The sequence below is a fragment of the Acomys russatus genome, chromosome 3 (genome assembly GCF_903995435.1).
Source record: "Acomys russatus chromosome 3, mAcoRus1.1, whole genome shotgun sequence".
NCBI classification, from domain to species: domain Eukaryota; kingdom Metazoa; phylum Chordata; class Mammalia; order Rodentia; family Muridae; genus Acomys; species Acomys russatus.
The window spans coordinates 15,271,979-15,416,157 of record NC_067139.1 but is presented as its reverse complement, the minus strand read 5'-3'; the positions used below and the strand labels follow the sequence as shown (position 1 = coordinate 15,416,157).

The window sequence follows — 144,179 nt, the reverse complement described above, 5'->3', positions numbered from 1 at the left end:
GCAGATTTCTAGACCAAAGTGCCTGCTCTATTTTGGCATTTGCCTCCTGCCTGGATCCCTACTGACACCCCGAGACTGTGTACCCCACAGTCCTGTCTCTGGCAATTGTCATTGTTCTGGGCTACTGTAGTCAAGCAGGGAGTGAGTGGGAGCCTTCAAGGGGAGCACATGAGGACTTCCAGACCCCAGAGCAGATATAGGATATGCAGACAGCCATCTTCGGATGTTGTTTTTCTTTGCCTTGGTCCACAAGCACTAGAACTCACTCCAAGAGCAGGGAAGGCTTAGTCTGGCCAAGGTTTAGCTCATGCCCAGCTCCAAGGGTTTCATCAGGTATCTATCTGCCTTGGAGTCTGAGATGAGTCTCTTCCCTGCATCCCAACTCCCAGGAGAGGATATTTATCAAGGAGCATGCTTATTTTGGGAAATGAAAGAGGATTTGGATGAGCATAAACAAATATTGGTCACTGGACATCAGAAGGCTGAGGGCATGCCACCAGTACAGAGCACACTAGCGGTCTGTGTCTTCACTGTGAATGAACTAAAGGAAGAAGTACAGTGAGGATTCAGCAGGCCTCCTTCTGTGTACATATCCAAGGCAGAGTAAGTCAGTTGTGGAGAGATGCTCCCATATGACAGCATCACAAGCCGGAGCTGCATCCACAAGGAAGGAGTCACCTCAAGTGCCCGCCAGTGAACACGCAGATAAGGAGTACGTGATGGGATACAGCTAACGCAACGGAATAGTGCCAAGCCTTTAAAACAAAGGAAGACAGATGAGCCTGGAAAATATCACACTAAGTGAAGCTAGCCATGCTCACAAAGACAGAGACTGCATGATACTCCCATGCGAACTCTAAATTAGTTGAACTCATAAAAGTAGCACTGAACAGTGGTCAACAGAAGTGGGGGAGGGGTGAGTGGCTAGGAAGCTGTGGGTCAAAGAATTTACATGCTCGCTAAGACAGGAGGACTTTGTTGAACACAAGCTCAACAATGGCTGTAATAATGGCCCATGGACTTTAAAGATGCTAAAAGGGAATTTCAAGTAGTGTTCTTACCAAAAAAAAAAAAAAAAAAGAAAGAAAGAAAGAAAGAAAGAAAGAAAGAAAGAAATGTGGCAGGTGCAGTGGCCCACGTCTGTAATCCCAGCACTTGGGGAGGCAGAGGCAGGAAGATTTCTGTGAGTTTGAGGACAGCCTGGTCCACAAAATGAGTCCAGGAGAGCCAAGGCTTCACAGAGAAAACATGTCTGGAAAAACCAAAAACCAAACACACACACAAGAAAGAAAGAAAGAAAGAAAGAAAGAAAGAAAGAAAGAAAGAAAGAAAGAAAGCAAAAGAAAGAAAGAAAGAAGAAAGAAAGAAAGGAAAAGAAAGACATGCAAAGCGATACACATACTAATTAGTGAAACTTGGCCATAACATAGTGTACATGCATTCTAAGTCAAAGGCATCACAGTGTACAGAGGTGACAGGGGCAATGCAAATTCAGGCTCAATAAAAGGAAAGCACAAGCACGCAAAAAGCCAGATGTATGGGCTGTTTGGAAAAGACATTGGGAATAGAACAAGCTCAGGACAGGATGGGAGGACTGGCAGCAGAGCAGAGCAGCCTATCCCCTCCAAGGCAGCCTCTGCTAGACTCTAGGGAAAGCCTCTGGCTGGTACCAGGCAGTGGCATGGCTAATGGCTTCATATAAGCCAGCCCGGGACTAACTTAACTCCACACAATCACAATTCAAACTAGAAGAAGTACAGGTTCTGGAAAACATGATCAGAAGCCTTCATATGGCAGCGATAAGGTCAAGCTTTCTCAGAATTTCCCCCTCACTGATGCGGCTCCTTACCCTCTCAGCTTTGTCCCTCCTGCAGTGTGGAACTTTTGTAAGGGTGACACATCTCATAACCAAGAATGTTAACAACATGCTTCTAACCTTCTCGACTGTTCTAGGAACCCCTAATGAGCTGAAGTGTCAGCAGATAAACTTGCTGAGAGCATAGAGCCAATACAGTGGAACCTTCCTGGGGGAAGGGCACGTGCTGCGGAAAACCCACATTTTAACTCATTGGCCAGTTGTAGTGGTGCACATATTCCCAAGGCAGGAAGATCTCTAGTTCTAGGCCAGTCTGAGCTACATAGATTATTTAAAAAAAAAACACTGCTAATAATGACAAATTAATATATCAACCTGTATCACAGTCTGTCCTGGCCAGCTCATATGGTCCCTTTTTCTGGCCCTCTGCTAATAAGGGGCACACAAAGCAGACATGAACCAGGCAGAAACCCCATTCCTGGGTGAGCTCTCTGATCTTAGGAGAAAGACCTCTGCCTGGGGTTAGGCAGACACTGTCATTTGAGACCTTCATGACTAGCACCCAACGCCACCTCCGTTCCCCACCTCCGTTCCAACAGATTGTAAGGTGTGTTACCTGATAGAAACTGCTGTGTGTCAAAGAGCTTGCAGGTCTGGTCTCTTTCTAGTTTGTTGGGCCGGTCACTGCACAACGCCAGGGGCCCATCCCAGTAGATCCTGCTCTGGCAAAGTCTTTTGGCATAAAGGCCATCTGGGGCCATCCAGAGGACCAGTCCCCTCTCCAGGTGGCTCAGCAGCTTCTCGATGTTCTTCCTTTGCCCATTGTCCTCTGGGTAGGGAAACAGGACCTGGTCCAGGTTGCTGACATCATAGGTATGTCCATGGGAGATCCGGCAGCCTTCAGGGCTGGACGTGGTCACCTCTTTCACTAGGATGTCCCGGTAATACAGGCAGATATGTAGGCGGCAGTCTGTGAACAAAACTCTGATGTCAGTGCTGACGGACCTGAGACAAGTGCCACAATGCTCAGAGGCCCAAAGACTCAATGACTAGACTACAGCAGGTGGAACACCACTAGTGGGTCAAGATGCTCCACAAACAAGTGGGAGGTCCTAGGGCCAAGGAAGTTTGGAAGATGTTAGCCACCCTTTTCCCCTTGCTAGACTGCAAGCACATTCAATACCAAGAGAAGCCCACAGAAAGAACTTCTTTCTCTAACATGGCCATTTTCAAGTGTTAATGTGGCCATTTACTCATTTGGGGAACATATGCATTTCTTGGATTTTCAGGCAAAATTTACTAGGAAGCACCTCTGTTATGAAGGGGTGTGTGTTGGGGGAGGTGATGATGTTAGTACTGAAGACACTTGTCTAAAATATGAAGTAATAACACTTCATATTCCATTCCAGCAACTCTAAGACTAATTTCTATTACTAAAAAATACAGAGACATCTCAGAAGAAAAGCTTTGGACTTCCCTAAAGTGTCACCATGATGCTATTTAGGTTAAAACAAAACAAAACAACAACAAAAAACCCATAGATATGTTGTAGGTCATTACTAAAATAACAGTTTCTGTGTTGTGGGAAGTGATACTTTTATTTTCTCATTTTTAAGTCAGTTTTCTTGGGGCAGGGGAAGGAATTGACGAGAAAATGTTCCAAAAGCCAATAGTTAGCATAAAACCTCCTGATACCCCCCCTACACTTTGTCTTCAACTCTGAAAAGAACGCAACAACTCTCTCTGTCTCTCTCTGTCTCTCTCTCTCTCTCTCTCTCTCTCTCTCTCTCTCTCTCTCTTTCTCTCTCTCGCTCTGTGTGTGTGTGTGTGTGTTTGTTTTACAGCTTTAAGACAGGAACTTATTGACAAATGATTTTACTGATTGCAGAAACCGCTTTAAAACACCACCCACAGGCTGAAAGGGCAAGCTGGGTGTGCAAAGGGCTCCCCAGGCAGAGAGACAGCTACTGTGGTGGTGGTTGGAGCCCAAATAATGCCTGGAAAGAATAGCTTTCTGAAAAGTGCACTGAGGGCTGATCATTAATTATGCAAACTCCGAGAAAGAAACCCACAAAAGCCTCGTGTTCTTCAACGGCAGGTTCTGACAACCCACATCATGGTGTCTTCCATTTCTGCCACTATAAACAGCAAGTCAAGTGGTGCGCCAAAGAGAGGGGGCGTTGGCTATCTGAGGTGACTGGTAGGGCAGGTTTCATTTCATTTAATGTCACCAGAATTACAAGATGGCAGAGATATAAATAGACATTTATTTCCTACTCTTTGGGCACCTACACAAGTTTTGGGTGTACTAGAAGAGGGTTGGGCGCTTTCTAGAGTCTGTGATAAGCCATGATGCTCAGAAGTGTCCCTCTGCCATTCTTGAGTGGCTCACAGGGTCTCTCTGAACATCCTAACTGGAAGGAACTAGGCATTAAAACTTCCTCCCTCGAGAACAAGGGAAGTATCTAAAACGGTGAAAATGTAGTTGGTGTTTTCAATTACAGACTTTTAAGGTAGCCACAAGCATGATGAGAATTCTAATGTGCAAGCTATTCATTTTTAATATCCATTCAAAATCCATTTGAGAACATTCTCCCTCAAAAAATCATCTTAAGACTTAATGGGCATAGAATGCATGCTTCAAGTGTGCTGGGGGCTTCCTTAAAACTGGTCAGCATCTTCAGGTGCAGGATTCCTTAGTAACAGAACTTTAAAATTAGATCAAGCCCATGCATGTTCAGCAATTCTATCAAAGCTGCAGAGAAGACAAAGCTATATGGTCTTTTGGGGGCATAAAGACTTGTCAGAGACAGAGTCCAAAACCAGTGTTCCCTGGAAGCAGTTCAGGGCCTCCTTGTTTGTGACTGACCCCAAATGGACAAACAACTCTTGGAAAAGAAAAGCCCTTGTGGCTAGGAAGTCTTTCTGAACTGTGAGGATGTTGGCTGGAGGAGGGGCCTGGTGACACATTCCTGGAAAGCTGGGCAGGTAATGCTGTGGAGGTTAAAGACTTCATCCAAATAGTGTTTGTCTACCTAATACTGCTGCGGAGATTTCTAATAGTGCTCTTCATTCACTGGGATGTCCATGTCCACATAGCCTGCGCCAGACCCCAGGACCTGCAAGGGGAGAGTCTAAATCCTAACCTAACCTACCCAGAGGAGAGATGCCACCTCCCTCAGAGCCTTAAAGGAAGCGCTGCACTCACCTGACAGTGCCAAGGCTTCAGCAGACCTTATGCTTGGCTCAATGGGGATTCCAGGAGCCTGGGACTCAGGTGGGGCACAAGCATAAAAGGTTCCTGTCACCTGGCAACCTGCATTTGCAAATAAAAATCAGTTGATGTCTAAGCAGAGAGTCCAAGTGCAGGGAGGCTCTTGAGTTGGGAGGAACCACAACTGTCACCTTCAACCCAAGCTTGACAGGCTGTAAATACCCACTGTCCGCAGAGCATATAATTATAAGACAAAGGCCAAAGTCCAAGTCCAATGAAAAAATGCAGGGTGATGGAGCCACAGTGTGCTCTGGAGGGAAACATGGAGCTCTCTGCAAAACTCATCAATAGGAAAACTGAGGCCCAGAAAGAGAGGGATTTGTACTACCCCACACAACAAGTTCCCAGCAAAGTCAGAGTTTAAATTTAAATGAGGCTAGTTTAAAAAAAATAAAACAACTAAATTATTCAACCTTCAACCTGCTCTGCTTGGGGGAAAATGAACCATGTTTCCTGGCAGCAGAGAAGTTTAAGTCACACTAAACCAAGGTTGATCTAAGCATGAATGGGATGCAGGTACTGGGCGGGTGTGTGTGTGAAATTGTGATAAAGAAATTATTTCCAGAACAATATAAACGAACTACTCATGTGGTGACCTGTGTCAAGACTATTTAAATGATGAGCTTGAAAGTCCTAAAAACTTCTTGCTTATGCCCAGCCTGGTGGCACAGGCCTGTACCCAGCTACTCAGGAGTTCAAGGCAGGAGGGACCAGGTGTAATCTAACCAAGGTAATTTAGCAAGATGACCTTAAAACACACAGTCAAAAGAGGACTTTTTGGGGTGGGGTGGAGGTGAGGGGTGGCAGCTCAGTACACTTGCCTAAATAAATGCTAAAATAACCAAAGCTTCACTGAGCATTTGTGAAAATGTCTGTCTGGCTAATTCGTGTTTCTTCTGTGGAAGCTCATCTCACGTCTTGGGGGAGCCATGTGGCTCTTTTGGAGGCTAACACTGTTGAAGGGATATTGTATGAATTGCTTTTGTTCTGGTCCTTCATTGGTACCAGGAACAGCCACAAATGACCCATCACTGTTCAAAGGAAATGAGCTAGCAATGATTTCCTTAAGTCCCTGCAGAGGTGGCCTGGGGTCTTTTAGTTAAGTTCCCACACAGAGTGAGGCCTATCATGGCTCTGAAGACTTCTACATCTTACGGGATAAGGTGACCCCACCCCCATACACACACCAGCTGCATGTGATGTCCCTCTGGCATCTCTGTGGAAGGAGAAAGCCCTGTGGTGCTGCCCGGGAGGGGTCACCCAGGATCCCCCCCCCACACACACACACCCGAGCCCAGGCTGTTATTTTGTCTGTTGCCCTGGCACATTGCTTACCATTTTCACAAGATGGGGCTTGCCAGTGGTGGCTGCGGGGGCCAAATGTCACAGGACACTGATATGGGATATCTGGGTGTGACTGGTCAGGGGCATAATCCCTCCAGCTCCTGTCATGGGGTGGCACCATGTAGTTATGCACCTGCTGACAAAGGACAGGGATTGCTAAGAGGAAACCATCAGTGGGGGTTGGGGTCCTTTCATATCATGCACACTCCTTGGGGAACCTCTTTTTTATTTTTATTTTTATTTATTTTTTTACCAACAGCCAAGTCATTTTGCCCAAAAAATGTCATGAACTGTCTATCAGACTAGGTAGAAAACAACCACAGAGGGTCTAAAAGCACAGTGGAGGCATTGTGTAAAGCCATGATATTTGTAAAGTTTCATCATATGGCTGAGCCTGGCACCAAAAATACTGCAATGAAATCTGCCCTTTTTAAGCCACCAAAGTGAATCAAACAGTGCTGTAATTCACATCGGGGAAGCCTAAAGAAGTCAGCTGCCCTGTGGTTTCACATGATAAAGTACTACTTCGAAAACCTTTGACTTCCACAAAAGGTCTGGTTCCCAGAAGATCTGACCAGCAGTAGACATGTATCTCCACAGGTGGGACACCAAACTCCCCAACTTAACCATGGCGACAGGGACAGTGACACCATGTTGAAACTGAAACACCCTTCTCTGACCAGGAGTCTGTTCAGCCAATAGGAAGGCAGTTCTGCAGATTTCATCTGAGATTTCCCCCTCTGTGTGCAGCCAACCAAAATCTCAGCCTAGCCTTCCACAAGACCAAGAGTCTGCCACATACCTGCGCCGGCAGTGAGCCATAAGGCGCTGTCATGGGGTAGGGGTGGCCCATGGCCATCTGGGTGTCTTCCAACGTGAGCTGCTTTGCTCCTGTGTGTTTTGGGAGAAAAGAAACAGCACAGAGTAAAACAAGGAACTGACTTAGCTGATCAGCAAATCGTATAAAAGCACCTGAGCACTTAATTCTTAGAATGCCTAGCCACACTAACCAATCCCGTGTTTGTATTTTAAGTAATTTGCTTTCTCCAGGCCATGAAACTGAGTAGACAAGCTCTGACTTGTGTGCGACAGCCACAGGAGGAAACACCACACAGGCTCTGTGATCTGACGAGTGGTTAACGGCAGTGAGATGGTGCCGAGCTGAGGCAGCCTGCAGGACTGGAACACAGCACAGATGCCTGGACGCAGCTCTAAGTGCACTAGTTGGAATCTTGAGAAAGGGAAACTCAAGGTCTGAATTTTCATAGGTACCCCAGCAGACCATATCATCCTAGAAACTCTGGCATTTTTATCACAATAAATGTGAATACTTTTGGGGTATGTGGTGTGTTTTCTTCTCTGAAGAGTAGTGGCTATTAGGCAAGTAAAACTTTAATGGAGCTTCTCCTCCCACCCCCTTTTTTTTTTGAAATTTGGTCCATGGTCTCATTGAATGGAGTAACCACAATGCTTGTGTGTACATACCTACACGCCCATGGGCTTAAAATCTGAGAGGCAATCCTACAGAAACACCATAAGGTTTTCACTTACAACCCTAACAGCCTGGACTAAGAGAATGTTAGGCTTAACCATGCATGGGGCAGAAGGTAGCAGGCTACACAACAGTTGTAGTAGAAAGTGACCCTCAGTAGGAACTAAGGCTCCTTGAGTTTCCCATTGCCTCTATCCTGAGACTTGTACCGGGAAAATCTCCTACCTTTTTTGGCTCCCTCTGGAACAATCCTGTACACCTTGTACGGGTCAGAGATATCCAGCTGGCTCCTCTCTACCAGTTCCTCAAAATCATTGCTCTTGTTTAGAGCACATCGAAGTCTTGTCTTCCAAGTAGGAGGATCCGGCTTGTCGATACCTTCTCGAAACTTCCCTTTAAATAGTGCCCAAGCCTGAGAAAGGAGAGAAGGAAAAGTCAAGCTCAGGTCTTCAAAAGGAATCTATGGATTGCGTGTTCTGAAAGGAAGGTTGGTGTTTCAGCTCTGCTGTTGCCCAAATGTGGACCGCGATGATAGCAGAGGTCCTCTAAGGAAAGAACTTCTCACCGAGGACCCTGTGGTGAGATAGGGAGACCACCCCCAGTGTGGTCTGTACACAGCCAGTGTCTGAATCTGTAGACAAGACAGAGCTGTGGAGAGAGCTGGCCCCGGAGAGAACGTCTACAAAATCACAGAGGTACTTGGAACAAATTCCCGCAGGAAGTCCCCTTCCCCTACCCTGCTGGCAGATGGAAGCTGGGGGGCTTCACAGTTCAGTGAGCAAGCTCTTTTGGGTCCTCAGGGACTCCCACGGGGCGGGGGGGGGCAGCTCCCAGAGAAAGACTTGAAATAGCCAAAGCCACTCAGAGAATCAGAAACAGAGATGGGAGCTTCCAGAACTAGAATCACACAGCAGAGGAGCCCGAGCAAAGAAACAAAACTCACAGAGAAATTCAGAAAAGTAGCAAAACAGAGAGTGGGAAACAGAGTGGTCCTAGCAGTCAGCAGTGGCAAGGGCAGGAAACAGACTAAATGGGCTGTGCAACAGGAACCCCAGCAACCCCAGGGATGCTCCTGGGACTGGAAGTACTTCCTCCACACAAATTTAAGATTGGGACCTGGATTCCCATTTGTGTAATCCCTAGAGAGCTTGCAGCCTCTTTCCCTTCTCCCAGGACTTTCGCCAAGCAGGACTCAGTTCTCGCGGGGAGGGGGCCCACTCGACCTCCGAATCCCTTGCTCTGAAGCCACAAAGCATCTAGAGCTCTCATACTCGCCTCTCTTCCCCCGACTCCCCTCTGCCCTGGGATTCCCGAATGCCAGTCACCTTGAAGAGGGCGGCGTCCTCCTCTCGGTTGTAGTCCTGCTTGCCCGCGTGCTTCCACGGGATGCGGAAGACGCTCTTCTCCTCGTTCTCCCACACCAGGCCAGGGTACTTGCCGCTGTCGATCTGGTCGATCAGCCACTGGCGGAGTTTCCCGTTGCCGCAGCTCACCGCGCCCATGCCGAACTCTGAGCCCCTGCCGCCCGCTTCCAGGTTCATGCTGTGCCGACCTCCTGCGCTCGCGCGCTGCAAGGAGACAAACTTCCTTGCAGCCACCTTTGCCTTGTTCTCGGGGCTCCCTGTCCCAAACACTCGCAGCAACCACGAGGCCCCGGAGTCTCTGAGGCTGCGAGGTGCCCGGGAGCAGTGCCAGTGTCTCCGGAGTCCGCCAAGAGAAAGTACTTTGGCTAAGTTGTGGGGAGCATCCCGTGGAGCGCACCATCCTCAAGGACCTTCCTCGCACCCCATCTAGAACTCACTGTCCAGTATTTTAACGCACTCCATCGCAAGCTCCTAGACATACAACTGTCCTCAGACCCCAAGTCTTGCATCTGAAGTCATGGGCGCCCCGTTAGCTTGCTTGCTAGTTCCAAACTGCTTTCACCCCATTTTCCCCTCACTCTACTTCTACTGCTCCTTCCTGGGTTCAGGCTGCCTTGGTGCCCTAGGCGCGATGAACCTGGCACGTGGACTAGCCCTTGTCCAGGTCCTGTGGCCATGCCTTGCAGGTGTGCAGTACCTAGCCGTCTTCTCCCTTGACTTTTTTCTTGGACACCCTCACTTTGTCCCGGGAATAACGCCAGGCCTACCCAGCCAGAGACGATTACGTGCACCCTGGAAGCAACAAGTCTGGGTATGGGACAAACGCCGCAGCCAAGAAGCGGGAGATTCCGGCCTGGAGAGGGTCAGCGCGACCCCAGGCGGGAGCAAATGCGATGCAGGGTGCTGCGGACAGCAACACCGGCTCCCTTGCGCGGGAAGCTAAGAAAGGCGTGGGGGAAGGGGCTTTGAGCGCCCCAAGTTTGGAGCTCCTAGCTCTCTTTAGCCATCTGGCCTAGGAATCCTGCGCTGCAGCCCTCGATGAGTTTGGGTCTCTTACGAACCAAGGCGGGGAAAGGAGTTTCTGACAGAAGCAGGCAACGTCAAGGATAGTCCCCCCTGCGGACAAGCTGCGGCTAGTGCGTGTTCCTTTGATAACACGACAGTCCCGTTAACTTGTCCCGCCCAGCCCGTGGGGATGTTCTGGAACGCCCGCCCAAGCAGCTTCACACAGAACACGCAGTGTGTACGTCCTGGGCCAGCTCAGATGAAGGGACCCGGAGCCCCCTATCTCCGCAAGCAACCTCCGGGCCTCCAGCTCAGAGAGGGAAGCTGGACTTCTCGCTCCCGCCCCATCCTCTGCCACTAGCCTCATACTCCTTCTTTTGCCCGACTCTGGGCCTTACCTCACCCGCACTCTGAGCTGAGGGCAGCAAAGGGTCCCAAGTTCAAGTGGTGAAACTCAAAGTGAGGTGAGAAAGAGGAACTTTATAGAGCCGGAGGCGGGGAGCCGGGCTGGGCGGGGCACAGCGTCTCCGCCTGCGAGGGCGTGGCTCTCCTAGACTGAGGCGGGCCCTCTACTCCAGCCCCGGGCCTGGCCGAAGCGTTGGTGGCGGGCTCGAATTGGAGCGTTGGACTGGAGCCCATAGGGTCAGGGGCTGTCTCCCTGCGGACAATCCTTGACTTTCTCCAGCCAGCCCTTCCAGTGGAGAGGGCTGGGGTTCTGACGCACTCGGAAATCCTCAGCCCAGTGGGACAGTCACTATGGCCCGTTCTTGTGGAGGATGAGGCAAGCAAAGGGGATCTCAGTACTAGAACCTGCGTGGAGGTTAGCTAGCAACCGCTCAATTCTGCCTGGGAGTGGTGAAGGCTCTGGAGCCCAGGGGACTTGGTTCTCACAGCACGTGTCAGAAGAGATACACTGAGAGGTGGGGAGCATCCTTGGCATGGGCAAAGGCTGTCTCTGCACTGTTTAGAGAAAGAATATCACGCTCATTAAAAAGAAAATAGACAGGCAAGTTTATAAATTGTACTCCACATACTGTGTTTGAAACGCTTATGCACTTTGAGTGTATGAAACCGATTAATTGAGATGACTCAGACAACGCACAGCCACCAAAGTTTCAATTATGGCAACATAAAAGAGATGGGGGATCCCTAAGCATTCAGGTAGATAGCACTTCCGGATGTCAATTCACCTTAAAATGATAGCTTTAACCTCAGTCTCGTAGGAGACAGTTACCCTTGGAGTACGAATGCCCCAAATACAAATAATAGCTAAGTTGACTGAGGGTTTTCATCCATTTCCCGTGCTGTGTTCAACCTTCAGATTCAACTCCCTGAGCGTTCACCGCTGGATACCTAGAGCATGAATGTTTGTTTACTTAGCATTTTCAGGTAAGCACTCAGATGGCCTCTTTCTAAATGATTTTACATCACCGCCACCACAAGCCAAATTGGAACGTTTGTAAAGTTTTTTCATTTCACTCATTTCTCGGCTTTTCTTTTAATCTTCTCCCATGGGCCCTGGACTTCAGGAAACAGCTGAGTTCAGCCCCAGTGAAACAGGCACAGAGATGCCCACAGGTATGCTTTTTTTCCAAACACCAGTATGCTTTCTCAGAAATTAACAGGATGCCATGTCGTTATTTCACACCAATAAGTTTTCCATTGTCACAGCCCGAGTAGTAAACAACAGTTTCGTTCAAAGAAAATTTTGCTCACACACCTTTCCCCCTCTTCTTCCTTCATGGCTTCATTCATTCAAAAATATTCTTTGAACACCTCCTGTCTGTCGGGAACTCTCCTGGCCACTGGCGACACATCTCTGAGCAAAGCAGAGATTGTTGCTTCAGATAGCATTGCCACTGAGGAATTACTTTTCTTCAAAGTGTCCACAAATAGGAGACTGCTAAGAGCAAAAATAGCAAACCAGAGGGTTTTTTTTTTTTTTCACTTTCATACACGTGTCCTCTGCCTTAGCTTAGACGGTTTCAACATTTTCCTCACCCATCCACATCCTCTGCTTTACAAGTTTAAATAACAGTCATTACAAGGAACCTTTTGAGACTTCTCATGGCTATCTCGTTCATAGATATGATCACTAGTCTTCAACGCCATCTTCTGGTTTACTTGGTTGTCATATGGATCCCCTAGAAGTGATATTTTAACGATGAGGTGAATGCAAGCAATAAACCATCTGAATCATTACTACTTTCTGTTTTATTAGCACCTGTTAATTACAGGCAGCAATGGATTTCATTATGACATTTTCATACACAGATCACTTTCACCTCCTTTCTTGGCATTTCTTACCACTCACCCCTCCAGCTTTCCTACATCCTTAAGCAGCCCCCCCCTTTTACTTTCACACCCTTGCCCCAACATGTGAGACACATATTTGAGAGACTGGCTTATTTCACACAACACATTGAGGTCCAATTCCAACCATTCCTTGTGAACAGCATGGTCTGTTTCTCTTTTTGGCTGAATGAAATTTCCTTATGAATCACCAAAGTTCTCGGTGTTCATGTTGTCGCTGGCGGAGAGGAAGGAGTGACCAGGTGTGTGCTTCCAGCTACTCACTAAGAACTTCTTAAGTCATAGTGGCAGCTGTCAGGGAGCAGGAGATTCGTCATCCCCTTTCTCACTGATACTTAAAACCACTATGTTCCACAGTGAAGTGGGAGACAGTTGTTCTAAAATGCCATAGGAAATTAGTTAATTGAACACGCATCCCAAAGGCAGAAAGCTCTATAGTCCACACGGAGATTATTTCTGCTAAAGGACTGCTGAGGGAACTAGGTCTGAATGGGGTAGACTTTTTGTTCATACCACAAAGAGACTGTAAGAAAAGGTAAATATGCCCAAGTTCAGCATTTTAAGAATTGACCTTTTAAAATTATCCATTCAAATATTTTTAAAAAGTGGTTTATAGAGCCAGTCCATGTTAGGCAGGCAAACAGACAGTATTAGCCCAGGGTGTACCTTGGCAGTAGAATGCTTGTCTATCTCACAGAAGGTATAGGGTTCAATCCTCAGCAACCCAAAGCAAAGCAATTCCTCCTTCATAGACTGAGACCTTGTTTTGGATAAGTGTATTTTCTCATGAATTCACTCCTTAAAATGAGACTTAAAATGTAACTTTTAAAAACTCATTTGAAAAATAAAACAAATAAAACAGGAGAGTTTTAAAAACCCTCTCTTGTTTTGATGCATTGCCTCTGATAAAAAATTAAATCTCTGATACCCTGACTCCAGGTGTGTTGGAATGCCTAGGGTGACCCCTAACAACTACTCTGTGGGACATGGCAGGAGGGAGGTGACTAGAGTTCACATGAGTGAAGGTTCGGATAGTGATTTAAGTTTACCATGTTCAAGAGTGGGGTGCCCCTACCTCCTGCTGTGTCCTGACAGTGATATTATGCACATCACGAGTGTTCACCCACTTAGAACTATGATTGTTTGTATCCTATATCAGCACTTGGGGAGTGTACCAGAAATAATAACATTTATCCTTCAACCGAACCTGCAGAGTGTGCAGGGCAATACATATTCAGTCCAATCGTGGACGTACAGGAGGGGGGCACTAGCCATCTCTGTGACTTGCCCAAAAACTCAGATTTTATGAACCAGTCAGTCTTTCCCATGTATATATCTGTTTGCTGCCCTTCGGGTTAAAGTCAGGCGATGAGGAGATGACTCAGTTGGTAGGAGTGCTTGCTCTGAAAGCATAAGGACCTGAGTTTGAATCCTTAGCAATCATGTTAAAAAAAAAAAAAAAAAAAAAAAAAAAAAAAAAAAAAAAAAAAAAAAAGCTGGGCATGGCTTTGTGTACTTATAACCTGAGAGACTGAGCTAGGTGGATCCCAAGAGCTAAACTGAACATTATTGGTAAAATGATGCATTCCTGGGCAATAGTACATACAAGTATTTTTCATATAGTTCTGAATATACCTTCATAACTGAAATTGCAAATTGCTCTTAGTGTTTTGGTGACTTCAAACAATTCCAGTATCAAACATCCCCAGAGCCTATGCCATTGCGACGGAGAAGCCATTGGGAACACGATTAATGCCAGGAGTCAATGCATGTGGCTATTTCCTAGGCAGAAAATAATCACTTTTAGCCTTATAGGAAACGAGACTTGTCATTTTAACCAGTTATGTAATAAGGAGTCATAAAGTCTATGACTCTAGGACAACATTGTCCCTTCTCTTTCGTCATGTTTATAAACAACGGACTGTTCCTTTTTTGTTTCCTTTTATCACCAGCATTCTAAGAAGTTCCCTTGTGACAGCCCTTTCTCTCTGACTTGTTCTGCTTGCTGCGTAAATAGTGACGTGGCCCTAAGCAAGGAACCACTTGATACTGCCAACTCCAGTCCCCAAGCCAACAATAATGCAAATGGTGTGCAATCGCTGGGGACAATTTTCTGTAAACTGAAGCAATGGGTGAAAGGCAAATGGCATCATTTCTTTTCACCCATTGTAACATTGCTTGACTCTGGATTATACTAAACTGTATCTGCTATTCTTTCAGCAGAACACTGCAAAACAGTGCACCACCACTTGTCACACAGGAGTGATGATGGGACACCTGGGGATAGTAGAGCTTATGTCTAAAGGCGAGTTACCTTGTGTCAATCTGAGGGCTTAGGGCAGTGAGTTCGTTCTTGTTCTTTCATATGGGCTGTTCGGGACCAGTTAGGTTGGCACAGCCTTGATCACTGGCAAAGAGAAAAAGGATTCAGGAAGAAATGCACACTGGCTTCTCATGCTGGCAATTAGTGGTATGCACAGTGCCCTGACCCATATCCCCTGATAGGAGATGAGAGCCCCAGCAAAGGAGGAATTATCTGGTTGTGGTTGGGTATGGCAGACAGGGAGGAATGACTAGGATTCCTGCAAGGATTCTCTAGAAGGAGACAAGTTCTCAGACAGAACAGGCAGATGGCAAACAGGGGGCAGTAAGGAAGAGGACAAGAGGCTTGACGAGGATGGACTGAGACATCCAGGTGCAAACGTTAGGAAATGGTACCACTGGAGAATCCACTTCCCAGGCTCTGTCGGGGAAGTGTGACTCTGAGTTGGAGGCTCACTTTATAGGTTGACTCTCTCATATCCTAAAAGTTTGGGCTATCTCTCCCCTGACACACATCTGGGCATCACAGGATAGTGCCCCCCAAAGTCTGTGCCTTGTTATATTTGATCTATTTCTGCTCATACCTGCCAGGACTCTAGGCGTCCTACCTACCTTTCTGCCTAGAAGAGTTTTGCCAGTTATGGCATATAAAATTGTATAATTAGGAAAAAAATTTAGATTTCAGATAAAAGGTAATGTTTTAGTATAAGTATTGCCCCCTGCAGTATTTGAAGCTACTTTGCCTGAGATTCAGGTGTATATCAGATGTAATTTGATGTGTAATTTAAATGTACTCTCTGACACTTGTGAGTTGGCCATTTAATTCCCCAGTGAAACTGTTCTTGGTAGAGGTGGGGCCTTTGGAAAGTAAATAGGATTCATTACTTTCTGCATGTTGGCAGAAAAGGCATATATGAGACAAGAAGAGAGGCCTGAACCAACTGCTTGGTTTGTGTCACCACACGGTGCCATGTGTCATGCTACGATTCAGCAAAACAGCCTCTGCAGATGATGTGAGGACCATGCTCCCAGCCTTCCCGGCCTCCAGAACTTCAAACTATGCAAATCTCTTCGTTATAGATCACCTACTATCCGTTCCTACAGGCAGATGACAAAGGAAGACTTCGGGCCACCGTATTCTGGTGGGAATGCAGAAGTGGTAGGTAAGTGAGGTAAATTCCAACCCTGGCTCATCAAGAGCTTCCTCTTGTCCTTTTCAGACTTTTTCATAATCCACCAATGCTGTGGTTTGGATGTGTTTTCAGATCTGGTGCCCCATTCCCCCTCCCCGTGCACAACTCTCATGTACTGGAAGCTTGGTTTTCAGTGGCCTGGACTTGAGGATGGTGTGGCTTTTAAGAGCTGAGGTCTAGCAGAAAGTAACTAGACCACTATAAGAGGTGGCTTTAGAAGGTATTGATATAGCTCTCTAGCTATTTGTCATGAGAAGACTGTAATGAAAAAAGCAAGAAAAAACTTGCCCTGTTTCTGGTCTTTAGAGTCACTGTGTGATCTGCCATTTTTCATATATCCCTGCTACTATGATACCATCTGCCATGAGATCCTCACTAAGCATGGAGTTATGTCTGGATAAATTGATGCCATAGCCTTCAAACGGTAAGCTAAATAGCATATATGGGGAGGGAGAATTAAATCATAACACTGGATATGAATATGACTCTCAACAAAGTAGCTTAAATACTTACACGTGTGCACACACATTCTCCAAACCAGACATTTAAAGGAAGCTATGGAAAGTGGGCTAGTAGGTCACCTCTCTCTTTGCTCAACCAGAGACGAGACAAAGCAAGCCTTCAGGCATGATGAGCATGAATTTCTGATCATCATCAACTCCTTCCTGGTCAAAAGGTTCGGTGTGCCCTTTATAGTTGCCCATCAACACTGACAAATAAGAACCAAGGGTCTCCATGTGGGTCCCCTTGGCCCTCTGCATTGAATGAATAATAACTCCCTCTTCAGATGATCGGCATGTTGATAACATCTTCTTACTGGCTCTCCCACCCACACTCCCTGAGCAGCCTTTTGAATTCCTAGCTCAGCATCCAGGCACGTGCACTCTCTCTCTCTCTCTCTGTATCTTCTGGTCTTCTAGCCTGCAGAGTTTATCTCTGAGAGACTGTCCAGTGATGGTGGGCAGTACTGATGAGCGGGGGTGCTGGTCATTGAGTTGGCTTTCTGAAGATGAATAGGAGCAGCTTGGCAGTTGCTGTCTCCCCTGATTGTTGTGGGCCATGGCACTCTCTCTTCTTGGAATCCCAGAGTGGTGTGTTTCTAGCATCTCTAGGGGTCTTTCTGAGTGTGTCATGTTGTGTCCTCTGAGCAAGGCCACACAGTGATTTTCTCTTATCTGAACAAGTGGTCCTCACTTTCGTACCCGGCATCCCCAGAATCAGGCCCCATGGGGGCTCTCCCTCCAGGTAGGTACAGGTGTTCCTCAGCTTCTGAAAGTGCTGTGTCAAACCCATTCTAAGTTGAAAACATCAAAAGTAGGAACACATTACTACAGTTAAACTTTCAAACATCTTAGCTTCAGAGAACAGTACAGAGTTGTTTCCTCCTGTGGCAGTGCTGTGACTGGGAGCTGAGGTTCCTGCTGCTGTCTGGCTTGGCCAGAGAGAATCATCTCTTTGTGGCTAACTTGGGAAAGAACCAGTGTCCAGAATTCAAAAGATAGTTTTACTAGGTGTGTCTCATTTTCATTATAAAATTACAAATTTTTAAAAAATGAAGTTAAACTAAAGTAAATTGGAGACCCTATACTGCGGTTCCTTTTGGAAGCATCTCCATCCTCCATACTGTGCACAGCACAGCCCCAGCAAGACCATCACTTTGACACCAGCTGTCTCTGCACAGCCGTGAGGATGGAGTACAGGAAGTGCAGCTAATGGGAACATGGTGGCTTGCAGAAGGGAAGTGTCTGTCACTGTCCTTTTCATAGTAAGGAAAGCTAAGGACCCCTAAGAATGGCAGTGTGCCCTCTGCAGCCAAAGAGAGAGCCCTCTTTCCCAAGGACCACCTGGGAAGTACCTCCTGCATCCACACAGGGCATTGTGGGGCATCTCTTCTTCTCTGTATTCTGTGTGGGGGTCACCTGCTAGTTTCCTCGCCTCGTATCAACAGTTTGTTGATGCTGAGTATCCTATGGCAGGAGACAAAAGAGAAACTTTCACAGTTGCATTAAAGCTTTCCTTGCTTATACCTGATGACTGTGAATTCACAGAAGCAGCAGCACTCTTGAGCTTCTTTGGTTCTGTTGAGGCAGAGAGGGAAAGGATGTGTGGTCTCTGATCCAAAGCATTCTTACCTCTCCTGTCATACAAATGGACAATACCTGTCTCCCACATTAGGGGGCCAACATTTTTCAATTTAAACATATCTTTTAGATGACTAAAAAAACAACATGAAAATTGTGTGTACTACTGGGGTGCTATACAGTGTTTTGAGACCTGTGTACTCTGTGTGCTTTTTTTATCCATGACATGAGTGACAGCAAATGACACATAACTTGTGTGGGATCAGTCACCATTTCTCCCTGAGATTTAGGGAGAAAAAGTCCCCACAGTAGACACCAACATTAAGATATTCAGAGAGTGCAAAGAAACTATCATATAAGAAGCCACATATGAGCAGAAACTCTGAGAGAATTGGGCTCCTTCAAGCTGGGTGAAGTGGAGGAAAATTCCAGATTGAGGCACCAGAGGCAGCAGCTGACAGACCCATTTCCCAGCTTGGTTTTGGGGACCACTCTGGCTCTGCGCCCTGGAGTCACCCCTCTAGCTGCTAGGGGTGGCTTCAGGAAAGCAATTTTAGAGGAGACTGTTGGTGTCTCACTTAGTCTGTGTTGCACTCCTATGGAACACAAACATTTTAATTGATTTTCACAACAAAACCAACTTGAGCCAGAGGGGCGAAAACGTCATTTTATTGTCACTGTTACACAACCTGGAACAAATCCTCTTTCACTGTCTCTTCATGGACATTTAAACAGTGGAACCTGCTTTCTCTTCAATATTCTAAGGTGATCATTTATGAGTATGGTTGGTTTTTTTTTTTCTCTGTGTTTAAAGTAGAGAGGATGCAGAGGCAAGACAGCCAGGTGCTCTATTTGCACAGGGATTTAGATCTGTACCCGCCATCTACCCTGCAAGGCCAGTTGCAGTTGTGAAAAATTATGCCTCAAGGAGCTGGCTGTGGAGCTCAAACTTTGAATTTTGAGCTTGAGCTAAGGGCTGATACTTCTCTGGGTCCCTGCTTTTGTCTAACGGCAGGTCTCCAAGGCAGTGTGGCATGGCAGTGTCCACAGACCTGCCATGGCGGACGGTAAGTATGTAGTGTTTTTCTGAACTGGAACTGAGGCCTGATCCACAGACCTGCTCTGGATTTGGATGTGCAGCCCTGCCTTTCTGATCTCACATGGCAGCTGTGGCACATACCCTCACCTCCAGCTCCATAGCAGCCTGCAGACAATGAACCTCATCTCTTATGCTCCAAAGCAGTGTTGTGCTGTACCCAGATACAGTTTTCACAATCACATTTTCCTAGGGCCAGGTGAGGATTATGGTCCTGTTTTAGAGAGGACTAGGTTGGCAGCAGGGAGGTCACCTGGAGTAGTCCAGACGGCAATGGAACCATCTGAGATTGAGGACAACCTCACCGTACACTCACCGGTGCTCCTAGGCTTCGGCCAGCTCTTTCAACCTCTCTGGGGTCACCATCCTGGGTAGTTCCCTTTGTGTACCTCTCCTCAGACTTATCCTGGTCTTTGAGAAGCTCAGTCAAGCAGACATGGTCTGGCTTACAGAGAAATATTATGTCCCCTTGGTTTTCATCTTACTTCTCACTGTTGACGATCACCAATGACTTTGTGGTACCTGCAACCCACCTTCCTCCTTCTCCAGAGAAACTAGCATATGTGATTCAAGCAGCCTGTGACTCCCCTTCCTTTCTCTCCTTCTCAGAGGAGGTTTCACCCTTTGCTCCCATGGCCCAAGAGTGAGGAAAAGAATTATGGAGTCCACCGAGTGATGTTTGTTCTGTGTCCCTTAAAGCCACTATACAGTCACACGTCAAGATTCATAATTTTTAGTGTTGCTTAGGCATTTTGTCTCAAGCTTTTGGAATTCTGAGAAGACAGAGTGACAGTATTAATAGTGCTGTGGGCATGAACAGAAGTCATGTTGGGGACATTCAAATTTTAGGAACAGTTTGGACAGTATACAAAACATTAAGATGGGGAAAGAGGGGAGAACGGGAAGATACAAGTGAGGGGTTAACAATAGGGATGTAATCTGAATAAATTATTTTTTAAAAAGTTAAGATGGAGTGAAAGTGCTAATGGCACTGTAGGCGTGGACATTAGTCATGTTGAGAATATTCAATTTTTAGTGTTGGACATTATACAAAAGCATTTTGGCAATCTCTAAGGGAACATGTGATTTAGATTATTTTATATATGATGTGTTGTTTTGTACCAGTGGCAGCCACAAGGAGTACTGATGGCACAAATTTGTTAAGAACTGTCCTGCGATCCAATCCCTGTGACAGGGGTGCCTCCTTGCTGTGGAACTTGTGAGCAACTTTCTGCCCCTTTCCTCCCTCCATACCTTCCGGGTCTCCTTGAATTGCTTCCCCACATGCTTTTGGAAGCATCTTTGCCCAGCCTGCTTGAAGGCTTCATTGTGACTGAAGGAAACCGGGCTCTTCATCAGCTTTGACTAACTGAAAATCACTTTATGAGCTAAATGGTGTGCTTTCCCCCCTTGAATCTTTGTAAAGTCATCATCCAGTGGCCTTTGTTTGTTTGTTTGTTTGTTTTGGTATGATTTTCTTTTTTGTTTTTTGTTTTCTTTTTGTTTTTTCTGAATAGGAACATGTGCGTGGCTACTTGTGGCTCGAAAATATATTGTTTTTATTTGATACCATCCACTAATTGTAAAAGAAATCAGTACATGCCTAAGAGAAACCCCCAGAGGGCCAGCTGTGAGGATGCTCTCTGCCCTGGTGGTGTGATCGCCTGCAAAGATTCCTTGGGTGACAGGTGAGCGTGCTTAGTGGCTTTAAGGGACACAGAACTTTGGAAGCTAAACTGTTGAATTTTTGTGCTTTTTTTTTTTTTTCTTTTTGGTTTGCATACACTTTTAATTTTCTAGCCCCTCTTTTATTGAGCAGAACTCGGGTATCCTGTGGCACTTGGCATTCGACAAAACTTGAAAATGACAAGGAGAGCCATCAGCTGTCTTTTCCATCTGCCCAGTAGGGGAAGACATCCCAACATGCCACGATTTTATCCAAGAGGGAACTTGACTTTACAGGGCATGTGGACTTGCTAAGTAAACAGCAGCACCACCACCACCCCTTTTGGATCTGAGGCTCCAGCTCAGCTTTCATACTTTCTCCCCTTCTCTTTGTCATGAGGCACCCGTCCGAAGGGCCAGTGACCACTTTTCTGTTGCTCCATGTCCCTGTTCTGCAGAGGCCCCACACCCTGTTTCATGGGTCAATAAGATATTTTACCATACGCAGCTGCCTTCTGCCAAGGTAGTGCTCGAAAAAAACCCATAGTCCTAAAATTGGTGGCACTCCTGCTGTGACACCAAAGCTCCATGTCTTTGAGGTCTACCTCCTCTTGTTATGGCACTCTGAGACTCACAGCTCAAGCTAGAATGGCCAACTGCATGGAACACTGTGATGGTCTCTAGAAGGATCTGTGATTTGTCTCAGCCCCTTAGCTCCTGTGAGGCACAGGATGAGGCAATGAGGCATGGCTGAGACCCGGGGTTGCCCAAAAGAGTATGTTGACAGTGACTCAGCTTGGTACTGGGTACATATCACTCATCCTCCCAAAAAGGTATCGATTCTCTGGGAAAGTACCAAGAAGGTGGAGATGATTGAGAGGACCAAAGAGACCATCAGCAGCTCTGAGCCTTGTCTTGTTCTGAACCTTGCCATCACAGGATTTCAATACATGAAAGAAAAGAACATTGAGGTTTGAGACTAGCAAGGTTGAAAATCTTCAAGTCCGACAGGGCATGTTAGTAGAAGAGTAAACATTCGGAGGTAGAGGTGGGGACTGAGAAACCGGAAAGGGAAGACCATAGAGAAACTCTGAACTGTTAAGGTGCTTGCTTTGGGGAGAGTGTTAGTTCGTCAACATCACAGGGATTGGGTGCACTCAGGGGCCAGCTCAGACACTGAGATGACCAAGTAGACCTTGGAATCTACAACTTTGTTAGATATTAGGGGGACAGGAATATGTTACTTCACTCACAGTTGGAAGAGAAGAGGAGAGGTATGTATAATGAAAGTTTGTAGTTGTAAAGTGATTCGGCTCAACTGGAGTTTCAGAAAGGCAAATATGCAAAAGTAGCCTGGATAGAGGTGCAAACTATGGAAAGATAGGACATGCTGAGGGATGATGAGCCTGTGATTCAGAGGACAAAAGCAAGGGAAATCAGGACCTCCAGGATGGTGAGCACCGGGGACTGCTGTTATCACCAGAGAAAGGAAGCAATGACAAAAGTGATATTTTGGATGGAAGGCTAGAAGTGAGAAAGTTAATACTGAAGGCCAAGCTAACAAGATGGTGACAGAATCACCATGCAAACAACCTGTGGAGAAGTTTCTAGAAGAAGTTAGTTGAGATCTAAAGATCCACCTTGACAGCGAATGGCATCATCCTATGGGCTAGAGTCCTAAACTGAACAAAGGAGAGAGAGGGAGCCCAGCCTTAACAGTCATATTCCTTGGCTCCCTGGCTGCTGATACAATGTGACCAGTTGCTTCAAGCCCTCACCACTGTGACTTCCCAGAATACCCTGAGACTGCGAGCCTGGGCACACACATCTAAGATTTACCTATGCACACAGAGGGACCACAAAGATGCTGAAGTATCTTGAACACAGTGGATATTGTGTCAAGCAGCCAGCTTCTCTATTTTCTTGCCTCTAACTGGTTAGGTCAGGGCCAGGGGAGGTCAGGAGGAACCAGGATCCTTATGACCATGGACACTGGTTACTTTCCTCCCTCGCTGCAGGTCTGTTCAGCATGGCTTTAGAATCTTTCTGAGTAGAAACAGCCAAGATCACTTTTTTTTTTTTGAAGTAGGTTCCTGCACATTGGAAGGACATGCTGCCTATCTGGAAGGCATAAGGGCCGCAGCCTGAAGAAAGGGAAACTGATCCTTTTGAGTGTGCATGGTGTGAGACACTGTCTGAGGAAACTATCTAGGCAGGAAGAGAGTGACGTGAACCTTCTTGCCCTAAGTTGGTTTTGAGACATTGAGCCTGGAGTTGGTGGTCAGCCTGGGGCCTGGTTCCACTGGTTCCATCACTGAGAAAGGTCTTGGGAGGCAGGGTGACACCATAGAAGAGCCTTAGTCACTTTTGATCTTGGGTCAGCCTTGGGCATCAATGTGCACAAGGACCGACCTGGTATCTGGTGGGAGGCTGTGTGACTCTCTTCACTGAACCTCAGTAATTTCTCATGTAACTGAGCATTGTAATTCCATCCTATAGAGTACAGTGAGGTAAAGGGGAGTTGTTCAGGCTCTCCAGTGTCAGAGCCATCTGGGCAGTGAGGGCAGCCTCTGCCACCACCATGCCTCATCGAGAAACACCCCATATGAACAATCAAGAGAACCACATCCACCCTCATTAGCAATTGCTTCTTTGGAATGCTGCCTGCCCTCTGCCTTCCTTCAGGCCTTTACTCAAAGGCTACTTCCTAGGGAGTCTTTGGGGGTTCCCACACTCACACAGTGATTTATCCACAAAGCCCTGGTTGCTGGTCACTCTCGACCTCAGTCACTCTAAGTGTGGTTCACAGACTTTCCTCTGACCACCACACAGTTTGGGTCTTTGATTGTCTTGTTCTCTGGTATCATGACCACTAGATAGTGTCTCTCACACAGAGGGGCAGGGGGTGTTTTCTGAATAAATGAACAAGTGATTGGCCATTGAAAAAGACAGCAAATTCACATGCATTAAAATAAGGACAGATAAGAATCATGTGGCTAACAGGGACACTTTTCCTCCAGCGTCTTCAAAGACATCTTGGATGTCACTGACTTGGATGACACTAAGAAATACTTTAAATATTGAATCATAGGGGAACAAACAAATATTCATTGGTACATCTGCACAGTTGGAAACTTATATTTATGAAAATTTTCATCAATTTGGGGGAAAAGCTTGTGATTTGGGGCTAAGGGGAGATAGCAGATGCAAAATCGCATGCATGATGTGATCTTAACGCTGAGAAAAAGCTAGGGCAGTTAGGGGAATCCCCAACATGTTACCAACGTTGTAGGAGCCACACAGCATTCATATAAATGTTTTTTCTATTCCCCCCACAAGTTTAACCCTCTTTGGGGACACACACACATATTGTGAACCCATAAAGATATTTCTTTAGATCAGAAAATTAGTTCTCATCAAACTTAACTAGTGATGTTGATTTACAGCAAGTCCAAGGAAACTGTCTCTCTATTTCTGCTTTAACAGAGCCTGCTTCCACAGCAGACCCTGTTCCTCTTCCTTTCTGTTGGAGTGTTGATCCCTGAAGCATGACTTTGATGCTGGCTGCTTCTATCTTTATATGAATGCCTTTTTCTGGATTACTTGAAATCTGGCTTGGTTGAAAGCTTGGCTGAACCCACTGTCCTGCTCTGTGCTGGGTGTTCGGGGAAATACAGACACAGTGGAGCGTGGTTCCTGTCCAGAGCACACTATCAGATGAGATGAGTGGCTCTTCATCTCTGGTCTTTACCTTGAAGGAGCTGCATTTACCAGAACTGCCAGCGACATTCTTTTGACAAAATTCCAGTGGCCTCGGTGCCTTTTCTAAGCCGCTGGGCCTCTCAACACTTCTACCAAGGTGGTCAGTCCCACATGACATCTCTCCACTGTGGTCACTGGGGGTGTTTTGCTCTCTCAGTCAGTGCTCACAGCATGATCCACTGAGCACCAAGCATCCCTTCCTCCCTCTCAGACCTCTAGGCCTCACCATGCAGTCCAGTAGGCCCCAGGGGTGGAGTAAGTACCTCACCGGTTTCCATCTTCACCACCCTGTCTTCTCTTCTGTCCCTTGGCCTATGCTGCTCACCATAGCCTCACAGAACCTCACTGCTGCCCTTCACCTCCAGCCATTCCACCTCCAGAAGAGTCAGTGCTTTCTCCAGAGCAGGAGGAAGGCCTCTCACCACCCAGCTCTGGCTCTACCTCCCTTTTCCTGGTCAGTGCTGCCTGACCCATTCACCTTTATGGGCCACCTGAAGCTGACATGTGTATGATGTGCAGTATCTACGGAAACTTTGAAAAATAGTTGCTAGCCAAAATGAAGTTTTGGGCTTTAAAATTTATTGTACAAAATAATGGGTTCTACTTCAGATTTTTACGTATAGCATTTTACTTGCCAGTTGCACTACCTTCCTCCAACTCCCCATTTTCCTTCCAGTGGGTTCCCTCAAGTAGTTCTTCTGTTTCCACGTGATCACACATATTTTTGATCATATCTGTAGTCTGCGTATGCTTTTAAAATACATGATATTTTGTCACCTCTATCATGTTAGCTCCCTTTAGACTTCTTCCTTCTTCTCAGTATCTCTTCTACTTCCATCCATATAAAGTTATTAATATCACCGAGATTGAGAATATGAGAGAAAATTATGATATATATGTGTGTATATATAGCATGTGTATGATATAGATCATATATGATTCCATCATATATACATATACATACACTGTATGTATAAACAGACATACATTTTTCCTATCTACTTCACTGTGGATGTTTAGGTTGGTCCATATGGCTGCCCTAGGGCTCCGCAGGTATGTTTCTAAGGGTGTAGTACAGCAAAGCCACATACATGATAATTTTAAGTATTTTAAGAAATTTTTTCTTTTAATAAACTCATGTAATGATTTTTATAGTGACTGTACCAATTTGTGTCTCCACTGGCAGTGTAAAAGGGTTTCCCCTTCTCCAGATCCTCACCAGCACTTGTTGCTATTATTTTCTTGATGACAATAGGCATCCTGGCTGGTACGAGACTCTCAGTGTAGTTTTAATTTGTATAAAATACTTTTTCTGTAGTGTGGAATTGAAAGCCAGCAAAACATGTTATTTATTTTGTCCTGATTTTCGTCCCTCCCTCCCTCCCTCCCTTGCTTCCTTTTCCTCCTCTCTCCTTCCTCCTTTCCTCTTCCCTCCCTCCTTCCCTTTCCCTCCCTCCCTCTCCCCCTCCCTTCTTTCCCTCAATTTGAATTGACAAATAAAAACTGTACATACTTATTGCTTGGTAAACTTTCCATTTCTGTGACAAAACAAGTGATATAATTAACTTAAAAGGAGGAAAATGTTGTTTTGGATCATGAGTTAGGCCCTGTTCCTTTTGGTTCTGAGATGGCAAAGTATGTCATGTCAGAGGTACATAGAGAGAAGGCTGCCCCCATCATGGCAGCTGGGAAGACTTCTGGGCCAATAGCCCCTTCCTATGGTATCTACAAGTGGCTCAACTTCCTTCCACTAGATCCCACCTCCTGAGGTCCTGCTACCTTTCCATGCCTGGTGACCAAGCCTTTACACATGGCCTTTGGGGGACATTGCAAATCATAGTATTTATGGTGCACAATAGTATGTTCTGGTATCTGTATATACTGTAGAGTGACTGAATTTAACTGACTGATCTGCATTTCTTCATTTATTTATTTACCTAGCAAGAACACTTATCCACTCTTGAGCAATTTTCAAGTATATAATTCATTGTCGCCATGTAGATCCCACAAAGTTATTCTTCTTTTCTGACTGCTATTCTGTATTCTTTAAGTAACATCTTCCCAATTTCTCCCCTCTAAGGGGCCTCAGCCTCTGGTAACCGCTCTTCTGGTCTTTGCTTCTGAGTTGGATCTCTTTAGAGTCCACATACAATGGGGTTCTGCAGTGTTCTTTCTGCGCCTGGTCTATTTCACAACATGATGGCCTCCGCATTCTATGCTCTTACAAACATCAGGGCTTCATTCTCTTATGAGCCTGCCTTGTAATACTTGATTTGCATATTATTAGCCATGTTTATCATACTGTGCAACAGGACACCAGAAATTCTTTTTCTTGCCTAACTGAAATTCTGCACCCATTGCCCACATTTCCTCTGCCCCTGAATCCTTATATCCACCATTGGCTACTTGTTTCTAAGAGTGTGAAACGTGTCTTTCTAAAGATTTATTTATTTATTATTTATTGTATATGAGCGTTTTATCTGCAGAAGAGGGCATCAGATCACATTACAGATGGTTGTGAGCCACCATGTGGTTGCTGGGAATTGAACTCAGGACCTCTGGAAGAGCAGGCAGTGCTCTAAACCACTGAGCCATCTCTCCAGCCCCGAAACTTGTCTTTCTCTCCTTGGGTATTTGTTTTCACATGATGTCCCCAGATTCATCCACCATCCTTTGAAGGTTATATATTATTCAATCGTGTATGTCCACTGTTTTCTTCACCTAGTCCTTTCAATGGTGGACACATAGTTTGATTCAATATCTTGGCTATTATAAGTGGTGCTATCTCTTTGACATGCTTAAAATCATAGGATGCAGCTATCTCTTTGACGTGCTCAATAAATATATTGAGTAACAGGATTATTGATACTTATGTACTTTACTTTTTAAAAAAATGACGATTTCCCACCCTATTTCCCACAGTGGTTGCACTAATTTAACTTCCACCATCAGTGGACCAGGCTTTCTTTTTCCGCTGTGTGCATCCTTTTTATTTTTTAAAGATTTCTTTATTTATATCTTCTGCATGTGAGTGTTTCCTTACATGTACGTATGTGGACAACGTGCTTGCCTGGTACCTACAGAGGCCAGAAGAGGGTGTTAGATCTTCCGGAACTGAAGTTATAGGTGGTTGCAGCTGTTATGTGGGTACTGGGACCTAAACCCAGGTTTTCTGTTGGAGCAGCCAGTGATCTTGACTGGCTATATCTCCAGCCCCCGGCATTGTTTGAATCTTTGATTCATGTATTTCTCTTGCTATATTGTATCTGCCCCAGGAACTTCCAAGGATAAGGATCATAATTTTTATTTCTTATCTTTCAGCACACTTAAAATACTGTCATGCACAGAGCAAACCACTTGGAAAAAAAAACCCCAGAAAGTTGTGCACTATTTTAAAAATAAGGGCAATTTAAATTTTCTGCTTTATTTTGTTTTTTCAATAGCATACAAAATGATCGGTTTCATTATGTATATCAAAGTATTCCCTCACTCGCTGTCATCCACTCACCGTGATTGTCTTTGCTTCCCACACTTCTTCCCACTAGTTTCCTTCCTATCCTGTGTGTGTGTGTGTGTGTGTATGTGTGTGTGTATGTATGTGTGTATGTGTGTGTGTGTGTGTGTATGTGTGTGTGTGTATGTGTGTGTGTATGTGTGTGTGTGTGTGTGTGTGTGTGTGTGTGTGTGTGTGTGTGTGTGTGTGTGTGTGTGGAATCTGGATTCTACATGTGTTTGTGAATCTGTTTTATTTTTCCTAAGAAGATGATCTCCTGTTTTATTTATTTCCTGCAAATACTGTATTTAGTTTTTGTTTATGGCTGAACTCCGTTGTACGTTGTTGACAAGCGTCAAGGCTGGTTGTATGTCATTGCTGTTGTGAATAATGCAGCAGTAAACATGGATGTGAACTATTTTTTTGGAATGATTTCCATATTTTATTTTATTAATTTACTATAATTTATATACATTATCTCCCTATTGTTATCCCTTTGCTCTCATCTTCCCACTCCACCCCGCCCCCTCTTCTGCCTATACCCCTCCTCTAGACCTCTGACGGGGGGGGGGGCGGTTGTGGGTGATGACTTAGAACCCTTTAGGACCATACCCACGAGTGGTGTAGCTAGATTCCATAATAGTTACATTTTTCTCTTTCAGAACTGCACTTCTACAGTGCTGTTCCAGTTTGCAAGTCTGTCAGTAACGTCCAAGGGTTTGTTTCAGTTTGCTCCTAGCCTCAGCACTATTCGGCATTGTTTTTTTTAAATGTCTTATTAATTTATTCACATTACATCTAAATTGTTATCTCATCCCTTCTTTCCTCCCATTCCTCCTTCCCTCCCATTTCCCCCTTACTCCCCTCCCCTATGACTGTGACTGAGAGGGACCTCCTCCCCCTGTATATGATCATAGGGTATCAAGTCTCTTCTTAGTAGCCTGCTATCCTTCCTCTGAGTGCCACCAGGTCTCCCCATCAAAGGGACATGGTCAAATATGGGGCACCAGAGTTTGTGTGAAAGTCAGTCCCCACTCTCCATTCAACTGTGGATAATGTCCTGTCTATTGGCTAGATCTGGGTAGGGGTTCGAAGTTTACTGCATGTATTGTCCTTGGCTGGTGCCATAGTTTGAGCAGGACCCCTGGGCCCAGATCCTCCCGTCATAATGTTCTTCTTGTAGGTTTTTAGGACTCTCTGGATCCTTCTATTTCCCCATTCTCCCATGCTTCTCTCACCTGGAATCCCAGTAGGATGTCCTTCCTTCTGACCCACTTTCCTGAATTGATGTTGTTTTTGATGACAGCTATTCAATGGGATGAGACAGACACCAGTGAACTTTTGATTTGTGTTTACACAATGGCTGAAACTGTGAATAAGTGGAGACACACCTTGCAGTCTTTTGCATGTCTTTGAGAACCGTTCATAATTCATTTGCTCACTCTTCAACTGGATAATGTGTGTGCGTGCATGCGTGCATGTATGTGTGTGTGTGTGTGTGTGTGTGTGTTGTTTCTTAGGCCTTTTTCTGCTTTGATGTTTGTTGTTTTCAGTTTCCTTCTGATTCTAGATATAACTCTATGTCAGATGCTTAGCTGACAAAGACATCCTGTTGCCTCTTCACTCTGTTGATGATTTCCTTTGCTGTGGGGGAGCTTTTAATTCAAACCCATTTGTCAATTCTTGGGCTTATTTCTTATGCAGCCAGAGTCCTTTTTGGAAAAATCCTTGCCTATGCCTATGTCAGTGTTTGCTTCTAAAAGGTTTTCAGGTATATACTTAGACTCTTCATCCATTTGGTATTATTATTATTATTATTATTATTATTATTATTATTATTATTATTATTATTATTTGCAGAGAGACAACAGATCTAATTTCATCCTTATACGTGTGGCTCACTCTTTAGAACAATTTGTCGAAGAGGTTGTCTTTTCTCCAATATGTATTTTGGCATGTTTTTGAAGATCACTTGATCTGTAGCCGTGTAGGTGAATAAAACTAAGTTTAATGGTTTCATATTGTGCGGTGGCTACACTGAGGTGCCATCTCTTTTTTCTTTCTACACCAACCCAGAGGTACAAGTGATGCTTAGCTTCAGCCAGGGCTCCAGGCATCCCAAACTCTATTATTTTGGTGATTTTAAACTTTTTTTTTTGTGCATGCAACAAAGTCTTGATATATAGCCCAGGCTGGCCTCATTGAACGCATGGTGCTCTTCCTGCCTCAGCCTCCTGAGTACCACTGTGCATGGCTCTCATTTTGATTTCGAGGGGAGCAGTAGAATTTTTTTTTTAACGACTGGTTCCTCTGGTGGTTTTGGGTCCTCCCTTGTCGTTCGTGCTGCAAAGCTTTTGATACCACTAGTCAGCAATTTTGCAGAATGCCTCTCAATTTCCTGATATATGTTCTGGTAACCTTGAGGTCAGTGCACTTTTGGCAAAAATCCCAGAGATGTGATGCTGTGCCCTCACGCATAACATCAACGGACGTGTGACAGTAACGGGCTTATTAGTGTTGCTCTTGCAATTGACAGTCCAGTTAGGGTTATAACCGAAGGTTTTCCCCCAGTGATTGGTGACCGGGGTTTTCTTTCTAATTGGCCTCTCTCTTGGGAGAGATAAGTCCAGACTATGCAAATATAGTCACTCCCTTGTGCTGTGCCTAGTGACTCAGTGACTGCAGGTAGTCTGCCCTGAGTTACTACTGTGAAACGTAATGGTGATTTTGTACTTTTCTCATTCCTTCCACATCTGCCCACCTGAATTATTCTACCACCAGAAGTGTTCCATCCTTCTACTTATTTATTCACCCAAGTGTATGTCAGTTTTGGACTCATAGTCACTTATTTTATTCCTTGAGTTAGACTCTAATAATTTGTTGTTCAAATTATACCAGTGTGACCCCATCAGGAGATTTTAATTAGCTCTGTAGCCTCTTAACATGATTCTTTCTTTTTCAAGCACTTCCTTGTTTCTCGGCTGCACAAATGTCTCAGGCTCGTCACATATTCTCTTCCTTTTAAAGTCCTTGGCATCAACCACTTCTCTCTGAAACCCGTCCTGTGTTGGAACCTTTTCAAAATCATCATTGATTTCAGTCATTACCTTCTGCGGGGATGCTGACCACCAAAAGGCCAGGAGCTGGCTGCTGGGACCCAGCCACAATCCACAGAGCAGCGCTCCGAGCAAGCCAGGATTGACACCCCCCCCCCCCCCCCCGCCTCCTGCCATCAACCCCCCTCCCCCGCCATCTGCTTTAGTGGTTTCTGATCACTCAGCAAACCTTCCTGGAGAGTGGCCAGAGAGAACTGGCGACAGTGAGGCAATTCCAGCTTCTGCCAGCCTGTGGAGCCTGGAACTAGGACTCAAACCTCTGTCCTCATTTTTTCTCAAGATGCTTCTTAAGGAAACAGGATCCACAACAGCTCAAGCCACTCACACAGCCGAGTGCAGCGCAGGCTGCCAGAAAAGACAGGGCATCTCGGCAGTGGCATTTGTGGACACAAATGTGCAAGAATTTATCAGTGGGTATTTACCAAATAAATGCACAGATAACTGAGAGCCAGATCAGGAACCACTCAGCAGGCTCAGGATGATAGCCAGCTGACTACATGCTAGAGTGTTGCTCAGTCTAAAGCTAAGTACTCAAAAACATCATCTGGTGTCTTACCTTTGCCAAAACACTCAAACCAGGTGAGTGTGCTTTTCTTTGATTGGTCTGAACACTTTTCTCTGTTTGCAGTTACTGCATTGGTGATGCTAGAAGATGCACACAGTCGCAAAAATTCCTGACACATGGCATGGTAAAGTGTGAATAATTTGTAGTTTACAAGGAAAGTCATAGGTGTCAGGATCTTAAGAAATCCTCAAATGCTCCCAATCACTCTGGAGCACAAGAACTAGGGAGCCCATGAGACTCGGGGTCAACTCTGGGAGCTTATAGAAAGCAGGCTTTGAAGACACAGCCTGCTCTGGCCTCAGCTGCACTTCCTCAGCCTTAACTCTTCATCTCTTACACACGATGCTAATATGGCAGTGTGGAGACGCTATAGGGAGCATCCTTGGATCCTCACTGCCACCAAAGCAGGATTGGTGCTTCTTCTTGTGAATGCCAGGCTCTACCACCGAGCCACACCCCAGCCCGTGCTTCTCCATAGCAACACAGTCTCATGGAGCTTCTACACTGCCAGCCCAGAGCCCGTGTGAATGGATAGTACCATTTTTTGCTTGACCTGGTTCTTGCCAATGGGAGCCCTTACCGGTCAGTGACCAGACCCCCGCTGCTGGTTCTACAGACTGGGAGGCAAGGAGTCATCAAGCTTGACCTAAGGGGACTGATATGGGAAAGGCCCATGGGGGAGGGAAGAGAGGCTTGTGGGGTGCAAGAGGGTTGCAAAGGGGAGAGGGTGCTGCCTTTGAGGAACTGAAAGAGCTGCAGGCTGTGCCGGTGGGCAAGTGCTGAGGAGGTGGAGTTCAGTGGGTACTGCTGCAAGAGGCTGGGGCAAGTGGAGGCGCTCAGATGGCTTTCAAGGGAACTGAAGCCTGTATGGGCTTTGGGATGGGCTGGTTTAGAATGTAAGGGTGATAATATATAGTGTTGGAGCATCAGTTGGCACATAGAGGGTGTTGACAGAGGGATGCTGTTGTTTGTCACTGCCACTCCTCCTGCTGTCACTGCTCCTGCTGCTGCTGGTATTATGGATGCTGCCTGCTGGTACTATTCTCCTGTTCCACTGTGACTCCTGTCACTACTGCTGTTGCTGTGGCTGCAGTCTTCTGTTGCAATGGCCACTGCCCACACCTCTTCTGTCTTCTGTATTTTAATCTCTACTTAAGAGACTGTAGGAAAGGTCCTTTATCTGCGCTCCTTCTGCAAGTCAGAAGACTAGATCCTAGACACTCGACTCTGCTGATAATTTTCAGGGAAGGGGTCTGAACCCAGGTACAGGGAGCTGGTCTCCTGGCCTTAGGGAGCCCCACATTGTGGATGTAAAGTGACTAGGAGGCAGTGACTCCAACTAAACCTTTGTTACCTACCAGTACATTAGCCTGGGCCTCGTGGAAAGGTGGGTTGAGCCCCAATCAGTCACTTCCTCAACAGACAAGTGCCAGGCATTTATGCCATGGCAGGTACTACTCTAGGACCAGGCCCTTAGAGCTTGCATCTGAGATAGCAGAGGTGTCTCATATGTCTACACATCTGTTTACTCCTGTTGTGATGTTCATGTTAAAATGTAAGCTGAAGTAGTCTGTAGCCTAGACAGAGACATTGGCTTCACATGAGCACCTGTGAGGTACCACATGCCCCAAGAGAAGGTTCCATGGGGAGGTGGCCTTTAAAGGCCTGCAGGTGGCTGTGGAGCCCTCCCCAGAGACAATGATGGCTCACTCTAAGTATCTTCCTTCAGTGGGGCTCTGGGTTCCAGTTTTAAGCAGACAACCCCAAATGAACTATTCAAACCAAAAGAAATCAACCCCTATGCTTGAAATGTTCAAAATGGCTATTCAATATTGACTCTGTTTTACAGGATGGAGGTGGCCACCCCCCCCCCATACACACACACTAACTGCCTGCTCTCTGTAGAAAGTCAGAGCATACAGACTTAGGAAAGCCCCACACTCACCAAATGAATGATTTATTCAATAGCGTTTACAACAGACATATTTTGGGGAGAGAGTAAGATACCATCCCTAACTTCAAAGTCTCAGTCCTCCCTGTCCCCTCACCCTTAATGTGCCAATGTACCATGCAAGAAGAGTACCATGGCTTCTGCACAGATAAAGGTCTATGGGGCAGCAGAGAACGTGTCTGGGGACAAGGGAGGGTTCTAAAAAGCACAGCCCTAGGGACAAGGGAGCTGGTAAGCTTCCCATAAGAGAGCACACCAGACCAAAGGCCAGCCTAAGAGGAAGCAGGGATCTAAGTGCGCAAACAGAAGGGACAGCAGAAGTTCCAACGTGAAGACTAGAGGCCTGGGGCTTAGCAAGACGGCTTCCGGGCACTGATACCTCATGCCACAATACAACCTGTTGTCCTGGCCTGCGCAGCCCATGTCAAGGGACTGAAAGGCTACAAGCACCAGAAACTCGTTTGCATAATTACCTGCTGACTCTGGAGTTCATAACTGAATCTCATAGGTACTTGCGGATACAATGTGTCTCCCAGTCTGTCTTCACTGTCAAGCCAGGCTCCATGACTGTTTAGTGGTAAGTCCTACTTTAGCCTACCGCAGTACCACCATGACAGTGACTTTGATCCACACTCCCTACCTATTTTTAACCTTTATATGTGCACTTATAAACTAGAAATGGCCTTCTTTTGCTTGTTTCAAAAAGACGATGGGCGTTTGTGGGGCTTGGGGGTAAACACCTGTAATCTCAGCACTGAGGGGCCACGGTAGGGGAATCCTGTTGCTGAAGTCAGCCATAGAAACATTGTGAGACTTACTTCACAAACACAACACAAAACAACAAACACAAGCAAAAAAGCCAAGGTTATAGAGAATATATACATTTACTTTTACAAAAAGAACAAACATCCTAAAACATTATCAGTGATTAAAGCGGCTGTTTATATAATAGTATACTTTGCAGATTTTATATTTCCTCTCATCAAAAGAAGCAGTAAAGAGGGTTGGGTAGCTCAGTGTTTCAGAGCAGTTGCTGCTCTTGTAGAGGACATGGGTTTGGTGCCCAACACATACATGGTGACTTAAAATAGCCTGTAACTCCAGACTCAGGGGAGCTGACTCCCTCTCTAGGCTTCTAAGGGAACCAGAAACACATGTGGTATGCATACCCACATACAGATAAAACATACACATTTTTCATTTTTTTTTTAATCCAGCAAAGCTTGAGGAGCCAAATGGCTGAGCCCAAGCCCTCCAGGTACCCCATTGCCTGGAGACAAGACAGCACACAGAGTTCCTCAGTGGCTGCTCTAGACTTCCTAAGGCCCCTTCCATGGGCAGGTGAACCATGAATGCCTGGGTTGTGATGCAGGACCTCATGAGTCCTTGCATGGAGCCCTTACTCCATCATTTTAACTAAGTGACCCTGAGCAGGTTTCCCATTGGTTAGCATAGGAATATCTGGAGAGCCAGACTGGATGATTCAAGGTTTAAAATTCTCAGCCTGCAGTTGGCAGGAGCCGCAGGAAGTGGGAAGAGGCACCGCATTCCTCCGCACCATGCTTTCCTTCTGATGTGATTTTTTAAAAAGGAGACCAGTCTCTTTTCCTTTTCAGAGATGTGGAGAGCACCTACCAGACAGGGACAAGATTCAGAAGCTGCCCTCTGAGTTCTCTGTGATAACTCCAGCTGATTAGCACCCATGGCACCTCGCCTACGGTACATGATGTGTGATCCAGCTCTTGAACTCCATGGTGTGTACACATTTAAAAACATCCCAAACACAATAGTTTGATCAAATTTTTAAAAACTAAAAGAGATTGAAGATGACATGAGAAGATGAAATGATCTTCCTTGCTTGTGGATTGGGAGAATTAACATAGTAAAAATGGCCATCTTACCAAAAGCAATTTATAGATTCAATGCAATCCCTATCAAAATACCTACCTACAGAATTGTTTAAAGACATTGAAAGTTCAATTCTCAACTTCATATGGAAAAACAAACAAACAAACAAACAAAAAAACCAGAATAGCTAAAACAATCTTGTACAATAAAAGATCCTCTGGAGGAATCTCCATACCTGATCTCAAGCTGTACTATAAAGCAACAGTAATTAAAACAGCATGGTACTGGCACAGCAATAGGCTGGTTGATCAGTGGAATGAAATCGAAGACCCAGAAATGAACCTACACACATATGGTCACTTGATTTTTGACAAAGAAGCCAAATCTATTCAATGGAAAAGCGATAGCATCTTCAACAAATGGTGCTGGTCTAACTGGATGTCTATGTGTAAAAAAAATGCAATTGGACCCATATTTGTCACCATGCACAAAACTCAAATCCAAGTGGATCAAAAACCTCAACATAAAACCAGAGAAACTAAATCAGTTAGAAGAAAAAGTGGGGAATAGCCTGGAACACATTGGCACAGGAGACAACTTCCTGAACAGAACACCAACAGCCCAGGCCTTGAGGTCAACAATTAATAAATGGGACCTCATGAGGCTGAGAAGCTTCTGTAAGGCAGGAGGCACTATCAACAGAACAAAGAGACAGCCTATAGACTGGGAAAAGATCTTCACCAACCCCGCATCTGACAAAGGACTAATATCCAAAATATATAAAGAACTCAAGAAATTAAACATCACCAAACCAAATAACCCAATTGAGAAATGGCACGCATGGGAGAATAGCAAAGTAGAAGGATCCAGAGGGTCCTAGAAACCTACAAGTAGAACATTATGATAGGCAGATTTGGGCCCAGGGGTCCCGCTCAAACTAAGGCACCAGCCAAGGACAATACAGGCGGTAAACTTTAAACCCCTACCCAGATCTAGCCAATGGTCAAAACATTCTCCACAGTTGAGTGGAGAGTGGGATATGACTTTCTCACGTACTCTGGTGCCTCACATTTGACCATGTCCCTTGGAGGGGGAGACCTGGTGGCACTCAGAGGAAGGACAGCAGGTTGCCAAGAAGAGACTTGATACCCTATGAGCATGTACAGGGGGAGGTAATCCCCCTCAGGAACAGTCATAGGGGAGGGGAATAAGGGGAAAATGGGATGGAGGGAAGAATGGGAGGATACAAGGGATGGTATAACCATTGAGATGTAACAAGAATAAATTAATAAAAAATTAAAAAAAAAAGAGAAATGGGGCTCAGAACTAAACAGAGAATTCTCAACAGAGGAATATCGAATGCCTGAGAAACACTTAAAGAAATGTTCAACCTCCTTAGTCATCAGGGAAATGCAAATCAAAACAATTCTGAGATTCCATCTTACACCCATCAGAATGGCTAAGATCAAAAATTCAAGTGACAGCACATGCTGGCGAGGATGTGGAGAAAGAGGAACACTCCTTCATTGCTGGTGGGAATGCAAACTAGTACAGCCACTTTGGAAATCTATCTGGTGCTATCTCAGAAAACTGGGAACAAGGCTTCCTCAAGACCCAGCTATCCCACTCCTGGAATATACCCAGAAGATGCTCCAGCACACAACAAGAACATTTGCTCAACCATGTTCATAGCAGCCTTATTCATAATAGCCAGAACATGGAAACAGCCTAAGTATCCTCAGTAGAAGAATGGATAAAGAAACTGTGGTACATATACACTATGGAATACTACTCAGCTATTAAAAACAAGGAATTCCCGAAATTTGTGGACAAATGGATTGAACTAGAAATGATCATAATGAGTGAGCTAACCCAGAAGCAGAAAAACTCAAATGGTATATACTCACTTATATCTGGACACTAGCCCAAGGGGCGTGTCCCATGAAAGTCTTCACTTACCAGGAAAGTGGGACAGAGGGGAGGACATCTTACTGGGACTCTAGATGAAAGAAGCATGGGAAAATGGGGGAAATAGAAGGAGAAGATAGACCCTAAAGACTCTCAGACCATCCCTGCTCACTAACACCTGCCTCCCGCCTCTCAGACAACCCCTGCCCACTAACAAACACCTGCCGCCCGCCTTTGCAAATCCAAACACAGATTCCTAGAAAAAGTACAGAAGGAGGGAGGAAAAGAGGGTGCAAATTTGCATTTCTTTCTTTCAATGGGCGGACAGGAGAGTGAGAGCGAGAACAGGGGAGGGGAGGGAGGGCACAAACCTGTTTGGCTTTGTTGTGCACATGCTAATCGCAGTGTCATCCTGCCCTGTGTTTCTGGAGGATAGCCAAGTGTGCAGTTCCTGTGTCTCATTGGCATTTCTGGACAATTACTTGAAGGAGAAAAAAATATTTCCCCAAGTCTTCCAAAGAAGGTACAAGCAGTGCCAGCATAACAACAGCCCTGCCCCTTGTCTCTTACTTCTTGTGTCCTGACTCATTTCTTCTCCCTTCTGACTAGGATGTGGGTGCCCCCAGGATAAAGGAGCAGCTGGCGCATCTACAATATGGAGAAGACTACTTGGCATAGCACAGATATTTGGCCAATGCTTGCTGAAAAAAATCTGAGATGCTTGGAAAATGGCTCCAAACGAGAGAGAGAGAGAGAGAGAGAGAGAGAGAGAGAGAGAGAGAGAGAGAGAGAGAGAGAGAGAGAGACAGACAGACAGACAGACAAGGACCTACCAAGCAGATACTGGTTGTGAATTTACATGGCTATTATGAAGACACAGAATTAAACATGTTGACACAGAACACAAACATGCTCTGGTGAGTGACAACAGCCTGCAATGGGACAGTACCCATCGATAGTATGGTGTGTGTATACCTGTCCACCTATCCAATTGTATCCATCTGTCCAAGCACTGGCTGACAAGCTGCCAAAGGAAGGCTGACCACGTGTTGTGACTGCTTCTCTCTCAGAAGGATGGAGGCAATGCTTGCTTTCTTCTTATATTTCATATGCATGCATACTACTTGGACAACACACTTCTGCTAATTTTAGTCTTAGAAAATGTGCTGATTTTATTTGAAGATGGGGGATTAGGTCATCACTCAACTGTGCAGCAAGCCCAAAGAGGCCTGAAAGTTTCTTGAACCCACAGCTAGAAATTTTGTCTACTTTTGATGGAATATACACACACAGTGTGTGTGTGTGTGTGTGTGTGTGTGTGTGTGTGTGTGTGTGTGTGTGTGTGGTGGTGGTGGTGGTGGTGGTGGTGGTGGTTCTCAGTTTACTTCCACAATATGTTTTTTGTTTGTTTGTTTGTTTTTCTCTTTCTGGTGATGGGGTTGGAGGCCAGGGCCTTGTATGCAGTAAGTAAATGGTCACCACTGAGCTAGACCCCATTTTGAGCACATGCTCTGACATGGTTTATTGTTCCTGTGGACAGGAGAGAGAAAGGCAGTTCCTATGCATGCTCTACTGCCTCTCTGCAGCAATTTGCTTCCAGGATGCCTGTGTTTTCTTGTCACCACTGAGCCTCACAGGAGGGAGGAAGAGCTGCCCTCTGGAGCAAAAGAGGGGGTCAGAGGGAGGGGAAGCTGCCCAGGGTAAGCTGAAAATGCTGCTGTTTACTTGACAAATTCCCATAGGTCCCTCTGCTGAGCACAGTGTTCTGAGTTACGGCATCAGTCTCCTTTTACGTTAGTGAGCTCCAAACAGAGTACTTTGTTACTAATTCAACATTTTGCATAAGCCACAGAGAAGTGAGAGATAGAATTCCACCTCTTGGTGTCCCAGCCACCCTAGAGAGAAGATTTAGGCAGCCAGCAAGTCCCTGGTCTGGGATAAAAGAAATATTTTAATTCTAGTTGATATCTTCTTGCTCATGCATGGTTTTATGTTGTGCCAAAGGCTGGGTGATAAGGGCTATAGTTTTGTTTTCTTGGATCTGTTTTGTTTCCAATTCTACCACTATGCAGACTTTATCTCTTCTCATCAAGAATAATAACACAGGCCCAAAAATCCTGATTGTTTCATGTCATCTTGGGATCTTATTTGTACCAGCCAATACTCGCTCGTCCCTCTCTCCCACCTCCCCCTCTGGTGAAAAGTATATACAATAGAATAACGTGTCAGGCGATTCCAGAACGTACCCAAATGATTAAAAAGAAGAGATCAAATACACAAGCATCTGTGTTTTAGATACACATCAAAATTGGACAAAACATCAATGCAGTGGCAGACAAGTCACTTAGCGGGAAGGTTAGCATCATGTTTCTCCAATGTATAGGAGAAGCCCTAATGACAAGTGGAACTCCAGGGGACAATCCTTAGCCTCCGTGCTCAGCACATTTGCCCAGTGACTTCTCAGTTGAGGGCTGTTCTTTGTACTTCTGCCATCAACAGCAATCTGGCCTGTGTGACAGATGGCAGTAGCATCCTCTTGCCCAGGTGTGACAAGCAAACACATCTCCCCAAAGGGGCACAGTCAGCCCCAGCAGAGAGCCACTGGTTGTCCCCTGCCCCCACTCATCATGAGGCCTTGAGTCCAGTAAAAAGTGATAGTAAAGCAGAATAATGAAGGAAGAGGAAAGGCATGCCGCTATAGGCCACAGAGGGCAGATCTCAACAGCCTTACACAGGAGCCAGGATGCCAGACAGAGGAAAGTGCACACTGTATGTTGTGTGATTCTGGGTCAATACAGTGGCCTTGAAATGCAATTCTACAGGAACAGGAGGACACTGGAGTTGAGCAGTGATGGCAGGTAGAAGTGCGAGAAGGGCAGGCCAGTCTTGCTAGGTGACAAACATGTTCAGAAATCAGAGGCTGAAGATGGCCAAGCAACTTGGTGGACTTACTGCAGTCAACTGAATTTACACTTTAGATGGGTGAGTTTTATGGTATTTAAAATTCTGCTAGACAATTTTTTTTTCTTTTAAGTATGCAAAACAGGAGGTTGACAATATACACAAGGAAGAGACGGTCAAAACAGGCACGTGCTTTGTGACGAACTGTCTTCTTTAAACAGAGGTCAGATCCCCTTTGTTCTGTCTGCCCAAAAGACGGTTACCAGAAGCTCACAATATTTTTGATGGCCAGACAGCTGCAGTCTGTTAGCACCTGATGCACCCCAACGGGCTGTTTAATTAGCCCTGGCCTATATCTCTCTATGGAAAATAGTGTATATGCATGGTCACTCATGTTCAACACAGCCAAGAAGGTGGCAAGCAACCAGCATGGGTGTGTCCTATAGGCAGTCTGTATTCTCTGTTAGAATATGAATTAATTCAAACAGATGGTCCAGTATATCTGGTATAACTTGTTATCTACAGAGGAAAAAAAGGTTAGAAACGATGCAGAATTCACTGCTCCCTATTCCAACCTCTGCCAAAGCAAGACAGAGAAACAAACCCCCAAACAGTTTTCTCTTTCTCTGTCTTTTGGTTTACATGGCTGGTTAAAATGCTGTCATTATTCAAAGAAATTCTAGGGACTCTTGTTACGAATGGTACAGCACAAGTCTTATTGGAGAACGTTAACTGCTGTTGAAATCACTACAAAAACATGCAAGGTGGGTGAGTGACATCCGGGATGCCAGCAGGATGTGTGTGTTTAGCCCAGGAAGCCTTTTCCTAGCTGCCTGGTTACAGACACTACCCTGACAGAACAGTCCAATGAGAGGGAACACTCAGCATTCTTAGCGTCTTTAGTCCAATCCCTAAACGGAGTGAGAAATGGGGTTGGGGCCAAGTGTCCCAAGACCTCACCTTGGTAAAGTTTCGGGTTAAAAAAATAGGGAACCAAGGCAAATTCTTCTCATCTCTTTAGTTGAAAACTATGCAGACAATGAAGAGGTAAGTGTGAATGTTTGGATTCCTTCTAACAGTCACACAACGAAGGATGCTTTCTTCTCTTGTTCATGACCCATCTGATGTTACTGAAACTGAGGAAGGCCGGGCTCACTGCTTGGCTCAGCAAACTGAGGCCTGCAGCTCTGGGTCTGTTTGAGGATGGAGAGAAAGCAGCCAGTGAGGCAAAGGACCCACTTAGGGCCTGGTAGCACTTTAGAAAAAGAAAAAAAAGATGAAATAAACATTTCTGATTAAGCCTGATTTGAAAATCTGGAGCTCCATGGCACCAGGTACCTCACCAGCTCCCATCAGCTTCCTGGGGAATGCCATGAAGACTTTACATTTTCATTCACCAACAGATGCTGTGATCTCCACAGGGCAGGGCGTACCCCATGCATCGCCTGTGAAAAAAATACACATACCTTGATTTCCTGATGATTCAAATGGTTTAGAAGCAAAGATCTCATAGACTATGGAAACGAGGTACGTGTTCCTGACTCCCATGGTCAGATTCATCACTGAACACTTCAGAGGTCACGTTGGAAAGATTTTCACATGGATAGTTGTGAAGCGCCATATTCCCTTCATGGATTCCTGCCTTCTGCCCTGTGAGTGGACACCTACAGGGGGCAGAGGTGCATGTGGGATGCTGGGACACTGGCATCATAGGCAAGGGTTGTTCCAGATCAGAGTGCCAGAGGTAGATTGTCCCTTCTTGTCAGCCATTTTCTCATATGTCATAACTCACTTTGAGCCATTGCTTCCTTTCCCGCCCCAAAACTTCTCGACTAAGGTGTATTTCAGTGACTAGAGCTTTTTGCTTGTTTTTAGTGTTTTGGAGCAAAAACAATGTCACCTCTGAGGTTGGAGGACATTCACTGCAGTGTTACAATTGTTCTCAGTTGTGGGGGTAGTCCAGGTGTCCTGTCACTGGGGCACCTGCCTGATCCAACTCACATTCCATTGTCCCTGTCTGAGTGGTTCTTGGGCTACGATCTGCATGAGTTAACAGGGGTTTCTGCTACTGTTTGTGATTATAAACTTGTAACACATAGGCAGAGCTGTGTGGTACTCACAGGCTTGCTGGGAAAAGGACCAATATATGTGACTGTGCTCCGCAAGTGAAAAGGCAGTGGACAGAGCCTACAGGACTGACTAAATGAAACTAGTCTTCTCAATCTCAAAATGGAATTCTTTTGTTTTGGAGAATAAGAAATTTTGCAGTCTCAGAAAGAAGCTCATGGCAGGAAACCCAGAGCCAAGGTGTTTTTCCGAAGAACCCTAGGTGAAAAGAAACTGGAAGTAGCTCTGTCCCCCGGGGCCACGAGACCCTGCTATGTGAACAGGCATTCCAAGGACCCAGTGTGGCGCTGGCTGTCAGTGTGCTGGCTTTGGAGTGAAGTACAGGTGCTTCAGGGACTGTTCAGATCCCCTACAGCGCAGAACTCTGGGTATTCCTAAAGGAAAAGCGGCCTCTAGGAAGCCTAGGAACCAGTGCAGTGAACTTTGTTCATAGCTAGCTTCATAGCAAACAGTCAGCAGCGGGTTCTTCTGAGAAATAAGTGCAGATTGTGAGAAAGGCGATGAATGAAACAACCCCAGAGCAGAGGCCATCACAAAGTAAGTGCGTGGGTTTGAGTGAGAGGTAACAAGAGTAATGTCAAAGGGCTGGTGGAAGCTCAGCTAGAGGTGGAGAAGCCAGAGAATGGTTGTTAAAGTGGAGCAGATGGCACTGGGCTTTCCTTCTGCCAGATATAGCCCTGGCCCTCTCATGAGTGAAAAACAAAAACAAAACAAAACAAAAAAAAACCCCAAACCAACCAGCCAGCCAGCCAACCAACCAACCAACCAACCAACCAACCAAAAAACACTTTCAGTGCACATGGGAGGGGGCCATTATTAACCTTAACTAACACTGTGTAAAGGGAGACAGGGCACAGAGCCCCTAGAATTCCTAGACTAGCTCACGTCATGCACTAGGTTATTCTAAGTAGTGGATAAGACTCAGGTCCTGCCCTCAAGGGACATGCAGTCTCTGGGAAGGCTGGAGCCCTACAGCGTAGACATACGCAATGCAATTCCCAGCTCAGAAGAGAGGGGTTTTACGACTGGGAGTCATTAAAAAAATCTAGCTCCTTCTGTGGATGGAGTGATAGATAGTCTTAGGAAATTGTATGCACACAGAGTGATTCTAAATATGATTCTGAAATGTTCATGGGAAGAGAGCAAATTCAAGCCATGCCAATAGAAATTCTTTGACAAAGAGTGAGGGACAAGGGCCAGCCTTCGCTCCTGTGAAAGTTAGGCTTCCCTATGCTGGCTCTTTTCATTGAGGAAGAGCCACAGAAGCTCCACACAAGGCAACAGCAGCATTCTCACCAAGGTCTCCAACACAACCACAGTAATAGTCAGTTGTCTCCAAAGATGGCCAGAAAAATGAAAGGGTATGTGAAAAGTCAGAGAATTTTCATTTTCTATCTATAGAAACAAGGAAATGGAACCAGCTGGTCAAGCCCCAGGTATTGGAGAGCTCTAATAAAAGTAAGTGAAAAACAGGGAGATGAGCATCCCAGAAAACCACTCACTAGCTGGGTTCCCAGGAAAGGGTGGGGGCTAACAGGACAGTGATGCACATGGAAGTTTCTATTGTTTTTCAGGAAGGAGCCTGTGAGCAGAGCTGTGTCAGGTACTTCTGATATTCTGCCTGACAGGTCCAAAGGCAGTGTCCAGTGTCCAGGAACGCAGAGCTCTCCTTTGGCTTGCCCCCACACCTAGGATGCCATTGGCCCTTCTTCCATGTTCTCTACATCCATGCTCAGCACCTGTCCTAAGGTCCTGGGCCTTGTGCTTACAGCCCAACCTCATGGAATATTCTCTAGTCAGAGTGATCAAAACATCCATCTCCCTTGTGGCAGACTGCACCTAGTGTGACTTAGAGGGATGACAGGGACACAGTGGACTGCCCTCTCTCCTACTCTGTAGAGGGGTGGACTCGAAGATGATGCAGCTCGGCTCACAGCAGATGTCCTTCCCGCTGGAGAGTGTCATCTCTCCACATAGGTTGAAGGGGGTGGGGGAGAATGCTCCTAGAATGCTTTCTAAAGATGAAAGCAGTTACAAGAAAGGCTCTGATTGGCATGTTCTAGGGCAAATGTGTAGCAGATCAGAACCCCCACCCCCACCCCAGATCACTTTTAGCTGTTAAGTTGGTTGACTCTAAAGGTGTATCTTGGAAGCTGCAGCCAAGTCCCTGGCCCCCTCCATGCGATTCCCAATGTCACCCAAACCAAACAGACAAGAGGGTGAGGCACAGTGACTCCCATCCAACTCTTCTCCCTCACAGCACTCCTTAAGGGGAATCCTATGGATACCTCTACATGGCGGCCAGACCTTACTGGGTTCTTGGGACACTGTTTCCTAGCTCTTCCCCTTGGCCACAAGGGTGGAAGGAACTCTTGGCTGACTCTGGCTGCTGCAGCAAGCAGCCCATGCTTCCTTTGGCTCTGTCCGTCACTGGCGTTCTCTGAGGGATCTGTTTCCTGCTAGGAGTCTCCAAGTTTCTGCAACCCGTTCCTTATTTTGCAGTAATAATGGAGCATGGGTCACAGAAAGCCTTCTGCTGATGGTCTGGAACTAAGCCACTCCCTCCTCACTCCCCCACCTCCCACAGGCAGTTGTCTTCCTGCAGGGGGCATCCCTTGCAGCTGGACATAGCCAGCGAGTCAGCTACTCTCCCCCTAGATGGTGTTGGCATCTTAAACGGACTAGGAATTTGGGGCACTTCTAGCCAGCAAATCTTACTGAGTCCTGACTTCATGATTTCCTGGCTGTGACACTGGGATTTAATTTCATTTGTTAAGTGAGGCAATAGTGTGAGGCCTGCCTCACGAGACCGTCATGGATTTCTCAATCCCTGCTCCGGGGGCATGCATTTAGTGTTCAGTGACAGCTGGCCGCTATTCAGCAACTGTCCTGCCATCCAGGGGGAGGTGCTTGGTGATAAGAAAATTCACAAGCACGGATGATACCTAGGAAGCTGGTCCTGGCCACATCATTTGTTTCAGTAGACAGGACCCCTCTCTTCTCTCACATAGGGAATTTCTGCCACAGCAGGGTACAGTAGAAAGTCCTCACATGAATAGGTGGGCTGCTCTGGGACTCTCCCAGGTGTTCTAGAGAACAGAATCAAAGTGGGTCTCAGTCACGCTTGGCTGGCCCATGGTTCCCAGGCCAATCTGGTCAACACCAAGAGTCTCAGAGCATCTGCTAAGGAAGCACTTTTGTTTTGCTGTTATCACCTGGACCCATGCCTCACTCTTGGGCAAGTAGATGATGACCAGAGGAGGCTCTGAATGCACAGAACAGGGCATTCTGTGGTAGGGCAGTGACTTAAAAGCTGTGAGGCCATTTCAGACTACCCCATACCACACTGTTAGACAGAGCTGAATCTGCAAGCAGCCGACATCCACGGCTGAGCAAAGCTCCCCTCTCCCCACGCCTGTCTCCCCTTATCCACCATCTTAGTCTAGCTTCACACAAGACTGAAGAGGATCCTAACCTTGGGGCCCAGGCACGTGACAGGTTTCTTTCTAAACTCAGGGTCTGGTCACGAAGGACACACCCATTGCAAAGCAGAAGGTAGCATTTCTCTGATGCGCGCATAAAGCTTTCTGATCTTCATTTTCCAACATGGCTCTGACCAGTGCTCTGGGGTTCCCCAGGGCACAGATCTTACCAGAAATGCTGCTTCCTGGTTATACTGCCTTAGCAGCATCTGGGGACAAGAGTTAAGGATTAGAGCAGGGCAGACCATGCTAAGAGGATCCTGAGAGGAGAAAACAGTCAGCTGTCCTGCTCCTGACATGCTCCATGCACACGGAAGTCTTTAATTAAGCAAGTAGCAGCCAGTCTACATTTTCCTGGATCATTGGGCCAGTCAGCAGGGGCCCCCTAGAATGGTCCCAAGAGGCATTATTTCTTGACAGAATTGTTCTAGAAAGATCCTTCTCCAGGCTCTGACACCATTTTAAAATGCAAACATTTGCACATGGGTATGTGTAAGAACAATCCATTCCAAACACCTCTTGTGTAACCCAGCCTCTAAGTTACAGCCACTACCTCACACAATTAGAATACTGAACTGCCCATACTTTCAGGCACCTGCTACAATAGCTCTTTTGGGGTGGCCAGATTCTAATAACCAAACTAAAAGCTTCAGGAAAATCAACTGTGAGCTACTGACTCTTATGATCAATAGTTTGCATAGAGACCTGGAGCCAAAATAAACCTCAACTCGCAGATGTTCAGACATGTGCTGGTAAGTCTTTCCCGTGATGGAAATATGTGGGCTCAGTGCTTATAGCACTATCAGATGTTTCCGGGAGCCCCTTGAACCTGGGCTGAAAAAAGAAATGACACTTTATGATCCTGGCAGAAGTGACAGTGAAATCATCTCACCCTGTGTCTTGGCATTACAGGCCTCAGGGTCTTGAGCTGCAACAGGGCGACAAGAATGTAAAGTGACCAGCCCTCAAGGCACGAAGAGGTGCCCATATACAACCCTGACCATGCTCTGGGTTCTGGTGCACCTGAGGACCAGGAGATGTCGCTGAATGGAAGAAAGGAAAGAAGTTTCCAAGTAGGGAGCCAAGGGCAGCGTTTTTTGTTTCTCCCTTTCTCTGGCAATAAGGGAAGCGGAACCACCCTTTGCAGTCTTGGTGATTTCTTGTTAAGTACATATATAAATACCAGAGTGTTGAAAGCACATTCTTAATAAAAGTATTAATAACTCAGGGTCAGGATGGGAGGAGCCAGCTGATGTGGGATGGCAAGGGTGTGGCTCTCTGTGTGTTCCCTATTTCTATGACCAGAGGCTGGCATGCAAAGTGACAGTTGGTAATCAGCTCTGGCTGCGGGAATATGGGCTCATATGCTTTTCAGGCCACTGCCAGGTGCCAACCAACTGAGTACCTGAATGTCCAGGTATTTGAGCTTGGCATGTCATAGACATGGCACATGTGACTCCCCTGGAGGTTAAGGATTTCTTTGGAGTGAATAAAATAAACAACAAGGCACCAATAAAAACAAATATCACGAGTGCATGCATTTTCTACCCCAACCAACTCCATCACTCAAGTTCCTTGTCGAGACAGAAATGAGAAAGAATCATTGCTCAGTAAGCTAAACCACTAGCAGGATCTTTTCCTCAAGGAAAAGTGCAAATGGCAATGTTTAAGGTCGCTGCTCTGAGAAACAGGATTGGCTATTGACTCGGCTTTGGTAGAGCATAAGGTAACTGGCCTACAAGCCATCAAAGGTGTCTTCCTGGAGCAAGCAGCCTTGCCTAGCAAAGGGAGATGGGAGCCTTCAGGAACTGTGGGACTTTTCTGTACACTGTGACAACAGCACTCTTGCAAGGGTACACAGCCAGGTCAGGACCAGGTCCCCAGCTCTGGAGCTCACATTCGGACTCTCTGTGCTCACTGCACAGGCCTGTCCTGATCTGTCTTCTAGTGTTGTGATAAACACCATGGTCCAAAGCAACCTGGAAAGTGCTTATGTCATCTCACAGCTTCCTTGGGAATCCAAGGCAGGAACTCAAGGTAGGTATCAGGAGGCAGGGCGGAAAGCAGGGGTGATGGAGAAACACAGCTTACTGGCTTGCTTTCCATGGTTTGTTCAGTTTACTTTCTTATACTACCCAGGACCAAGTGTCCGGGACTTGCATCACCCACAGTGAGCCAGGCCCTCCCACACCAATCATTAATCAAGAAATGCCCCCACAGACTTCCAGGATAATCTGATGGAGGGGTTCTCTCCGATTAGGTACTTTCTTCTAGGATGATCGCGTCAATAGCTAGCACAGGAGCGCAGGGACGAAGTTCATGTCCCAGAAGTGCTGACGACGACACAGATGGCTTGGCCTGGACACAACATTCATCTTCTAGAAAGCCAGTATTTCCCTCTCAACAATTAGGAAATTGGAGGCTGACTTGTACATTAATGTTCATGAGTTCTGGCTCCTGGGTCTTTGTTCTGGGTGGATGGACAGGCTTAAGTATTTACATTGCAGAGCTATTTGCGCACAGGCATGTGCCTCCTTGGAGATCTGCCAGTTTCTTCTTTAGCGTTTTCCTTATATCTAACCTTAACATGGCAGACGCACACAGCACCATGGAGTGCAGGACACACAATATCAAAGAACAAGTGTTGGCAGCGAGTTCCTAGAGAGCACACAGGGCCCTAGCCCTCACCTCCCAGGCTCCTGCAGCTCTGGACCACTTGCCTGCTTGGTGGTTCTCCTCACCATTAGCCTGATCTGGCTCATCTACCACCTTTTCTCACCTGGATGGTGCTCACAGCTGCCCGCTCATGGGCCTCCTGTTCATTCTCAACAATACGTGAGTGTGAAATGAAACCCTTGGAACATTTTCGTTTAAAATGCTGTAGCTTGAGTGACGGAAGGCAGAGAGATGGGATGCTGTAGACCCAGGGCCAAACTCACCCTGGGCTCTCCTTAGTCCCCAGGAGACATTTATACCCACCTCCCTATCTGACTTAATACCATCTTATTGGGCATAATGTCTGGATTAAATTAATTTAGCAGATCAGTAGCTTCCATCAAACCTAAAGGTAAGAGTATCATTAGATACTCTCTGAGGCCCACATGAGAGATCTCTCACTTTACTGAAATCTGCACATCTGATGTCTCTGCTAATGGGTTTGGTATATATAGTGATTTGACTTTCATTTTTTAACTATAGAACATTCGTGTAACTGACTTGATGGTGGCACACATCATTCAGGTCAACCTGGGCCTGGTGTTATGCCATGGCCACTCCAATTTGGCTCAGAATAAACTATTCCACATTTGACTTGTGTGCGGCAAGAGCTTTTTTTCTTGTGTGCACAGAGCACACACACACCCTCTCATTCAGCACCGTCCAGTGGGTTCCCGCAGTATCCAGGGAATTCATCGACAGCATGTAGCTTCTTGTCAAGCTCTCAGCTCGAGTAAAGCCATGGCCGACGGGAAAAGGCCAGTGAAGAGCGCCGGGGTAAGGAGGAGCACCGGGGTAAGAAGGAGCGCAAGTGTACGGGGCCTCTGTGAGTGATGACTGGCTGCCACGACAGGTCGACTGCTTTTAACCTCAACTGTGAGATACACAATGTTCCCAAATCCAAGTTGTTGGAGTACTGTTATATTCCACAAATGAGAAATCCCATACTTCATATCTCAAGTGTCAAGAAACAGTCAAAACACAGGAACGCTGATAATAAGCATGAAAGACTTACCTCCAGACTCTGTGTACATCATATGTCTATGTGCTTAAGGGACACGGAGCAGGTGAATTTTAGACTTACACGGGGCCCTGTTGCTAAGATATTTCATGATGCTTAATGAAGATGCTCTAATCAGAAAACCACCCCGAATCCAAAACACTTCCACTCTCTAATGTTTCCAGTCAGGGATCTACACCAGCACTGGACTGTCCAGGCCAAGCCTTTTACAGCTCCCCACTGCTGCCTATGCTCTGCGGCTCTCTAGTCTCTGGGGACAGCTTGTGGCTCCCGATGCTGAGCTCTCACGCCTCCAGGCTCACCCACATGTGCACCCTCAGCCTGGGCTCACATTCCTTTACACCACACTGACTTAGATCTCAGGTCTCAGACGAGGCCCCACTGTTTTCAAGACGCTTCATGCCAAAATTCCTATCCCCCTCAAGTGGGAGTTCCCACTCGTGCTGAGCACCAGGGGCAGTTACGCTGGTCCTTCCACACCCCTCTGCTATCACGACTGCACCTTATGTCCTTGGGCCCAGCTGTGAAAGACAAAAGCATCAGCTGAATCAAGGAACAAGATGAATTGTTCCCTTTTTATAGATAATCTAAGTTACAGGCTGTAGGTCTGTGTTTGAAGAAAACCAACTAGAGAGCTGCACTGGACCACAATCCACCTCATCTTATAAGCCAAGGTATGCAAATCCCAGGTCTCATCTTCATCATGGCCCACAAGTACCTGGGCTTCTAGTCTAACCAGGCCAATGCTCCACCCAGGGAGCTTCCAAATAAAAGCAGGGTGACTCCTACCCAGGAACTTCCCATGAGGGTAGGTGCAGGCTTCAGGTCTGAACCAGCAGGGAGGGAAACATTTCCTCTTCTAAGTTTAGAAACTGAGGGAGTGTTGGGTGTTAGCATCAGATGTGGTTGGTTACACAGTGAGAAATAGTCAGGAAGGCAAGGCAGGCTACAAGTGGTGTTGGCTCAGGACAGGTTTGTGGCCAAAGAGCCTGCTTTCCTGCTGTGCTTTCTTCTCCCTACAGAGATATGACAGTTCTCCTGGGGCTGATGGGCCTCACAGTGCTCCTACACTGTCACCTCAGTGCTCCCACAGCTTCACAGCTAGTTTGGGAGACATGCTCACATTTCCTTGTCTGACACACAAAAACATGGGACTACCTGTCAGTATGCAGGGTCTGCTCCACCCTCCTGGAGTCATGCCGGGAGCTTCCAGGTGCCAGACACAATCCACGTGTCAAGCCCATGTGCACTAACTCTTCATATCACCTGCCTTTCCTTTAAGCTGAACCTCACCAGATATAGACAAGGAAACCTTAGTAGCTGGCCTTAAATTGTTCTTCAAGTGAGTTTTGAGTTCCTTCACATTAAGAAGTGAAAATGGATTTAGAAGGAGTTCTTGGCCTGCCTGGACAGTGTACCCCTGTGGTGCATGCCCTGACCCCAGAGAGGTCAAACACGCCATCCTCAGTTTGCAGGGAAGTTTCACTCCCGTGTCTGAATTTCTTCACACCCACAAAATTAAAAAAAAAAAAAAAAAAATCAGTTTTCCCTTTTGGTGCTAGGGATGAGAGACACAAGTTAAGGGCTTTTCTGTGAGCTACACCTCCTGCCCCAACAACCCCAAGACATTTTTATTTATGACTTAGCCATCAGACAGAGTGCTGTGTGCCCTTCCTAGCATGTGCTATCAGTCTTCTGGTAGGGAGCATGTCTTCTGAGCCAAGACCAGGCCCACTGGGATCCTCCACAGAGAAACACATGTGACTTTCATACGTCACATAAGAATACACTGCATGTAACATTAGACTTGGTTGACTTGCTCTTTATTAACCAAACTGAGTAGCTTTTGGTAACTCTACCACAGGAAACAACAGCCATGGCTAGAACACACACCAAGACATGTCTTGAGCTGGAAAACTTGACAGGAGGTCAGAGGTCACACTGCACACTTCCCAGGTGCTGGCTCCTTCCCTGGATCGTGTTCTCAAGAAGTAGTTACAATTAGGAAACAGACAGAGCTCTTGAGATGATTCTGCGAGCATTGGTGAGGTCGAAGGAATAACCACAGCAGTGGAGTTAAGGCAAAGGTATTTTCTCTTGCTACAGAATCTCCATAGTTCTTACCATATTCCAACATGATTATACATGCATTCAGTTTAAAATGAAAAAATAAACAAGTTTACAAATCAATACTGGATTCTTAAAAAATAAATGCTATGCCATTTTTCTTTTTTGGCAGCACCAGCCTGAACTTTGCAATATTTCAGAAACTTCAGGTACATTACAGTCTTCTGAGAAAGGCCCAGTACTTCAGAATTCCCGGGGTGGCTGTGGAGAAAGAACGTTACTGGCAACAAAAGTTAAGACAGTTGAACCTATGGAAATACATGTAGCTGTTGACACATGTGCACAAGTATTTAGGCTGCACTTCCTACCCTACTGCTTTGTACCTGTCTTTTTCTTTGCAGTGCTGAGGCCTCACACCTACCCCATGGTGCTCTAGCAGGTTTCCCGCATCCAGCGTACTTCCACTTCTTTTTGGCTTAAGGCAAATCATTTCAGCAGAAGACGCCAAGTTACTGGACACCTTTCCTTTTCTTACTACACACACATGGGGAGTTCTCCAGCTCACTTCCCATAGGCCCCCAAAGGCTCACTGTTGACACCCTTGACACATACAAGAAGATTACTGCTTTTACTCAATGGCTCTTTTTATGACAGCATTCAGAGAAACCTGCATGCAGCATCTTTTTGGGGAAGAGGTTGCATGTAGTTTTTCATGTGCATGGCTCTGTGTGCCTAGGAAATGTGACTTGGTACAAAGGACAGGACACTGGACTGTGCAGAGCTTCGTGGGGTGCCTGCTGCCATGAACTTTGAGCAGAGGAGTTCTAATGGCCAGAATGTGGGATCTGACCACTAGAAAACCTTATGGAGGCCCCAACTGGAAATTTTAAATAGCTCACTAACATAAATGTCTTTCTCATTCTTTGGTTTCAAAAACAAAAGCGACCATGACTAACATTTTCAACTATGAAGCAGAATTGGCTTGGATAACAAAGAACTCCAAGAGAAAGACAGAGAGAGGGGGTGGGGGGGGGGTTTAGGGAGAGGTATCAATCTAATGAGGTAGGTCAAGGATCAAATCCACAGCATATACCAATGAGCTCAGTAAATGCTCAGGCATTTCAAAACAAACTGCTATGGTGTTTAATAACTGTTCTTTCTTTCCAATTCCTGAAGGAAATGTAAACCTGAGACAAGGCCCCTGCAACATGAGGCCAGCCACAGGCTGGAGTCTGCAAAAACAGACAGGAGGCAGGCCAGACCTCTGGTGCAGGGCTACTGTGGCTCAGGTCCTCCCTGCCACCATGTCACCATAGAAGTCAAATGATGCTGGTCCCACACAGAGCAGGCACCAAGAAGAACTCAGGGACATGACGGGCTGGCAAGTGGTGTATGACTTGAGACAGCAGGGAGGCTGGGGTCTGGTATACCTAACAAGCCCAGGCAATACTCAAAAACCCTCTCCCCTGGTCCTATACACACAATCCTTCTGGGGATTCTGCCACCCTCCCTCAGGACGGTCCTGTTGCCTTCCTCTGTGGCATCTCAGGTTCGGAACCACCACTGATTCCAGCTGCTCATGTCTCGAGTTCTCACGGATCACAGGTACAGGATGTTACTTGGTGCGTAGCTTTCTGAGGCCAAGTTCAAATGACTTCTATGCAGAGTTGGACAGAAATGTGGCCATCCCAATTCTGGCAGCAGGGGCTTTATAACGTTCCATACCATAAACACTCAGTTCCCACATGCAAAGACACATTTACATGTATGCTTCTTCATAACGTATACATCTGTAGGCATGTATGCACACTCTTACACACATGCATGCACATATGCCCTCTTACACACATATAGGAAGTACACAGCAGCTCAGTGGCATCTCAGGATCAGCAAGCTCAGGTAAGGCCAAGATTGGGGTGAAGGTGGGCACAGAGTGAAAAGGCCTGACCAGGGCAGGGTATGGCTGCTTGGGAAAGAGCCCTGAGTGGTCCACCTCGCTGTGACCTCCTTTTGTAGTCCTTAGAGGCAGGAGCCAGCACCTGTAGGCAACCCAGAAGACCCATAGCAGGAAGGAAAACACCAGAACTCTCTGTTAGGTCTCTGTGGTATAGTTATTGTAGGTGAGAGGAGGTAGGGTTGAAAAGCTGCTCCACCGCCTGCTGCTAGGCCGGGGCTCCAAGCGCCCTTGCTCTTTATATTTACCCAGAATGCTTTTGGCTTCTTCTGCATCCCGCAAAGGGTTCTCTCCATATTCTTCTTTCAGCCACTGCCGATACTGGAAAAGTTGAAAGCAAATCCCAAATGTCACACACACATATACACGTGAATTCCTAGTGACTTTCACCTCTTAAGCAATGGGGAGGTTTCCACATAAAACATGGGATTAAGCAGGCATTAAGGGCATCGATCACAGCTTTGTGGTTTGCAGCCAATGGCAAGCAAAAGAAGTAACTGCTCCTCCAATGATCTGGGCTCAACACTTGAAAACCTGCTGAACTATATGTGCATCCACTTAGCAGACTTGGAGCAGTTACTGTCCGATGTTAAGGGATCTAAGACGAACACAAGAAAAACGTGTTCTTGTGCCATCTGCCTGTGATAGCTGGGACTGATGGAAAGAATCCAGGGAGAAAACAGGAAGAGATAAGGTTTACAGATCAGCATCATTTTGTAGAAAGGTAATCGTGTTTTACTGCAGCAAAGAACCTAATATGTGAGTTACCACAATTAGTATGGAAAATATTCCCTTCCACTCTCACTAGCTGATCATAATTTTAATGGCTTAAAGGGTGAGATGAATTTAAAGCAAAAAAGAAAAATAAGAAGAAAGCAGGACAAACTAGGAAACTGTAACTACACCCAAAGGGAGAGAAACAAGCTGATATGGAGTACCAGGCACAACAAAAGAGGAAATTGTAAGATCCTGTGACTGCAGTGCAGGAGCTCAGAGGATGCAGGGTGACTCTCTAAGGGATGCAGGCCTTTCAGTTCCAAGCGCCACAATTCTCAAAGTGCACGGCATGGCCCGGGGTGGCTGTCTCCATGTGAGATGTTCCCCGGAAGACCCCTCACCTGGTGCACTTCATGTTTCTCAAACTCTTGCAGCTGCCTCTGGAAGCCCAGGTTGGGGTTGGCACAGGACCTCCCCGCACGAACTGTGTGCAAGGCATCTTCCCAACCAAAGTCAGTGACAGTCATGATGTATGCGATCACCAGTGTCACGCTCCTGGAGACCCCAGCCAGGCTGCAGAACCAAAATAGCCACATGTTGCAAGGGCGCTTTGGGAACCGCAGACCCATCACTCCAAACATCCTAAGGATCTCATTTGAGAGAGTCTGTCTGCCTTGAGGTTTTCATGGAAGAAGGCAAGGGCTTACCAGAGAATTACTCAGAAACATGCCAAGAACTCTCCTCCGCTACAGATGCTGGAGTGCAAGCATTCTATGGGCATTTCAGCCACATTTTTCATAGTTATATAGGCTATGACCTAGACCTTTCCTATTTGCTTGGACAATAATATAACTGTAGCACAGTGGGGGGTTTGGGCTTGTAACAATTCCAGCCAAACCTGATCTAGGCTCAGAAGGCTTCTTGGCTTTCTTAAACTACCATAGATGAAGGCTAAATCTATGATTTTTTTTTTAATTTTTATTTTTTTATTCTTGTAGTTTCTTTTTTTGCATATTTTCCTTTTTTATTATTAATTTATTCATATTATATCTCAGTTGTTAGCCCATCCCTTGTATCCTCCCTCCTGCTTTCCCCCCATTCCCCTCCCCTATGTCTGTGACTGAGGGGGACCTCCTCCCCCTGTATATGCTCATAGGGTATTGAGTCTCTTCTTGGTGACCTATTATCCTTCCTCTGAGTGCTACCAGGCGTCCCCATCCAAGGGACATAGTCAAATATGGGGCACCAGAGTTTGTGTGAAAGTCAGATCTCCTTCTCCACTTAATGGTGGAGAATATCCTGTCCATCGGCTAGTCTGGGTAGGGGTTCGAAGTTTACTGCCTATATTTTCCTTGGCTGGTGCCATAGTTTGAGGAGGACCCCAGGGCCCAGATCTGCCTGTAGTTTTCCAGGACCCTCTGGATCCTTCTATTTCCTCATTCTCCCAGGCTTCTCACACCTAAAGTCTCAATAGGATGTCCTCCCCTCTGACCCACTTTCCTGGTAGGTAAAGTTTTTCATGGGGACGTACCCCTTGGACTAGTGTCTCGATATAAGTGAATATATACCATTTAACTCTTTTTGCTTCTTGGTGAACTCACTCATTATGATACTTTCTAGTTCAATCCATTTGTCCACAAATGTCGGGAATTCCTTGTTTTTAATAGCTGAGTAGTATTCCATAGTGTAAGTGTACCACAGTTTCTTTATCCATTCTTCTACTGAGGGACACTTAGGCTGTTTCCATGTTCTGGCTATTATGAATAAGGCAGCTATGAACATGGTTGAGCATATGTCCCTGTTGTGTGGTAGTGCATCTTCTGGGAATATACCAAGGAGTGGAATAGCTGGGTCTTGAGGAAGCCCTATTCCCAGTTTTCTGAGAAAGCGCCAGATAGCTTTCCAAAGTGGTTGTACTAGTTTGCATTCCCACCAGCAATGAAGGAGTGTTCCTCTCTCTCCACATCCTCGCCAACATGTGCTGTCAGTTGAGTTATTGATCTTAGCCATTCTGATGGGTGTAAGATGGAATCTCAGTGTCGTTTTGATTTGCATTTCTCTGATGACTAAGGAGAACGAGCATTTCTTTAAGTGTTTCTCAGCCATTTGATATTCCTCTGTTGAGAATTCTCTGTTTAGTTCTGAGCCCCATTTCTCTATTGGGTTATTTGGGTTGGTAGTGTTTAATTTCTTGAGTTCTTTATATATTTTGGATATCAGACCTTTGTCAGATGCAGGGTTGGTAAAGATCTTTTCCCAGTCTGTAGGCTGTCGCTTTGTTCTCTTGATAGTGTCACCTGCCTTACAGAAGCTTCTCAGCCTCATGAGGTCCCATTTATTAATTGTTGATGTTAAGACTTGGGCTGTTGGTGTTCTGTTCAGGAAGTTGTCTCCTGTGCCTATGTGTTCCAGACTCTTCCCCACTTTTTCCTCTAACTGGATTAATGTCTCTGGTTTTATGTTGAGGTCTTTAATCCACTTGGACTTGAGTTTTGTGCATGGTGACAAATAGGGGTCTAATTGCATTTTTCTACATGTAGACATCCAGTTAGACCACCACCCTTTGTTGAAGATGCTGTCGTTTTTCCATTGTATGGATTTGGTTTCTTTGTCAAAAATCAAGTGTCCATAGGTATGTGTATTTATTTCTGGGTCTTTGATTCTATTCCATTGATCAGCCAGCCTATTGTTGTGTCAGTACCATGCTGTTTTAATTACTGTTGCTCTATAGTACAGCTTGAGATCAGGTATGGAGATTCCTCCAGAGGATCTTTTATTGTATAGGATTGTTTTTGCTACTCTGGGCTTTTTGTTTCTCCATGTGAAGTTGAGAATTGTTCTTTCAATATCTTCAAAATATTTTGTAGGTATTCTGATAGGGATTGCATTGAATCTATAAATTGCTTTTGGTAAGATGGCCATTTTTACTATGTTAATTCTCCCGATCCACGAACAAGGTAGATCCCACCATCTTCTGATGTCATTTTCAATCTCTTTCTTCAGAGATTTAAAGTTTTTTTCAAATAGGCCCTTCACTTGCTTGGTTAGGGTTATTCCTAGATATTTTATATTGCTTTTGGCTATCATGAAGGGAGTAATTTTCCTAATTTCTTCCTCTGCCTGTTTGTCATTTGTATATAGGAAAGCTATTGACTTTTTTGAGTTTATTTTGTATCCTGCCAATTTGCTGAAGGTGTTTATCAGCTGTAGGAGTTCTCTGGTGGAATTTTGGGGGTCACTTATATACACTATCATATCATCTGCAAATAGGGATAATTTAACTTCTTCCTTTCCCATTTGGATCCCCTTGATCTCCTTTTGATGTCTTATTGCTCTGGCTAGAACTTCAAGAACTATATTGAAGAGATATGGGGAAAGTGGGCAGCCTTGTCTGGTCCCCGATTTTAGAGGGATTTCCTTGAGTATCTCTCCATTTAATTTAATGTTGGCTATTGGTTTGCTGTATATAGCCTTTATTATGTTTAGATAAGTGCCTTGTATTCCCGATCTCTCCAGAACTTTAAACATAAACGGGTGTTCGATTTTGTCAAATGCTTTTTCTGCATCTAAAGAGATGATCATGTGGTTTTTCTCTTTCAGTTTGTTTATATGGTGGATTATATTGATGGATTTCCGTATGTTAAACCATCCCTGCATGCCTGGAATGAAGCCTACCTGGTCATGGTGAATGATGTCTTTGATATGCTGTTGTATTCGCTTTGCGAGTATTTTGTTGAGTATTTTTGCATCAATGTTCATAAGAGAAAATGGTCTGAAATTCTCTTTTTTTGTTGGGTCTTTGTGGGGTTTAGGTATCAATGTGACTGTGGCCTCATAGAATGAATTTGGTAATATTCCATACATTTCTATCTTTTGGAATAGCTTGAATAGTATCGGTATTAGCGCCTCTTTGAAGGACTGGTAGAATTCTGCGCTGAAACCATCTGGCCCTGGGCTTATTTTGGTTGGGAGACTATCAATGGCTGCTTCTATTTCTATAGGCGAAATAGGGCTATTTAATTTGTTTATCTGGTCTTGATTCAATTTTGGCAAATGGAATCGGTTGAGGAAATTGTCCATTTCCCTTAGATTTTCTAATTTTGCGGTATAAATGCCTTTAAAGTAGGTTCTTATAATTCTTTGTATTTCTTCAGTGTCTGTTGTTATGTCTCCCTTTTCATTTCTGATTTTGTTTATTTGGATAGTGTTTCTCTGTCTTTTAGTTAGATTGGCTAAAGGTTTGTCTATCTTGTTAATTTTCTCAAAGAACCAGCTCTTGGTTTTGCTGATTCTTTGGATTGTTCTCTTTGTTTCTAATTTATTGTAAATCTATTATTTTAAAAGTCCAAAAAAGGACTGGGAAAGTAGGTTGAGGGTAGAATGCTTGGCTAGCACGCTCAAAGGTCTGAGTACCCATCCTCAACACACACACACACACACACACACACACACACACACACACACACACACACACACACACGCACGCATATCCACGGACTGCAGAAGCTCTTACCAAGTCTTAACTTCTATATTTGTTTTGATCCTTGAAGCAAGCAGAGCACTATGGCAGGCAGAATGAACACTCCATGCTCCAAAGCAATGGCCAGGGTGCTTGGAGCAAGAATGGTTGGTTTGCTGCTTGGTTATCACCACCAAGGGGTAATTTGCAAGTTAAGGCATAGGAAGGCTTCCTCTGTGTGCCCCATCAATGACTGAACACAGGAAAGCTTAGAGAATACCCTACTTTTTGGAATTTTTTTCAGATATACACAAGTTCACTAACCAGGAATTCTCAGAAAATCAGGCCAGGAGTATTCTATGACAACAATAATAAACCCTCCTCTTAAGCCCTGGCTTGTCATCAGCTTTTTTACTAGGAACTTGCAAGGGAGTTTTAAACAAATATATCCTCTTAGGCTACAATTCTTGGTATGAATTCACCAGGAGCCTAGAGAGAGGCAGGGCCTGGTGTTTCAGAATCTATATCAACTGCCTCCAATAGCATTCCCAAAGCACTTTAAGCCAAATGTTTTAAACAAAAGAACCATTATTTGCACTGGCTATACAACTTACTTTTAAAAACAGTATAGCAAACAAAACAAAACAGAACAAAACAACCAAACCCCTACACATTATGTAATGCATAAACATCAATCTGTGTCAATCTGCAAAACCCCATTTTGAAAGCAACTGAAATATCCCCGGTGCTTTTCTGCTTTCATGGATGACTGGCTCAAAGCTCTTGGATGTGGCTTCTCTGTCTCTTGTATTGTGGCAGGGCTGTCACCAGCCTAAGAACTTCACATTGCTTGTGCTGCAAGGGCTGGTGCTTTCAGTCAATCAAAAAACTTATACTTTCAGTTAGCTAACGCCACACATCATTCAAGACAGAGGGGTATGATCAGTCTCCATTTTAACTATGGCAGAGCCCTGGCTGGAGAATGCTGTAAGCTATGTCATCATTGTCAGTGGCAATACTTACCAAGAACTCAGCAAGTGAGATCAGACAGAGCACCGTGCAAACACTACACTTACTAGCATGCTGGCTTGCCTTTCTTGTCAGAGTGTGTGCTAGTGTGCAAGCACAGCTGTCCTTTCTGTCCTTTCTGGGTCACTGGTCCCAGGACTCACTGTGGACAGCAGAATTCATGGTGTTCAAGGTCTTACAAGAAAGGCACAGTACTCAGTGCCACCTCTGCACATCCTCCCAAATGTTCATGCATCTGCAAGTGACACAGAAGCACATGACCATACAAATGCCAGCTCAGCGGCTGCTCTCCTATACTGTTTAGGAAATAAGGAAAAGAGAAGCGTGTACAGGTCTGGCATATACACACTTTTATGGCTACTCTTGCCTGGATTTGGAACCCATGGAATTTTGGGTATGGAATTTTGGCCTTCCATGTATGATACAAAGAACAACAGACAGCGACAGCAGGTGGGTCACTGTCTATGGAATATTTCATTCTAAGTCTGCTTGGATCACTCGAAAGTAAAGTATTAAACCAAACACACACACACACACACACACACACACACACACACAGACACATACACAGACACACACACACACACCAACCTGCAGGTGGAAAGGAGTCAGTCTGGTGTTACAGAAATATATCACTAAGCACCCACAGCTGCTGCCACAGTGGGCAGAAGTTAGCAGGGCCTTGGAATGGCCACCATGGGGTCTCGTATAAGCCTAACAGGATGAGTTGACACATGAGAAGCAGATCTAATGAAATGTCGAGCTAGTCATGACAGTAGTTTGTGCCACTGACCTTGACAAGAGCCTATGGAAATCCTAGCAGTGACTGAAGCAAAAAATGAAAGCAAAGGCAGGCAGTTTCCTTCCAGCAAAAAGCAACAAGGACTGGAGCAGGGCAGCAGTACAGCATGCATATGAGATATTGCTCCAGCACCATGCCCCGCCCACCTGCCGCCATGCTTCTCGCCTTGGTGGTTATAAACTCTAACTCCCCGGAGCTGGGAGCCCCCAGTTAAATGCTTCCTTGTATACATTGAATTGATCATGACATTTTATTACAGCATCAGAGAAGCAACTAAGATAGAAAGACATTGATTGGAAATCAAACTTATGATGATATATCAAACAAGAGTCATACATACCAGTGCACGAGACAGCTCTCACCCTGGAGCCGGCACTCGTGAATGAACTTAATACTTTCTTTAAAATGTCTTGTCCTGTGCAGGAAAAAAAAGTGAGACGGGGCATTCACTAATTAACATCTAATGAAAAGAAATGTCTACTTGGATTTCCTAAGGTGTCTTAGTATACTTATCTCGAGGCAGGCCATACCGGGACCAGGGTGGCTTCAGCCTTAGATGGCCACAGGCATGCTTTGGCTTAGAAGGCCTCCAATCATCACAACTTTATCTTCAGGCCATCCCTGAATCACATGATTGCTGCTGATTGGCACATGGAGCTCTTGCTTAACCTCCTCTGTTTGTTCTTCCCCGACACTGGCTCTAAACTCTGTACAGCCACAGTGGCTCAGATGAGGAAGGTATTCCTGCTGTGTGGACTCCTGAGTCCTGGAAACTGGCTAATTTCTGAAACGGAAAGCTTAGAAGCACTGCCTGTAATCATCTCTCTAAGGAGCTCCTGGGTCAGTCTCGTCACTCAAGTGCTATACACCACTGGAGCTGTGGGAAAGGACAGTTTAGTCCCAAGCCCCGTTCTGCCACTCTGTGTGGCTTTCGAAGCATGACTCAGAAAGCAAGGGTGATGGTCACAGAGGACACATGGTATGATATTGGCATGCTTTGCAAACTCTGCAGTTTGCAATGATGGTGAATGTCACCCTTCTTTCTTCTGACCCTTATCCCTTTGGGTCACTTCTTTTCTGGGCACTTATTATTCAGCACATGACTCTTCAGGAGAGTCACTGTCAAGTTCCCAGGCGGTTTGTGTATTTTGCCCCCAAATGGCAGAATCTGCACCATAGCAGGTGGCAAGTAAAGCCTGTGAGGGGTGGGCACAGACCCCTTTCCCAGGTGTGCTCTACATTCAGCCAGTTTCTAAAGCACCGAAACATCCAAAGCTGCCTATGTGCCCAGTGCACTCCTTTATAAATACCAACTCCTGGTCATTTACTAGGGATTATGAGAGGCTGAGAGACAAGCACCTGGTGAGGAATCCTTTTCCCCGCAGAATGATAGGGAAAACGAAGTGAGTCAGAACAGGAAGCTCCGATGCAGCATAACCAACTAATCCAGTTCCTGCTTACAGAGCTGTTCACGGGGTTATGCTGGCAAGAGGCAAGGAGCGTTTTCACTGAGATGAAAGCACATACAACACACACACATCCATGGCTGCCAGCAAGTGTCACTGCAAGTGGACATTCTAAGTACACCAACCTCAGATCACAAGATTGCTACAGAATCTCTAGAGAGCCCAGCCCAACCCAGCCCAGCCTAGCCCAGTCTAGCCTAGACCAGCCTAGCCTTGCCCAGCCTGGCCTAGCCCAGCCCAGCCTAGCCTAGCCTAACCCAGCATAGCCTAGCCTAGCCCAGGATAGCTTAGCCTAGCCCAGCATAGCCTAGCCTAACCCAGCCTAGCCTAGCCCAGCCTAGCCTAGCCTAGCATAGCCCAGCATAGCCTAGGCCAGCCCAGCCTAACCTAGCCCAGTCTAGCCCAGCCCAGCCCAGCAGTTTCTGGTATTTTTTTTTTTTTTTTTTTTTTGCCAGGAAAAAAGATATAAACACAGAGCTTAGAGAACTGTAGTGTTGTTCCCAAATGGTCAATAGCAGGCAAAACCACATCCTTGCTAAAACCCTGTACGGGGTAGCACTAGTCCTCAGAAGCCAAGTGCAGGAGCAGGTGGGAGGGATGGGTGCAGGTGCAATCTAACAGCCAAAGGGGAGCATGCCCTCAGGCATGGTGGCATATTTTGGAGGGCTGCAGCAGGTGGACAGAGCTTCCCATGCTACAAGCCAAACAAACCACCTGGAGTTGGCCAGGAAGTCTCTGACCCAGCTTGACAACACAGCTAAACAGGCTAGGCACAGTGATTCAGGTTGGGGCAGCAAAGTTCTCAGGTTCTGAGACTACTCTGCTTCTGCCAGCTGGGGCAACAGAGAGAGAAAGAGAAGGCTATGGGAGAGGAGGGCTGCAAAGGTCTCTGGTTTTGAGGAAAGGAAAGCGCTCTGTCTGGCCTTCAGCTGCCAGCCAGAGAGTTACAAAAGTCTAAGGGCTATATCAGAAGCACAGAACTCCAGGGTAAATTCTGCAGGATGGGAAGCCAGTTCCCACAGGATACCAGAGCTTTGCTGCCAGCCTTGGGAGTACCACTCCCAGGCTTCTCGGCAGCATCTCTCCCTGAGACAACATCAAAGAAACAGTCCACTTACAGACAAATGCAACTAGTTCAGGGATTAAAGCCCAAGCTACCTCACCTAGGCCAGGAGTGTCTTGTGATGGCTAGTTTTCTGTCACAGGCCAGAGTCATTTTTGGAAGAGGGAATCTCAATTGAGAAAATATCCTCACCAGATTGTCCTGTGGACAAACCTATAGTGCATTTTCTTAATTAATGATTGATGTGGGAGGAGCTAGCTCCCTGTGGTCCTGTGTGGTATATAAGAGCAGGCTGAGCAAGCCATGAGGAGCAAGCTGGTAAGCAGCGTTCCTCCATGATCTCTGCATCGGTTTCTGCCCTGACTTCCAAGGACGCTGGACTACAAGCTATAAGATGACATCAAGTCTTTCCTCCCCAAGTTGCTTTTGGCCATGGTGTTTTATCACAGCATTAGACCCGAGCTACTAGGCTGCAATCTGTCTCGTGGCTTACACAGAGGCGTATTAAGGCTCTGTCAGTCACAGCGCTGGACTCCAGACCTCAGACTTGACAAGCTATCTGTCAGACAAATGATCTGACTCTATGATCACTTCAGACCAGCTGAACATCAGGGGATGGCCAGATGGCACATTCCTTTGTCCATGCGGCTGTCCACACTGCGGTTGTAAAGAGTGTGCAGGGATCCCTCTCCCAGCTGCAGGTCCTAACCTTTCGGGGCGGGTGATTTCTTTCTGGATGGGGATCACTGGTTTATAAGCAAAGACCCCGAAAGAGCACAAGAGCACAACGATGCCCAGGGAGACCATGCAGAGCTCCACCATGAGACTTGACTCAGATACAAAACCAGGCACAAGGCCAAAGCAGGCAGACATTCCTAGAAATGCCTTTTACAGAAAGGCCAAGAGGCGGGCTGGCCCGATGCTGTTCTGGTTTAAAACTGGGTATTGCAGAGAGAGGTGTGTGTGTGGGTTATTTCCAGGGAAAAACATGACATAAGTCCAAGTGCTGGTTATTAAACTCCCTCCTCCACAGTGGGAAATACCCACAGTCTGGGTTCTTATATTTTTCAACTCCAGTTTGAAGCAGAAGCGCCAGTCTGCAGCCCCAACCGACCTCAGCTGTTTACATGACCACCAGTTTGTGCTCCTCCTTTGGTTGGCAGCCACCCTGACTTCCATACAGAGACATGTGTGACAGACCTGTAGGCAGAAGAAAGCATGCCCACAGGTGGATTACTCACTCAACAGTGCCTATATGATCATATGAGCTACTGCCAACAGCCCCAATAGAATACCTCAGTGGTGGTGAGGAGCTCTGGTGGCGAGATGTTCTTCACACGAATGAAGCAGGGAGCCTAGTAGTTGCAAATTGCCCTCTTGCTTCTCAGTGACCTCAACCCCTCCGTCTCTGTATCAGAGGCTAAGAGTGACCAGATGGGCCTTGCTGATTTCTGAGGTGGTGGGTGGAGAGTGTAAGCCACACCATAGGCACTCTTAGGTGGATGCTTCTTGCTCTAAGACCCATGGTCTTAGATGCTCTGATCCCAAGTGTGACTGACAGAGTCTTTGGGTTCAGGGCTTTGTCCAGTGACCTAGCCGCCTAGAATGGTGGTGGGTCTTACTTCAAGGCCAGCGGTATCAGATGAGGTTGTGATGGCAGCAAACACGACAGAAAGATGTTTCTCCTCTCCAACTGAATCCACGTGTGTGCAGAGAAAATGCCAACAAAGGCAAGCAAGCACCTATGGTCTCCCCTCCTTTTCGAGGCAAAAGGGTTTAGCACTCTATGTTGGGAGGTTCTTCCTGAGGCCAAACTGGTTCAGATACCCCAGGTTCCTATGCCCATCTCTCAGCTAGAGCTCTGAAAGCAACCCCCGAGCATTAATCACAGACAACTCACACTTGTTACAATGACTCCCAAACTATATGCCTCAGGAACGGTCACCATTAAAAAAGAACTGAGCCGGGCGTGGTGGCGCACGCCTTTAATCCCAGCACTTGGGAGGCAGAGGCAGGTGGATCTCTGTGAGTTCGAGGCCAGCCTGGTTTACAAAGCGAGTCCAGGACAGCCAAGGCTACGCAGAGAAACCCTGTGTCACAAAATTTATTAAAAAAAAAAAAAAAAAAAAGGGCAAATGGAAGAAAAACAGAGTACAGAGAATATGAGCTATCCTAAGATAACACAGACAAAATGGCAGCGTGGAAAACTAACACCAGGGTGCTCCCTGAGGCCCCTACAGAGCTCCGTGGACTGCTCACGCTCGCCTCTCCACAAGATCTCTGAAACCACAGACCACCGCAGAGATCACTGTTACAGCGCAACACTACGGATGCCAGAGCCTAGGACAGACTCCATGGAGAACAGAAAGAAAGATTATTGACTAAATGCTGTGTGGCAACAAACAGGAATTTACTATGTAGTAAAATAAGAAAGTGCATGTGAATATATACCTAAACATTTGCTTTCAAAATACATTAGCATTCCTTACTTGACTAGAAAGAAAATACAATCTTATTTTACAAATATTAAAGAATTAACAAAATATCCAATTTTCTACACCATCTCCAATGAGATGGGCAGATTAAGTGAGAAGGTTAAAGTGACTTGTTTTAGGGATCCCATAGAGAACACAAACGCCAATGGCCACCTGACACACATGCCCCGTGTGCACCTAACACCCACTCTAGCGTATCTCTCATTTACGACAGCATCATGCAAAACATACCACACTCGGGTTGTGAGGTTATCGGGACATGGAGAACTTGAACTTTTATATTTCCTGACTTGGGCAGGCTAGGTGGCTGGGGGAACTGAGCTAAAATTTTGCGCTAATGTTATCTCAAATCAGGTTTCTGCATTTTAAGTTCAGGGAAGGTCAGATCGGGGAGATTCTCTAAGGATTAAGGCCAAGACAGAAAGCCAACTTGTCTGCAGTTCAGAGCAACTGACTATCAGGTGACTGAAGTGTCAAAGGTCACACACCTCTTACTAAGCATAATCAGCCCGAATACCTGCTGGTTTGGGCTTTGCAGGGAAACAATATTTAAACTTTATATTACCACATGGGGAGTTATGTCCCCAGCCTAAGACTTAGAAAAGAAACCATTTTGTCCAAACTTAGAATCATTTTAAAAGTCAGCATCCACATTTAAAGCAGTAAGAAGAATGGATTTCCAAGTGTTGTTTTGTCACTGAAGAGAGGGAGCAAGGCACCAGGAACGCAATGTGGTCAGTCGGGGAGATTGGCCCTTCAAAGGCATCTGGGTTACCAAGAGCAAGTTTTACAAACTACTGAAGTTTTCACTTGCTTTCTGTTATCCAAAGCATTAACAATATTTATCTTGGGGTTGGAGAGATGGCTCAGTCTTATCAGTCAGAGCACTGGCTGATCTTCTAGAGGACCTGGGTTCAGTTCCCGGTGCTGTCTGTAACTCTAGTTCCAGGGGGTTAAAGCCATCTTCTAGCCTCTGTGGGCACTGCATGACCCTGGCACACAGGCATACAAACAGGCAAAATACCCATGCCCATGAAATTAAAATAAGTAAGCATTTTCTTAAAACAAAGATCTGTATTAAGAATAAACCGGATAAAAAAGGAAATACTGATCTTGTACCCATCCACATTAGTTGATGAGAGAGAAAGTGTGGGTTCATTGTGAACTTCTGACATTGAATAATAAACTTAGGAAATGCTAAATAAGTTAGATCAGACGGCAGTTAGCATTCTGCCTGCCAACTGCAGGTGGATCTCTTGATTTTGCCACAGAACCACACTGTTACAGTCTGAATGCCCGTTCCCCTAATTTGTTTCATGGGACCTTAATTCCTAACTCTGGCAGTTTTTGGAGACAGGGCTTGTAGTAGTGGTCTGTAGTATCTGGGTTGTGGAGGTAGAGGCTTGTCGAACGACTCAAGCCCTTGGCCCTTCCTGCATCTCTTCCACCCACGCTCATTCTTTTTGTCTTTCCACTGTTGTGTTATGAAGCAGCAAAGAGGCTCTAGACAGCTAAGGCTGCCCAAGCTTGGATGGCAAGCCTCCTGCACTGAGAGACAAAACCTATTAGCTTTCTATATTAATTACCCGGGCTCAGATACTCTGTTATAACAGCAGAAAGGAAAGAAGACACTCAGCCTTCATCACTGGCAACAGTTAAAGTTTAAGCTGCCCCCAAAACTTATCTCCGCAATCACTCCTCTAACTCTGAAGGCACCCGCTCGAGATAAATAAATTCATACTTTCGGAAGTGCCCAGAGTTCACAGATATATGGCCATGTACATATGACTTTGCCTCTCCAAATCTCTCAGATGAGAGAGCTGAAACGCAGACTAGCTGAACTGACAGACAACAGGTGAGACTGGCCTGAAATGTGGAATTTTCTGACACTTGTCCATAATTCAGGACCGTCAATATATATGAGGTCACTGTTGTGGAAGCTGAAGACAGCACTTGGCTCCTAGAAAAGCTAAGGTCTCACAGTGTCTCAACAACGAGGGGCTGTGTTCTGACAGCGCACACCCAGGGCAGGTTCCAGCTTGGTGCCTGCCAATCAGATGCTGGCACATTCAACATCATGGCTGAATCTTGATTGTAGATGCGAGCAAAGCAATCATTCCAAAAATAGTCACCAAAACAAGGGCAGAAGATTGCTGTGGTCTTCGGAGAAAGGCAGCGCCTCACTTCCTTCCGCAGACCATGCCCTTCCAACCACTTCTGTTTCTTGACACGACTAGTAACCAAGGAAGTTCTCCAATAGTGCTGCTTCTCCTTCCAGGCTGAGCTACTACTTTGTTTTCCTAGTAAAAATCTCCCCTCTGCCTTTCCCAGTGTAGCGGTTCCTCCTCTGTGAAACATCAGGAGTCAGGGTAGAAACAGACCCTGGGTCTGTACTAACGTCCCATTACTCAGTGCTTTCCTGGTCTAACTCTATACCCTCTGTCCCCTGTCCAGATGCCCTGCCCCTCCTGCAATAGGTCAGTCTTGTAAAGCCACAGCCTAATCCATGATTTCTCTGCTCTCTGGCAGTTGAGACTTAAGGAGGGCTGACATTCAGGTATCTTTGGGAGAAGCTGGTCAGATGGGATGGAAAACACAAGTGTGCAGTTCATGTCACCGACACAGAAGATCTGCATGCACCAGCTCTTGTGCACAATGAAGGATGAGCCCTGTGTCTTCCGGACTCAAAAGCAACATTTGAATCTGGAATGCCTCTGACGAAACAGTAACGTGTGGTTCTAGGATGGCTGCTGGGCTAGCCCCACCGCAAGCAGCCCAAGACAGGTAGAAAATCAGAGGCCACATTCAAGGGTCAAATGTAGGCCCATGGAAACTATCACCCATCCATGCTGGGCCTAGTCTGGGACCAAAGGTGCTTGTTGCAGTTATAACTGGGTCTCCAATGCTCCAGCCCATCCTATGAAGGCTGCACCACTGAACAACGTGCATTTGTGCTGCAACTAAGGTGAGCTGCAACAGTGAATCCCTCTTGGCTTGTTAAAATGACAAAGAAGGCTGTGAGGGTGCTTCCGCACAAGCCTGACCCTGAAGTAGCTCGCTCCTCAGAGGCCAGACTGAAGACAAAAACTAACTCCTAGAAGTTGTCCTTTGACTTCCAAGTGTACAGCATGACACACATGCCCACACTCATGCCCACACATTATATGTACACACATAATAAAAAGATAAAGCATAGACATATATGGAGGAAAACAAGATGAACAGGGCTAAAATTATGTCAAAGATTTATTCAGCTACAAAAGCATAGCCAACTGGACTTGGGAAAAGCAGAGAGAGGAGGTCACTGACCAGTCAGTCAGGCCTGAGCTCTGCATCCCACAGGGGACACTAAACGTGAACACAGACCACAGGAGAGAAGAGCGGTCAGAACATAAAATGCACATGGATTGCTGTGACAGTATGAGGCCATGGTATGAAATGCCTTGGGGATTTTTATGTTTAACACACACACATATTTTTATACATAATAACTACATTTTAGATGTATTGGCTTATTAAGATATTAGAATGAATGCTGAGTGTTTCTTATTTATGTTTAGGAAGACCCAAGAAAATTTATAATCACCTGTATGGCTTCCATTTAACCAGATATTCTATTTCTACCAGGCAGCTATGCTTTAGACAATAGCTGGAAACTTCTTTAAAGATTTGCTTCTACAGGAGAATGCTGAAGTTATGGTCTTGGTGCTCACTCTCTCGTTCTCTTGTGCTTATTCATGCACTTTCCCTCCCTCCCTCCCTCCCTCCCACTCTCCCTCCCTCCCTCTCCCTTTGTGTGTACGTGTGCCCACGTGCATATGTGGTTGCATTACAGGTATGCGCATGAACACACATGGACTCTGTGGAGGTCAAAGGACAAGCTTAGATATTGGGTGTGGTAGGTCTTCAAGTACTGCCACTTCTTTAAGACAAAGTTTCTCAATGCCCTGGGATTTCACCATGTAGGCCAGGCAAGCTTTCCTCAGTTTCCAGAGCTCTACACACACCTCCGACTTCATGCAGGCCCTGGGAATTTGAACTCAGGTCCCCAAACTTGCAAGGCAAACACTTTGTTGCCTAAGGCGCCTTCTCTACACCTCAGGGGTTGTGTGGACGTGTGTATGTCTGTGTATGCACTTGACTATACGCATGTGGAGATGAGAGGTGGCTGACCAGTGTTTTCTCTTATCACTCCTCACCTCATTCTTTGAGACAGAGTCTCTCCTCTCCCTGAACCCACAGCTCATCATTTTGGCTGACTAGCTGAGTGATGTGCTCCAGAGATCAATGTATCGCTAGGCCCCTAGCATTGGGGTTATACATGTGTGCCTGGGCTAGCACATGGGTGCTGGGTTCCTGAACTCTGGCCCTCAGGCTTGCACAAAAGGCATGTTACTGACTGAGCCATCTCCCTAGACATCAGGTCTTTTTTAAAAAGACCCTTCCTGTGGACATCCCAGCCTCCATGTTTCACAGTAGCACTGGACGATAACAAGGTGCTTCCAGGCACAGTTTGCCATTGGCTCGGCCAGCTTTGATTTCTGCAGACGCATATCCCCCCATCCTCAGGTAGCAGCTACGCAGGGGCACTAACCCCTCCACTGGCTGGCACAAGTGTGAACTTATTTGCCTTCAGAGCCCTGTATTTGCTTTTCGTTTGGCCCAAGAACTGCTGAAACACACACTGCCCTCTTGTTTTTAATTTCCCCAAATACAGAGAAAACTTACAGGTTTTGAGATGGTGAGTCCGCTGCTGGAATACACAGGTATTTAACTCCCTGTAGAATGATAAAAAGATCCACATAAATGAAACTAGAAAAGACGATAACACAGTGGAGTAAAATATTAAAAGGAACCATTTACTCAGGTCAAAAAACCCAGAAAGATAAAAAGGAGAAGTTTTTTATTCATCTTTTGTTGCCAAGGAACTGAGGACAAGCTCTTTGGTGCTGGTCCCTGACTCTTTTCCATGGTTTGTCAATCTTCATGCTTTGGTGTGCAAGCAGCACATCCAACAAATTTAGATACAATGTGAGGGATCAAAACAAAATAAAACAAAACAAACCAGGAGTTGAGCACTTTAGTGTCAAGGTTCCCAACTGTCATCTTAAGGCTTGTTCGCACGCTTTCTGTTTCTTTTGGATCCTGAGTATCCCAAAAGGAGGCAGTGCTAGTCAACACCTTCAAAAAGGCTGAAAACTGTAATGTCATGCCAAAACTTTCTATGCCAATTTTAGTGTTATAAAAATTATAATTCCACTAGTAGGCCTTTGAAAGCTGGAAACAATGTTGCTTGCTTTGCAGAACAATAGGAAAAGCTTGAGTGATAAACTAATACATTTCTTTATTTTCCCCTAATTTGAGGGAAAGAAAGTTATCCAAGGTAATGACTCAAAATTATGCTAAACTGAAGTTTTACAAAAAGAAAGAAACTGAGCAGGGCATGGTGGCCGACACCTTTAATCCCAGCACTCAGGAGGAAGAGGCAGGAGGAGCACTGTGAGTTTGGGGCCAGGCTGGTCTACAAAGTGAGTTCAGGACAGCCAACGCTAACACAGAGAGACTCTGTCTTGGAAAAGCCAAAACCAAACCAAACCAAACCAACAAACAAATGAAACAAACTGGTTTCCTTCTCTACAGGAAAGACAGACACTGTAGTTCTAAAGTCCTCAATGCCAGTCAACAAAGGGCACCAATCTTAGCAACCTTGTGAGTGGGATATGAGAGAGAAGAAGTAACTAGTGTGTGAGAGGCCAGCCTGATGCACGATAAGAAAAAAGATGCAGCCAAATCCCCTGGGAAGGGAAGTTGCAAAACCACCTGTTTTTTTCAGATTTACTTGAAGTCTTTCTGTAATTTTTACTAGAACTACAACTGGACAGCTACTGTACATGCATCCTGCCTACCCATCCTGAGGCTTGGGTGCAGGTTCAGGACCAGGCCTGCTGGTTCCGTAAGCTTGTGGAAAGTAAGTTCTGAACTAGCAGGAGGGGCAGAGCATGGCAGCTGGCTTTGCAGAATACTAGACCACTGTATAACGAGAGCCATGAGCCGGTTCTGGGACCTCAGCATAGAGCCCGTTTGTCCAGCTCTCTGAGCAAGCTATAAGCCTCTGACTACCTCTGACTCCACCCCTTTCTGCTGAAAGTGACTCAGAGTGTGATGTGCTGTCAGCAAATGAACACCTGAATGGTACAACCTGTCCCTTCCCATCGGCCATTATGCGGTGGGGGTTCATGGGGGGAAACCCCTCAGAAACAAAAATCAATTTCCCCTCATCATTTCTGTGCATCTTTTCAAACTTTGAAAAAATTAAATCATTTAACCATAATTTAAGGAAAATCATTACATACAGCAGTTATTGCAACTCTCAGTACATACTCCTGAGTCCTGGCGAAGATGAATTTTACCTGTTATCCCAATAGGAACATTTCACCCAAGAGCAAATGGACTTAGCCACGAGTGGCAGATGTGCTGCCAGGAGAGGGAAGGGAAGCGGTGGGTTCTCGCTTGCATGGCTTATACTTGTCAGCCCACCAGTTCCTTCGGCCTCTGTCTTCCTGTTTCCTGGGCCCCAGAAGCTGTGTTGAGCTGAGAACATTGGCCAGTTGTTTTAAACATTTAAAGTTCTCCCAAACCTCGTGACATATCACAGCATAATTTGGAGGGTAAGATACTAGAAAACGAAGTACTTCTGCCAAAAAAGGTCATTTCCCTCCTCTCTTCCACTGAGATGAACACACCTGTTGTCGACTACACATACCCAGTGCTTCCTCCTGCTGCCACTGGAGTGCCTCCTTTTTTTTTTTTTTTTTTTTTTTGGCTCTTGAGAGCTGGCAGTTAGCTGGTCCAAAAACTAGAGAAATTCCTCCTCCCACACATTTCCTCCATCCTCATGTCAGGCTACACTTCCAGAGGGACAGGATTCTCAAGTAAGTGACTGGCACCTCAGCCTGGCAACTCCAATCAGGCGAAGGGTGAGGTGGACCCCTCCAGGACAGTGCAGAAAGGCCCACTTCTCCCTCTTACTGATGGACGGCCACTTCATTCTAGCAGAAGCTATGTCAGTCCGGTCTATGTGTTTGCAAGACAGACAAAAGGGGAGAAAACGAAGAGAATGGACAGAGGTCAGGCCAAACAACACTTCGCCTACTAAGAGCATATCCCTGAGCACTCGTTAGCAGGGAAAGAGGGAAGCATTGTGCTTCTTTTAGGCTACGCCAGATAGGGCCACGTTTATCTCTGTGCCACCTGCACAGAGAAGGAAATAAGCTTGGGCCCACAAAGTAGAACCTGCCCAGGGTGCAGGAGACTCTACCAGCCGTAGGAAGCACGTGGACGGTAGTCTCTCCCTGGGAGCCACCAGGATAAGGAAGGGACATGTGGCCTTTCTAGGCCCCGTAGCTGAGACCGGCGTGTGGCAGCGTCAGCTTCCCACTCATGCAACTTGTAGAGATGAATGTACGGCTCTCGGTTACATTTGGTGCCCAGCGCTGTAAAAGCACAGCAGAGAAATAGACTAGACTATATAGCATCCAAAACTCTAACCACAAGAACAGTTCACTTCCTAGAATGATGCCTGGCACATGCTGGGCATTCGCTCAAAGTCCAAGTGCTGTGGATAGGTGTTAGCTCCATAAAGGCTGAGGCACAAGAGGAGTGCAAGGTGTGTGTGTGTGTGTGTGTGTGTGTGTGTGTGTGTGTGTGTGTGTGTGTGCGCGTGCGTGCGTGCTGTTGAGTACCATCAGGAAGGAGGCGAGCTGGTTTTTAGGCTATGCAAAGAGCATGTCTACATATTCTCTAGTGACACTCAAACAGAACATAAGCCACTTCACTATGACCTACAATAAGAAATATGCAAATCCAGTCATGGAAGGAGTCAAAACTGTCAAAAAGGCTTAGCTGCTTGCCCCCAAAAGCGTCTATTTATCGTGACTTAGTCATTAACGAAGCACAGATATCTCTGAGGCCACAGAGGCAGAACTACAGCTACCTAAAAAGGGTGTCAGATGCCTGCACATGTGCACAGCTTTTAACAGTTAGTTACTAATTCAGAAAGCAGCACTGAGACCCCTGTGCCACCAGAAAGCAGGGCTGACTTAAAATTGCCCCTGTACCGATGAGTGGGATAGAACTTCCTCTCTATGAACTATACAGAGGGTCATCTCTGGTGGCTTTGTAGAGAGTGACAGATGAAGGAAAGCATGGGTTTAGCTACATTATGTAAAGGACAGCAAAAAAGGAGGTTAAAAAAGGAACCTGGAAATCTCCAACAATCGAAAAATCTATAAGGAGTAAAAATAGCAACAACGTTTCCTGTAATATATAGCATTTGTTATATATTTTCTGCCTCATATTCTAATATTTTGAAACACGTAAAAATAAAATTGGTTTTCTTCTTCCTTAAAAGAAAATTCTTACAAAGTAAGGAAAAATGAAAACAAGCACTTTCTATGGTGTCTCAGAACAGCAGGCTGGTTGGAAGTTAATTAACATTTACAGAGCTATTAAATATCCAGTCACAACTTTTCAAGCCGCAGAACAGTCTCTCACGTTGTACTAAAACACAAAAACTGGATCAATTAATGTTCTGTATGCGCTTTAAAAGTCACGGTTCCTATGGGAACACAGGAAGAGCTTGTTGCTTTGTGTGGCCTTCTGAGGGGCCAGCTTGACCAGGGAACAGAAGCAGTACTGATGAAGTGGGCACCAGTCATGAGACACAGGAATGTGGAAACGCTGTGTTCACAGTGAGTGACTACACATGCTGGCCATGCATCACTCCAAGAGCCTCACAGTGCAAAAGCTAGAAAACACGAGACAGAAGAAGTAAAGGAGTTACGAGGGATCTGCCATGAGAAGCTTCCTGCTGAAATGCTTGTATTTGGGTTTTGAAATTACGTCAATAGACAACAGTGGGTCAAGAAGAAAGTTCAGAAAGAAATTACATCAATAGCCATCACGGTGGAAGAAGAAAGTTTAGAAAGCATACCAGAGGCTTGATCTGAATAAGCCAGACTGTCACAGTCTCAAAAGCTCCACCATTTTTTCAGTTTTCTGTTTCAGCAAGTATAATAACCACCAAAAGGTAGGGTTTTGCCTTGCTTTGACTGAAACTAGAGATTACACTTCAAATGACAGACAGGCGGATATACCTGAGAAGCAGAGCCAAGCTTCTGATCACAAAACCAGGAAAAGGCCAAACTCTTGCTTGTTTCAAGTGCAATTTATAAAACTACCCTGACCCCCAGGCATAGTAAGAGTCTTCTGAGAATCCAGGTGCCTGCTCTGCAGAAGACGCAGCTGCGCACAGCCATTCTTTCTCACAAGGAAGCTAGTGTGACGCATGCATGAACAGAACTCCATCTCACATTTACAGCAACATGGCTGGACCCTGGGAGCATCACAGCCGTACATAGGATCTTCCTGACCCACAAGAGCTAACTGTTCTTCTCATGCACAAGGCCTAGTAGATACTAGAACCTGGGCAGGCTGGGGAGGAAGGAATGTGGACAGGGCTGGCAATGGCAAAGGGGACAACTACTCCAGATCACAGCAGGGAAGCAGAGGTGGCAACAGCAGAGAGGATGGAGGTGATGTGAGTTGCTCTGACTTGATCACTGCACAATGTATACATGTGGCAAAATATGTACAGACACCATGTACCTGCTTTTTTTTTTTTTTTAAAGAACACAACTGCATCCTTGTAGAATTATTAGCAAAACAAAACAAAAACAGAACCAACCAAACAAACAAAAACCCAAAAGGAGTAAGTTCTAGAAAGGGCTAGAAATCCACACAATGAAAAAGTTATTTTAGCTGTCAAAAAAAGATGTTACTATTAGAATTTAGCACCAAGGACAGGCTTGGTGAACCAAGGGGCTTCCTCCTAAAAAGATGGCATCTTTTCTTTGATAAATGAGTCCATTGAGATTCCCAGGAGCCCTGCTAAGCCAGTCTTTCCAGTTCCAAACATGCAAGACCTAATGACACAAGGACAGAATATGCCTGCAACCCTACCAAGAATTAATTTCTCCAGGCCCCAACTACCAATTCTCCACCCCAAGAAAGAAAAAATAAAATTAAAAGCAAAATTAAAATTTCAACTGACCTTGTTTGATCAGAAGCCAGACCATGACTTTATACACTGCTACAGAACCCCCAAAGGCCTGGTGCCCTGGTGCCCTGCTGCCCTGGTGCATGCTTTTTGCCTCAGTACTTGGGAGGCAGAAGCAGAAGAATCAGAGTTCAAGGTCTTTCCCATCTATACAGCCAGTATGAAGCTAGCCTGAACTACATGAGACCCCGTCTCAAAACAGAAACAAGCAAGACTCCCAAATCACACACGAAAGCACGTTCCATTGACAGCCCACTACACTGAGGCAGACAAGAAAACAGTTTAGTCATCTTGGACCCTGCTTGGTTTGGGCTATATACATCTCCTCTCTAGGAATGCACCAGGCAGCCAAGGTCCCTTACCTGTATGTACTGTGCACACATAACCCTCTCTGGATAAAGCACCCAGCAACATTGGTTCCCTGTCTTCAGCGGGCTGCATGTATAACCCATCTCTAGAAGATAGGATAAGTCTCTCTACCCCTAATACAGTCGAATTTCGACGGCTTCTATTCAAGTGCAATCCTAATGTGTCTAGTATGAAGACTAGAAAAAACTGTTCCAGTTTGAACTGGTTTTGGGTACAAGCACAACAAAGCAAAACTATGTATGCTCAAGTAAACTTTCAGGGAGAATCCCCTACTTAGCACTGTCTGTATGCCTATGCGTAATTGGGGATGAGTAATTAAAATAATTACTAAATAAATAAAATAATTTGAAGCAATTAAAATTAGATGCATAATGGGAACATATGCACAATAAAAAATGAATAGTCAATCACTCAAAACAGAGAACCATCCACACTACACCCACTGGTAACTAAAGTTCTTCTCTTGAATCCATAAAAGGAAGCTCTGAACAGTAACCGGGGCCTTGAGTCTTTCCCCAAGTGGCCCGCTGCTCTCCTGCAGTGTCTTCTGATCTTTTCTCTGAGTCATTTCCTCGCTACTTTTGCCAATCTGTGTAAGCGCTCACCTTTAGTTCTCTGGACTAGAAGCCAAGAACATGGAAACACCCAACACTCATATGGACCACCAGTATCACACCACATTTTTTAAAATTGGTTTTTCAAGACAGGGTTTTCTGTGTAGCCTTGGGTGGCCTGGAATTGGTTCTGTAGACCAGGCTGGCCTTGAACTCATAGAAATCCATGTGGCCTCTGCCTCCCAAGTGCTGGGATTAAAGGTGTGCTGCACCACCACCTGGCTACTCTTTTCAGTTATGGTAAAATAAATATACAGAATGTAAATTTACTATCTTAACTTTATTTTACTTTTTTTTTTTTCTGGCGGAACTAGAGATTGAACCAAGGCCTTGCATATGCTAGATTATCAAATCACTATTCTCAGTCCTCCTTTTATTTTCTATTTTGAGATAGGTCCTACTAAATTGCCAAGATTGGCCTTGAACTTGCATCCTTCTGCCTCAGCCTCCTTAGTAGCAGTAGTCACAGGCCTGTGCCATCAGTTTGGATTTACTTTGTTTGTTTGTTTGAAGTGGAGATTCTCTATGTTACCCAGACTGGTCTTGAACTTGTGGACTTAAGGGAATCCCCATGTGTACCAGGTGCCATATTGATCTTTCCTGAGTGAACATCTTCATGGTTATAAATAATCACCATGATCCACATCTGGAGCTTCGTCTTCTTCCCAAAGCAGATTCTGTACCCACTACATACTAACTCCTTTTCCTTCCCTCTCCATTATCCCTGGAAATGGCCTCCGTCTTCTGTCACTACTTTGAAAATCTAGATCCTTGGAGGTCATAGACCAAAAAGATGACAACTGTTGACTAGAAACTTCCTTGAAATGCCCATTCCTTCATTAGGGCCCTCTTTGCAAGGGTGTATACTCCAGAGAGGCACTGGACACTGGCACCTTTTATAGTATATGTGCAAGCCAAGTTCAGAGCCTGGTCCATGAGTTTGGATTGATGTCTTTCTTCAATCTAAAAATTCATACACAGCCTGTAACAGTTTAAAACAAAGCAAACAAAACAAAACTGTGCTGTATCAAAGGGAAAAGGGTAAGTCAAGGTTATGTCCCCAGGAAGAATAATCTAGAAGCACTCTAAGTGCCACTTGACTAGGAATTAGAAGTCAAAATAGAAAATAAGGAATAGGTGAGGTCAAGTCTTGGTCACTTCCTTTGTACATGTCTCATATGGCAAAGTTGTCAATGGAATCACTAAAGAAAATCACAGCTCAAGATAAACACAGCCTTGCAGTGACCCTCCATAATGCATGCTTTAAGTCTAGATTCTGAACTGCAAAGGCATTTTCTGAAAGTACCCATTTGCCACTGATTCTTCCTGTATGCTAAATTTAGGCATTATACTACAAATAACAACTTCCAAGAACACTGTGGTCCTTGGTGGGGTTTGTGGGGGGGGGGTGGGAAGGTCAGAGTGGAGAGGTAAGATTTAGCTTTGGGTTTGATTTTGTGAACCAAGATGCAAATAAGAAGCCTTTCCACCTGCTGCTGCTTTCAGGTTAGTCAAAAAACGACGCCCATTTGACTTGTCAGAGTGACAGAAGAGCATTCTGATGTTTATTTTTGTTCAAAGTTTCAAAGAAAGACCAACGTGGCCTCAGTACAAGGGGTTTCCTCAGGCCCTCAAGGGATGGATTATAGGAAGGCAACGAGGGAGATCTGGGCTGCCCCACCTCCCCATCTCCTCTGGGTCTGGTTCAGTGTGAGGGTTAGTTGATGTACCAGCTGTGACTCCCAAAATCTGAGGCCAGTTTAACATGTGCTCAACACCCTAGCATCCTGCAATGTACCTTCGCGAACAGTAGTACCATTCAACCCCATCAAAAGGTGGCTGGGAATCAAAGTGCTGCTTAGAAACCAATAGGAGAACATCATTAAGGAAAACGTTCTTTCTGTAAGACAGATTTTTACGTGACCGTATATGCCTGAACGCTTTTCAGCAGCACCCCGAATCTGAAAATTAAAGACGATCCAACCTCAAGTCCCGCAGTGTGTCCACAGCCTCATCCTATCACAATCTGCTTTCTCCAACCCTCAGCTTGGCTGCTCAGGGCCACTGGATTGCCTGAGTCAGTCTCTGCATGCCTTGTCCTTCCCTGGAGTCCTGCCCTGGGCCCTCTGGTTCCTTCTCTGTAGGCGTCTCTCAATGGCCTTTCCTCAGAAACACTTCCAACTTCATGCAGTGTCTCTTTTCACAGCTTCTCTCACCAACGTGGCTTAAAAACACTCCAGCTCTGTGCTCTGAGTGTCTACAAGACCCCAGAATGCAAGTGCCTTAGCCCAGCATGCCAGGCTTGGGTTGTTGCTTGATTGCAACCTCTTACAGCAGTCACCATTTTCTGTCTCTCAGCTCTTGCACTTTGACAATCATCAGCAAATGCCTTTAAGTGAAGAAAAGGAGTCTTCAAAAAGTAGATGCATCTTTCAAATTTTAAACCTGGATGTCCTAAAGGCACAGTCCCTAAGCTGGCCGTGACATGTGGAGCTGGATCTAGAGTCATGGTTCCATGCAGACACACTGGTCTCATCATCTCAGAAGGCTTGGCCTCAATTTTCACTGCCTGTTGCTAATGGTCTCAGCAGGACATATGGTGAAAGAGTTCAGTAAGGATGAAAAACTTAGGCAGCCATTATGGTGAGATTTCATGAGTTAGTGTCTCTGACATTTCTATGAAACAAAGTCTCACAGAAACTTCCTGCCTCTCTGGCTTTTATATTCTTCCTGTTCCCTCTCTGCCACGGTCCCTGAGCTTTAGATGCAGCTGTGCTGTGGATGTATCGGTTAGGGCTGGGCATCACACGGTCACTTACTCTCCACATCTTGATGGGCTGGGTTTTCTGTAATGGCTGCCATCTGTTGCGATGGCTGCTTAGAGAAGGTATGAACACGTATGACACCAATAGACACAATAACATGGAAAAGAAATCTCATGGGTCATCAACTCTGGACAAAGAATTACAGACAAGTAGGAATACTGAGAGCAGGAGAAATAGGTTTCTCCAGGGAAGAGCACTCAAATTGATTATCTAATAACAAGTGGTCAGCCCTGAAATCATACACACACACACACACACACACACACACACACACACACACAGACACACACACCAATTAAAGAAATAGAGGCCATGAATTTGAGATGGAGGATTATAGGAGAAGGGAGGGAGAAAATGATTTAATTATATTTTAATTTCAAAAAGAATGGAAAATTGCAACCAGTGAGTATAAGGCAAAGCCATTCACATAGTCTCAGAAGCCACTAAACTGGGATAACACAGCTCAAGCTTCCGGCCAGCTGGCCTCTGGAGCCATTCCAAGTCTGCTGTACCACAGACTCCTCCTAGGCACTGACAGTAAAGGCAAGTAGGGAAAACTGAGGCCTGTGTTTGCCTAGCATAGTCACACCTGTTTCTTACATACAATGTATGGTTCCATGTTCACAGCAGAGTGGAGAAGTTTAACAGAACCTTCAAAGGCCAAATCCTTACCTCTCTTGACCTTGACAGATCAAAGTGTGCTGAGCTGTGGTCTAGGCAGATCTGTTTTCATACACCCATTCAGATGACATGAAGCTCAATTCTTTCTTTTGATCTATCTATCTATCTATCTATCTATCTATCTATCTATCTATCTATCCATCTACCTATCTCTTCAAGACAGAGATTCTTTGCATAGCCTTGGTAACCAACTCTATCAACCAGGGTGGACTTGAACTCACAGAGAGCCCCCGTCTCCTGAGTGCTAGAATTAAAGGCACACACCACCACAGCCTGGCTGCCCTTCTTAAAAAACAGCTGCACCCCCTTCTCTTCCTTTCTCTGCTACTGAGTGGGAGGAGGGGGTTTGACTCCAGTGCTTAGGAAATGAAAGAATGAGATCAAAATATGAAAGACCCCAAGTACAATGCCAGCACACAGTAGGTGCCCAAGAAGCGGCTGACAGCATGTGTGTGGTTAGCGGCTCTCACGTGATGGCACTTCTATCAACTCAGCTATCAGCAAACAGCACCATACAGACTAGGAAATGAATGAGCAGCTGTATCCCCAGGAGAGTATCTGCCAAGCCAGTCTCACTGTCTCAGGACATGGCTGCCCCTTAAGCCATGTGTGCCTGAGGGCACAGGGCACAGTGTGGAACATTATCAATGCTCTTCTCAGATACCAGTGAGTGCTTGAAGTGTCTCGCCTATGAAGAGTAGACTCAACGGTGGTCTGAGTCACTGGCCGTATCACTGCCTCTTGCTTCAGGCTTGGCTAAGCCCTTTCTGTCAAAGCCCTTTCTGAACAGCAGCCATGCACACTAGTCTAGCTCTGTGTCCCTTTTCTGGGTCACACCTTGGGCATGTTTGAGAAGGAGGGAAACATGACTAAGAACTGGGTGTTGCTCTTAAGAGCTAGTCAATTCCTTCAAGGTGGGGTTCAGGCTCCCAAAGGTAGGGGCCACATTTAGCAAGAGTATCTGAACTACATGAGCAAGGCAAGGAGATTTTAGCAGCTGGGCACTCAGGGAGAAGTAAGACAAGGATGGTATCTTCTGCCTTTTCTCCTGCACAGGAGGAGTAGCATCCTTCTGCAGTGTGGTCAAATATGAATGCTGCCGTGGTTGCCATGGTACTGCCTGAGGTTTACAACATGGTAGGTGCAGCTGGAAGGGTGCCTTCCTCTCTCCACCTAGGTACCAGTGTCCTAGGGTCTCCTTTTGATAGGGCAGTGCTTTGCCACACCCCTCCCCCTTCCACTGTGAGCAATTTTTATTTCAACAGCTGTAAGCTCTAGCACCAGACACAGATGGAAGCCCCGGGCCACTGTGGGCAGAGCTCACATTGGGGAAGCCCTAGGACAGAGAGCTCTGTGGCCACCAAGGAGGCAGAGGGTCACCAGGGTCTCAGGTTGGCCAGTAGGAGCCACTCAGTTGTGCTGTCATTGCTCAAGCAGAAGCAGGAAGAGCAGTTTCCATCAGAAGAGACAGGAAACCTCAGCTTGAAGGAACACCAGAACAAAACAGAGATGTTTAGGAACGCTGCTTATACTGAGTTAGGCAGGAAACAGTTTTTCTTGAGGGCAGAATACCACAATGCAGCTGAAGTGCACCTCCTTAGTAAGGAAGGGCTGGTTCCTTGAAAAAGGAACTCTAATTTAGGGAAATTATGTGTATTTGCCACACCATGCTAGCAAGTCCCTGAGCGTGAGAGTCTTGATATTTGGCCTTCGTTCTGTCCATCCAAAGTACCTCACCCCAGAATTACCAAGTGACAAGGAAGACAGCTGGTCATCACTTAGAGCCGCCTGCATTCTGGCACTGGCCACAGTCAAAGGAACCAGGGGCTTTGTGGCTCATCTCACTCCCAGTACAAGAAAGTCTCGGGGAAGAAAAAAAAGTTCCAAGCCAGACCTAGTGGTCTAGCTCTATAATCCCAGCTACTTGAAAGCTGAGGAAGGATTACAAGATCAAGGCCTGACTGGGCTAGAATGATTTCAAGGCTAGCCTGGGCTACTTAATAAGACCCTGGCTCAAAATAAAGTTTGAAAAGGGTTTGGAGATATAATTTAGTGGGAGAATGCTTGCCTAGTTTGCAGCAGTCCCTGGATTAAATCCTTAGTAAGACCCGCCCCCCCCCCAAAAAAAAAGAGGAGAGAAAAAAAAAAAAAAAAAAAAAGAGGTTTTAAGATACTGGGAACACTGAACTCAGCACTGTGAACCACCTACAGTTTGGTTTGCTATAATGTTCACCCTGCATTGTTTTCTTTCCCATCAAAGAAGTGAAGAGGTGGCCAACAATTCGCCTGCTCTGTGATCAAGGATGAAAATTGACATCTGCTGTGGCTGTGGTAATAACTGAAACGAGACAAGCAACATTGTCAGTGCACATTCAGGGGTGGACCACACACAAGTCCCGAGAGCATCCCAGGGAGCTGGGCTATAGGGAGGGTAGCACATTCCCAAAGCATTCTGGACACAGCTGGTTTGCCTGGCCTGCCCTGAGCTAGGCACTTGCTTCATACTCAGAAACTTAAATAAGATTGCATCACTTCCCTTGCAGGTGTGGGCAGGCACTGAACCACCTGTGCCACTACCTAGCAGTAAATTATTAAGAGCGCGCGAAAACAACAGATTTGCTTAAACTAATCTTAAGTAAACCTGGACCTGTTTAAAATAATCATTTCCTATGGTGAAAAACAATATTGGTGTTCATCGCAACCCTGAGCCCTGACTTAGCTCTTTACCACCAAGTACTTTCTGTTTTCCATTCAAACTTCTGACTAAAGACTCTGAGGACTTTTCCTAAAGACCCTGCAACACACGGAGCCCCCTTGGGCAAGACACTGTCCCTGTTCATCACAGTGCTCAGGGTGCCCAGTTTCTGCCAGCCACACACTGCACTGTCCCGACGATAGCCAGAGATATGCTTTCCCTCTGTAGATGCTCTCTGGTTACTTCCACCAAACCAAGTCAGTTTAAACCCTTTAAACACCTTGATAGACATCGCCTGCCCATTAAACTTTATCCCGTTTGCTTTATATGTAACGTAACTGCCTCTCTTTCGGTTATCTATAATAGCCACACAGATAAAAGTCTCCTCCATACTAAAGAACTGGAGATGCTCATCTGAGGTAAAACAAAATGTAAACCCTACACCTGGTTCAGGGTGAGAGTACTCCATAGTGTCCTGCATAGAACACCAAACACTGCAATGAGAAAAGTGGAGGGATGAATAGAAAGGACACATAAACAGTTAAGTGACAATGTGAATTTGGTGACTGATGAGATCCTCTGCTATGCTGCAAACACCATGGTATAGCACACATGATTCCCTGGTCATTCTATCTTGGCATTTTCTTCTATGGATGGTTTTATTCAGACCCAATGAAATTGCTACGCATTTTACAGAAAAGACGCTCAAGTATTTGTGTGCAACCTGCACTCTCTCTGGAGCAGTGAATGGACCTGCATTTCTTACAAAGGCTGGAATACAGCAGGGGGATCTCACGCAGAGCTCTGGGGTGGGGATGTCCATCAGTGGCCCACATCTAGGCCCCATGAAGCTATTATGTAATCTACCCTGACTCCTCCTTTGCCCCATGCCACAACTAAACATAGACAATTCCTTTCCACTCTACCTGAGAAATGGCTTTTTGTTTTTAAACTTGTTCCTGAGATGCCTAGAGGTTAATGGTTGTTACGACTTTCTGACGAATTTTTTTCTTCTGTCACTTATATAGTTGATCTCTTTGCTTTTGGACCTAGCATGTATATTTTAATAAGACTCCTGTTAGTTTCCTTCTTCTTTGGGCTCATTTTTGCTTCAGAATCTTTTCCCATTCTTTCATTTTCAACATTGCTGTATCATTTTGTGTGACAGTCCCAGAACCAACCTGATCTTTTATTTCTAGGAAACAAATTTCCCTGCCTTGTGTTCCTGGCCAGACCCTTCTTTCTAACTAGGATTAAGGCAAGAGCTTCCAAGGGTCTCCACGATATAATCTCCTCCCTTCAGTTCTATTTCTTCATTGATTCTACTGGGAAAGCAGCCTAACTGTGTCGCTTGATCTGGTGCACAAATCTTGGGTGAATCTCTAATTCCCATTATATTCTTTAAAAAATTTTTTTTATTAATTTATTCATATTACATCTCAATTGTTATCCCATCCCTTGTATCCTCCCATTCCTCCCTCCCTCCTGCTTTCCTCCTACTCCCCTCCCCTATGACTGTGACTGAGAGGGACTTCCTCCCCCTGTATATGCTCAAAGAGTATCAAGTCTCTTCTTGCTAGCCTGCTATCCTTCCTCTGAGTGCCACCAGATCTCCCCATCCAGGGGACATGGTTAAATATGGGGCACCAGAGTTTGTGTGAAAGTCAGACCCCACTCTCCATTCAACTGTGGAGAATGTCCTGTCCATTGGCTAGATCTGGGTAGGGGTTCGAAGTTTACTGCACATATTGTCCTTGGCTGGTGCCATAGTTTGAGCAGGACCCCTGGGCCCAGATCCGCCCATCATAATGTTCTTCTTGTAGGTTTCTAGGACCCTCTGGATCCTTCTATTTCCCCATTCTCCCATGCTTCTCTCACCTAGAGTCCAAATAGGATGTCCTCCCCTCTGTCCCACTTTCCTGGTAAGTGAAGACTTTCATGGGACCTGCTCCTTGGGCTAGTATGCAGATATAAGTGAGTATACAGCATTTGAGTCTTTCTGCTTCTGGGTTAACTCACTCATTATGATCATTTCTAGTTCCATCCATTTGTCCACAAATCTTGGGAATTCCTTGTTTTTAATAGCTGAGTAGTATTCCATAGTGTAAATATACCACAGTTTCTTTATCCATTCTTCTACTGAGGGACACTTAGGCTGTTTCCATGTTCTGGATCTTCACCAAGCCTACATGTGACAAAGGTCTAATTTCCAAAATATATAAAGAACTCAAGAAATTAAACACTACCAAACCAAATAACCCAATTAAGAAATGGGGCTCAGAGCTAAACAGAGAATTCTCAACAGAGGAATATCGAATGGCTGAGAAATACTTAAAGAAATGCTCAACCTCCTTAGTCATCAGAGAAATGCAAATCAAAACGACACTGAGATTCCATCTTACACCCATCAGAATGGCTAAGATCAAAAACTCAAGGGACACCACATGCTGGCGAGGATGTGGAGAAAGAAGAACACACCTTCATTGCCGGTGAAAATGCAAACTGGTACAACCACTTTGGAAATCTATCTGGTGCTATCTCAGAAAACTGGGAATAGGGCTTCCTCAAGACCCAGCTATTCCACTGCTTGGAATATACCCAGAAGATGCTCCAGCACCCAACAGGTTCATATGCTCAACCGTGTTCATAGCTGCCTTATTCATAACAGCCAGAACATGGAAACAGCCCATTATACTCTTAAGCCTGAAAACAACTGACTCTCCCTGAGGTTGCCTTTCCAGCCTGGCTACCCTTAAGATCTGCTCTGTTGAGCCTTCATGCAGGTTAGGACACACCCTGCCTCTGCACTCTCATGTCACTACACGTGCTGTTCTTTACTAGGAAACACATCCCATCCCACTGTCCTCACCATTACTACCTAGCAAACTGACTGTCCTTTAGGACCAAACAAAACTGTCTCCCTTTGGTGCAAGCTTACTGGCTGCCATACCTCCTGAGTGTCCTGGGACCACTTATGTCTGGTCCGCGCTTACAACTCTGCAGCACTGTGAGGATTTATATGCCTGCATCAATGTGGGACTCCTTCTTATTTCTCTTTGTATCACCCATAATCCAAGGCTAGCAGGAGCACTTTACAGAATTGTGAAGAGGAGGGACACAATGTTTGCCAAAAGCTTGGCTATGCTACCAGGAGACAAACATGGAGCCCCTTCATTCTGGAGCTTTAAGGAACACCACATTTCTCCCAGAATTAGTCTGGTTTTAGGGGCCTCCAGCCTTTCCCCTGCCCCATGCAACCTTGTCATGCTAATGATCCATTTGCTGGCAGGAGAGCAGCAGGCAGATGAGAGCCAATCTCCTCTGCACTTGGCTGCCCCCACACAGGGAACTCAAGGAGGCCGATTCAAGAAAGAGCAATTACTAGACAGTTTTCGATCCCTATAGTAATTATTTCTATTTGAGTCATATCTATTTAAGTCTGGGGTTGATTTGAAACAAATTTGCTTTAACACACGAGACGCACTGCAATCCATGAGCAGAGCGGGTACCGCTGCTGTTTAGATGACATCTCAAAATTTTCATAGAGAAGTGAGAACCAGCTAAGGCTACTAGAAACAGCTGTCAAGCAGAAGAAAATGCCAGGGCAATCAGTTGCTTGTTTCCAAAGGCTCTGGGCTTCACCACCAGCTGGGTAGTTTGTTGTTTGTGCAATGCTAGTAAGAAACATCACCCAGGTTGGAGGAGACAATGACCATCTATCTACACAGGAACCATTGCCTAGCGCTTTAAGCCCCAGCACCTGGGGAATCTGAGAATCCTGAAAGAAGGGCATAAAAACATTCATATGTCCAGTCAATCCAGTAGAAGCAGACTACCTTGATGTTGAAAATAAAGCCTTTATGATTACAGGCATGTCCTGGGCTAGCATCTGCCTTTGAAGATTAAGACAGCTTTGTATCTGCTGACCACAAACCACAAAGGATGCTTGATGTAACATAATCACACATGAATCCATGGCACGCAGTGATAAAACAGAATTTTTTCAGGCTAAGCCTGAATATGCACATAAAGTCAACCTGTTGTTATCACAGGCACTAAGAGTAATGCTCACCAAGCTCTCCTTCCCATCACTCAAAGAGATACTTTTACTGCAGTGGTTCTCAGCCTCTGGATCGCATCCCTTTGGGGGAGGGGCTCTAACAGGGGTTCCCCAGGGGTTGCCTAAGACTATCTTCATATCAGATATTTACATTATGATTCACAACACTAGCAAAAATACAGCTATGAGGTAGAAACAAAAATAATGTCATGGTTGGAGTCACTCCAACATGAGGAACTGTATTTAAGGGGTCACAACATTAGGAAGGTTGGGAACCACTGCTCTTATTGGAACAAGCAAACTAAAGATGAAGAGAACATACAGAAAACAATACTTCTCCATTCTTGGGAGTCTGGTGTGATCCTTTCAGACCTTTATCTTGTGTGTACAATAGAAACGTAATGTTGATTTTAAATTTTACATAAATGAGATCATATTATAGATATTTGCTAAGGCTTGTTTCTGTTTCTTAATGAGCTCTCTCATTATGATGTTCCCTCTTTTGGAATGGTTTCAAGCATTTTTGCATATGGCCTGGCTCCACTGCCAGTCTGCCTATTAACTTCAGTGCAAACAAACATCTGCAAACCTCTGTGTGCTAAAACGAGTAATTTTGGGAGTCTATTCTCCTTATGCTAGGAGAAAGGTGGCTTACAGTTTCCACAACTTGGGCTAGACTTTACACTCACATACACACTGCGATCTAGGACTCTGTGTTCTAAAAACAGGGGAACCCAGTGACCAACAGACAAGAGAGTCAGAGGAAGAGGCAACACCTGAGTGTACGCCTGGGTAGCTACCCCTTCCTAAGCCAGAACATGAAGTTTTGCTCTGAATATAACCTCAGTTTCTATAATGTAATTGTAGGCTCCACGAAGTCCAAAAGACCATCTCCTTTGAGCACCCTGTGTGCCTGGCTCGAGCATGGCAAAGCTTCTGTTGACTGTTATGAAGGCTCATCATCTTTTTTATGGATGCAATCTTCCAATGCCAGCCAAAGGTGCTGAAGGACCACTTAGAGTTCAGTGAGAAAGTCACTGAGCCTTGTGAGGAGACTAGAGGGTAGTACTTCTATAATAGAGGCTTTAGCAGTACCACAGAACTCGATACTGTGCTGTCATCACCTCCTGAAGGGGAAGAATTACGGCAGCAGCCCACACTGATCAGACCTGCAGCATCACAAGCCCCTGACAGGAAGAAGTCATTCTTGACACAGCTCTGCTTTCCTGCACCAATGAGCCACATGTGACCAAAGAAATGGTCTCTCACTCTGAGATGGAGTTTATAATGTACATGGTTCTTTGTTCTTTGGCAAACATCGACCTCGCTATGTGCTAGACTAAACTGAACACCATCGGAACCAAAGAAACTCCACAAAGGCAGCTACCTATCCATTGGCTCAAGAGTGTTACATGGACAGAAAAGACTTGGAATATCAAACCGAGGTTGTCAGAGATGGACAAAATTTATGTCTCAACCAAGAGCACAGAGTAGGCACCACGCGAACGGCAAGAAGCCTAAGGTTCTCTTTCCTTCAGATAGGGAAGTGCACGTACAGCAGTGACTGAAGTCTTGGAAAGAGAGGCTGGACTGCATCCGGGTTTTCTACAGGCATGCACTATCATGCTGAGGCACGCTGGTAAGGAGAGGAGCAAGAGAAGCAGTCTTCCTTACATTTTAAACACCACTTAACACTGCTTCTGGCTTGCTTCTTATTTCAGAACCCAACAAAACTTCTGCTCAAGAAAAATTCAGAAGGGTATAGGGCAGGAGGACCACAGTTTCTGCAGGGGTCCTTCTATCAGCCACAGAGTCTAGACCCATGGTCAAAGTAAAGGATTATCCAAGCAGATGCAGAGCCTCATCTTGTTGAGTGTGTCCTCATAAAGAGGCAGGTGAATGCAGATGGCAGTGGGGACATGCAGATGACAGCCTGTGTTGGAATAAACAGAAGCAGCCAGGTAAATCAAAACTACAGGATTAGATATTGGACAAGGAATGATGGGAAAGCATCTTTAGTATTGATGGAAAGAAAAAGCTGACTCGATAAGAATAAACATCTGCATAGGTATCACTGGTAGCCCATGACTGTGATCCCAGCACTTGGAAGGCTGAGCAGCTTAGGCGTCACAGTGGGAGCCTATTACACAATGAATGAACTAGCATAGAAACTATGCTAGTTATTATTGAACTCATTCGAAATACAAAATCAAAAGCATCCAAATCAAATTCCAGCTCATACACTCTACCCTGCTAAACCTATAACATACATGTATGTAGATTTTGTTTCTCTATTGAGTTCATCAATGCAAATTAAAATCTTTGATGTGAAGTTGTGCGATAGAATGAGAACACTTTTAAAGTATTTCTATTAATAGTGAAAAGTAGTTGTTTCCTGCAGGTGCTCTGCCAAATACATAGAACGAAAAATGAAACAAACTCTGAAATTTTTACATCAGAAAGACAGGGTTCTGTTTCTTTTCTCAGGGGAAGAGAGAAACCTTTCATTATTCAATATTACTTCCTCAGCACCTACAAACAATATTGAGTTTATAATTGGGAAAAAAATCGGCACTTTCCACCTCTCCTCAATGCTGGGGACACTATACTCATGCATATGCTGGTGCACTGTGCAGGCCACATGTCTGCACATGTCTGTAGAGGTCAGAGGACAACCTCAGGTACTGTTTAGGTGGTGTCCACCATTTTTTTTTTCATTTTATTAATTTATTTATTGCTTTATACCTCAGTTACAGCTTCCCCTCCATTCTCTTTCTCAGTCTGTCCATCTCCCCTCCCCTTCCCTGTTCCCTCTCCCTTTCTCCTCAGAGAAGGGGAGGTCTACCATGGCATACCAAATTGAGGGAGGACTAGGTACATCTTCTCCTACTGAGGCTAGACACAGCAGCCTAGTTAGGAGAAAGGAATCCAAAGGCTGGCAACAGAGTCAAAGATAGCTCCTGCTCCAATTGTTAGGAGTCCCACATGAGAATCAGGCTGTACATCTGTTACAGATGTGTAGGGGACCTATGTCCATCCCAGACACGCTCTCTGGTTCTGTGAACCCCCTATGGGCCCAGGTTAGTTGAATCTGTAGGTTTTTTTTGTGGTGTCCTTTTCTGGCTCCTTTTATCCTTCTTCCCCCCTCTTCCACAAGATTCCCCAACGTCCACCTAGTGTTTGACTGTGAGTCTCTGCATCTTTTCCCATCAGCTGCTATGTGGAGCCTCTCAGAGGACAGTTATGCTAGGCTCTTGTTTGCAAGTATAGCAGAATATCATTAATAGTATTGGGGGTTGGCTCACTTTTATGAGCTGGCTCTCAATTTGGAGCAGTCATTGGTTGGCCATTCCCTTAATTTCTGCTCCATCTTTATCCCTGTGCCTCTTCTAGGCAGGACAAATTTTGGGTCAAAGACTTTGTGGGTGGGCTGTTGTCCCCATCTTCCACCGGAAGTCTTTTTTGGGACAAAATGGCAGCCTACAGACTGGGGAAAGAGCTTCACTAACCCTACATTCAACAAAGGGCTGATATCTAAAATATATAAAGAACTCAAGAAATTAGACACCAATAAGCAAAAAAACCCAATTTCAAAAATAGGGTAGAAAGCTAAACAGAATTCTCAACAAAGGAATCACTAATGGCCAAGAAGCACTTAAAGAAATGTCCACTAGTTCCTACCTCACAAATATATATGTCAGATATACTGGGCCAGAAGGCTGAAGATGATGCTCCAACATTATAGAGAGTTTTCGGTGACAGTTCAGGCAGTAAACTGTCTCTGTCATTTTTTTTTTTTTTTCCACTTTGGAAGCTTCTAACCTGCACTTCCTGTTTACTTGGGTAATTAATTTTATTCCTTCTCAAGTCTCTGATGGGGTTGAAGACCAGATAGTTTGGTGTTACAATTAAGCTTAGTTGTTTAGGGGTTAAGATGTTTTTTGGTCTAGGTAGATGTTTTAAGTTGATAGAGATGAGATATGATAGATACTGATTTACACTCAGAATTTTAGACTCACCAAGAAAGATGTTTTCTTCAGGGCTGCCAAATACAAATAGTCAAAATACTATGAATGTAACATTTCTCTAATTCCTGATTGTTTCATGGTTATTCTTGCTATATATAATTTATTATATATAATATATATGTGTGTTAATTATATAAACGTATATGTAAATAACTTAAAATTAAAAAAAAAAGAAATGCTCAAGTCACTATTTATAAGGGAAATGCAAATCAAAATTACTCTGAGATTCCATTTTTCACCCATCAGAATGGCTAAGATCAAAAACTCAAGGGACAGCATATGCTGGCAAGGATGTGGGGCAAGGGGAGCACTCCTCCATTGCTGGTGTGAGTGCAAACTTGTACAACCACTGCAGAAACCAATTTGGTGGCTTTTCAAAAAAAACTTATGATAGTTCTGCCTCAAGACCCAGCTATACTACTCCTGGGCCTATACCCAAAAGATACTCCACCATACCACAAGGACACTTACTGAACTATATTCATAGCAGCTTTATTTATAATAGCCAGAAACTAGAAAACAACCAAGATGTCCCTCAATCAAAGAATGGATAAAGAAACTATGGTACATTTACACAATGAAATACTACTCAGCTATTAAAAACAAAGAAATCATGAAATCTGTAGGCAAATGGATGGAATTAGAAAATATCATCCTGAGTGAGGTAACACAGACCCCAAAAGACACACATGGTATATACTCACTTATAAGTGGGTATCAGGCATAAAGTACAGGATAACCATGCTACAATCCACAGACCCAAAGAGATAAGTTACAAAGAGGATCTAAGGGAGGATGTTTAAGTCTCACTCAGAAGGGGAAATAGAATAGACATCGGAGGTAGATGGAAGGAGGGAACTAAACGGTAGATGGGGTAGAAAGAACGGGAGGGACCAAGTACAGGAAGGACTGAGGAACAGAACTAGGAAAGAGAACCAAACTTGGTTGGGGGAGGGGAGGGGGGAGCGGTACAGCTCTAGGACCAGCCAGAAACCTCCAGCCACAGCTCAAGCATAGGGTAAGATAAAGCATTTTCATACCCTGAACACTGTAACTACAGGTCTAGAGTTTTGTTTTGTTTTGTGTTGATTAATCTATGTGTTGATGGTTTCTCCATATAAATGCACTAGTAACACGTACTTCAATGACTAATGCCAAAGCACAGTGCCAAATGCATGTGTCTAGAATAAAGACCTTTGCCTTTATAGTGAGAAGACCTCAGAGTCTAACCTTCGTCAGGGTCCATTTTCTGACAGGTAGAGTCACCAGAATCAGTATGTTCCAAAAAAAGTTAAGGATAATGCTGCCTGCTTGCTAGGCTTGGAAGTCTTGGAGAATCGAAGCGACCACAGTCAAGTGTCCAGGCCACGCAGAAGGGTTACATTCTAGTTCTCTCTTTGTTCTGGACAGAACCCCACAGGCTGGTGATATAAGCTCCCAGACACTGCTTAGGGCCCACTCAGACTCACGCTCAGTGCAAACAACTCCAGATTTATGGATGAAGACAGACTCGTTCTTTCATCTTCCAATCTACTGTTCCTATCTGATTTGTCACCCACCTTGAGCCATAGCTCTTTTTTCACTAGGATGCAATGACTGTGAATATTTATGAAATAATCAGAATATGATCTTGTCTATGCACTGAAGGTTCTATAAAGGCTGAGGGGGTGGGGGGTCAGCATACTTTCAGTATCTTCTTTGTCTATTACTGGGAACGCACATGCTAAATGCTCAAGGGGCAAATACACCATTTGTTCCCAGCCTCCATGCAGAAGAGCTGTCTTGGAAAGGAACAAGATTTTGACCAAAAAATAAAACAAAGCAAAACATAAATTTTTCTAAGTGAAAAGAAAAAAAGAACAAGAAAGGGTAGTGGATGTTATCAAAGTATATTACAGCCAGGCATGGAGATATCACAATGACATCTATTAGTTTGTACAATTAATACAAGCTTTAAAAACTAAAACTGCACTGGTACGGGGAACAAGCGCATCGACACACTGCTTGGGAGAGCTCAATGGGTACACCCCTCCCTAACGTGGAATATCTACAAACACTGCCATCAGAAGCATCAGCATGGCAGTAAAGAACTGAGACAACATGCTGGGAAAAAAAAAAAACCTCTGGCCAGGACAGAAGAACCAGCTTTTTATTAAACAAAACAAAACAAAAACCTACCTTAGTCAGCAATGGAGACCTTGCGCTTTTTGTTTTACCAATGATGGAGTTAGGAAAGATCATCTGTAGGACCTCAGCTCTGCTGGATTTGTCAGACAAAAGATGGACTAGAGGTGTGACTCAGTGTTAGAGCACCTGCCTAGCATATATGAAGTCATAAATTTGATTTGATTTCGAGAGAGAGGTGGGGAGGGGGGGAAAGGAGGAGGAGGAGGAAAAAGAAGGCAGGCAGTAGAAACAGAAAAGGTATTATAGCTCCTTAGAAATGCAGAAGGGACTGGGGCTACCCTAGTGAGCAAATACATGCTGCTTTACTTTTGTATGTGAACTGTGTGTCCATGTTTGTGCATGCAAGTGGACGCAAGTAGAGGCAGAGAATAGGAGATGTCTTAATAACTCTTCACCTTACTTTTTGAGACAGGGTCTCTAGTGAACCTGGAGCTCACCGGTCCAGCCAGCTAACGTGGCTGGTCAGCAAGCCCAGGTGTCCTCCGGTCCCTCCCCCCAGCACTCGAGTTACATGTGTGTGCTGCTGCACCTGGTAGTTTTTAGGTGAATACTGGGGAATCCAAATTCAAGTCTTCACGCTTGCAAAGCAAGCCTCTCCTCGGCCCCGTGAGTGATGTTTTTGAGGGTCCTCATTCTGCTCTGAGCCTGACTTGGTTCCTAAGCTATTTTAGGGTTACCTCTTCAGAGATGGAGACGACGAGGAGGGTGTTAGAGTGACATTGAAGGCCCATTAAGGGAAAACTTTGGGTAAGGAGAACAGAATCTCTGGCCTGAGCAGAGACCTAACAGCCCAGTTTGTCCTGGCCAATTCCCTGGTCCAAGAGCCACTCCTAGGAAGGCAGGCTCAACTAGAATCAGACAGAAGAATCAGTCCTTTAATGAGACATCTCTCTTTCCCAGATGTCCTGTCCCTAGCGCAGTAGCGTGCAGGGCCACCGCCATACAGTGCTGCACCTCTTCTCAATTGCTCCAGAAAGCCAGCTTCTCCCTGTTCTGTCGCTGTGTGCTTGAGGCTGCTCTCCCTGACCCCGGGGGGCTTTGAACTCTCCCTCTAAAGCTGTGGCTGCTAGTCTGCCTTGAGTCTGACTTGCACTCCAGTGCAATGCCGTGCCTTTCCTCTCTGCCATTCTTCCCCTCCCGGTGGTTGCCTGAGCTAGGAGATTTTTCTTTTAAACTCTAACAGAATTGTTCTTGAGTTTCAATAAGCAAGCAAGCGAGCGAGAAAAACCTCCTCAGAAACTCTTCTGGGAGCTGGGCATTGTGGCACACGCCTTTAATCCCAGCACTCAGGAGACAGAGGCAGGCAGATCACTGTGAGTTCAAGGCCAGCCTGGTCTACAAAGCGAGTCCAGGACAGCCAAGGCTAACAGAAAAACCAATAAAGGAGAAACTCTTCTAGGACAGTGTAGGGAGCTCCGGGTTTCTTTTCCTGGACTGACTGCCTTACTCTGTGCACCCGAGGCCACACAAACCCTGTGCCATCAGAAACTCCTGCTTCCAGTGGAGAGAGCTGAGCTCAGTGGCCTCCAGTCCCTCCAGGCATGTTGGTAGGAGTGTTAGACACTTCAAGTATTATTCTGGAAACTTTCTCCAAAATCAACTAAATAATAGCAAGTTATATGTAAGCCAACTAAAATCTAATAAAGCATGAACTAACCTGTGTGGTGGGTGCAGTTTAGGATGCTGTGCTGGTCAGGAATTGTGACAGAAAAATAGGGATTCTCAGATTCCCTCATCAACTCTTGAAGTATGTTCAACAATGTGACCACAGGCTCTCGCTTGCCCTCTCTTGCATTAAAAGGTGCTATAGAGACTCTAAAGGGCTTGATGGCAAGGACCTTAATGCTTTAGAACCATTGAGGTGTTCGCTGAGATGACCCAAGAAGTACCCATATCACAGAGCCCCATATATGGCTGCCTGGCAACCATGCTTCTAGAAGTCCTGGCTGGATGTTCTAGGACTAAAATCCCTTGATTTGGGGAAGAGACCACCTACTTCCTTCCTGCCCATCCCAGAGGAAGGATGCCCAGACTACGCTAGGGGAATTCCGTAAACTTGTCTGGTTTTGAAGTTCTCAGAAAACGCGGCATCTCAGCTCCTTCTCGTCCCACCCCCTTCCTCTACCCTTGGGCAGGCTCCTCCCTAAGGAGAGCATCTGCTCAGCCCGCTGATGGCACCCTGTCCCGCATCTTCAGTCCTGCCCCAGCTCCCTTCAGGGATCCGGGCCAGCAGAACACAGAGCTGTGGGAGACCCACAGCAGGAACTTCCCAGCCTCCTCTCCACAGTGCTTAGGCCATGGATCCTGGAACTGATTTTGGGATTTCAGAGGGAAGATGGCGAATCAAAGTCCCTGAACGTGTGGAAGTCCAGCAACGTAATTACTGTGTACACATCGCTCCACGTAACTCCTCAGACATGCAGCTGGAGGGGCTGCTGAGTAGCTTCATAGGAACACGTTAACAAATTGCCTATGACATAAAAGATGAGTGCCATGAGACGGGCAGTGTTGAAGTACGCCATGTTGTAAACCTGCAGTGTAACCTTTAGTAAATGCGAATCCCACATGTGCACTTCCTATCCAGCTATGGCAGTAGCAGGATCCAGTGGGTACAACACAGCACAGAGGAGTCTGAAAGCTCAGGCTAGGAAAGTGCAGGATGATGGTGCTTTGGGAAAACATAAAAACTATACCAAAGGAAGCACAGTGACTTCCCTCTCTCTCTCTCCACTTTCCTCTTGTCTTTGTAAAGGCAGAATTTGTCCCTAAGGACAAAATACACTGAATACGATAGACACATAGTGTGTTAAGAATGGAGGCCCACAGCCTGCCCATAGCTCTGAGGTTCGTGCACACAGCGGCTTCTTTATTCCTGGATTACAACCCCACCTGCCTTACTTTCCAGTCCAGGCAGAGTTCCCGTGTGTGGCAGAGACTGGAGCTGTCTCACTCCTAACACTTGAGGACCTTATATGCAGATAGAAAGTAAGAGATGGAGAGTAGTGTTCAAAGCCCCATTACAGTTTGTACACGACCTGGAGGCAGACCTGGAGGATGACGGTGGGAAGTACTGCTGTGCAATTTATTAAAATAAAGGAAACCTCAAGCCTCATCTTGTGATTTAAGAGGAAGTCAGTCATGACCATTTTGCAGTTTAGCTTGTCTATATTTTAAACATGAACTAGCATTAACAGATTAAACAATGGAATAGCTATTTTCAAACTAACTGTTGGAGTAAAAAAAAAAAAAAAAATCTGTCATTTCCACTGAGACTAACACAGCACCCTGGCAAACACCCATGGGAACAGCAGAAGGAAGTATGAGCTTCCAACTGGGAAGATAAGAGTGGGAGAGATCTATCTGGGCAGCACTGATCGTCTGCTACACACTTAAAGACTATTTCTCAGCCTCCATTTTCACCTCTCTACTTTAGCTTGTTTTGTAGTGGCTAAAACCTGGAAGCTCCAAAGGCCAAAGAAACACACACACACACACACACACACACACACACACACACACACACACACACACACACACCCTACTGTTGCATGGTATGACTTTCAATGAAAACAGCTTGAGCCAGGATTCTTTCTTTCAGAACAAGTACCCCTCCCTTCCCAACACCCCACCCTAAGATAGAAAAAAACATGCATCACAACCACACAGGCATTGTTTTCTAAAAAGAGGTTAACTTGGGCTGTGCCACGGCAGAAACAAAAATAGATTTTACTCCTAACCAACAGCTCAAACCGTCCATGGGGTAAAGTTAAAGATGTTTTTGGAATTAGTGTGCAAGCAGACACACCCTGTTTACCCCCCAAACCTAAAACACAACAGCTCTCTACTGAACTGTTTTGTCCTGGCTAAGTTGGAACCAGTATCCATGAGGTGTCCATTCAGACCAGGCCTGGGAAAGTCAAGTAGGGGGGAGGGTACTTGCCTTTCTTTACTCCTTAACTCAAATGGTATTAGAACTTTTGTGCCAACATCATAAGGAAATAAGCAACTTGAATTCACGAGGACTCCATACCCACAACAGGAGAAATAATTTTCTAAGGATGGAACCTAGATCTTCATGTGTGCTAGGCTATCCTACCACCATGATGCCCTCAGTCTGATTTTTTTTTTTTTTTTTTTTTTGACACAGGGTCTCACTCTATAGCCTAGCCAGGCTGGAATTCACTATGTAACCCAGGTTGGCCTTAAAACTTGAAGCCATCTTCTTGCCTGAGTGCTGTGAGAACAAGTATATAAGTCACCACTAGGCTGTAAATTGTGTTTTCAGTATCCTAAACATTCAAAGGGAAAGGCACTTTCAGTTTGTTTGTTTGTTGGTTGGTTGGCATTTAGAAAAATGTCAATCAAGCCATGCAGCAGGAGTACAAGAAGGATGCCCTCTGCGTCAGGCCTCAGTATGTCTGCAAGTGGGCACAGGTGTAAATTTAACTTAATACAAAGGTAATGTGGCCAGTGATTACAGGAACATGCTGGTCTTAGACTATAGCTGTGTGTATGAGCACCCGTGCGTGCGCGCGCGCGCGCGCACACACACACACACACACACACACACACACACACACACACACGGGTCTCTCTTACCTCCAACATGGGCCTGGCACTGTCATGGACAGAGAGAACGTGTGTCACCTTTTTCTTGCTCAGTTGTTCGGCATCCTTTGCATCTGCCAGCAGACACAGAGACGGGACATTTTAATAGTCTTATGAGTGCAACACTCATACAGTCTAAGCAGAGAACAGCACATGACTTGCAGATTTTTTTTCTTGATACTTCATCACAAACAACTATCCAGTATAATCTAACTTGGTGAAGTTAGGAATATTGCTTTTAGGTATTTTGTCTTAATTTAGTACTAACTGATACAACTTTTGAGCTCAAGAATTATACCCAGATTTTAAAAAGATTGTAATTGGGAAGGCTGTTAAAAGAAATAGTAAATCAGTACATTTTTATAATACACATGTTTATTAAAACAAACAAACAAACCCAGCTACCTCTTACTGATCACTTATTTTGAAAGCAAAATCCCAGGACCCACTCACTGTGGAAGACAGCGGAGCATGATGGATACATTTTACTCTGAGAGAGGAAAATCTTGAGACAGGACTATGGTTTATAATATTGATATCCATGTTAGAGCAAAAACAAGCCAACGAAAATTTTCCATAAACTCCACATGGAATTATCAACCAGCTATTAAATTATCTTCATAAGAAACTGACACCAAATTATATTCCCTTCTAATGCTCCTAGTTACAGAAGAAAATATGAATTTGGGGATGCTCTGAATTAGACACCTTGGCTAAGCTACAAAGTGGTCCAGCAAGAAAAAAGAAAGCCTGCTCTCCCAAGTCCTGAGCCTTGACCAAGCTCGTCAAAGGGATACAGGAGGAAAAGCACCAAGAGGCAAATGTATGATGGTATATTCCTCAAGAATACCTGGTGACATGGGAAATGCCCAGGGCCTGCTGGGACAATGAAAGCACCAAGCCTAAGTACTCTAGAAACTCAGTTTGTACAAACATATGGAGCCAGAATCACATGCGGGGACAAGCAGTTACCAGGCTCATAAGGTGGGGAGTAATGAGAGAATGTGGGTGTGCGTCTAAGGGTTTATCACACACAACCACTCTGGGCGATACATCAGAAAGGCTAATTCCTGGGTCCTAATCTCATTCCAGGTCTATAGTCAAACTAGGTCATTTACATTCCCAGCAAGTCCTAGAATAGAGCAAAAACTAAGAAACAATGTTCTAAAAAAATATGCTGCAAAGTCAGGAAAAAGTCTTTAAATGTAATATTAAATGTTTGTTTTCAATTTGAAAATTCTCCTCATTGATTTAAGCATCCCAAGCTTCAGATTCCAGCTTGAAAAAGCAGCCTTCTACTCCACACCCAGTGACCTCAGCCACAGCCTGGCGTCACGAGTATAAACTGGGGCAGCACAGCTTTGAATCACGTCATCCTGCAGAATGTAGTGCAGGACGCCTTTCAAAGGCTCGCGCCTTAACGCCTGGATCCTCAGCTTAGTGCTGCTGAAAGGTGGTGAGTCCCTCAGTAGGTGATTTTTAAGTCACAGGGCCATGTTCTTGAAGGAGATAATAGGACACTGGTCCTTTCTTCTCTTTTTTACTTCCCGATGCCGAGGTGAGCACCATCTTCTGTAACTCCTTCTCCACCCCCAATATGAGCTGCTGTCACGCTTCCAAAAGCAATGAGTCAACTGACTGTGGACTCAAACCTCCTCAACAGAAAGCAAAGTGAACCTTTCCTCTTTTTAAGCTGATTATTTCAGGTTATTTGTTATAGGAACGAAAAGCTGACCAACATAAACAGGAAAAAGAACTGTTTAGAGGAGGGGCTGGCTAAATGGCCCAGCGAATAAAGTCACTTGATTTGAAGGCCTGACAGCTAGAGTTTAATCCTGGAGCCCACGTAGAGGAAAAAGAGAAACGAAGCCACAAAGGTGACCTCTGACCTTGTCTTAGTTAGGGTTTTATTGCTGTGAAGAGACATCATGACCACGGCAACACTTATAAAGGAAAACATTTAATTGGGGCTGGTTTACAGTTCAGATTTTAGTTCAGTCCATTATCATCATGGGGGGGCAACATGCAGCATCTGGGCAGACATGGTGCTGCAGAAGGAGCTACGAGTTCCTCTACATCTTGATCTGAAGGCAGCAAGGAGACTGTGTGTCACGCTGGGTGGAGCCAGAGCACAGGAGAACTCAACAGCAGCCCCACAGTGCCACAGCTCCTTCCACAAGGCCGTACCTCCTAGTAGTGCCACTTCTCATGGGCCAAGCATTCAAACAATGAGTTTATAATGGTCATATCTATTCAAACTACCATATTCCGCTCCCTGGCCCCTCCCTGACCTCCAGTCTTGCAACCATAATTTAATGCAAAATGCATCTAGTCCAACCTGTAAAGTTCCCAGAGTCTAACACAGTCTCAACAAGGCTTGAAAGTCCAAAATTCAAAGCCTCTTCTGAGCTTCAAGCAATCTCTTAACTACAATCCCTTATAAAATCTAATCAAAGAGCAGATCACATGCTTCCAACACATCACGGCACAGGATATGGTTACTATTCCAAAACATAGAGAAGGGAGCACAGTGAGGTAATACTGGACCAAAGCAAGGCAGAAACCCAGTTGGTTAAACTCCAAACTCATCGCCATGTCTGATGTCACAGAGCTCTTCAGGCCTCAACTCCTCTCATCTTGGTTGACTACAGCACACTTTTTTCTCCTGGGCTGGTTCCACTCCCAGGTATCAGCTTTCCTTGACAGGTATCCCACAATTCTGGCATCTCCAACATCTTGAGGTCTCCAATGGAAATCCAGATTTCAACTTCACAGCTCCATACAATGACCTTTCACAGCTTCACACAATGGCCTCTCTGGGCCTCCATGCAGGGACACCCCTGCCTTATGCCTGTCCTTAGTCACAGAAGGAAATTCCATCCTTAATTCTAAAGCCAAGAACCACGTGGCTGATGCTGTCAAGTTCTGCTGCTTGCTGGGGCTGGAACATGGCCCCCTCCTTCAATTATATCCTCAGGAGTCTTTTGTATCCATGGTTTCTTTCACTGCCTGAGATGGGCTGTCCTGGAACTTGCTCTGTAGATCAGGCTGGCCTTGAACTCAGAGCTCTGCATGCCTCTGTCTCCTGAGTGCTAGGATTAAAAGCCTGTACCAGTACACCTGGACCTAAGCCTCCATGGAGCCATATCAGTTCATGTCTCCAAGGAACTCAGGAACAAAATATCCTCTCTATTTAAGCCCTAGAATATCTCTGCCCAAAAGGGATGGTTCATGGAAATAACAGGAAAAAAATGTCTCTAAGGTTCCCCAAAACTGGGTTGGAAGGCCAGGGATAAGCCTTATCTGGGTGGGATCTTATCCTGAACTCAGCACTTCCTTAGTTCCATTTAACATCCTTGAAAACAGGATTTAGCTCCATTTTGCTTCCTGGTGCACCTTTAATGCTTGAACCATACATTTCGTATTTTTTTTTTTCCTTGCTCAGTTTGCAAACCCTCTGTCCATAAGAGTGAACCACAGGGCAGAGTCTACACTAGGCTGTTTTGAGATTTTCTTTGTCAATGCAATCAATCTAAATCTCTTCACTTTAACCTGTGGCATACTCTTCTGATATGGGCAAAAAGCAGCCAATTCGTCACTAAAATATCACAAGAAAGATCCCCATGCAACATACTAAAATCCTCTCCTCTGAAACCTCTTGAGCCAGACCCTCACAGTTCAAATCACCCCGAGCACCACTTCTTCCATGTTTCTACTAGGATGGCCCAGTAAGCAGTACTTAAAGTATTCCACTGTTTTCCTTATCTAAACTCCCAAAAGCCACTGTCCTCCAAACAAAAGCATGGTCAGCCCTATCACAGCAATGCCCCAGAGTTCCTGGTAGCAACCTCTGTCTTAATTTGGGTTTTATTGCTGTGAAGAGACACACTACTTCCAACAAGGCCACACATCTTAGTAGTGCCCGTCCTCATGGGCCAAGCATTTAAACACATGAGTCTATGGGGGCAAAACCTATTCAAACCATCATAGACCTCCACATTGGTACCCTGGTACAAATGTACACACACACACACACACACACACACACACACACACACACACACACCTCCATGACCCTTTCAAACATATTAATAAGAAATAAAGTTAAATTTAATAAAAGAATGGTTCAGGAACCCACAGTTATCCACCCACACACTGACATCAATGCATAACGCCCCAGTTTCCTCCTGTGTACGCAGCTTAGGAATGCAGATGTGGCTGGCGCCTCTGGACCCCACCGACAGCGGGACAGAAAGCCTGATGGAGCACACTCATGGCACTGCTGTTTCTCAGGGCTTCTCCAGATTCCAAGCCCAGCATGTATTTAAATTTTAAGAAAAACTTACTGGCAGATATCATTTGCATGAAATAAAAGGTTTTATTCTGACAACTGACGCATGTTTATAAGATGTTTTAATCATATTTAGCCCGTTCTCCATCCTCCTGTCTTGTGCCTCATCCCGCTTCTCTTTACTAACCACCCTTCTACTTTCATCTTGTTTCCTTATGAGAGGACATATTGTCTTTCTGAGTCTGGCTACTTCACTTAACATGACCATCTCCCACTTCTACATGATTTACATCTTAGCAATCATTACTTGACTTCATACAAAGTTGCCTTCCTCTACCCAGGAGATCTGCATCCATAGGTCAACCAAAACTGGAGCAAACGTATTTGACCAAATCATACCTGGACTGAGCATATAGACATTGGTTCTTGTCACTGTTCTCTAAACAATACATTACCACTCCCACACAACATCTACCCTGTATTAGGTAACCATCTAGAGATGGTTTTAGTTCAGAGGAGACACACTGGGGTTCTATGGATGCTTCATCGTATTAAATAAAGGGCTGGACTTTGGCTTTTGGTTTCTATGAAGGATCTTGGAGCTAGATGACAGCAGATATTAAGGGACAATATACTTAATGGACTATTTTTCAACTGTTTTATTTGACACAATAGTGTCAAATGAAAGCATGACTCACATACCATATGATTCATCGTTTTAAGAGTATACGTACATGTCAGTGATTTTTAATACATCCAGAGTTGTGCAATTCTAACCCAAATTAAATTCCAATTTTTCATTACCCATGAAATACATTTTTACAACAGCTTACCATTTTAAATTGTGGTTTGGTGATAAAACGGTGAATCTGTTAATTAAGAGGCCTACTCTACTACACATGACCAGGTGAGCTACTGGATTGCTGGAGACAGGGAAGCGACACTGGCCAGTGCTGCTGTCACACCTGCCTATTCTCTGTTGCACCACAGTACATGTGCATAGCTGCACTACCCTGAGATCTATCTATCTATCTATCTATCTATCTATCTATCTATCTATCGAAGCTCAGCTATGAACTTGAGCATGCAACCAATCATGCTCGATGAAGAAATCCTTCATCCATGCTATTAGAGGATGACAGCAGACCTTTGGTACTTACTGACCTCAAATCACTGGGCATCCTAAATGGAAACCCATAACCACAGCCACTGTGGCAATGAGCTGTGCACACAACGCACTAGCCATAAAAGATTGTAAGTCTGAAATCAGATCTTCCTGTGGTCCTTCAAAACAGTACTATGTACATAGTGTCAGACATGTCTCAAATCCAGAGTCACACAGGTCCAACCTACTGAGCTAGGGGAGGGGGCAGTGGCTCATATTTACAATCTGGGATGAAGGGAAAGTTCTGGAAATAGATGGTGATGGTTACATAGCCATGTGAAAATACTTAGGGCTTCTGACTTGGACATGAATAGCTACAAAGGTAATTTTGTGCTATATATGTATATACCACCATTAAAGAAATAGAGTGATGACTTACCTTTGAAGTTGCCAATGTACAGGCCGGGCAGGATCTGGAAGAGAGACAAAGGCATAACGTCACAGGATACCTAGTAGACAGTGTTGCTGCCCTAAAGGTGAAGCTCTCATAAGATGTCTCAGGCAAGCCCAGGGGCCCTCACCTACAATACCTAATTCCCAGTACCTCAGCCTTGATCACAGCCTCTAAGGAAATTTGCTCTAAGGTTACACTGTAACCTTTCAACTCCCTTCAGCTCCCTGAGCTTAGGCTCAGGATAGCATGCTGCTCTGGGCAAAGAGAACACCGCCCTTCAACCCAATGCACTTCCCTCACTGTCTTGGCAAACATGCCCTCTAATATTCAAGATCTTTGGGTACACAGTGTCCATGGCCAAGTGCTATAAATGGCATCACAGTGTTCTGTGACCCCATTCAGTGATTCTGTGGCAGGCCTACTTCTCTGCTGGACTAGAAAATTCCCCAGCCCCCCTATGGAAGACTTCAGCAGAGCTAAGATACTATGCTTCGCAAACACTTCATACTTTTCGAAGTACCAAGCAAATCCCTGTCAGTCTTTTGTAAAGGTAGTGAAATCCAATTACACGAATGCTCTGGAAACTGAAAGTTCAGTGACCTCCCTGCCACTATTTCTAGTTGCACCTGGCTTGCTGGTTCTGTACATACCCAGGTGCTGTAGCAATACAGTCCTCCTGTCCTCTGCCCCCTCAGTGCCACCCTCGCAAGGTCCCTATTTTTATGAGGCTGAGTGGAACACGTACCATCGAATTTCTGTTGTAAATAATACGTGTTCATCTTGCAGATAGACCAAGCTGAGGGTCCCTGGCAACTTTTGGCTGCCTGGAGCTTTTCTGCTTTTATCTCTCATTCCCCAGGGTCTCCTGCCTTTTATTAGGATGTAACATCAAATTCTAAATGGCACATTCAGAACATGGCTCTTTTGGCTAATTTACACATTAAGTGATACTGGAAAAACAAATTATCACAGTCCATCACACGTTAACCATACAGAAATGGAGACATTTACAATCAACACCAAAAGAAAAGGCACTCTGACACTTATTTAAAAAAAAAAAATGGCAAGGAAGGGGCTGGAGGGATGGCTCAATGGTTAACAGCACCTGCTATTCTTCCAGAGAACCTGAGTTCAGTCTTCAACATCCACACTAAGCTGCTCACACTGTCTGCAAGTACAGTTGCAGGGCAGCTAACAGGTCCAGCCTCCCTGGGCACCTGGGTCCTCAAATACATACACCCACATAATGATACACACACTTACCCATAATTTAAAATTGTATTTTAATGGCAAGGAGGGTACTCAAGACAGGGGACACATTGAGCTCTCAACTCCTAATAAAAAGGGGGACAGAATGAGGGAGTGGTCAGAAAAAAAAAGAAAGAAAAAAAAAAATAAACAAGAGGAGGCTCACTGATGGATGCCAGGGACTGTGGAGCTTGATTCTATGGCTATACCGTCCCCTATGGACTAAGAGCAAGGCCTACTCTAGAAGAGAAGACATGGCTCCTGTGCAGGAGTGAGGGGACAGGGCAGGCAGTGGCGGCAGATTGGGAGATCTGGTCCTGTGCTAAGGATATTCTGCGTTTTCAGGGCTCTAGGTTAAATGTCATGAAATTCTACCAAGAAATGTAGGATGAGTGAGAGTGTTTAATATCCCTTAGAAATGCCATTTCAGAAAAAGGAAGATGAAGTCATGTGGGCAACACAGGGTTTCACTGCCACAGCACCTCTGTGAATGGGCTGGGTAGACATCTGCCTGGACAGGTTCCGCGCTCCCTCCTTCCTCTGGAGTTCTAAAGAGCTAAACTCCTACTGCAGAGGTGGTGCAGGGACAGATAACCTGCTCCCACAGGACTTTCCAGCTCTAGGATGAGCATGTGACCTGAGTGTGGACAACAATTCAGAAGCAGCTCAGAGTGTCCCTGGCAGCACAGGCAGTGGGTATCAGTGTCAGGTGGTAACCCTTGAGGTGTGTCCCCTAGCCTTCCTGGCCACCTGTCCTGTCCTGCTAACGTAGCTGTGTTTAGATTCCACTGCTTACAGACGAGGTCACTGGTATGGACTCCAAACAGCAAAAAAAGACAGAGGCAACTGAGACGGCTTCTGCCCTGACCTTACTCCCTGCTCTTAGCGGATCCTCCTGATGCTTCAGTCTTCACATAGCTTTCAGCATAGACTGGGACCTTTCAAGACTGGCTTTCGGTATTTTCAGCCTCAGTTCTACACCTGATGCATCCTCCCAGCCCCACGTACACCTGAGGATCATGAACTCAATCACATGGAGACACAGGGAAAATAGATATTTTTACCTTAAATTTAAAAATTACTTAACTATAAGATAAATTAAGATGGTCTATCCATGGTCTGACTGTAGCCAATGAACAGTCTGTGACCTCTATCTGCCTCTGCACCTTAAAGGACTGGCTCTAGGTCACCCATGCACCAAGTGATCCAGGGTCCCTTATGAAAATGGCATTATATTAATAAGCATTTATGTTCAATCATCTCCAGGTGACTATAGTAGCTGTCATACATCCTTGGATAGACACAACCATCACAGGCCCAGCTATAGAGTACAAGAATGAGACCGGGGTGAACAGTGCTTAAGCAAAGAGCGCTACAAAAATACCAAGGATCTCAAAAATGGCGGGCCATGGCTGCAGTAGTGGACTCCGCTCACTTGCAGCCATATTTACAGGTATACACAGCTACCTCTGGGATGTAGATGAAACTCGGTTTTCTAGACAGGACAGTAAGCTAAAATTTCACAAGTTGGACTAGTAAGCAAATTGTTCCCACCCTTTTCTGTAGTTAGATTCCGGCTCTCTTCCGAATAGAGTTACAAAACAAAAAATCAAAGAAGGCTGGTTTCCAACAGATTAAATAGCATGTGGGTAAAGTTCTCAACTACTCAGTGTCATGACTTAAACAAGACAGTTGAGTCGAACTCAGCCCTTGGCTGGTATTCTTAGTGCTGGTAACCTCTGGGCCAGACAAAGAAAGGAACGGAACGGCTTTCCGGCAGAAAGGCGGTGTGTAGAGCAGCCTGCAGAGCAAGGCTCATCAGGGGACACAGGAGACCAGTGCAAACACCGACAGGGAATAAGGACAGGTACCATCAGCTGGGAGACAGCAAAGATGGGTCAGAAAAGTCTACGCTGTGACTTGGGGATGTTTTACTTCTCTGGGAGAGCCAGCTTAGACTCGGTCCTGATCATCACCCCTTCGTCTGCTGGGACGCCTTCCTCTACCATTTCCCCAGGGGTTCCCTACAGGAGGTCTCTCCTGGTAACACACCCCTCATGTTCTCTCCTTTTGTCCTGTTTCGTTTCCTTACCACGGTTAGCAGGACCCAGTCCTTTCACGTCTTTACCTTCGGGCTGACCTGCTCAGTTTCTGCTGCCACAGCACTGGGCAGCTTATAGAGGGCTGGGGTTTAGCTGCACTCGGTGTTCTGAAGTCCTAGGGCATGGGGCCCCAGCACCTTGGTCAGTTTCTGGCTGGAGCGTGTGGTGAGGGGGGTAGGCTGGCACATGTGGGAGAGAGACTGAACTACAACAGCTAACCAGCTCCCGGGAGAGACATCAATCCACTGATAAGGGCACTGCCTCATGGCTCAAACGCCTCCTCCAGGGCCTACCACCTCCCTGTTCTGGGACACTGAGGATCAGCGTTCAACATACCTTACTGTGGGCTCAAACCATGTTCAAACCAAGGCAGTGTGGTACTCTTGTATGGAATTGGTGAGAGAATACAAACCACAGAGGAACTGGCTCTCTAGAAGTCCCTCCGTCACTGGGAGGTATAGATGGTAGAACAAGCAGAACTCTAAAAGGTAGAAGCGTTTTTGGGATAATACGAAAGCACCCAGGGGTTCTCGGCTCCTCTTGATCAGTAATCTTCACACCCACGTAGTACTCGGCTCTAACATCTACCTCACAATGGTGCAAAAGTCCCAAAGCCTTTGCCTCGAAGCATACCTGTATCCAAATGAACTCTGCCTTAGAGGCAGGAAATGCTTGGAATGTATTTTTAAACTTTTCTTAGTACTTCAGGATGCCACAAAATCTAAGAGCCCCACCCAAAAAGATGTAAGAAACTCCTGATCAAGCAGCTGGCATAAAGCAGTATTTCAACTAGGTACGACATTTGGATTTTTCCTACATCAAAAAGGACTTTCTGGGTTTTTAAACCCACGGACATTTGGGAAAACTTTGGTGGATTCCCTGAACTGTGGAATATTAGAGACTTCTCAATATTCTCTGGTCATAGACTTACCCAGTACGCATTTATAAAAAAAAAGACATTTTTGAGTGTGCCCTTGTATATCCTTATAACACTACCTTACACATCTGTTCTGTTAAGTGTGAAATAAAAATGTAATGCTACAGGAGAAAAGAGTAGGCACCAAAGTACATGTCTGTAATCTCAGCTACCTGGGAGGCTAGAGCAGGAGGATTACACATTCAAGGGCAGCCTAGGACCTGAATCAGAACAAAATCAGAAAGGGGTGAAGATGCAGGTCAGCGGTAGAGCACTTGCCTAGTATATGTGGGGACCTAAGTTCAATCCCCAGTACAGGAGTCTTTTAAAGAAATGAGTAAAGGCAAGATTCAGAGCGTACAGGAGAGATAGTATTGTTATGTTGCTCTGTCTGCCCACCAGCCCCAAACATGCACACTTTCTGAAGCGGGTCCTCCATTACCAAAAACAGTGCCTAGGGGAGAGTCTTCGTGTGTCAGTATTATCCCCACTACAGGAACTAGCGCTGAGCCTTGGCAGCAGCGGGTGTGCAGTAGTACAACTTGGATGGTGAATGGATGGGTGGACAAATGAGTAACAAACACAGCCGAATTACCTGTGACAATGGAAAGTGTTTAGCAGCTCTGCTCATACTGAAACAGTATTTCCCACAGGGTTAAGTCCACTCCTTGATAAAGACCCAGTTCCAGGTCAACTATGCTTCTGGGGCTTCTGATACAGAGATCACTAAACCAGAAGTTGGCGACTGTGAACAAGTTTGTCTCCCCCTCCCCTGGGGGACATGGCAAGGTCAGGAGATGTGAAGTTGTCCTAGTGTAGGGGAAGGTGCAAATGGCAACTGGGTAGGGGCCTGGAAAGCCTTTTAGCTCCCTGTGATGCTGCAAACAAGTATCAGCCCAAATGTCAACTGGGCAGCTGCTGAGGAGCCCTTCTCTAAGCTGGGGGCATCTATCTCCTTTGAACGGTGACCGTTTCTTCTCTCCTTTATCTTCTCACAGTCATTCTAAAACAGATGCCAGCCATATCCAGGGCCAGCTCATCACTACACTGAGCAGTAGACAAACGCAAGAACACTAATCACATAGCTCATGTACCACTTTACGGTTTGTAAATAATGTCACCTAAAGTCCTCCTTTGCATCTCCCAAGAATCTGAGTAGTAACTGGGAGAGGCATTGTTCTACCCATCTTAGAGAAAATGGACACTGGACTGTGTCCATTGAAGGCCTTTGAGTTTTAAGTACCTATGAATCCAAAGAGCGAAATCCAGCTTTTTTTTTTTTTTTTTTTTTTTTTTTTTTTTTTTTTTTTTTTAATCTTTGCTCTCTTAGCAACAGAGGGACTCTCATGAAAAATATCCACTGAAGTGATAGCAGGCTTCCCCTAAGTGCCAGGACAATGTCCTTGCCTGCCAGGAGAGGCACAGAGGAGGAAGAGGCCACGAGAGCAATCAGATGGTGAGCTAAACAATACTGGAAGCTGCTTACTGGAGGACAAGATGTCAGAGCCGGACGGTCCTCATTTCCTGCCTCACAACGGCTAAACTTCCACCACCTGCCATTATCTTAGGTTGATCAAGCTAAAGGCACGCACAGGAGAAGCATGTGGGGACAGTTCTCTGTGACATCATGCTTAATAAAGACAGCAGTTATGGGGGGTGGTGTTTTTAATGAGCTATGGCAGTATTTAGGACTAGTAAGATAACAGTGAGGACAGGGGGTCTATATATAGTTTCTCCCTCTAAAATGTGCTGCTGCAAACTCTTGAGAAAACGTTGCATCAACCAGCCTTCAGAGACACCACAGACAAAGGGCATTTACATGCAACTGTGTGCTTACTCAGTCCCAGGATTATCAAAAACACTTACTAGGCTGGTCCCTTAGTCCTATCATGAGGCCCTCTGCTCTGACCAACTGGCTCTGAGTTCAGGTTCTGCCACTCACCAGATGGGTAGTCTAGTCAGTTCCTTGTGTGTACATGTATGTGTATTTGCGTGCATGCACACATATCTATATGTGTATGGGGGGCAGAAGTGGCTAAATTTAACTTAAGCCATAATTACTCTGTACTTATTTTTTTTTTTTGAGACATGGTCTGATTGACCAGCAAGCCCTAGAGATCTTCCTGTCTCCATCTCCCTGGAGCTGGGATTCTAAGCACATGCTACCCTGCCTGGCTTTTAGTACCATGCTGAGGATCGAATTCGGATCCTTGTGCATGTGTAGTAAGCACTTTACCAACCAAGTCATCTCTCCTGTCCCTGGATCCTTAAGCTGGTGAAAAATAGGCATGGAATGAGCTTCACTGCTTCTCCGGGTTGGTGAGGAACAAGCAAGTTACTCTTATACAACAAAGAACTGCTGAAAGGCCCAGGCACCACTAACTAGCCAGCTTAGAACATCTACTCGGGACTTATACAAAAAAATAATTTAAAGAGACAGTTATGGTTGCCTGCCTTGAACTTCTCCTTTATCAGTGTCAATCATGATATTGACATTGGAAGAGAGTGACTTTTTTTTTTTTTTTTTTTTTACAATGAGTCTTAATCCATGGTGGTCTTTTCCAGTTGGCTTTAAAGATTTTAGAAGTTACTTGAGACAAACTGGAAGCCTTGGCCAAAGGAAAGAAACCTATCACCCTCTAATCCTTGGGAACTGGAACTCAAACCAATTACCAACACTTGCGTCAGGATGTAGCTGTCTTACCTACGCTCTCCAAATCTCCATTTCCCAATCTGCGCAAAGAGGAAACTAGCTTCCTGAGGACGTGTAAAGTACAGCTACATGAGATGAGGCTCGGAAAACAAAAGACCCAACTGCTTGCTGTCTGTTGCTGTTTCATCTTTACCTGAACAGAATGCACAGGCCATTTCCCTTTCATCCTTGGGACAACACAGGAAACTGGGGCAGAGACCTACCATGAGGATAAAAAAATAAAAACTGCTGGTCCCTCAAAGAGTCAGGGTGGGATTTACACTGTTAGTCCATAACTCTTTGCCAAAAAAAAAAGCTGATTTGTATGTGATGAGAAATTTTACTCCATGGACCTCAGATAAACACCCTCCACCTGACATTCTTAAATTCTAAGGCATCACACATTTTACTTATATTCTTAGAAGCACTTCCTCCGCCATTCACACCGTCTCCTGATTCTGTTAATAAGTTGTTCTTTATTTTCTTTTCCCAGCTAGGGAGAAAAGGAAACTCGGTTTCAAGGTAGACAGCAATGCATGGAAGAACACTGGTTAAGCTCTTAAGTTACCAACATCCAGCAATTTACTCCACCTCTGCCTTGCCTTGTAATTTGGGTAATTCCCTCTGATCTCAGATTAAGCATGTTGACTCTTGCAGGGATCTCTTACTGGACTGAAGGTCCCATGTAGGTTGATACCTACCTTCCCCCACACTCCGGAAATTATCTTCAGAACCTTTAGCTCTCCACCTGGTGAGCTACCTGACCCCTAACTCTCCCACACACAGGAGCAGAGATGCCGTAATCTGTGCTGGACAGTAACCATTAGCCAGTAAAACGTAGCAAGTACTTAATGAGAATTTAAGACTCCGCAGAAAAAAGTATTGCATGAACATTTCTCTTACTGGTTACATGTTGAAATGTTTTAAACATATTCAGTTTAATAATATTATTTAAATGATCATCATCTGTTCTAACTTTTCAAAGCAATTTCGCTAGAAAAATTTAAATGACATATCTGTTTCATGTTGGCAAGGAACTGTACAGCCAGTATGCTCTGAACCACTGGAGTATCTAAATCTCTGTATATATAGTTTTCCATGTCTACACTAAAAACTGTTTGTACAAGACAGTTGTAATAAAACAGTCAAGAAATCTATTACTATAAAAGGTAAGTGGAGATGAATAATACCCCTTTTGCTGAGAAATGTAAAATTAATATCCCTTAGGCAATCCTTGTATAACTAAACCTATTATTTCAACTATAATATAAAATACAAGAAACCAAATGCAGAAGAAAACGGTAAACGACGGGACAAACTAGAAACAACAAAGGAAAGCTGAGACACACCCGTACTCAACGGGAAGGCAAACAGAGCCCCCCAGCCCCAGATGGACATCTCCACTGGTCTAATTTGAAAAGCAGAAGGCTCACACTGCTGACCCAACCCTGGGCTCGTGGCATCATAATACAAGCATATATCCAAGAGACGGAGTTTGTTTCCAATTTGATCAATGACAAGGTGGAAAAAAAGATTAAGTGAATTAAACCCAAGCCAGCAACACACAAAAGCACGGAGACTGCGGGATTCCACCAAGGACACGTTCCCTTTCCTTATCGCAAGTCCTCGCCTCGACAGTGATTCCCATGGACATAACTAAGCCACGGCAGAGCTCCTCACCGGCAAGGCAGAGACAAATGTTAAAGGGAGAAGCAAAGGGAAGAGGGATGCAGGGAGAAAGCAAAACACACTATTAGATCCCATAAACAGGACAGCTAAGGTATGTGGAGACGAGGTGGGGGTGGGGGGAGAACATAATGCCAGAAGCTAACCAAATCCAGGACTATTTTAAATGCTTGTACAGAAATATTTGTCGTAGTCCCTGGCATCTAAAAGCATAATCTTGAGGCTGACACAAATAGATGCCAGAGGACTGTCACCGCCAGACCACTCTCAGCATAGGGGGATGAGGAAACTGGCCCAGAGGATTTTGGCTACAACAGGGGGAAGGACAGACTTTCTAAAAGGCCTAGTGGGCCCAACAGCCAGCCAACAGGTTGCCCTACGGAAGCCCCACAACCTAGGGTCAACCAGCTCCAGATGACCTAAAGCCAGGTCAGTTCTAGGGTTTCCGTGAACTTCCCCACCAGAGCGGCTTATCTGTGCATGCGCACCCAAATCTGGGGAAAAGAGGAAATTACAGAAGCCGCCCATCTGGCCCGGTTCACCAATGCTGTGGGTGGCAGGCGTCAAGGGGCCCGATCTAAGGAGAGGGGGACAGACCACATCCAGTACGCGTCCCAGCTCTCAAAGGGCAAGCTGTGCGGGCTGGGCCCGGTGGCGGAAGCCGCAGAAGGAGGGGGGCGGCCGGGCCCGGACGTTACCTGGCTCATCCCACTCCCCATGGCCACGCCGCGATCGCCGCTCTGCGCTCGCGGGAGGAGACGGCGCGCGTTCGAACGGGCGGGTGGGGCGGCGGGAGGCGGCGCCAGGGCGGCGCTCGCTGCGCGTTCCGCCGGGGACGCGGCATGGCTGCCCGGCTCTGTGCACGTCGGGGAGAGCGGCCCTCGCCCCCGCGGCCGGACGCCCACCGCGCACGCGCACCGCTGAGCCTAAGCTCGCGCACGCGCGCCGCGGGGTAGGGGCGGTCGCTGCGGTAGGGGGTCCCCAAGTCCCCAAAGGCGTTTTCCCCTGGGGCTCCCTAGTGCCAATTACCGGCAGTGTCTCAGGCTTTGACTCCCTGGGTGAATCAGGTGCTAAATGGAGTCTGGGCTCGGGGCTCCCCTGTCTGGGTTTTCTGAGCCAAGTTTTAGGCGGGGGATTCCTGCGGCCTTGCCTCACCCGACCCAGACGAAGAAGGCGCACGCTCTCGGAAAGGTGGGCTAGGTGACTCACCTCTGCAGAGACATGACCCTAGTTTAGGAGAAGAAGGCAGCTAGCAGCTCTAAATAATCTAGGGTTTCCTTTAAGGGAGTGTGTTAGCATGACAGCTGCCCCATATACCTGCATTGCGGTTTTGTATTGCATAGGTCGCATACTAGCGCTCTCACACACACACACACACACACACACACACACACACACACACAGAGAGAGAGAGAGAGAGAGAGAGAGAGAGAGAGAGAGAGAGAGAGAGAGAGAGAGAGAGAGAGAGAGAGAGACTCCTCCAGCTAGAGTAGTGGTTCTCAACCTGGGGAGTCGAACCACCCTGTCAACCACTTAAGGTCATCAGAAAACAGATGTTAACGTTACTATTATAACAACAAAATTACAGTTATAAAGTAGTGAGAAAAATAATCTTATGGTTGGGGGGGTCACCCCAGTATGAGGAACTGTTTTAAAGGATGACAGCATTAGGAAGGTTGAGAGCCACTGAGCTAGAGGTTTCCATTTTGTATTCTTGACAATGCCCTGCCCACAGCAGATGCTCAGAAAGTACTTCTTGAATGAAGATACACCACGCTTCAAGCTGATGTGACAGGTCTAATTCTGCTGGCCTCAGATCATCTGTGGCTTCTTGCTCTTGGAATCAGCCCCAGAGGCTGCCGTGCTCTTTTTAGATGTCCTAGGAACAATCTTGCCCAGGGTCTTGTGCTGACATCTCGACTCCCCAGTTCTTTGCATTGCCTTTTTGAGGTCTCAGAACCAAGCTCATCTCCCCATGGAGTCTTCTCTCCACCAAATCACCCCGTTTCTAAGGGATACTCCAGGTAGCTATAACATTACTGCATCATATACTCTCATAGCACTTAGGATCAAAAATCATACTTAATTGCTCAATATTGACCCATCTCATGACCTAGAAAGGCCTCCTGGAAAAGGCCTTTCTGTCTTAGTCACTATGTAGCCATATGACCCGGGGCAACAATTAGCACAAAATAGACTAAAAGTTTGCCAAATAAGTTAATGGATTCTTGGCTGAGAAGCCAGTGGAGAGGTTCTAAAAACAAACAGAAAAAATGAAATGCTGTTGAGGTGGCCTAGCTGGTAAAAGTGCTTGCTGTCAAGCCAGATAATCCAGAGTTCAAATTCTGGAAACCACATTGTGGAAAGAGAGAACCAAGTTCTGTAAATTATTTTCTGACCACACCTGTGAGTGTACACACACACACAAACACACACACACACACACACACACACACACACACACAAATAAATAAATAAATAAATAAATAGTAAGCAAACAAATGTAAAAAAAAATTTTAATTTTAAATAGTGCTAAAAATTTTTGGGAAGAGCCCGTTGACTCTATCTAGTGTCATTTTTCTCTTTGTATACTCTGGTCCTGGGCAATAAAAGGCACGCCCTCCCTCGGTGTACATGTGCATTTTCCCCTGGCCTGCTGCTGCTCCTTGTCACAGGACGGTCCTCCTCCGTCCCCCTCATGTCTCATCTTCTCCCCTCCACAGCATGCTGTCATTATGCTGTTACTCCTGCTGCTCAGGCACGCAGATACTCTACCAGGGGAAATCCTGTGATCAGCTTCCATCCTCAACTCTCAGAAAGATCTTGGGCAAAAATGATTCATTTTCTCTGTATTTTCAGCTTTAAAATGGGTTGTCTAGTCTATGAGTTTATCAAGGGAACCAGTCAACTGCTCATTCCCCTTCATTCTCCTTAGGTCCCTGTTTCCAGCAGAAAGGTGAACTACTCAAAGCACAATTAGTTCATAAGTTGTTACACACCTACAAATGAAAAAATGCAAACTGTGTTTTTTCTTCTTCCAACTATTTGTTGTTGTTATTACTATCACTATTGTTGTTGTTGTTGTTGTTGTTATTATTATTATTATTATTATTATTATTATTATAGCTTAGATCATGAGCAAACACTTCCTCATTCCTGTCTCTTGACATATTTAGCATTCTTGCCTACATTTATTGCTTGGCTCTTTCTAGAATACTTACATGCCCAAAACTCATCTCAAATCCTCAAATTTCATTTTAGAGAAAAGGAGAAAAAATTCAAGAGTCTTGTTGTGTGTTTATTTATTACTTATTTATTTACTGTGAGAGTTCCCTAACACAAGTTTTTGTCTCTTCTCATCCCTTACCTTCATCCTACAACTAAAACCCACCTCCCTCCACCATAACATGATTATTATTTGGTTTTAAATTCTTGCAGTCCTATAAGTTTTTCTCTCTGTAGCTTCTGATTACAGAAAGGAGGGAAGGTCTAAGAAAAACTAGTGTGCTTCATATTCAGTGTAGAATGTGTTTGTTACTTGTATTTTCACTCATTCATAAATATTTTAAAGGCCAGAAGCCAAAGAGGATTCCATTCATAACCTTCCTTTCCACCATTTTCCCTACCCTCTGCATTGCCAACATCACAGATGAGTAAAATATTCATGGCACAATAAATGTCTTGTGGTCAGCCCATACTTACACGTGGGTAGTGAGAATTATTTGTCTGCTGGGTGTGGTAGTGCATGTCTTTAATCCAGGCACTCGGGAGGCAGAGGCAGGTGGATCGCTGTGAGTTCAAGGCCAGCCTGGTCTACAAAGAGAGTCCACGACAGCCAAGGCTGCACAGAGAAACCCTGTCTCAGGGGAAAAAGAAAAAAGAAAAAGAAAGGAAGGAAGGAAGGAAGGAAGGAAGGAAGGAAGGAAGAAAGATAATTATTTGTGTCTGTTTAGTGAGCAATCATTTCAACTTTAAAGTCACGGCATATAAAAGTCCACAAGCAGAGGTTCAGGAGAGCCAGTCAGATCATTAGTTGTGGTAATGATAATATAGAGAATTCAGAGAAAACTTCTGCCCAAATGAGTCGTTGTACAATATGCCTTGGCCAAAGCATGGCCGAAAGGAAAGGAAATCCAGGCACCAGAAGAGTATAGGAAGAAGAAACAAGGCAGAACCTAGACTTCGGAAGTAGAAGCACAGATTGTTTTCTCTGTTTCTGCAGCTCTGTTCAGAGGCTCAGATGACTCCTCGAGGCCTCTGAGGTTACATGACAGCCTGGTCACGGGGTTGGCCCATGTGGAGGATGACCTCATCCAACCTGACTTCAGTCAGCCTTCTGAATGTCCTTTCCTTCTTTCTGGCAAGAGGCTTAGAGGTCAAATCTCAGAGCTTCAGTACCGGCAGTGTGCTTTAGAGGAGAGAGGCAAGAAGACTGGTTCCCAGGTGGACAGGCAGAGCAGCGAGAGGGGCTTGGGATCTAGGGAGATGCTGCCAGGCTTTTATTATCCGAGAGAGACCTGTAAAGTCCAGGAGTATTGGTGAGCCCTAGAAAGAATGGCATTGTGAGAAGATTACACATCAACGTCATGCAAAGACAGAATACTATGTCCTAAGAGTGGGTGGAAAAGGATGCTTTTCTTTTTAAAACACAAGTCATAAACTTTAAGTTAAGTTATTGTCAGCACAACCAGCCTTTGCCAAAAGGCCAGTTGTTTGTTGTTTGGTTATTTGCTTGTTTTGGTGTTGAGGATTGAAGCCAGAGTTACACTGCCATCCTCAAGCAAAGTTGTTGGATGTGGCATCCAGCATACAAAATAGTTCCTAATCTGAGAAAAGGTCCATGGAAGATAAGGAGAGAAACATGGCCAGAATGTTGTTAAAATTTTGTCTTAGATACTTTTCTATTGATGTGATAAGACACTATGACCAATGCAACTTATAAAACAAAGTGTTTAATTTGGGCTCATAGGTCAGAAGGTTAGAATCTAGGACCATCATGATCGGCTGGAAGCAGCAGGCAAAAGGACGTGACATGAAAACAGCAGCTAAGAGCCTATGGATTTTCCCTGGTATAACATTTTTATAAATTATTTGGGAATGTCATACAATGCACCTTGATCATACTCATTTCCCATTCCTCCCAAGTCCACCCTTGTGCCACCCAGCTGCAAAAAAGGAAAACTACACCAAGTCCAATTTGTGTTGCCCATATACTCATATGGATGCCCATATACCCACTGGCATGGTGAAACTCCCGCTGGCCAGCCCTTTCAAGAAAACCAAGTTCTTCTGCCACAAACCCTCCTGGAAACCATCAACAGTGTAGAGCTACACTTCAGCATCCTTATCAAAGTTTTTCAAGGGCTTTCATCTTGATACACAAGTCAAAGCAGAGCAGGCGACTGTTTGGAAGGGTATGAGATTGTAAAACCCCAAAGCCCACCGTCAGTGACACTCCTCCTTAAACAAGGCCACACCTCCTAAACAGTTCTACCAACTAGGGACCAAGTATTCAAACACATGAGCCTATGGAGGCCATTCGAGTTCAAACCTCCACACCTGGGGAAGTTTCTATGTTAGATAAGAAAGACGCATAGCCAGGATGCTGTTAAGTTGTCCCAGGCATGAGTTGCACAAATCATTCATGCGTTTATACACCAGACACTGTCAACTCTAAAGCTATTCATCTTCCTGTCTTCCTCCTTCCCCTCCCCACCCTCTCTTTCTTCCTCTTCCTTCTTACCTTCTTTTTATTGGAGGCATGGTCTTGATGTGTAGCCCAAGCTAACCTGGACATTTCTCTATAGCCAAGACTACCCTCAAACTCAAATTTTTCCTGCTTTTGTCCCCAAGTGCTAGGCGGATGTGTGTGCATTGCTACACACAAGTCTGTCTGTCTTTTTTTTTTTTTCCCTAAAGCAATACCATTTATGGCTCTATTATCTGGGAGTGACCAAATTTCTATTGACTTCCATTTTTAAAAAACAGATACAATGGGACTCTGATGGAGAAAAGGGGAGGGGTGGTAAGAAGAGGGAGGGCAGGGAAAGGAGGTAGAAAGGTAGGGAACAGAAAAGAGGAAGGAGAAGGGTTGGGAGGAGAGCACTAATGTTCTGCATTGCTGGGCTCCACTCTGTGAGCACTGCTGATTTGTCAGCTCTCAGAGGTTTTAGGGTTCCACTCCTTGATATTCTATTGTCTGATCTTTGGGTAAGAAATTTTGCCTGGCTTAGTCATTTCTGTCTTGGGTATTGTTTGTGGTTATTTTCCCTGCATGGCATGGTTTGACCCAACTGCTTCTCTATGCCGGCCAAGAAAGGTCCTGTAACAATCAATTTGTTCCTTTCAAATGTTAAATGTTTAAACAAAACCTTCTTATGGTTGGTAAGTCTATGCCCAAGAAGCTAACAAAATCTGAACCACTAATGTCTTCTCGGATATTAGTGTGGAATACTTGACTTTATCTTGGTATTTGACAGAACAAGGCTGACCTAAGATCCAACTTGACCCTTGTTTCACCACCCAACCGCCCCTCTGCCACTGCTCCAGCTCACTTGAGCTTAAGACACACCCAGGAGGCTTACCAAGTCTGCCTCTCTTCAGTATCTAGCCACAGACTCTAGATCTTCATCAAATCCTGTTCAAACTGACCACGGAAGCTATGAAGTTGGGGGTGAGGAGAGGTGAGTGGGATCTCCCCTAAGTGTTCCTGGTCAGAGGACTCCATCCATTGGCATTTCCTGCACCTGCACTGGCAGCCATACACCCCCCCCCCCTTGAGACTCACTTCTGCTTCTTCAAATGCCTAAAGGGGCCAGAGGCTAGCCTGAAAGTGCAGACAGCCAGGGCACCTCGGCTCAGAGCAATCCTGTGCACGGCAAGCTGCTCTAGCCATCTTGTACTGTCTACTGGATGTAGTTTTGGAATGCCTCCCAAAAGAAGGGCTTGAGCTTTGTTTTGTTCATTTAAAAAAGTTATTTATTCTATGTGAAACCCAAATTCAATTGGAAATAAAGGCACAAAGATGGGGCCTGGAGGGAGGAGGGGCTTTCCTGAGAGAATGGAATGTCCCAAGAGAAATTTCACTCACCGTGATGGGGAAGTCCATTTAGCATGAAGTGACACTGTCCACACTGAGCATTCTACGTCGGGTTTTACCTTTGTTAATAGTTATGATTGTTTTAATTAGTCAGTCATCATCAAAGGCTTAGAAGTTTGAGAAACTCATCACACAGTAGACTTACCTCAGGTTGGTGGTGGACTAACGATCCGTTATCCGCTATGCTACATTTGCGGGGTGGGGGTGGTTTTTGTTTTCACAGAGCAATTTGTACCTACAAGGCTGGAGCCCAAAAGACACATTCTCACCCAGTGTAACCACCCAGCACCAGTAACTCATGTTTCCTTGAAAAGGACCTCCCACCACTACAGTACTAGTTGCCCTGGGTTTTTCATATCTTTGTCACACCTCAATAACCTTTCTCCATATACCAACTAGCACAATAGAAGCTGTTGCACAGAGAACCAAGCAAGTGAGACCCAAGGCATATCTGAGTCACATGGGCTTAGAACTGATTTTTTCTTATGCCTCTGTGAGGACCTGAGAGGACTATGGCAAAGAGTGCCCTATTTGGCTTGTGTATCGTGTGTCGCTGAACAGACTGGAGAGTTTATATTTGGATTAGTAATAGCCTCCTCTAGTTCACTCAAAAATACAAGGGAACATTTCTCTTGTAGGATACTTAAGGGTCTCTGATGATGATTTTTCTCAAATGGAGGTCCGTTCTGTCTACAAGGTGATGTGAGATCTCTCTCTCTCTCCAGACACAAAGCCTAGAACTTTGAAGTACTGGCTCCCCACCCTGCTGTCCAAGGGGTCAAAGGGCAGCCCAAAGGGGGAAGCAATGCAGGTAGAGTGGATGGCAGAAAGATGGCCTGGTACCCAATTCAGGTTCATCACAGTGCTTGTACAGATCAGCACATGTGAAATGAACTCTTGTTGTTTTGCAGTGTTTATAACGACTGAGAGAACAGCTGCAGGCCCTTGGTTTGGCTGGCATTTTCCTCATACCATGGCAGGCAGCTGCTTCTTGCTACAAAAGGAAGTTTAATTCCCTCTTGATTGATAGCAAGTCTAGCACACAAGAGTCAGTAGAGGTGTTGATTTCAATATCTGCACTTGTGCATTTGAGCACCATAGGGCAACAGAAATGAAATGTCTAATGAAGTAGTCAGACCCGACACTTTAAAGAGGGCACCCACCTGTTATCTCATCAGTTAGTAAATGTACTTCCACATAAGTAGATAAATGATCCCTTCCCACTCTTTTCCTATTTCTTTAAAGATAATATAATATCTGTATTACACATGGATATTTATGTATACATAAATGTGTTTTTATTTGCAAGCTTGCTCTGTATTCTTTTAAGTTATTGACATTTCCTAGTTCTCTGATGTTTGGTTGTCAGCTATAAAGAACAGATAACCTGGCTCTTTCATTTGGTATAAGATGTCTGTCATATGAGGTGAGTGACATGTTCTGGTTTGGCAAACATTTTCCGGATGTTCCACCTGAAAACCCAATGTCCCAGGAACCTCTTTGGTCCTGAGCAACACAGGACACTTTATATCTATCGTGTGTTTTAGTGAAATGAGGATTCTCTTTGAATGAGAACAAAACTAAATTACCATTTAAGCAGCTGCCTTTTCATTTACATAAAAGTCTCACCTGTAGCCAGGCAGTGGTGGTGCACGCCTTTAATCTCAGCACTTTGGAGGCAGAGGCAGATGGATCACTGTGAGTTTGAATCCAGCCTAGTCTACAACGCAAGTCCAGGAAAAAAAAACTCACCTGTAAAATGTGGAAAGAGAATGACTGCTTGCAATTACTACATGGTACAGGCAATGTGCCTAGAAACTCCTTCTGTTTTCTGGAAAGGAAATACTGGCTGGTTTAGAAAAGTCAGTATCTGTTGCTTGAGAGAAATGTATTTTGATCTTTCTCAAAGTAAGCCAATATTCATGCCTGATTCCATTGAATGTTTTCTCTAGGAGCCATCACCAGATCAGCACGAGAAAGCCCAAGAGCCTGATTGTCTAAAAGTGCTTGAAAAGGAGATTCACAGTCTCCTACAGAGTGCCACAGTGTGGTGGGCTAGCACACAAATGCCCCCAATTAATCACCTTTCTCTGAAACCCCTTTACTGTCTGCTGCCCACGCGTCACCACTGACTTAGTGTCAGAAGCCCCTGGCACGGTGCCCATCTCAAGCACTGAGGAGCTTTTATATTCATTTATTCAACTAATATTTACCAAGAACCTGTTCCTAGGGTTTGTACACATCCACTGCTAAGTCTACAGGAAAGGACACGTACACAATTAATTCCTATTAAGTCTCATAAGCCTTGAGTTTGCCAAACTTTAAAGCTGTCTCCGAGGGCCCTGCTTTTATTTTCTATGCAGTAAAATCTCAAACGTACTCTCACATGTGTGTTTCGAGATCAACAACGTTGGTGACTTAGGGTTATGAATATAAGATTGATTTATCCTCCTGCTGGAGATCTTGATCCACAAATGACCTTTTCCAAACGGGACTATAGCAAAGGGAGTGAGGTAGGCATCTTATGCCTGGAAGGATAAGAGAGAGAGAGAGGGAGGGAGGGAGGGAGGGAGGGAGGGAAAACCCTTTTGACTTTAGAGCAGTCACAGCTGTAGACAGTAAAGGCAGCTTATATAGGAGCAAATTGATAGTGCTTGACCTTTTGAAGAGAAACCCCCTTTTTTTTTCTTTTTGGTTTTTTGAGACAGGATTTCTCTGTGTAGCTTTGGCTGTCCTGGACTCACCTTGTAGACCAAGCTGGCCTCGAACTCACGGAGATCCTTATGCCTCACCTTTTATCCTACACTTGGGGAGGTAAACCTAGCTTTTGGGAACTAATTAGGACTAATGAGCTGCGTCTTCAAATCCACCTTTGCAGACATTAACAGAAATCAAATAGTAGAGCTAGAAGGCCTCTAGAGATCACCACATTCTAAGCTAAACCAGTTGGCTATTGATGTATCAAGTGGCTTTTTTTCAAGACCACACAAAGTAAGGAGAATCAGAAAATGGTTGCTCTCCCAGGTTCTCACTCCATCACCAGATCCTCCTTGGAAATTTTCCCACTTCCAGTTTTATAGCAGCTAAAGGGCCAGAATCTGACCCACTGTGGCATCCTCAAGTTTTAAGCTCAGCTTCTGTAGTTCTGTCAGTGAAAGCAGCAGTGCCAGGCTAGCACTGAGAGGAGCGCCTTAGTCAGGGAGGAATTTGTACTATAGGTATTGATTACCTACATAGAGCAGACACAACTTGACTTAGAGATACAAAGGTAAACATCATGCTTTCTACTTCTAATGAATCATTAGCCCCACAGAGAAAATCAAGAAGTCATTTGTACTATGAAGTGTTGGAGTACAGCAGGAAAGGCATGCTACGGCATCTGGGCAGGAAACTGAACCCACCCAAAGAGGCTACAGAATGTTAGAGAGGATTTACTCAAGTGACTGGTGGGCCAGGCTTAATGGAATCTAAGCATTCAAAGGCTTCAGCGACTGGAGGCTGTGAGCAGTAGTTGCCAATTATTCAAGTCCTTAGGGAGAAGAGAAAGAATGGATGGATGGGAGCCAAGAAGGAGCTGGAGTTACAGAATTTTATGACTGAGCTGAAGTATGCCTTTGACTTCATGTGTTGAAATTTTAAACCAGTACCTCAGAATTTGCTCACGTTTGAGATTGAATTCAGAGTTAAATATTTCATTAAGGCAAAACAAGTTCTTTGGGTAGGACACGATACAACATGGCACTTTCCTCCCTGCGTCTTCAAGGTCTCATAGTGGTGTGCTCTAAAGTACCAAATCTTTTATCATCACTATCTTAGCTCCTAACAATCTTGGAGGGTTGGTATCACTACTACTAACGATTAGGAAAATTAAGATCTAGGAAGCCAAGCAAATGACCAAGGCATCATTCACACACAGGCCTGTCTGCCACCAGTCAAGGTTGTATCCCATGAGTGCGCACTCAGGAGATAGGTAAGGAAACCTGTGAAAAGGGCAGTTCCAAAGAAGAGTGACATCTCTACCAAGGCCTGCTAGCTGGAGAAGCTCAGTGCCTTTGGGCCTAAGTATGGAGTGCCAAGCGTGGAGACAGAAGAGAATGGTAGAGAGGCCTGGACATGTCCTCAGTGATCCCAAACTCAATTCCAGAAACCTTGCAAAGACTTTGAATCTAGGATGAACACCTTGAGACCAGGGTAGGACACTGGTTCTCAAAGGAGAAGAACCAGTACAGACAGCCACGTGAAAAGTAATGAGGGCTGTCAGTCAAGATGAGCAGCTGAGATCAGGGCAAAAAAGGGGCTGAAGAGGATAAAGCAGGAGACTCACTAGATACAGAGAGTAACTGGAAATACGAAATGAGAGTGAGAAGCAGCCAATGGTGACTATGGATTTCTAGCTTGGAGAAACTGCGTGGATAGCGGCCCCATGCCCAAAGACAGAAAACCAGGTTCTATTGAAAAACGATGAATGCCTCTGAGTTAGCTCTAATTGGAAAATGTAGACATGTTACATGAAACAAACAAACGAACGAACCACAACAGCAGCAAAACCAATAACAGCAAATTCAATGGCAACTTCTTTTGTTCAGTAGCTGATAGTAAAATCACTATATTTTGAATGCGCCCCCTCCAAGTGAGTATTTCCCCCTTGGGTATGAGCAATGAGTACACACCATCATGGCTAGCTGACAGTATATTGTTTTGCCCATTGTTAAGTGCATGGTTAACATTCTAAACTTGCGTGCAGTACTGATATAAGTGTTGGCAAATAAGCAGGTAAGAGCAAGAGGTGAATGTGATGGTCACCGTGGAAGAGGTAATAACGGCCTTCCCAACACTAACACAGGGACAGAGAGGATGGAGTGCAGAGTGAGGGATCCATGTCGACACAGAGCTTTCCAGTGTTCCCAGCTGAGCTCGGATGTGGTGATGGGAACTGCTTCAAGGCAAAGCTCCCCAGTGCCACTGCACAGCAGATCATCATGTCACACAGGAAGCCTACTCCTCGCCTAGTGTTTGAACACTGTAAGCTTAAATCAGTTGTAAACACTGAGGCAGTAAGCCACGTGATGCCATACTTTGCAACGATAATCTGATGATACCCATGTATGATCGATGGATGACACCAGGATGGGCATATAGCATCTTAACTTTCAACATCTCATCGCTCATCTCCATTTGGTCTTGTTATCCTAACTGTAGCCTCTAGATAGTCCTGGGAGACACAGTCTATTTGAGAGATGGCTCCCAAGCCTCACCCAGTTCCCTCACAGTAACATCTGTGTGCTCATAGTATCAGACAAAAAATATCCCTAATATATATTTACAGAATAATGAACAGGTTATGTATTATAAGAGAAACCTACGAACTTTGCCACACCAATTTAATTGCACAAACTTGATTTCTATTTTCGTATTATTATTGAAATTTCTGTTCATGGAGAAATAAATTCGAAGAGCTCTAAGTAAAGATGGTCTTTAAATTGTAAGGAGGTTATATCCCAATAAGCACACCATAAATAGAAAATATCATAAGTTGAGAATGCATTTAATGCACCATTCCCATAATGCCCAATCTTTCTGTAGACAGGCTATTTTTGTATCCTCTTATTTCAAGTCTCTGATAGGCTCAAGGAAAGATATAATTATATAGTTCATTTAGCTGTTTCATTGAAAGCATTTTATTATATTTAATACTAAGTTGTGTTTGTGTGGTTGTTAACAGGTATGTTCATGTCACAACATTCATGTAGATATCAGAGGATACCTGTAGGAGGAGCCTCTTCTCTATTTTTTTTTTTCTTTTACATTTTAGAGTGAGAATAATGCTCCTTGCTTTCTATAGGTCCTGACTGACACTGGTTCAAGTTGATGGTTTTTTTTCCATCATGATGCAACAGTATTGGGTATTAGATAGAACGTTGTTGGAAGGACTCTGCTCCTTGAGGTTGCAGTCCTCCCAGTTTGAATAGCTATTCTGAGCCTGGTATTAGGTGAAGGACTCCCTTTCCCCAGCATAGCCTCTTACTCTCTGCCTGATCTCACCTCACAACAGTAGAGCACATAAGTTACATCACCAAATAGTTTCTGTGTATTTAAAAAGATTCGTATCAGACAAACTGTCTCCTCTGGACACACTAGGAGTTAAAAATCAATAAAAGGAAGGACTGACGGTGTACCTAATGGTAGCATTCTTGCCTAGCTTATGAGAGGCCTTGGTTTGATTCTGAGTACTATTCGCCATCCCATCAAAAACAAAAGGAAAACTGAAAACTTCACAAATATGTTGAAATTAAACTGGACACACACACAAAATGAGCCAGGGAAAAAAATGACAAAAGAAGTTAGAATATAACATCCAAGCTTACAGGATGCAGTGAAAATACTGCTGAATGGGAAATTTATAGCAATAAATGCTTACATTAAGAAAGATCTCAAATCAACAACCTAAATTTATACTTTAAGGAACTAGGAAAAGAAGAACAAACTAACCCCAAAGCCAGCAGAAGGAAGGAAATAATAAAGATTACAGTAGAGATAAACAAAATAGAGAATAGAAAAACAATAGAGAAAATCAGGAAAGCCAAAAGTTGGCTCTTCAAAAAGACCAATAACAACAACAAAAACAAAACTTTAACTAGATTGACTAAGAACAAAAGAAAGTAGTCTACGATTACTAAATTCAGAAATGCCATCAGGGTCATTGCTGTCCATTCAGCAGAAAGATAAAAGATTATAAAAGAGAACTGTGAAAAGACACCAACAAGTTGGATAACCTAGATGAATGGACAAACACCCACAAACACAAAGCCCTCCAAGAATGAATCATGAAGAAAGTTTATAATTTGTGATAAGATGTGAAATACCTCCCATTGAAGAAAAGTCTAGGGTTCCTTCATTGACATACATTCTACCACTTTAAAGAAACACCATCAATTATCCTCTAACCCATCCAGAAAGTTGGAAAGGAATTCTAATCATCTTAGGATGCCACTATTTTATGAATCCCAAAGCCTAACAATGCTATAAGAAGACTATAGAACATCTATTATGAAAACAGATACAAATAGCCTCAACAAAGGTCTATCTAAACACAGTTAATAGCACCATTAAAGAATTGCACACCATGACCAAATAGAATCTAACACAGCATTAGACTAACATGCAAAAAAGCAATATATAAAAGTCAGCACACAAGGGCTGCAGAGATCGCTCAGTGATTAAGAGAACTTGTTATGCTTGCAGAGAGCCTGGGTTCTGTTTCCTAATACCCACATAGTAGGCCACAACCATTTATAACTCTAGTTCCAGGGACTCCAATACTTTCTTCTGTCCTTCTTGGACATGCACATAGTGCACTCACACATAAAACAAACTTTTTTTTAAAGTTAACATACAAAGACAGTTTGCTTTATTATAAACTAAAATAAGCAAACTAGAATGGAGATAAAGTGAATAATTTCATTAATGATAATATTGAAAGGCATAAAATAATCAGTAACTTAACCAAAGAGACGAAAGCCTTATAAGAAAAAAACAATAAAACATTGCTGAAGTTATGTATGTATATATATATATATATATATATTATATAATACATATATTAACATATATATGAGTTAAATAAATGAAAAGATGTCCCATGTTTATAGACTATGACTTAATAGTCCATCAAAAATATTTTTTACACATTTTTGTATCCCTCCAAAAAGCTTGTGTGTTAAAAACAGCAGCTGATGGTGCTGCTGAGATCTGATTGTATTCTGAAGATACTAACTTCATCCATCATTGAGTGACCCTGTTGATGAGTTCATTGTTAGAGAACAGACTTGGCTGTAGAAAGTAGATCACTGGGGCCCTGCATTTAAATGTATGCCTTGTCTCCAGCTCCTCTCTCTCTCTCTCTCTCTCTCTCTCTCTCTCTCTCTCTCTCTCTCCTTCCTGAACACTTAAGGTGAGCAGCTTTGTTCTGCCATGCTCTCCCCACCATAATGTTCTATCCCACGATAGGCCTATCACAATTGTACCATGTCACCATGGATTAAAACCTCTGAAATCATAAGCCAAACTAAATATTACCTCCTTCAGGTTTTCCTTATTGTTATTGTTGGTTTCAGGTATTTTGTAACAGAGACAAAAGATTGGTTAACACAAAAATAAGTCCTATCCAAAGTGATTCACAGATTAAATGCCATCTCTTTCAAAATTATAAATTGTTTTAGAAATATAAAGCTGCATTCATTCATGCAAAATCTCAAGGGTGCCAGGATAGCCAAAAGATCTTGAAGAAGAAACAAACACTTGGAAGTCATCTGTTTCTTAATTTCATAAAGATAGACTGTACTAGAGTTTCTATTGCTATGATAAAACACCATGAAGAAAGGGAGTTTTCCACTCACATTAGTCGCTAAGTAGGTAAGCCCATCCCTGAGGAAAGTCAGGGAAGGAACTCAAAGCTGAATCCTGAGGGCAGGAATAGCAGCAGAACCCGTGGGGGAATTCTGCTTACTGAATTGCTCAGCCTGCTTTCTTATACACCCCAGGACCATCTGCCCAGGGGTGGTACCACTCCTCCTTGGCTGGGCCCTCCCACATCAATCATCAATCAAAAAATTCCCTACAGACTTGCCTATAGGTGATCGGATGGAGGCATTTTCTCAATTGTCCTTCCCTGATCATTCTGGCCTGTGTCAAGTCTACGATAAAGCAAAGCAAACAAACAAAATTCAACAAGGACATAGACATAGGCACTCATGGTGTAGACCAGGGAGCCCTGGAATAAAATCTCATAGGAGGGAAAGAAATTAGAAGGTGGTTAATATTGCTTGCCAACTTGAAAGGATCTAGGAGACAAACATCCGGGCATGTCCATGAGGGAGTTTCGCCGCTGGGTTAATTGGGAAGACCTACCCAAATGTGGGTGGTACCACTCTGTGGGCTGTGGTATCAGACTGAATCCTAAAGAGAAGGCAAGTTGAGACCAGCATTCGAGGCTCTCCACCTTCTGAGTCAGTGTGACCAGGCACATCACTTTTCTGCTGCCAGGCCCTTCCTATCATGTGGACTCTCGTGCCAATGTAGTGGTGTTGTTTTGAGTTTTGGAATCTGGATTGTAGTGTCAAGTTGGAGGAACTGGGTTGCTTGGGAGCATTGAGGTCTTATCTGGTTTCTACTTACTAATTCTCCCAGATGTGGGCATCATGCCCTGACACCATCACTCAGGACCATACCTACCTCTGTGTCTTTACCATCATGATGGAACGCACCTTCAAACTGACCCCAAATAAGTTCATCCATGCTTGTCAGACATTTGATGATAACCATGAAACAAATAACTAACACACACACACACACACACACACACACACACACACACACACACACACACACACATACGTACTTATAACTTGCCGTTAGGTTTTTTCATGAATGTCTTTTTCTTTACTTCAGGAGCATATGAACAATACCATCAGCACTTTTAGCTGCCTTTTCTGGTCCATGGGAAAATTTCAGACTTTGTTTTGATAACCTTGGCAATTGGGAGACCTACTGGTCAGGTATTTTGTACACTCTTCCTCAATTTGGGCTCCTCTGATATTTACTTGTGGTTATATTGGGTTTACAGAATTTGGAGAGGAGAGCATGGGGTTGAAGTGTCATTCTCATTGTATCACGCTGGGAGTGCTTTCAACATGACTCATCACTGATGATGTTGACCTTGGCAACTGGACAGAACACTGTTTTCCAGTTTCCTATGGTAATATTGCCCCTCCCCTTTGTTATATGCTATATACTGGAGACAAGTCGTGGGTCAGAGCCCACATTCAGCTGAGGACTAGGGGTAGAAAGGAAGGAATAATCACATGTCCCAGAAGACAAGGATTCTAAGAGAGATGTTATGATTTTGTTTATGAAAGCCTTGATAATTGGGAGACATAGTGGCAGGTATTTGTAGACAGTGCCTTGATTTGGATTTCTCTGATATTTACTTGCAGTTGCATTGGGTTCACAGGGTGAATATTGGTAGTCTTTTGGTATTAAACATTTGGTTATATTTTTTCCTTTTGTCTTTTTCTTTCTCCTTTCTCACCATCCCTCCCGAATCCCCTTTTCTTCTTCTTCTTTCTTTCTTCTTCTTCTTCTTCTTCTTCTTCTTCTTCTTCTTCTTCTTCTTCTTCTTCTTCTTCTGTTGTTGGAGAATGTTTAGAAATTAAGCAGCGTAGAGTACAGTCATTTCTGTCCAATCTTGCCCCTTTCAGAGTCAGGAAATACACTAATTACTGTAATAATTTCTATATCTACATGTCTTCTTAGCTCAACATAAGTTCATATCCAGCATTACATAGTTCATACTAACTAGTCTACAGGAAGATGCTACTTTGAAATCCCCCCAATATCAGTTTTGTGCATTTGACTTTACATTTAATTTTAAGATGCCATAAAAAACGATACCATGAGCATCAGCTTTTCATGATTTCCCCAGTTGAATAACGCTTACTAGTAACCCTACTTTAAAGGCTATTCCTCACTCTATTACTCACAACTTCTTAGATAAAGGTATAACTGACACAAAAAGTGTATAGATAAGTGAAATGTACAACTTTCCATTTTGACATATGCCTATACCTATGTGCGTGTGAAAGTATGTGAATTCTCGTAAAGCTAACTCCACAACCCTGAGAGTGAATAAATATATATACAATCTCCAAACTTTTTTCATGCCACTTCTTTTTAAAATTTATTTTATTTATGCGTATATATGTGTGGGGGAGTATATATGTGAGTATCTGTGCTCACAGAGTCCAGGAGAAGTCATTGGATCCCATGAAACTAGAGTTACAAATGATTGTGATTTGCATGACATGGGTGCTGGGAACCAACCTTTGATCTTCTGCAAGAACTTAACCATTAAGCCGTTTTTCTCAGCCTAAGCATGCTATGATTTTTAAAATATATTTATTTTATTTTATGCATATGAGTGTTTTGCTTACATCTATTTATGTGCAGCATGTGTGTGCCTGGTACCAATGGAGATCAGAAGATGGCATTGGGTCTCCTGGACCTGGAGTTACAGATGATTTTGAGCTACCATGTGGATGCTGGGAACTGAACCCAGAGCCTTCTGAAAAAGCAGTAAGTACTTTTAATTGATGAGCCATTTCTTTTTTAATTTATTATAATTTATTCAGATTATATCCTGGTTGTTAACCCCCTCACTGTATCTTCCCGTTCCCATCCTCCCTCTCTCTTCTGCCCTATTCCCTTTCCCTAGACCTCTGACAGAAGGGGACCTCCTCCACTACCATATGCCCACAGCCTATCAGGTCTCATCCAGATAGCCTGCATCCCCTTCCTCTGTGTGTCCACCCTACCAAGGGGAAGTGATCAAATTGGGGGCACCAGAGTTCATGTCAGAGGCAGTCCTAGATCGCCCTACAGCCATGGAGAATGATGTGTCCATTGGTTATATCTGAAAAGGAGGTCTAGGTTCACTGCATGTATTGTCCTTGGTTGGTGCAACAATTTGTGCAGGCCCCCTGGGGCCAGATCTGCTGGCCTTGATGGTCTTCTTGTGCGGTTACTGAACCCTCTGGATCCTTTCATCCCCCATTCTTCACTCTCAGAACTCTGGCCAGAGTCTGGCTGCGAGTCTCGGTGTCTGTCCCGTTCCCCTTTCTGGGTGGAGTCTCTCAGAGGACATCTATGTTGTGCTCATATCCACTTATAAGTGAATATATACCATGTGTATTTTTCTGGGTCTGGGTTAACTCACTCAGGATGATCATTTCTAGTTCAATCCATTTGCCTGCTAATTTCAAGACTTCCTTGTTTTTCATAGCTGAGTAGTATTCCATTGTGTAAATGTACCACAGTTTCTTTATCTGTTCTTCAGTTGAGGGACATCTAAGTTGTTTCCAGATTCTGGCTATTATGATTAAAGCTGCTACGAACATAGATGAGCAAATGTCCTTGTTGTATTGTGGAGCATCTTTTGGGTATATGCACAGGAGTGGCTTGGTTGGTTCTTGAGGTGGCACTATTCCCATTTTTCTGAGGAAGCACCAGATTAATTTCCAAAGTAGTTTGCACTCCCACCAGCAATGAAGGGGTGCTCCCCTTTCTTCACATGTTTGCCAGCATAAGCTGTCACTTGAATTTTTGTTCTTAGCCACCCTGGTAGGTTAAGATGGAATCTCAGAGTTACTTTGATTTGCCTTTCCTTGATGACTAATGATGTTGAGTATTTCTTTAAGTGTTTCTCGGCCATTTGGTGTTCTTCTGTTGAAAATTCTCTTTTTAGTTCTGTACTCCAGAGCTAATTGGATTATTTAGTTTGATGGTGTTTAATTTCTTGATTTCTTTATATATTTTGGATATTAGCCCTTTGTCTGATGTAGGGTTGGTGAAGATCTTTTTCTAGTCTATAGGCTGTTGTTTTGTTCTGTTGACTGTTTCCTTTGCCTTACAGAAGCTTTTCAGTTTCATGGGGTCCCATTTATTAACTATTGATCTTAGAGCCTGATCTATTGGTGTTCTCTTTAGGAAGTTGTCTCCTGTGCCAATGAGTTCTAGGCTCTTCCCCACACTGGACTGAAGAAATGGCTCAAGGCAGATGGCTAAAAGACCTCAACATAAAAATCAGACACACTAAATCTATTATGTTTTAAATCCCTCCCTTCTTTCTGCACCTTACCCACTTTCCATCCTCAGGTGACTACTGAGATATCATGCAAAGTACCAATTTAAAAACAGCAGAAAATAAACTGAGAATATGAGCAGAGCACTTACAGTAAAGGAAAACATTTAGTCTTTTGTTTCCCAAAGAACAAACTTCAAGAATATTGTGAGAGATGGAAAAGTTTAATAGTAACTTTTGTTTTGGCTCAAGTATATGAGCCCATTCATGAAAAAAAAAACAATTATAAACATATATACATAAAATATAAGATGTGAACTGACATATTGAAGGAAGAAATACTCAAGAGTTGTAGACTTCAATATCTCTTTTAAATAATGGATGTAACAATCAGACAGAAGACAGCTTTGCAAACAGAGGGCTTGAATAACATGATAAGTCAACTAAATCCAACAGTCATACAGATCACCCAATAAATACAGAATATGCTTTCTTCTCACATACACATGGAACATTCTGCAAAACAGACCATGTCTACTCCAACCACAGTGGAATGAAACCACAGCTGGAAACCCAGGATGGAATAATAGAAAAATCACAAGTGTGTGAAAATTACCCACCTGTTTTTAAACTACAACAGAACCAAAGAAGAAATCAAAAGGGAAATGAGGTAATGCTCAGAAGTGGTTGAAAACAAAGACAGCATATGTTTCTTAGCAAGGGCAGCACTTACAGGCAACTGTATAGCTCCAAGTGTTTGCATGTTAAAACACAAAAAAACATCAATGAGCAAGCAGCTTTACATCTTGAAGATATACAGGAAAGTAAGAGAAAACTGAGCTTTCATCTGCGAAGCTAAAAGGAGGAAGGAAATAGCAAAGATTAGAGTGGAGATAAGGGAAACTGAGAGAAGAAAATAGAGTCAAGAAACTCTATAGTTAGTTGACTTTTCAGCAAGTCTATTGAGACAGAAAAAGGAAAAACAGAAGACACAAATGAATGAAGTCAGAAGCGAGAGTATAGAAATTAGTACCTGTTTTACAGAAATGAAATTGTATACAGGAATACTAGGAACAGTGCGTCCCAACAAATCAGATAAGTTAATTAAATGAAATGGACACATTCTTAGAAACACAAATTATCCAAACTGACATACAAAGAAATAGAAAATCTCTAATTTGTCACCAAAGACTGAACCCAAGAGTGCATATCTCTCCAAGACGATACAGCCTCACCAGTGCATTTTATTGCATGTTCAGGTAGGATCAATACCAATCCTTCACAAGCTCTTGCAAAAGAAGAAGGAAAAGAGGGGAAGGGCAACTAAGGAGGAGGAGACCCATCTGAACTTGCTGCAAAAAGCTAGCATCACATGGAGCCCGAAGCTAAGAACACACAAGATAAGTACAGACACATGTCTTTCAAAGGTGTAAATGCAACACTCTCAACCTAATGCTAGCAAATGAAACCATTTGGCATATTAGAAGGATTGCACACTGAGTCAGTAAGAATTACCCAACCAGGGCAAAGGTGGTTGAAAAAATATTTAAGGGAATCACTATATTAAATTTATTAAGTTAGTAGGATATCACTGGGGTGGCAGCGAAGAAGGGCAGAGTTGACAATAGGAACAGCTTGAGGAGATGCATGTATGAAGATGTCCCTATTGCACCGCTACTTTGTATGCCCACTAAAAACCCAAAATGAATAAGGCAAATGGGAAGGAACACCTTATCACCGCATTTGAGGCAAAGAGGCATTTGGTAAAATCCAACGTGGTTTCAAGATTAAAAAATAACTGACCAAACTGGAGTTTGCGTGAAACTTCTTAAATATGTTAAGAGCTATTTGTGGAGAATACAGATGACACCAGGTTCAATAGCAAAAGGCAGAATAACCTTTCCCTGTTAGATTTCCCAGTTTCCCTTCCAGGCAAGGATGTCTGCTTTCGCCTCTGTATTCAGCATCATAGATTCTCATCAGGGAAACCACATGAGGAACAAGCGGAAATCAGAATGAATAAATGGACTACTGACGTTGGCAGGGTGCACAGTTAAAGTTCTAAACACTCTACTAGGACACAATTTTTCTTTTCTTTTTCCAAGAGTATTTTGGCTATTGTGGGCCACTTGAAAGTCTCTATAATTTTCAGAATCATCTTTCTCATATCCTCGGTGAAGGACTAATTAGAGTTTACATGTCAAGGGCCAAGATACAGAGAACGTGGGCAGGAAGCAGAAGTGGGTATCACCTTCAAAGGCTCATGGGCATGACCCACCTCTGCTGGTACCAACCTCACTTCCTATCTCAAAGGTTCTCTGGCGTCTTCTCAAACAGTACGGCCACCTGGGCATTAAGTCTTCAAACTCGCGAGCCTACGAGGGCCATTTTATCTGCAAACCATAACAGAGGACTCATATTTCCTGTCTTAAACTTCCATCAAAGAAAATAAGCAAAACAAGGTGGTCCCAACATAGGGATAAATGTATGGACTTATAGAATAGAATTAAGGGTCCCAAATTACATCCACCCTAGTAAAGAACTTAGACCCTGACTTATGTCGAATCTTTACTGGCAGTGGATGGTTGGAGTTAAGGAATAATGTGTTTAAACTGTTAAACTCTTTGGAAACACAGAGGTATTTTATGGAACTGAAAATAGAATGATGAAATGACAGATACCTGTAGACATTAAAACACCAAAAGTAATCCCTGTGGTACATTGTGGACTTGGGGTAACTACGGTGTCCCATGTGGGTTCATAAACCGTGTGCAACACCTGAGGGATGATTTTGATAATGAAGGACAGTTGGAATATCTGGAAATTCTTTTATCTTCCTCTAAATTGTTCTGTAAACCTAAAACTTTGAAGGAGGAGGGAAAGAAGGAGAGGAGAACAGTAAGTTGGAAAGATTGTTCCGGGCTAAGTATACATGTTGTGCTTGCAGAGGGCCTGGGCTCGATCTCTAATACCAGCTGGCAGATTACAATGGTCTCTAAGTCCAGTTCAGGGAACCTAACACTTCCTTCCGGCCTCCTTGGGCAACATACACATTGTACACACACATATATGGAGGCAACATACTCAAACAAACAAAATATAGATAAATACATCATGTGAAATATTGAAGAAAATAAAAATAAGTCTCCAAAAATTTTAGTAGCCAAATAGTAATACATTTGAATAAATTGGAATTTGATAATGGTTTCTCATAGAACCAAGCACCAAAGAAAAAAGTATGAATATATTATACTTGATCAAATGTTTTGTACTAAAAGATACTATCAAGAAATGAAAGACATCTATAAAATGTGAATATTTATAAATCTATGTGCCTGGTAAAATTAATATTCAGAACAAATTTTAAAACTCCTAGAATTCAACCATTTGTTTTTGTTAAAAGACAAAGATAAAAAAGCCCAATGAGTTAAGGGAAAAAAGGTGAGGATGTTTCTCAAAGAAGATATAGCAAATGTGTAATAAAGTTATGAATTATTAAGATTAACACTACTAGTCACTAAGGAGATAGTAATGAAACCACGATAAAAAAGTGTTGGTGAAGGACGCAGGTAATCTGGGTCCTTGTGCGTTGCTGAAGAGAATTTAAAATGCTACAATTATTGGGGAGAACAGTGTAATATTTCTACAAGGGTAAGTGCATAATTATACCACAATTTGGTGGCTCAGTCTTCGACATGGACCACAAAGAACTGAAAAGAGTGAGCCAGATACTCAGATCCTAATTTTTATTATAAGTCATTTAATAAACTTTATGTCCACCAAGGATTAAATAAACAAAACAGGGTCTAGCCATACAATGGGGGAGTTATTCAATCTTCAAAATGAATTCTGCTACAATATGAATGAATCTTTGAGAGAGTTTTCTAAATAAATAAGGCAAACCTCTTATAAGTTTAAATCTGTAAACTAGAGTAGGAAAATTAGTAGAGTCAGAAAGTAAAATATTCAGCATCCAGGAATGTGGAGAGAAGGGGAGTTGTGTTAGTGGGTATGGGATTTCAGTTCAAGAAGGAGAAAAAGCCTGGCATCAGATGATGGCGACAGTGACAGTACAACTCTGTGAATGCAATGCCACTAACCTTCACTCTTATTAGTGACTATGACTACATGTTTTACATTGTGAGCATCTTACCAAAATAAAATTTAAATCTGGGCCTGGTAGTTGGCTCAGCAATAAAGACCACCTAGGTTTGATTCCCAGCATCCACATGACACCTTAACAGCCATCTGTAACTCGAGCCCAAGGAGATCAGGTGACCGCTTTGACCTCTGCAGGCACCAAGCATGTACATGGTGCATATACATATATTCAGGAAAAACATTCATATCCATAAAATAATAAAATACATAAATCTAAACATTTTTTTCCCAAATCCAGATATCTTTGTACATTCCTATAATCCAAGCAATCAAGACATAAGGAATGCAAGCTCTGAGACAGTCTGGGCTACAAATGATACCTTGCCCCCCAAAAGAAGAAAGCAAACAATACTTAAAATCTTTTGCTACTGCCTTTTGGGTAACCGATTAAAACAAAGCAGAAATATGACTTCAAAGCTTGTTTTTCACCACTAAAAAAAAAAAATGTAGTTAATTTGTGGTTGTGGTGTGTTTCCTGCCTTAGAATGAAAGTATCTGGAGCCAAGTGTGGTAGCACGAGCCTGTCATCCCAGCTCCAAGGAGGCACAGGCTGGATCCCATAGTGGAGGTAAAGAAAAGGCTGCCACACACACAAAACAAGTCACGTGTAGAAGTCTCCTCTGTGACTCTTGCCTTCCATACAGCTGTTATCCCTTGAACAAGGCTCGCAACATCTTCCAAGTGGCTGTAGTAGGCTTGCTGGCATTCTGGTTTCCATGGAAACGCAGACAGAAGATACCAGCAGGCAAGATTCTCTCTAAAGATAAATTCCCTGGTCACCACAATTCTCAACAGAATGTGGGCTCAGTTTTTCGGTTTTTTGTTTGTTTGTTTGTTTGTTTGTTTTGTTTTGTTTCCGTGAGCTCAGTTTTGTTCTGTGTTCCTTACTAAGATCCTAGAACAGCACAAAGCACACTGAAAATACTGAAAGAATTTTGGTATGTTGTTTTCTTTTGAGACAAGGTCCCATGTAGGTCAGACTGGTCTTTTACTCACTGGTAGATTGTAGCTGACAATGACCTTGAACCCTTGATCTTCCTACCACTACGTCTGAATCCTGGGATTACAGGCATGTGCCACCATGACTGGTTTTACACACTAGGATTGAACCCTGGCCTTGTGCATGCTAGTCAAGCATTCTACCAACTGAGCTATGTTCCTATCTCTCCTTCCCCAGTACCCACATTGAGAAAACTCTTACTTATTTGAGTGAAATCCTTCTGCCTTTAGTTTCTTTCTTTCTTTCTTTCTTTCTTTCTTTCTTTCTTCTTCTTCTTCTTCTTCTTCTTCTTCTTCTTCTTCTTCTTCTTCTTCTTCTTCTTCTTTTATTGATTGAAAATTTTACATGTTCATATAATATGTTTTGGTCTTTTTTTTTTTTTCGAAACAGGGTTTCTCTATGTTATCTTGGCTGTCCTGGACTCGCTTTGTAGACCAGGCTGGCCTCGAACTCACAGCCATCCACCTGCCTCTGCCTCCCAAGTGCTGGGATTAAAGGCCACCATGCCTGGCTCCATATGATACGTTTTGATCAAGTACACCTTCCATTTCCTCCCTGCCTGACTAGACATTTTGACATTAGGATAAAGAACATGCCAACACTGTAAATCAAGAGAGGTCCTAGTGTGTTCAGTAGGAAAAGGGAAGGAAGTGGAGAAGGAAGCTGCATGTCTATAGAATCACTGGGTCCCCAGGGCCACTCAGCACTGCTTGTGCCCACCCTGCCCTGGTGGCATGGTACTTAATTGAGGTGGGGATTGAATGACTTTCACAAATCTGCATTTAATATTTGCTGCATTTCAGATTTTGGTGCCCTGGGTCAAAAACTCAGTAGTCAAGTCAGGTCACAGCTTTGGCCTTGTTACAACATTCTACAGGACCCATGACCTCCCTGCCCCCCCCCCCTGCCGCCCGTGCTTCAGCCAAAAGACTCTGAACTTGGTGAAGTTGAGAAAAGAGCTGCTGTCTTTTCCGCTCTCCCCTGGTATCTGTGGCTAATTCTGCTGCTCAGCAAGGGTCGTGCTGCTGTGTAAGGCCACTGTGTCCCTGTCCCTTCCGCTTCGGTGTGCACTCCCACTCCTCTGTCTCTGACACCCTCCTCTCTCGAGTCATTTTTTTTTTAAAACAGGAAACACCTGTCCTCCCCTCCACTGGGTCCTCAAGACCAAGGAGGCAGGTGCTGTCCCTGCGTGGGAGGCCACAGCTGCTTGCCCATGAAGAGTGGGTTTGAGCGAATTCTCTTAAGATCTTCTGGACTTTGTGTCCAAGTCAAGAGTTTGATTCATTGTATCTAAGTTCTGTATGTTTTTCAATTAATTTACGAAGCCTTCACAGGAAAGGGAGATGATGAATTTGCGTTCTCAAACCCAAATCACAATGGTGAGTTTGATCTTCCTTAAGAATGGAGGCCATGGCCTGGAGAGATGGCTCAGAGGTTAAGAGCACTGACTGCTCTTCCAGAGGTCCTAAGTTCAATTCCCAGCAACCAGGCTTTCCCAGAAAATCTTGGGCTTTCCCTTGACCTTGGGCAATGTCACAGCATCTTTATCCTAGTCCATTTTCTGACACTGGGCAATTTACAAGAAAAAGGGGTTCATTTGGCTCACTGTTCTGGAGGTTCAGGATGTATGTTTGCCTGGTTCCTAGTGAGAGCCTCTTGCTGCGGTAAATCACAGTAGGCGGGCAAGGGACATGTACAAAGAGAGATTATTTGTGACAATCCACTCTTGAGGTAACTCCTTTGTTCTTGTGAGGATTGCCCCAGCTGTAGAAGAATGGCCTTAATCTCTCTCAACAAAGGAATCACTCACCTCTTAGAGTTCTCATCTTCCAACCTTGCACATGGCCAAGCAGATTCTACATGAGTTTTGGTAGTGACAAGCCACATCCAAAACAAACCCAAAGTTATTTCTAGAACTGGTAATTAATAGACCTCAGAGGTCCAACCAAGCAAGACTTTCTACAGAACTAAGGCTTGCTTCATGTGGGCGTCTTGTTCATGAGTCTAAGATGAAGGAAGAGAGACAGCTATGGATTTCAATTGGGTGAGGGGCTGTGATAGAATTTATATGACCACCCAACACGGTCCACCAACGGACACTCCTCCTGGTAGAAAAGGAGCTCAGAAATGGACCAACACAGACATGGAGACATGCCAGCCATCCTCGGGAAACTTGTAAAAATGCTGAGCTGAGTATCTGGGGAGTTCACAGCCAGGAACAACAGCAGGCCGGAGGCTGATGGGAGGCCAGGAGATCAGTTCTCTATGCAGCTTGCTTACACACACTCTTTCCAGTGAAAGCCTAACTTACCTGCAGTGAAGCACACAGTGCTTGGGGTTACAGATTTCTTGTGTATCCACAAAACACATGCACCTCTGACCAACATTTTTAGGGCAATTTCTAGAGGACTTGTTAATGCCTTATGCTCATATGAGTCTCTTACAAGTCCATCCAAGAACACATTCCCCAAACCCATAGATGTATTTCTTTAACAAAGAAGAAAAGGGGGGAGGAGGAAGAGGAGGGAGAAAAAGAAAGAAAGAATCTTACAGCATCAACACTTAGTTCTATTCCAATGTTTTTCTTGCTAGCATTTAACTTATAAGAGTAATCTTTAAATCATGTCCACTCTATCAGTTTTAGAAGTAGCTTTGCATTTTAAACAACCGAGTAACTAATTTTCTAAGGTTAAACAATTCTCTGTCTTAGGAAATGTATTCTTTCAGAGTAAAGCTGTCTGTATGAAGCACTGATACCCTCTTAAGGAAAAAAAATGGAAGTTTCCTTTTCCCCACAATGATAAAATCAGAATTAGAACTATCTCATCATGGGGAGATTTCTCAGGATTAGTCAACCAAAGCAGTCAGAGGAAGATCAAGTTAATTTTTAAAAGGAAACTGTTTCAGGAAGTATGTTTTTTCCCTAGATAACTTTTAGTGTTTTAGAGGGAAAAAATGTGTTGACTTTTCTAATAGGCATACTATAATGCTGAAATTTTTCCCAAGAACTTTTATCTACAAGATATTTTGTTTTATTGATTTTACATTTAAAATAAATATTATTTTAAGACTTTCAAATAAATAAAAACATCACATACCAAAATCACAGGTCTATACAACTACCTGAAGCTCTCTACACACATAGAATGTGCACTCAGAAAGGGTACTGTGGGGCTCCATATTAGATTTTACACTTTCCCTATCAAATACATTTTATGAACTTATCCACTTTAGATTTGAAAAATAAGATTACCTTAATTTTTAAAGAAGACAAACATCAAACACTTCTTTCCTTTGGAAGGCATCATAAGATATGAACAAGATGAAATCTAGGAAAAATGTTCATTCATCAGAATTTGTGTTTTATAATATTAAATATAATTTGACAGTGGGTATGATACATTTATATGAATGTGGTACAGATATTTCTATAAATATATTTTAAGTATGAATAATTTGGCATAACATGTCCTGGCTCTTTTCCTTCCAGGCCTCCTCATGCTGCCTACATGGCTGTTGGCACAAAGGTCCATCTGTCATTTCCATCAGGCATCTACTGAGGAGTCAAAGAGACTCAGACTATACATGTCAGTTTCAACATAGCATGCGTGAGCCAAAGCCAGGGACAGCAAGAGCTAGCAAGCACAAACCAGGTCGAAATATCACCACAGCAGAACAATGTAGAAAAGAAAAGAACAATAGAGAATCTGATGTATGAATACCAAACCCGATTGGACCGGATCGGAACCAGCACCTGGGTGACTAAACCATGAACGGTCCTAGTATAAGCTTGGTCTGACTCTAAGCTCTCAAAGAATGCGACCCTTTACTCACTATATACAAGTAACATTAGTGACAACTGAAGCTTGATAATTTCCCAGAACAGGAAGTGAGGGTCCCCATGCCTTCAGGTGACAGGGAGTTGTTGAGCCTCTTATAAGATGAGAAAGGGCTGATGGCAGGGTTAGGCTCATTTGTGCTCTTCGATGCCACCATTTTCCGTGAAATACTTTCTTCACAGACTTTAAAGTTGTAACCATGAGGAAGCAAACTCAAAGGCATCCTTTTCCTAGGCTCTGTCCATTCCTTACTGATGTCAGAAATTTTAAGGGGAAGTAAGACTCTGTAAGAGCCCCCAAAAGTCACTGAAAATTCAAAAATTATGTCATCTCATTGTCAGTTCCCTCTTGTCTTCTCCTCACGGGAAAACGCAGGCTTGTAGCAGCAGGGTGTCTTCTGTCTCTTGCACGCTGCTAACACATTGGGAGCTTAGGTGTTTAGTGCCAAGTTTCACTGCCTTCTGGGAACTTCATTTCAAAAGTTGGCTGGCTTATGTTCTGCAGTTAAAATCCTTTTAGTTTCTTTTTAAAGCCAAAACATAGGGTTCACGTGGTGAACCTCTCTGAACCAGTAACTTCACTTTTAGGTGGTTACCGTCATGTGTGCATTCACTCAGAACTCAGATGAAGAGTTCTACGCCAGAGCTCAGAAATCAATAAACCAGCTTTGGTGGTGGCCCCTCACAAAGTTGGAGGCCAGATACTTCCTAAGCAGGAGTTTCTCCCACCCCAGTCCTGTGAGATGCACTAAAGGCCACTGCAATCTCCACTTTAGCTTGGTCTAGTAGAGTGGAGCAGGACTGAGGGTGAGGGGCTTGGTACAACATTGGCCATTCACCCTCCTTAAGAATTCAGACTAGAGAGTGAGAGAAAGTTTGTCTCTTCCCATGTAAAATGTCAGAGCTGTTATCTACCAAGCAACTAATTGAACAAAAGTAGAGAATGAAGAATGCTCACGGGGAGAAAGAGGCAGCTGGGTGAAATACCTTCTTTTCTGTTCCTGCTTCCCTTTACATTTTTCCTTCCTTCCTTCCTTCCCTCCTCCTTCCCCCCCCCCACCCTCTCTTTCCCGCCTCTTCCTCTTCTCCTCTTCCTCCCATTTTCCTCAGCCCTGGGGATATAATCCAGGGCCATGTCTTCCCTGGGACAGTGGGATGAGTGAGATAAACTCCTAGTTTTGCTCCGCACTCCACCTGAGGTATGCTACTGTGCTTAGTCCCACTGGTACTGTTGCTGGTGGCTTTTATGAGCTACTTGGTGCCCCTGAATCTCCCAAGCCCTTACCTTGGCTAAAGTTATCCCCAGTATGTGCCTTTGCTGTTCATAATCAAAGCATAGCCTTGCCCATGTACAGATAAGTAAGTGGCAAGTAGGATGGAAAAGTACACTAAAATGTTTCAGGATGTGGTTGGATTACAAGCTCCCTGTATCCTTAACACATGGAGGGGGTCTGTGGAAAGGATGTTGACCTGCAAGCAAGTTGGGGAAGGAAGAACAGTGGTACCTTGAACATATTCTCCCCCACTCTCTTCCTAGGTTCCTCATCTAGAAGGACTTTTAGAAATAGTTTTTAACAGGCTACCAAGATGAGACTTGATAGCCTATGACCATATAGTGGGGGAAGAGGTCCCCCTTGGTCTTAGACCTAGGGGAGGGGAATAGGGTGAAAGTGGGGGAGGGAGGAATGGGAAGATACAAGTGATGGGAAAACAATTGAGTTGTAATCTGAATAAACTAATAAAATTAAAATAAATTATAAAAAAAAAGAAATAGCTTTTAAGTATTTATTTCCCAGAGGAGGAACTTAAGGACCAGAGAGGTAAAACCATCTGCAAGGTCATACAGCTAGTTCAGAGCAGAACTGAAAGTATGCACAAGGTCTCGAATCTACCACTGTAACTCACCCTGGCCTGGGATACCTGCTGCCTCAGAATCAGCCCTCAGCCTCCCAGAACCAGGGCGCCCCTACTCAGCTTCCCCTTCCTCTGTACAGGTTCTTAATTTGGCTGCCATTCAGGACAGTGCAGGATACTGCCTCCAACTGAGCTCTGCTAGCCATAGATGCTGTTCAGAAATATTACCCAGAGCTAGTACCCAAGTGCTGCGTCATGGAAGATACCAATGTGAAGTAACCAAGGCAATCCACAGAAATACCATTGAGTTTTATTAATGGCTGGAATGGGACTATTCTCTAATTGAGAATCAAAAGCATTCACTCAAATGCAATGGCTGAAAGGCGCATGCCCGTAAGATGTGGGAGGGACTTAAAGTCAACATGCCAATCAACCTTCTAATCAAAAGATGCACAGTGAAAGTCCAATATCAAAAAAGAGGTGGGCTGAACATTGGTTCAGTGATGGAGTGCTTTGCCTAGTGTACACAGGCCCTGGATTTGATTCTCAATACTGAAATGGGGAGGGGGGAAAAACAGGTACCAAGATGGGGGAAAACAGACAAACCGGTATGTGTGGTGTTTATAATTCCAACACCAGTAAGGCTCAGGAGGGAGGATGGTGGGTTTAGGGAAAAAAACAGGTTATGTAATGAGACCTTTTCTCAAAAATAACACCAAAGGAACCCAAACAAACAAGCAAAAACCAAAGCTGAATCAAACAAGAGAAGCAATGTTATGATAAACAAAGGAGCCAGGGTAAGAGTTACCATTTTAAATGTTAGATGCAGAGCAGCAGGAATTAAGAAAGACAGATTGGTAAATAGAATTCAGTCATTGTAACTCTAGCTTTTATGTTGGTCGGTGGGTCCATGGGTCTTGTTTATGTTATTAGAAATGAACAGACTGGAAAAATTAGCCTATGTATGAACCCAAGGTGAAAGCCTTATGGAGTAAAGACAATAAATAAT

At 44.6% G+C, this 144,179-nt stretch overlaps 2 protein-coding genes across 4 annotated transcripts in view; both read right to left on the bottom strand.

Moving 5' to 3' along the window:
- The window catches only part of Irf4 (interferon regulatory factor 4), a 13,626-nt gene extending 4,157 nt beyond the window's left edge, over positions 1 to 9,469 (bottom strand). Inside the window, exons 1-6 of one of the 2 annotated variants that reach the window (XM_051169476.1) lie at positions 9,252 to 9,469; positions 8,152 to 8,338; positions 7,237 to 7,325; positions 6,426 to 6,570; positions 5,025 to 5,132; positions 2,433 to 2,786 (exon numbers count right to left, since the gene is read on the bottom strand). In XM_051169476.1, the coding sequence (XP_051025433.1) occupies positions 2,433 to 2,786; positions 5,025 to 5,132; positions 6,426 to 6,570; positions 7,237 to 7,325; positions 8,152 to 8,338; positions 9,252 to 9,467 (1,099 nt within the window). In that variant the 5' untranslated portion in view covers positions 9,468 to 9,469. The remainder of the gene's footprint in view (positions 1 to 2,432; positions 2,787 to 5,024; positions 5,133 to 6,425; positions 6,571 to 7,236; positions 7,326 to 8,151; positions 8,339 to 9,251) is intronic. The other variant, XM_051169479.1, reaches the window with a different exon arrangement.
- A 42,600-nt stretch (positions 9,470 to 52,069) lies between these two features.
- Dusp22 (dual specificity phosphatase 22) lies at positions 52,070 to 113,375 on the bottom strand. Of its 2 annotated transcripts, XM_051169536.1 has the most exons (8): positions 113,283 to 113,375; positions 103,926 to 103,959; positions 98,082 to 98,164; positions 70,635 to 70,684; positions 61,223 to 61,297; positions 54,994 to 55,165; positions 54,124 to 54,196; positions 52,070 to 52,182 (listed from the first exon to the last, which is right to left on the bottom strand). In XM_051169536.1, exons 1-8 carry the CDS (start codon positions 113,301 to 113,303, stop codon positions 52,136 to 52,138), a joined length of 555 nt encoding a protein of 184 aa, XP_051025493.1. In that variant the 5' UTR covers positions 113,304 to 113,375; the 3' UTR covers positions 52,070 to 52,135. The 2 variants fall into 2 exon arrangements, with proteins under 2 accessions (XP_051025493.1, XP_051025486.1); XM_051169529.1 differs by lacking the exon at positions 52,070 to 52,182 and having other exon boundaries at positions 52,967 to 54,196.
- Positions 113,376 to 144,179: the final 30,804 nt, after the last annotated feature.

Excerpts from the sequence above, each read along its gene's own strand:
- Dusp22 (XM_051169529.1), bottom strand. The coding sequence starts at position 113,303 with ATGGGGAGTGGGATGAGCCAG. Across the intron at positions 103,960-113,282 it reads TGGGGAGTGGGATGAGCCAG|ATCCTGCCCGGCCTGTACAT; the intron begins GTAACGTCCGGG and ends TCTCTCTTCCAG. Across the intron at positions 98,165-103,925 it reads GTACATTGGCAACTTCAAAG|ATGCAAAGGATGCCGAACAA; the intron begins GTAAGTCATCAC and ends GTCTGCTGGCAG.